Source organism: Amia ocellicauda, chromosome 18 (assembly GCF_036373705.1).
Source record: "Amia ocellicauda isolate fAmiCal2 chromosome 18, fAmiCal2.hap1, whole genome shotgun sequence".
NCBI classification, from domain to species: domain Eukaryota; kingdom Metazoa; phylum Chordata; class Actinopteri; order Amiiformes; family Amiidae; genus Amia; species Amia ocellicauda.
This window is the reverse complement of record NC_089867.1, coordinates 1,718,955-1,863,133: the sequence shown is the minus strand read 5'-3', so window position 1 is coordinate 1,863,133 and position 144,179 is coordinate 1,718,955. Positions and strand designations below refer to the sequence as shown.

General features: G+C 37.8%; 5 protein-coding genes, 1 long non-coding RNA gene and 1 other non-coding gene across 7 annotated transcripts; 3 read left to right on the top strand and 4 right to left on the bottom strand.

The window, feature by feature from the left end:
- The first annotated feature begins 8,991 nt into the window (after positions 1 to 8,991).
- On the top strand, positions 8,992 to 10,007 carry LOC136713668 (uncharacterized). The gene is made up of 2 exons (XR_010804967.1): positions 8,992 to 9,598; positions 9,758 to 10,007. It is a non-coding gene; the product is annotated as an uncharacterized LOC136713668 (long non-coding RNA).
- A 1,674-nt stretch (positions 10,008 to 11,681) lies between these two features.
- On the bottom strand, positions 11,682 to 29,463 carry LOC136713665 (fibrous sheath CABYR-binding protein). The gene is made up of 5 exons (XM_066690851.1): positions 29,051 to 29,463; positions 18,995 to 19,594; positions 14,102 to 14,221; positions 13,395 to 13,481; positions 11,682 to 12,567 (listed from the first exon to the last, which is right to left on the bottom strand). Exons 1-5 carry the CDS (start codon positions 29,142 to 29,144, stop codon positions 12,548 to 12,550), a joined length of 921 nt encoding a protein of 306 aa, XP_066546948.1. The 5' UTR covers positions 29,145 to 29,463; the 3' UTR covers positions 11,682 to 12,547.
- A 12,855-nt stretch (positions 29,464 to 42,318) lies between these two features.
- rpl30 (ribosomal protein L30) lies at positions 42,319 to 45,674 on the top strand. The gene is made up of 5 exons (XM_066690615.1): positions 42,319 to 42,425; positions 42,540 to 42,589; positions 43,622 to 43,767; positions 44,540 to 44,670; positions 45,573 to 45,674. Exons 2-5 carry the CDS (start codon positions 42,569 to 42,571, stop codon positions 45,623 to 45,625), a joined length of 351 nt encoding a protein of 116 aa, XP_066546712.1. The 5' UTR covers positions 42,319 to 42,425; positions 42,540 to 42,568; the 3' UTR covers positions 45,626 to 45,674.
- LOC136714233 (small nucleolar RNA SNORA72) lies at positions 45,215 to 45,348 on the top strand. The gene has a single exon (XR_010805017.1). It is a non-coding gene; the product is annotated as a small nucleolar RNA SNORA72 (small nucleolar RNA).
- A 1,731-nt stretch (positions 45,675 to 47,405) lies between the features above and the next one.
- On the bottom strand, positions 47,406 to 71,546 carry LOC136713507 (matrilin-2). The gene is made up of 11 exons (XM_066690614.1): positions 71,288 to 71,546; positions 69,220 to 69,792; positions 66,262 to 66,384; positions 61,551 to 61,673; positions 61,117 to 61,239; positions 58,969 to 59,091; positions 56,408 to 56,530; positions 55,204 to 55,326; positions 50,618 to 51,031; positions 50,100 to 50,252; positions 47,406 to 48,573 (listed from the first exon to the last, which is right to left on the bottom strand). The coding sequence occupies exons 1-11, from the start codon at positions 71,427 to 71,429 to the stop codon at positions 48,362 to 48,364; spliced, it is 2,232 nt and encodes a 743-aa protein (XP_066546711.1). The 5' UTR covers positions 71,430 to 71,546; the 3' UTR covers positions 47,406 to 48,361.
- A 7,396-nt stretch (positions 71,547 to 78,942) lies between these two features.
- Positions 78,943 to 104,443, bottom strand: laptm4b (lysosomal protein transmembrane 4 beta). Its single transcript, XM_066691194.1, has 7 exons — positions 104,190 to 104,443; positions 100,742 to 100,853; positions 93,302 to 93,375; positions 92,910 to 93,032; positions 92,518 to 92,616; positions 88,936 to 89,031; positions 78,943 to 79,336 (listed from the first exon to the last, which is right to left on the bottom strand). Exons 1-7 carry the CDS (start codon positions 104,280 to 104,282, stop codon positions 79,262 to 79,264), a joined length of 672 nt encoding a protein of 223 aa, XP_066547291.1. The 5' UTR covers positions 104,283 to 104,443; the 3' UTR covers positions 78,943 to 79,261.
- Positions 104,444 to 129,733: 25,290 nt separating this feature from the next.
- mtdha (metadherin a) lies at positions 129,734 to 143,692 on the bottom strand. The gene is made up of 13 exons (XM_066690437.1): positions 143,039 to 143,692; positions 141,902 to 142,006; positions 140,887 to 140,971; positions 140,067 to 140,234; positions 137,523 to 137,570; positions 136,839 to 136,961; positions 136,194 to 136,283; positions 135,415 to 135,498; positions 134,799 to 134,923; positions 133,752 to 133,859; positions 132,647 to 132,766; positions 132,214 to 132,361; positions 129,734 to 131,541 (listed from the first exon to the last, which is right to left on the bottom strand). The coding sequence occupies exons 1-13, from the start codon at positions 143,381 to 143,383 to the stop codon at positions 131,471 to 131,473; spliced, it is 1,620 nt and encodes a 539-aa protein (XP_066546534.1). The 5' UTR covers positions 143,384 to 143,692; the 3' UTR covers positions 129,734 to 131,470.
- Positions 143,693 to 144,179: the final 487 nt, after the last annotated feature.

The following is a 144,179-nucleotide window of genomic DNA, read 5'->3' as shown; positions in this document are numbered from 1 at the left end:
ACGCGGACACGGGGAGAACATGCAATCTCCACACAGACAGGCCCCCCAAGCCAGGACTCACACCCAGGACCCTAGAGTTGTGAGGCAGCAGTGCTAACCACCACACCACCGTGCCAAGGCCAAAACATTTATTACAAAACATCTCTACAATTTGCCATCATGGTTGCACAACTATATGCATCAGTTTCAGGAACTGACCCTGTAGATAGCATCACCAAACTAGTTGATTGTATGTTAAGTATGTGTGTAATATGAGCCACACAGTATGGACCTTGCAAATTAAAATGTACTAACATCTGGATAAATAAAATTTCAAATACACATTTCTGACAGATGTGTTTTGCAGAAAATCTGAATATTATGCTAATTTCCTCTCATTATGTTGTATATGCATGAAACAAAATAACCAGCAAACTGATATGCTGTGAATGGATTATAGAAATGATCTACATATAGTATAATGATTCCTGTTATAGTGTTAGAGCTTGCTCAGTGTGTACATCCCTAAAACAAATCTGCCAAAGTTCATGATGTTCAGACTTTCCAAGATAAGGAGAGATGTTGCCCCATTGTTATACTTTCCAGAACGGGCATGGGGAGTTCTACCTACATTTACTACATGTGCTTATTTTTCAAACAAGCAGTCTCAAAATGTATGTATAAAACCTTTCAAATAATATTTAAATAATTATGTTTTCCATCTCACTGCATGAACCTTTGTTTTACTGAAGACTAGATCAAATAAAATGTACCCAAACACCTGATTTTTTTTAAGCATATAGGTCTTAGCATTAAATCAAGAGGTAACTTAACTGTTGAACACTGTTCTGAAGAGATCATAAAAAATAGTAACCTGTTTTATGTATTTATTTATTTCCCCCCCTTTAATACTCCATCAATTGGAACAGTTTTTCAAACCTACGTAAATTAAAGGGCTTCAATGTGAGCAGATATACCCAAGCCATCCTGGTTACCCAGAGTCCAATAGGCTCCCAGACAACAATAGGTAACTCATGTGCACTGGAAGTCAATCTCCTTGGAAATCACTTAGTCACATGTATAGCTCCCCATGGAGTTCAGCAATCAAAGTCAATAACCAACTAGTTGCACAGAATATAGACTTCCAACTGGCAGCCTCCAGGTTCTAGCACCCGTTCTACACTGATGTCTTCAGAGGGTTAACTATTTGGGGGTATTGATTATAAACACTATAATCATTAGATATCCAAGTGAGGAATGTTGCTACTGAAATGTACAGTATGTTCATTAAATTTCATTATGTGTATCTGTGAGGAATTTTAAATCAATAACACACTGGAAACCACGTATTAGTAACGTCATCTTTATTTATACAGAACATTGTTGATGTACCAAATTATTCTTGGTATTCTAGATAAGTCATCAAATCCTGTGTGCAAAGATTTTAAAGTAGTCCTAGTAGACTGACTTTTCAGACCTTGTTTGAAGGTATTCAATAAGAAGATAAGATTGTATTTTTTCCACTACTTTAGACTGGTTTTGTGGAAAACAGTTCTGATAAACCAATATAGGTGCTTGCAAAGTGTAATGTTTTTACTTTTTAAAAAGAATGGAAAAAATGTCAAGCTTTCAAATTCTACAACCTGTCAGGTTTTGTATTTGTTTCTTTATATAAAATGTAGCACCGTTGGAAAAAATCTTTCTTACAAGATTATATATAAATTTGGTCCCATGTCTTATATTGTTAAAATACATTTATAAAGCCACATACAGTTTGTTTGTTTGTTACATTTGTACGGGTGTAACCTGAAGACTACTGTTTGTGTTAAATCAAAGCTTCTTATTCTTTCTTCTCCATGCATTATAACCTTTGAGATAGTTATGTTATTACTTTTAAAATGTATATAGAACTTTAAAAGTAATGATAGCTCAATCAGGCTTATTTTTCTATAGATTATATAACTAGTAAAGTGAAAATATTTACAAAATTAGACAATCAAAGGACAAAAGGCACGCTGGTGTCTACTGACAATAACCTAGGAGAATTGCTTATTTGCAACTTGGCAACTGGCAAGTAACAATCACATATTAAGTATCTGTGATTCTTATGTTTTTTTCTTTCCATTTCCATTTTGTCAAAAAGCTTCTTTTCGCAGCACATTCTGTTCCCGATTGACTGCAAGCACAAGGATTTGTAAAAAGAGACCTGTGCTTCATTCCTCTTTGCTGGTAACTGAAAAATAAGGAAATGGGACGCAAGACAACAGCATTAGCAGTGCAGTACAAGTCATTTGTTTATGTTTCCAACCATAAACTGCTAAGGAAAACTTAACTATTTGGGTTCTCTCCTGTAAACTGGTATTTCACTGAAGTATTTTGTAAATCCATGAATTAACTTCCATTTATAGAGGAACTTTAGACCAAACTAAGGTATATAAGTCAACAAGCATACACATTAAAACGCATGCTACTTTTATTGGTCACGATGGCTTTTTTGGGCCCACCTGACTCCAAAATGTAAGAGTTGGAGTAGGATGCATTAATTTACAAACACTGTTTGGGGTGTATGGAATACAGCAAAGTTTAAAAAGCTGATTTTTCTTTTAACATACTGCTTGGTGAGGTTCTCAAACCTCACTATCTGCAACCAAAGTCTTTCAAAACACAGGTACATATACAGATGAGAGGAGACTAATAAACTTGTCTTGTGTATGAGTAGTCTTCAGAGAGGGATGAAATCACCATAATGAGTTCATTCCCTATGATCCTCGTTATACTTGCTCATCCTGTTGTTAGTAGTTTAACAATCGAGGAACTCCTTACTGATTGCTATAACTTCCTATTTTTTCTGTTGTTATTGATAAAAGAGAGGCATTATACTACAAAGAGTTGTATATACAGAAAGGTAATACAATTACAATAACCAAATGTGGTATCAAACAGTCTACTATAAATTAAATATTATAATCCTTATAGAATAATGATGGCAGCTCCCATAGGCTAATGTTCTCATGTCTGGACAAAATAGTTAGGTATAATTCTGGGCTCTTCTTTACTCACCAGTAACCTCTGTCGTCTCAAGCTGACCCTGCTCTTTCTCTGCAGGTTCTGTTTGTGTCTCACCTTCCACCTTCTCCTCAGTCTCATCTGGAAACAATCACCATGGAGAGTAAATTAAGACACTTACTTCCCCAGTTACCCATTTCTCTCTGTAACTCTTTTAATATGAATTGCTGCAAATAGCCTTATAATCATTAATCAATCAAGACAACAAAATGTTCTAACTGGTTAGATGCTCTTGGAAATTGCTCATTCAAGCTCGATCCTCACGATCATGTGTTCAAAATAGATGTAAAATTCCCTGTAAACATAGCTTTTTTAACCTGAGAGCATTACTCCCAGCTCAAAACGGTGTAGCACAACACAGGTATTTGCAAAACAAAAAAATACAGGAATCTTTTTTGGCATCACATGATGTTCTCACAATATTAAAAAAACATTCTCATGTAAATTAGTAGGAGGCACATAGACCTTTAAATACGTACTCCCATACGTCTTGTTCTAAATCAGAACAGAATACCAGTTAATTTCTAGAAACATACAGACATCATGAGAAAAATGTTCCTGACTTTTCCATATAAACGCTGAACCCTAAACACTGTTTATTATTCAAGTCTATAGCAGGCAGTAATTATGGCAACTGGCTATTGTTCTCATGACTGGACAAATTAGTCTTTAGGTATAATACTGGGAACTTCTTTACTCACCAGTAACTGGGGTGCTGTCTGTTGTCTCCAGCTGACCCTGCTCTTTCTCTGCAGGTTGTGTTTGTTCTGCAGGTGCTGATTCCAGCTGTGTCTCACCTTCCACCTTCTCCTCAGTCTCACCTGGAAACAGTCATCATGGAGAGTAAATTAAGACATGCTTACTTCACCAAGTCCCCATGCCTGTATTCTTCTGATTTACACTGTACAGGCAGGTGTCCCACTGTAGCAATTCATCCCTAATTTATATCATACCTTTTAGTAATTATTGCAGAAAGGAGAGGATTTAGACAGTGTTGATTGTGCTTCAAATGTGAGGAAACATTGATGTTTAAAAGATTAAACCTACTTCATACAGTATTAGTGAATAAAGAGTTCACAAAGTCCTTGACCAAATAGGAAAAGCAGATTGTTAAACTGTCAATTCCATGGCAACATGTTAAAATACTCCATCCAGCTTTAACAACCAAATAAATTTAACAGAAAAGTGATTGTGTATATAATATTAATGAAAGGGATATACAGTAATATTTGTGATATGATAACAATACAAAATATTCAGAAATATACAGCTCTGGAAAAAATTAAGAGACCACTCCAAGTTCAGAAATCAACGTTAAGTGGTCTCTTAATTATTTCCCAAGCTGTACTTAATTATATTTTTCTGTCAAATAAAATAGATAAACCTCCAGTATCTGCAGAAGAAGCCAAGAGACTAATAGTGTAACCTTTAAGTAGTTACAAGTTTTTAAACGTTTATAAACACATGGGGCCAGATTAAATCAAAACATTGTCCCACCCACTAATAGAAAACTACAAACCTGTTCATCATAGCGGCTACATTTACGATTAGAAGAAAGTGGCATCTTACTAAAAATGAAGCTACAACTGAGTACAGTTCTGTAGCAGGTGGTTCAAAGTTTAAATCTAATCTGGCCCATGGTCTCATTTGGCTGCAAGAGTACTGTTCTTAAAATGATTTTTCAGCTTTACAGGTTGGCAGTCATTGTGAAACTGATATGAGACCGTTGGTGAAAGCACATTAAGGAGCCTGGACTTTCACGCTCTTCCTTGAGCCATTGTGAACTGATTAAACTGACTAACAGATGGCTAATAGATTGCTGTGCTCCAATTTTAACATTCATTTACAATTTTCCAGTGATCAAGGTAACTCACATAGAATTGTATAGGAAATCGATTCAGCATATTAAAAGTTCACATTAATGGTAAAGCTTAAGACACTAGCACAACAGTGCCCACTACTTATCTATTCATACTCATTGAAATTCTTAATTTCAAGATTGGACGGCTGTGCCCACTCCATTCTATTGCTACTTAAACATCTGGGCCTCTGTCAATAAATGCTCAGGGAAATTAAACTGCAATCCATTTGGCAACAGATGAGTCATTCAGCACCTTCAGTAGCTATCAGTTGTGCTGCTCTCCTCCAGCTTCCCATGGCAGCTTAATATCAGATTGCACTCCTGGCATTATTAGAATCCTGTTCATTCCTGGCATACTGAGATGCTCATTATTCCTTGTTACTCTGCAGGTATTACAGTCTCTTTAATCTCCTGATATTGGGATATTTTAAATAACACCAGTCAAAAATTATTGGGATTATAAATAATGATAAGTCCTCATATATATACACTCACCTAAAGGATTATTAGGAACACCTGTTCAATTTCTCATTAATGCAATTATCTAACCAACCAATCACATGGCAGTTGCTTCAATGCATTTAGGGGTGTGGTCCTGGTCAAGACAATCTCCTGAACTGCAAACTGAATGTCTGAATGGGAAAGAAAGGTGATTTAAGCAATTTTGAGTGTGGCATGGTTGTTGGTGCCAGACGGGCCGGTCTGAGTATTTCACAATCTGCTCAGTTACTGGGATTTTCACGCACAAACCATTTCTAGGGTTTACAAAGAATGGTGTGAAAAGGGAAAAACATCCAGTATGCGGCAGTCCTGTGGGCGAAAATGCCTTGTTGATGCTAGAGGTCAGAGGAGAATGGGCCGACTGATTCAAGCTGATAGAAGAGCAACTTTGACTGAAATAACCACTCGTTACAACCGAGGTATGCAGCAAAGCATTTGTGAAGCCACAACACGTACAACCTTGAGGCGGATGGGCTACAACAGCAGAAGACCCCACCGGGTACCACTCATCTCCACTACAAATAGGAAAAAGAGGCTACAATTTGCACAAGCTCACCAAAATTGGACAGTTGAAGACTGGAAAAATGTTGCCTGGTCTGATGAGTCTCGATTTCTGTTGAGACATTCAGATGGTAGAGTCAGAATTTGGCGTAAACAGAATGAGAACATGGATCCATCATGCCTTGTTACCACTGTGCAGGCTGGTGGTGGTGGTGTAATGGTGTGGGGGATGTTTTCTTGGCACACTTTAGGCCCCTTAGTGCCAATTGGGCATCGTTTAAATGCCACGGCCTACCTGAGCATTGTTTCTGACCATGTCCATCCCTTTATGACCACCATGTACCCATCCTCTGATGGGTACTTCCAGCAGGATAATGCACCATGTCACAAAGGTCGAATCATTTCAAATTGATTTCTTGAACATGACAATGAGTTCACTGTACTAAACTGGCCCCCAGTCACCAGATCTCAACCCAATAGAGCATCTTTGGGATGTGGTGGAACAGGAGCTTCGTGCCCTGGATGTGCATCCCACAAATCTCAATCAACTGCAAGATGCTATCCTATCAATATGGGCCAACATTTCTAAAGAATGCTTTCAGCACCTTGTTGAATCAATGCCACGAAGGTGAAAGGGGGTCAAACACAGTATTAGTATGGTGTTCCTAATAATCCTTTAGGTGAGTGTATATATATATATATATATATATGTGTGTGACTTTGCCTATTGTCCAAAACCTCTCCTTCAATGACCAGCAAACTGCAACTAACACATCTAAAAAAAACATCTAATTAATGTATTACTTAAACAAACTACTCGGTCTGCAAACTACATCAACTGGTAACAATGGGAAGACTGCAGACTCACAGGCATCCATCTGATCTCTTGAGATTTAGGCCAAAATTAGGCCAAATAAAATACACAGTATTTCTCCTTTTTATGATATTTGCAGATTTTTGTTTAACTGGTAAACACTTCTGTCGGATGGAAAAAATGTATTAGCTGAGACAAAATAAGTAGTAGCATGTAATTAAGAGAAACTTGCTCCAGGGCAGAACAAAAAGTCCACGGAATCCATCAGGACTCCTTATGGAAATATACTGGGTATTGAAGTGATAAGGTAATCTGCATCCTAACTGAAAAGCTATTTCTGTGGTTATTCCAGTATTACCACAGCAGTGTAAATTTGAAAGGCCTTATTCACATGTCATCTTTTATTTGTAAAATTCCTATCCACATCAGCCATGTGTAGAAAAATGATGTACATAATCTCCAAATAATCTGTAAATTGCATATTATTCCTAAAAATCAGCAAATCTCAATTATACTATTTTTTATTAATTAGTCCATTCTCTGCTTAAGTGTGCGCAGCTTAATACAAAGGGTTTGAATAGGACACTCTACATACATTTAAAGGGTTACAATATGTCCCTGATTGCAGGGGACAGTCGTCAGTCTGTTTTCTTGGTACTCTGTATTGGGTACCCCATATGGGTCTTTGGTTCTGAAAAATCCTGAACTATTGCTGCTACTGTTGTTACATATTGTGTTTTTTTGTAAATGACAGAAGATGAGAGGTTGTTTTCCAGTTATGAACTGTGAAATGCATTCTCACCCTCAAAAGAAACTCCACTTTACTTTGTCCTGATTTGTTAAATGAGAACAGAAACATTCAGAAACATTAATTAACTAATTATTCCAAGCTCCTCTACTCAGGAATCCAGATATAACTCAGAAAATATGATCACCTTGTATTACAAGACTAGGGCTGTCCTGAAGAGTAAATTTTGACCATCGAAGGTTCAGAACACATTACCGAACTTAGGTTCGAAGCTTCGTTGGTGCTAATTTGCATAATTTATTGATAACTTCACATTAGCTATTAGTGTATAGATTTGAATTAAAATCCTTTTTTTTTTTACAGGTTATCCATTTAACAAAATAAAACATCCCCTCGTAGTTTAAAATAAGTTATCTAGAACAGTAATCATGTTTTTATACATTACAAGCACACCGTTTATATTGATTTTACTTGCATGAAACATGTTAACCTTCAAGTAAAAGCACCTTACTGATAAAAAATAAACGTATGTGCAGTGACATATGTATGTTGACTTTAATTTGTATTATATTAAATAAGGGAAAAGTACGGTGGCCCTGAAGTGCAAAACACAATTGCAAAAAGAGAAACACAAAAACAAAAAGCAGAACACAAATGCAAAAAGAAAAACACAAATACAAAAAGAGAAACACAAAAACAAAAAGCAGAACTCAAATGCAAAAGGAAGACCACAAATGGAAACATTCGAAGGTCTGGAGACCGAACAAACCTCCGAACGTTTGAACCTTCAGAGACAGTCCTATACAAGACACAGACACATTTGGTAATATCATGGTATTCAGGCTGTGAATGAGTAAAACATAATGAATCTTTGTATAATAAACCAAGTTTATTATAATGTATTGTCTTCTATTTGGTCTTTGACAGTAATAAACAATGTTGTTAATCAATCTTTTTTAAAAACTTGTTAAAAATCAAATAATTCAATATAGCAAGTTTACGTACATTTTCTAAGATACTCTTACTGGTTTAAAAGTGGATAGCATTGTCCACATCATTTTATTAATTTCATTATTTTTATTGTTATCCTTATTCTTATTCTTATTCAGCCTTTATTGACTTATATAGATCTACAAACGCAATAATACACAGCACATTATGGCTCCTACCTTCAACATGAGCCTCAGGGGTACTGGTCGCTGTCTCCTCCACTGGCTCAGGAGAGCTGGAAGGAATCTCCGCCACAGTGTCTGTCACAAGTGCCACTTCCTGCTCTTCAGCTGGAGAAGGAGAAGACTCATCTGTAATATCCCCTGCAACACTCTCCTTCACAGTGGATTCACTTTCCTGCTCTGTGTCTGGAACTCTGGGTACTGTTTCATCTTGTTTGTCTTCACCGGCAGCTGTCACAGATTTTATGCAGCTTAATGGCAGTCAAATATGCAAACATTCAGACATGATAAAGCTCTATGAAATGGGATGTTGTATTACACAGCTTGGATTCAGTATGTCAGGTGGGCAGTGTTGTCACACCCAGGGTTCACCACGCAATTGTTCTAGTCTACAGCAACTGAAGAAGCTGATAAATTTAAAGATAGATTTTCAATTGTATGACCTTATTTCAATTTTATAACAAACGCTTGAAGGTGTATGTTCTTCAAGGTGTTCCATTTTCAGAACAGATGGGGAGTGGGTTCAAGGTGGAAGGTGCCTTAAGTTATAGAAGCAAAGACATTGGATCGCAGACAAGCCATACAGTCCTCTCAGTGTTTGGCAGATCCAAACTAGCTCTCCAACACACTGTATCAGAGCACACCTGGAGTACAATGCACTCCATAACCTCTTTGGAAATATAGTGCCATTTCAGAAGTTTAAAACATTTTATCTGGCAGGTATTCAAAACCCATTAACCCATCAAACAATTATATTTTAAAGAGCCTATTTGTGAAAGCTGGGGTCTTCTATATTTGTCACCCATCACAAAACCTTTTCTGATTTGTGCTTATTTGTATTACAATACACTATTAAGTCTTACTACCAATACTAATTGCTCCTTTATTGTTTTCTACCAGTTTTTCATAACAATTTTCCAGCAAGAGCTGCGTTCCAGGTTGCTGCCTTGCCCAGAGTAAGTTCCATATATTATATGTATTTTATTTACAGTGGGTAAATGGTATACAGTAATTATATAACACATCAATACATAAGTAATTATCATAATTTTAAATATATTGTTTATAGTACTCTATTCAGTCATATTTCTGACCAGGTTCTCTCCAACTCACAGGGTGGTCGTGTTGAGATTGAGGGAGTTGCTGTCCTGGGACCTATTCAAGATGCATCATCCTGACTAACCGGCCAGTACCTACACAAACTGTGATCTGGACCTGAAAAATTGTGAAGTGAAGCTCAGATTTTCTAGCAAAAAAGATGTTTCAGTTGTTGTACCTCACTTGCACGCCTGTACTCCCAATTGAGTGTGTTTCTTATTTTAATGTTTACTAATGATGTTTAAATAAACCAATTTAAATCATTAACATGGAATCAAATTGAGATTTGGGACCACAACTGCAAATTATAGATCATATTTACATTCTACATAATTTATGCTTTGAAATCGTGTCAAGAGGGCCTTCCTCAGGCTGTTCCAAGGCCAAAACCATCCATCCATCCATCTTCAAAACCACTTATCCTGTTGAGGGTCACAGGGGAAGCCGGAGCCGATCCTAGCAGGCATAAGGTGCAAGGCAGGAATACACCCAGGACAGGATGCCAGTCCATCACTGGGCAGCACACACACACACACAGCAATTTAGAGAAGCCAGTTAACCTAACCTGCATGTCTTTGGACGGTGGGAGGAAACCGGAGTGCCCAGAGACAAACCACGCGGACACGGGGAGAACATGCAATCTCCACACAGACAGGCCCCCCAAGCCAGGACTCACACCCAGGACCCTAGAGTTGTGAGGCAGCAGTGCTAACCACCACACCACCGTGCCAAGGCCAAAACATTTATTACAAAACATCTCTACAATTTGCCATCATGGTTGCACAACTATATGCATCAGTTTCAGGAACTGACCCTGTAGATAGCATCACCAAACTAGTTGATTGTATGTTAAGTATGTGTGTAATATGAGCCACACAGTATGGACCTTGCAAATTAAAATGTACTAACATCTGGATAAATAAAATTTCAAATACACATTTCTGACAGATGTGTTTTGCAGAAAATCTGAATATTATGCTAATTTCCTCTCATTATGTTGTATATGCATGAAACAAAATAACCAGCAAACTGATATGCTGTGAATGGATTATAGAAATGATCTACATATAGTATAATGATTCCTGTTATAGTGTTAGAGCTTGCTCAGTGTGTACATCCCTAAAACAAATCTGCCAAAGTTCATGATGTTCAGACTTTCCAAGATAAGGAGAGATGTTGCCCCATTGTTATACTTTCCAGAACGGGCATGGGGAGTTCTACCTACATTTACTACATGTGCTTATTTTTCAAACAAGCAGTCTCAAAATGTATGTATAAAACCTTTCAAATAATATTTAAATAATTATGTTTTCCATCTCACTGCATGAACCTTTGTTTTACTGAAGACTAGATCAAATAAAATGTACCCAAACACCTGATTTTTTTTAAGCATATAGGTCTTAGCATTAAATCAAGAGGTAACTTAACTGTTGAACACTGTTCTGAAGAGATCATAAAAAATAGTAACCTGTTTTATGTATTTATTTATTTCCCCCCCTTTAATACTCCATCAATTGGAACAGTTTTTCAAACCTACGTAAATTAAAGGGCTTCAATGTGAGCAGATATACCCAAGCCATCCTGGTTACCCAGAGTCCAATAGGCTCCCAGACAACAATAGGTAACTCATGTGCACTGGAAGTCAATCTCCTTGGAAATCACTTAGTCACATGTATAGCTCCCCATGGAGTTCAGCAATCAAAGTCAATAACCAACTAGTTGCACAGAATATAGACTTCCAACTGGCAGCCTCCAGGTTCTAGCACCCGTTCTACACTGATGTCTTCAGAGGGTTAACTATTTGGGGGTATTGATTATAAACACTATAATCATTAGATATCCAAGTGAGGAATGTTGCTACTGAAATGTACAGTATGTTCATTAAATTTCATTATGTGTATCTGTGAGGAATTTTAAATCAATAACACACTGGAAACCACGTATTAGTAACGTCATCTTTATTTATACAGAACATTGTTGATGTACCAAATTATTCTTGGTATTCTAGATAAGTCATCAAATCCTGTGTGCAAAGATTTTAAAGTAGTCCTAGTAGACTGACTTTTCAGACCTTGTTTGAAGGTATTCAATAAGAAGATAAGATTGTATTTTTTCCACTACTTTAGACTGGTTTTGTGGAAAACAGTTCTGATAAACCAATATAGGTGCTTGCAAAGTGTAATGTTTTTACTTTTTAAAAAGAATGGAAAAAATGTCAAGCTTTCAAATTCTACAACCTGTCAGGTTTTGTATTTGTTTCTTTATATAAAATGTAGCACCGTTGGAAAAAATCTTTCTTACAAGATTATATATAAATTTGGTCCCATGTCTTATATTGTTAAAATACATTTATAAAGCCACATACAGTTTGTTTGTTTGTTACATTTGTACGGGTGTAACCTGAAGACTACTGTTTGTGTTAAATCAAAGCTTCTTATTCTTTCTTCTCCATGCATTATAACCTTTGAGATAGTTATGTTATTACTTTTAAAATGTATATAGAACTTTAAAAGTAATGATAGCTCAATCAGGCTTATTTTTCTATAGATTATATAACTAGTAAAGTGAAAATATTTACAAAATTAGACAATCAAAGGACAAAAGGCACGCTGGTGTCTACTGACAATAACCTAGGAGAATTGCTTATTTGCAACTTGGCAACTGGCAAGTAACAATCACATATTAAGTATCTGTGATTCTTATGTTTTTTTCTTTCCATTTCCATTTTGTCAAAAAGCTTCTTTTCGCAGCACATTCTGTTCCCGATTGACTGCAAGCACAAGGATTTGTAAAAAGAGACCTGTGCTTCATTCCTCTTTGCTGGTAACTGAAAAATAAGGAAATGGGACGCAAGACAACAGCATTAGCAGTGCAGTACAAGTCATTTGTTTATGTTTCCAACCATAAACTGCTAAGGAAAACTTAACTATTTGGGTTCTCTCCTGTAAACTGGTATTTCACTGAAGTATTTTGTAAATCCATGAATTAACTTCCATTTATAGAGGAACTTTAGACCAAACTAAGGTATATAAGTCAACAAGCATACACATTAAAACGCATGCTACTTTTATTGGTCACGATGGCTTTTTTGGGCCCACCTGACTCCAAAATGTAAGAGTTGGAGTAGGATGCATTAATTTACAAACACTGTTTGGGGTGTATGGAATACAGCAAAGTTTAAAAAGCTGATTTTTCTTTTAACATACTGCTTGGTGAGGTTCTCAAACCTCACTATCTGCAACCAAAGTCTTTCAAAACACAGGTACATATACAGATGAGAGGAGACTAATAAACTTGTCTTGTGTATGAGTAGTCTTCAGAGAGGGATGAAATCACCATAATGAGTTCATTCCCTATGATCCTCGTTATACTTGCTCATCCTGTTGTTAGTAGTTTAACAATCGAGGAACTCCTTACTGATTGCTATAACTTCCTATTTTTTCTGTTGTTATTGATAAAAGAGAGGCATTATACTACAAAGAGTTGTATATACAGAAAGGTAATACAATTACAATAACCAAATGTGGTATCAAACAGTCTACTATAAATTAAATATTATAATCCTTATAGAATAATGATGGCAGCTCCCATAGGCTAATGTTCTCATGTCTGGACAAAATAGTTAGGTATAATTCTGGGCTCTTCTTTACTCACCAGTAACCTCTGTCGTCTCAAGCTGACCCTGCTCTTTCTCTGCAGGTTCTGTTTGTGTCTCACCTTCCACCTTCTCCTCAGTCTCATCTGGAAACAATCACCATGGAGAGTAAATTAAGACACTTACTTCCCCAGTTACCCATTTCTCTCTGTAACTCTTTTAATATGAATTGCTGCAAATAGCCTTATAATCATTAATCAATCAAGACAACAAAATGTTCTAACTGGTTAGATGCTCTTGGAAATTGCTCATTCAAGCTCGATCCTCACGATCATGTGTTCAAAATAGATGTAAAATTCCCTGTAAACATAGCTTTTTTAACCTGAGAGCATTACTCCCAGCTCAAAACGGTGTAGCACAACACAGGTATTTGCAAAACAAAAAAATACAGGAATCTTTTTTGGCATCACATGATGTTCTCACAATATTAAAAAAACATTCTCATGTAAATTAGTAGGAGGCACATAGACCTTTAAATACGTCCTCCCATACGTCTTGTTCTAAATCAGAACAGAATACCAGTTAATTTCTAGAAACATACAGACATCATGAGAAAAATGTTCCTGACTTTTCCATATAAACGCTGAACCCTAAACACTGTTTATTATTCAAGTCTATAGCAGGCAGTAATTATGGCAACTGGCTATTGTTCTCATGACTGGACAAATTAGTCTTTAGGTATAATACTGGGAACTTCTTTACTCACCAGTAACTGGGGTGCTGTCTGTTGTCTCCAGCTGACCCTGCTCTTTCTCTGCAGGTTGTGTTTGTTCTGCAGGTGCTGATTCCAGCTGTGTCTCACCTTCCACCTTCTCCTCAGTCTCACCTGGAAACAGTCATCATGGAGAGTAAATTAAGACATGCTTACTTCACCAAGTCCCCATGCCTGTATTCTTCTGATTTACACTGTACAGGCAGGTGTCCCACTGTAGCAATTCATCCCTAATTTATATCATACCTTTTAGTAATTATTGCAGAAAGGAGAGGATTTAGACAGTGTTGATTGTGCTTCAAATGTGAGGAAACATTGATGTTTAAAAGATTAAACCTACTTCATACAGTATTAGTGAATAAAGAGTTCACAAAGTCCTTGACCAAATAGGAAAAGCAGATTGTTAAACTGTCAATTCCATGGCAACATGTTAAAATACTCCATCCAGCTTTAACAACCAAATAAATTTAACAGAAAAGTGATTGTGTATATAATATTAATGAAAGGGATATACAGTAATATTTGTGATATGATAACAATACAAAATATTCAGAAATATACAGCTCTGGAAAAAATTAAGAGACCACTCCAAGTTCAGAAATCAACGTTAAGTGGTCTCTTAATTATTTCCCAAGCTGTACTTAATTATATTTTTCTGTCAAATAAAATAGATAAACCTCCAGTATCTGCAGAAGAAGCCAAGAGACTAATAGTGTAACCTTTAAGTAGTTACAAGTTTTTAAACGTTTATAAACACATGGGGCCAGATTAAATCAAAACATTGTCCCACCCACTAATAGAAAACTACAAACCTGTTCATCATAGCGGCTACATTTACGATTAGAAGAAAGTGGCATCTTACTAAAAATGAAGCTACAACTGAGTACAGTTCTGTAGCAGGTGGTTCAAAGTTTAAATCTAATCTGGCCCATGGTCTCATTTGGCTGCAAGAGTACTGTTCTTAAAATGATTTTTCAGCTTTACAGGTTGGCAGTCATTGTGAAACTGATATGAGACCGTTGGTGAAAGCACATTAAGGAGCCTGGACTTTCACGCTCTTCCTTGAGCCATTGTGAACTGATTAAACTGACTAACAGATGGCTAATAGATTGCTGTGCTCCAATTTTAACATTCATTTACAATTTTCCAGTGATCAAGGTAACTCACATAGAATTGTATAGGAAATCGATTCAGCATATTAAAAGTTCACATTAATGGTAAAGCTTAAGACACTAGCACAACAGTGCCCACTACTTATCTATTCATACTCATTGAAATTCTTAATTTCAAGATTGGACGGCTGTGCCCACTCCATTCTATTGCTACTTAAACATCTGGGCCTCTGTCAATAAATGCTCAGGGAAATTAAACTGCAATCCATTTGGCAACAGATGAGTCATTCAGCACCTTCAGTAGCTATCAGTTGTGCTGCTCTCCTCCAGCTTCCCATGGCAGCTTAATATCAGATTGCACTCCTGGCATTATTAGAATCCTGTTCATTCCTGGCATACTGAGATGCTCATTATTCCTTGTTACTCTGCAGGTATTACAGTCTCTTTAATCTCCTGATATTGGGATATTTTAAATAACACCAGTCAAAAATTATTGGGATTATAAATAATGATAAGTCCTCATATATATACACTCACCTAAAGGATTATTAGGAACACCTGTTCAATTTCTCATTAATGCAATTATCTAACCAACCAATCACATGGCAGTTGCTTCAATGCATTTAGGGGTGTGGTCCTGGTCAAGACAATCTCCTGAACTGCAAACTGAATGTCTGAATGGGAAAGAAAGGTGATTTAAGCAATTTTGAGTGTGGCATGGTTGTTGGTGCCAGACGGGCCGGTCTGAGTATTTCACAATCTGCTCAGTTACTGGGATTTTCACGCACAAACCATTTCTAGGGTTTACAAAGAATGGTGTGAAAAGGGAAAAACATCCAGTATGCGGCAGTCCTGTGGGCGAAAATGCCTTGTTGATGCTAGAGGTCAGAGGAGAATGGGCCGACTGATTCAAGCTGATAGAAGAGCAACTTTGACTGAAATAACCACTCGTTACAACCGAGGTATGCAGCAAAGCATTTGTGAAGCCACAACACGTACAACCTTGAGGCGGATGGGCTACAACAGCAGAAGACCCCACCGGGTACCACTCATCTCCACTACAAATAGGAAAAAGAGGCTACAATTTGCACAAGCTCACCAAAATTGGACAGTTGAAGACTGGAAAAATGTTGCCTGGTCTGATGAGTCTCGATTTCTGTTGAGACATTCAGATGGTAGAGTCAGAATTTGGCGTAAACAGAATGAGAACATGGATCCATCATGCCTTGTTACCACTGTGCAGGCTGGTGGTGGTGGTGTAATGGTGTGGGGGATGTTTTCTTGGCACACTTTAGGCCCCTTAGTGCCAATTGGGCATCGTTTAAATGCCACGGCCTACCTGAGCATTGTTTCTGACCATGTCCATCCCTTTATGACCACCATGTACCCATCCTCTGATGGGTACTTCCAGCAGGATAATGCACCATGTCACAAAGGTCGAATCATTTCAAATTGATTTCTTGAACATGACAATGAGTTCACTGTACTAAACTGGCCCCCAGTCACCAGATCTCAACCCAATAGAGCATCTTTGGGATGTGGTGGAACAGGAGCTTCGTGCCCTGGATGTGCATCCCACAAATCTCAATCAACTGCAAGATGCTATCCTATCAATATGGGCCAACATTTCTAAAGAATGCTTTCAGCACCTTGTTGAATCAATGCCACGAAGGTGAAAGGGGGTCAAACACAGTATTAGTATGGTGTTCCTAATAATCCTTTAGGTGAGTGTATATATATATATATATATATATGTGTGTGACTTTGCCTATTGTCCAAAACCTCTCCTTCAATGACCAGCAAACTGCAACTAACACATCTAAAAAAAACATCTAATTAATGTATTACTTAAACAAACTACTCGGTCTGCAAACTACATCAACTGGTAACAATGGGAAGACTGCAGACTCACAGGCATCCATCTGATCTCTTGAGATTTAGGCCAAAATTAGGCCAAATAAAATACACAGTATTTCTCCTTTTTATGATATTTGCAGATTTTTGTTTAACTGGTAAACACTTCTGTCGGATGGAAAAAATGTATTAGCTGAGACAAAATAAGTAGTAGCATGTAATTAAGAGAAACTTGCTCCAGGGCAGAACAAAAAGTGCACGGAATCCATCAGGACTCCTTATGGAAATATACTGGGTATTGAAGTGATAAGGTAATCTGCATCCTAACTGAAAAGCTATTTCTGTGGTTATTCCAGTATTACCACAGCAGTGTAAATTTGAAAGGCCTTATTCACATGTCATCTTTTATTTGTAAAATTCCTATCCACATCAGCCATGTGTAGAAAAATGATGTACATAATCTCCAAATAATCTGTAAATTGCATATTATTCCTAAAAATCAGCAAATCTCAATTATACTATTTTTTATTAATTAGTCCATTCTCTGCTTAAGTGTGCGCAGCTTAATACAAAGGGTTTGAATAGGACACTCTACATACATTTAAAGGGTTACAATATGTCCCTGATTGCAGGGGACAGTCGTCAGTCTGTTTTCTTGGTACTCTGTATTGGGTACCCCATATGGGTCTTTGGTTCTGAAAAATCCTGAACTATTGCTGCTACTGTTGTTACATATTGTGTTTTTTTGTAAATGACAGAAGATGAGAGGTTGTTTTCCAGTTATGAACTGTGAAATGCATTCTCACCCTCAAAAGAAACTCCACTTTACTTTGTCCTGATTTGTTAAATGAGAACAGAAACATTCAGAAACATTAATTAACTAATTATTCCAAGCTCCTCTACTCAGGAATCCAGATATAACTCAGAAAATATGATCACCTTGTATTACAAGACTAGGGCTGTCCTGAAGAGTAAATTTTGACCATCGAAGGTTCAGAACACATTACCGAACTTAGGTTCGAAGCTTCGTTGGTGCTAATTTGCATAATTTATTGATAACTTCACATTAGCTATTAGTGTATAGATTTGAATTAAAATCCTTTTTTTTTTTACAGGTTATCCATTTAACAAAATAAAACATCCCCTCGTAGTTTAAAATAAGTTATCTAGAACAGTAATCATGTTTTTATACATTACAAGCACACCGTTTATATTGATTTTACTTGCATGAAACATGTTAACCTTCAAGTAAAAGCACCTTACTGATAAAAAATAAACGTATGTGCAGTGACATATGTATGTTGACTTTAATTTGTATTATATTAAATAAGGGAAAAGTACGGTGGCCCTGAAGTGCAAAACACAATTGCAAAAAGAGAAACACAAAAACAAAAAGCAGAACACAAATGCAAAAAGAAAAACACAAATACAAAAAGAGAAACACAAAAACAAAAAGCAGAACTCAAATGCAAAAGGAAGACCACAAATGGAAACATTCGAAGGTCTGGAGACCGAACAAACCTCCGAACGTTTGAACCTTCAGAGACAGTCCTATACAAGACACAGACACATTTGGTAATATCATGGTATTCAGGCTGTGAATGAGTAAAACATAATGAATCTTTGTATAATAAACCAAGTTTATTATAATGTATTGTCTTCTATTTGGTCTTTGACAGTAATAAACAATGTTGTTAATCAATCTTTTTTAAAAACTTGTTAAAAATCAAATAATTCAATATAGCAAGTTTACGTACATTTTCTAAGATACTCTTACTGGTTTAAAAGTGGATAGCATTGTCCACATCATTTTATTAATTTCATTATTTTTATTGTTATCCTTATTCTTATTCTTATTCAGCCTTTATTGACTTATATAGATCTACAAACGCAATAATACACAGCACATTATGGCTCCTACCTTCAACATGAGCCTCAGGGGTACTGGTCGCTGTCTCCTCCACTGGCTCAGGAGAGCTGGAAGGAATCTCCGCCACAGTGTCTGTCACAAGTGCCACTTCCTGCTCTTCAGCTGGAGAAGGAGAAGACTCATCTGTAATATCCCCTGCAACACTCTCCTTCACAGTGGATTCACTTTCCTGCTCTGTGTCTGGAACTCTGGGTACTGTTTCATCTTGTTTGTCTTCACCGGCAGCTGTCACAGATTCCGAAGCAACAGTTTCTTCCTTTGCCGTCACCACCTCTGTGGAGCTAGGTATCTTTTCTGGATCGGCCTGCTGTTCGCTGAGGGCCACTTCTGCCATGTTCTCTTGTATGCTGGAGGCAGCCTCTGGAGCATCAGAAGGATCAGAGTGTGCTGGTTGGGTGTCCTCAGGGACCACAGTCCCAGAGACAGGCTGGGTGTCTTGGACCTCACCAGCTGCAGGACTCTCAGCATCCTCTTTGGATGAGTTGTCATATGGATTTAGTGAATCTTTAATGTCTTCAGGTAGAGGGTCCTGCGTCGGCAGTTGAACTTGGTCAGGAATGGTTTCATTGTCATAATTTTCATCATGAGGAACTGGCAGCATATCACCCAAAGTGGAGAAGAGAAAAAGAGAAGATTGTCTGTGTTACTCTTACACCTGTAACTCAATCTGATCTTCTCTTATTTGAGGGAAAGCATGTTATTTTCCTTAACAAGATTTACTAAACCGTGGAATTGAATACAGTGTACTGGGAGCTTTCAAGGGTGATTCTATATTGGGATAACACAGAATGTGCAGAAAAGGATTGTACTCTCCATATTATCCATTACTGGTATATGAGTCTTCAGAGCTGTATAAACACAAGTTTGCTGCTGGGAGCTATTTTAATGAGCAAAGCTTTTCCACTTAAAATTGCCACAACATATCTAAAGCCTCCTTATTCAGAACTGGGCTTGAACTTTTATCTATGAACTTGCATTTTCCACAGGCAGTCAGGACAGGTAGAGTTTGGTGATTGGAGACAAAACAACAAACAAAACAAACACTGCAATACTCAACCTAACTTACTGACTTAATACTACTATATTTAAAGGATGATTTAATATTTTAATATATATATAAAATATAGTTTTTGGCAATGGAACAGACTGGAATATTCAGGATGTTGAGTTCAAGAGAGGAGATTCTGTGCAGTGCAGAATGTGGACTTGGTGAGTGGTGTTGTGAAAAACAAAACAGAAAATTGTTTTATTGTAACATTCTTTTCCAGGTTTTGTTGTTATGTTTTAACGTTTTTTAAACAACATACATTTTATTTTACTAACTATATTGAGAACTGGTGAAAACAGAGAGTACTAACAAGGGCTGAAACCTCAATGGGGACAAGGTAATCTGTGGAGTGACACAGGGGTCTGTATTAGGCTCTCTTATTTTTTAATCTACATAATTGATTTAGAGTCTGATATAGGCAGTAACCTGTTAATTCTGCAGATTACCCAATATTAGGGTGAGTGGCTAACACTATAAAAAATGAGCAACACAAGCGCTTAACAGTATTCAGGACTGGGCAGATACATGACAAATTAAATTAAAGGTACAGTTGTGCAGAGTACTACATACAGACAAGAAGAAAATACCTTATAAATATAAGATGGGGGGCACTTAGCTTGAGGAAGCTTCCTATTAAAAGGAAGTAGATGTTTATACTGTCAGCTCATCATTGTCCTTCTCTGGACTGTGTGTGGAAGTAATACAAAAGGCAAACAAAAAGTTACGATATCAAGTTAACAGTATAAAATATGAATCAAATCTTGATCCCCAAGTTAAAGACTGCTGCTCTGGAGTCTTTTTTTTTTTTTTTAGAACCAAGCTGATTTCTGGTCTTTACAGATTGTCCTAGACAGATTAAAGGAACTCTTCTAAATCTTCAGTCCTGAACAGAGTGTTTTCAAGGGGACTTTATAGAACTATTCAAGATTCCAAAAGGAATAAACAAAGGTAACCCAACAAACAATAGGACAGTAATAAAGAGGGAATAATTTTAAAACTGACAACAGGAGACACTTCTTTGTACATGAAGAAGTTGCCTAGGCATGTCACAGAAACAGGCAAACGAGGATCCATAAAAGGAACAGCTTGATCAAATCCTTGCATGCATTATTAGCTTGCATCCAAATGAGCTACATTGTCCAAGAGACTAACAAGGACTTTAAACCAGCCTTGTAAAAAATTACTCTTCCGTTCTTCCACCCAGAAGCAGCACAGACTAAAGTATGAAATTGCTGGTCAACCTGGACTTTATCAAACTATCTACTTAAGCATGTTAAATCCAGCACTAGGCCCATACCTTCATGTGACACAAAAAGCTTTCCATAAATGTAGTCTTTTTCTATGTAAGCTAGAAAATATAACCAAGATAGGTGCACTTGCTATGAAGTGTTCATAGACAGGAGAAAGTCACATGGTACAGAAAACATATTCAGAGTGCAATACCAAGTGCATTATATCTCATACTGGTGACAGGATAGATGGGTTTTGTTGTCTCATCAAAAAAATGAAGATGTATCACACAAAATACCACATAATTTGGGTTTGTGGTCAATGTTTTTGCATTTTAAGAAATACAAGAAAAGCCACACTGGTGTCTTTTGATGTTACACTCAGTATAATAACTTACAAGACAACACTTCTGTTTTTTCATTTTCAGAATGCATCTTCCTGGTATAAATCACTGTTATTTTTAATATATAACTGGCATTCAGCTCTTTTCCTCTTCATTTCCTATGCCAACATGTTTCTTTGCTTTTATGAAGCAGATGTGGAGCTTATTTTCGATTTCATATACATTCCACATGAAATGACTGAAGTACATTAATGACAGAACCCTTATTAACTAGATATTCCAACTGGATACAAAACTGCATGTGGAGAAACAGAAAGATTAAGATTTCTTAATGCATAACAAGGGAAATGGCTACTATGTACATTTGAAAGGAGGATACCATTAAAATGTATCTCTGGTATATGGTTATGCATGAGTGAACATTTTGTATCATTCCGATTAATACATTTTTAAAGATTAACTTCACATTACTATACAAAAAGAATGCAGTTTAACTTCAGTTTTACATTTTTTTTTAATTAAGTATCACACATGTGGTGAAAAAATAAAGTTTTAAATTTCAGGAGCAAGGCCAGTTCATTCATAGTTGACCTGAAGCAAGCTGTACTGCGTCACTTGGTTTTAAGGGATATTAAGTGAAAACATTATGACATGCACATAACACACAGCTTGAATAGTATATCTGTCCAGCCATTAAATTGCCAATTAATGATAACTTAATATTTGTGGGAGCCTGGGGCAGAATATGAATAATGTAATTAAAATGCTTTTAGACTGATGTAGTTTAATTTTGTGGTTATCCAAGTTTAACTATGAATAATTATCATTTTTGGGTGAATTATTTTTCCAAAATTGGGTAAATCTGGCAGTGGGAGAAAGGAAGATCTGCTTCAGTGCTTCAGTAGTGCAAAGATACTGGGCATGTATTTGTTCATTAGTCATTACAGTTAGATCTCCAGCAATGGAACTAACACACCCCACTCATCTTAATAATCATAAGGAAATATTTTATTATAAACTTTTGTTATAATCAAATACTGTTCAGTTGATCTTTAAGATTTTATGAAATTCTCCCAATCACAATTCACAATTCACCCTCATTGTCCTTTCTGGGTTATCTGCAGCCCCTGATATCTTTATTGGATCCCTTCCATTCTGTGAATGTTCCTCTCTATGTCATTTCCTGTCCCAAGGATAGCTACTAGAAATAAAGGCAATATTTAATTTGTAAAGCATCAGAGGTGGCAAATGCCCCTCAGTGAATTTGCAAATCACAAGACTTGTACATTTGAAAGTGACACAAAAACCAGATGGATTGTTTTTAAGAGGATGGATTGAGTGTATATATTTAAGTCCAATACAAAAATAGAGAAAAAAACTATGACAAATAGTGAATGGAATTCAGGATTTTCATTAATTGTGTTATTTATAATAACTACCACAGACAACCATGTCATTCATGCCACAGTGTATGGGGCAGCTCAAAAGACAAAATGCAAAATAATTATACAGATAAATGTATTCCCATTTCCATTCATAAGGGTCTGATAATTTTAAGTTTTAAGTTTTGCTTTTCTGCTCCTTCCTTTCCCTTCAGTTGTAACTCAAGTCTAAGTTACTGTGCCTGCCATCATAACAGGCAACATACATATATACAAACATACTCAATTTTACAGGCCTTTGTAATTGTTCACAGTGTAAGATTTGTTTTACATACTTAATGTAAAGGAAGTCAGTTTTGATGGTTGAAAAGTGATGTGGGCTATAGTATCTCTTTCTTTCAAATTTACCCAGAAAGCTCTAAAGCAATTTGCATTCCCTTGCATTACGAGAAATTCAACAGTTTATGGAAACATGGAACTGACTAATTCAATGGACAATAAAAGCTGTGTTAAGATATTCAGGGGACTTCTAGAAAGAACCACATGCAAAGCTAAACAAACGAGTAGGAGATATTTGTATTTGAGGCTGAATTACAGATTAAAACAGAAAGGTATTTCAGTGCTATCTCACAAGAAATAATGTTTAAGCATTACACTGAGCTGCCCCATTGTACGAAACACTTGTATCTCATTGATATCATGGACCCACTTACATGTACAAGTGTTTCCAAAAAACCACAGCCATTGTTAGTTTTTATTCAGCCTGCACTCTCTGTACATTATATTTTTAACCCCAAATATTGTACATGATAAAAACATCTGAGTAATTCTAAGCAAAAAATTAAGACTGAAAAGAAACTGCCTTGCAAGATTCACATTACAGTCCTACTAGTTCCCTCTGGGTTGTGAACAAACATGTCAAAAGTTGTATTATTATTAATCTTCTAATCACTTATAATACTTTGTGGAGATCTATAGAGACTTTCCACAACTTCAACTGCATAATATACTGGTGATGTAATGATTAAACCCTAATGCGTAATATTTGTTCATTTCCAATGCTCTAAAACTTAAATTTGCAGTGCTTCAATATGATGCTGCCTACGATGTGACATTTCAGTGTCTTAGGATGGGTAACCCTTGTATGGCATGCTAGGAAAACTTTGAGCAGAGTCCTGAAGGCCACTGATACTTTGTGCAAGATAACAAAAAAAACAATAAAAAGAGAAATGTATGTTTTGAATTAAATCGTGGTGACAACTACTATAGGACTGGTCCAAGTGCTACAATTGGCTCTGTTTCAATAATATGTGCAGCAAGAACACAAGTAAGATGTGTATGTAATATATGCTGTAATTATTGTAGGAATTGTATTTAAGCTAGAAGATTTCAGAATTGCATTGCACAATCCACTCCAGTGTTGTTCTGAGTATATAGGTGTGCTCTGTACACTGCAGTGCCTAACAAATATGCAAATTGCAATTATCAGTGTGGGCAGATATACTTGTGTGATGTGGTCAAATCTCTACAACCAGGTATATCTGCTTACTTCCATGAGTCAGTTTTAAAGCCATGTGTCCTGAATGCATTAGCATTCTTACCCTCTTTACAGTGAAGCTTTTACACAAAGCTTTTTCAATTAAACAATGCCACTGATTATGTAGCCCTATTTTAAAGTAGGCATATACTGCTGGACAAAAAGTATAATCATAAAATACAAAATATGTCATATGTTGTGCTAACAAAAGCATGTATAAAAAGGTTATAAGAAATGATCCCATAGAAACCACCAAACACGAAAACTACCATGCCTTAACAATACACATCTTTTAGCATGAAGAACGTCAGTCGTTTCACCACTATTACCAGAAAATCTTTTGCTATGTTTAAATTAAAATGTATCTGCTTTTCGAACTGCTTCTATGCAGCTTCCCAATGGTTTGACAAGGTCTGATCGATTATAGACATTGCCTGCAGGCTAAAGACTTGGTACATCCATTAACTGTCCCTTTTCTTCTATGACATTTACTCTCATTATATTTTGAATTAAAAGTACATAAGATCACTGTTTCACGTGGAGTTCAATTGCAAAAACAAATATGTTACATGAAAACAAAAAGCCAAACTTTAAAGGCTACATATACATTTTCACTGACATTTCAAGGGCACACAAGACTTGACTGATGACTTTTCCACAGCAAAACTTTAACCTAAAAGTAAACAGAAGCATAATTAATACTATGATTCCAATTGCTCTTTTACATCGCCACCTATACATACAGTCAGGGACGGTGGCAGGGTATGGATTGGTTGGGCTACAGCCCCACCAAGAATGGTGTTAGCCGCACCTTAGCCCCACCATAGAACAACTAAGAATATCACCGAGCAGAATAAGCGCCAGCCAGTTCCATTTGCGTCACTGCGTCACTGCTGTGTGAAATTGGCGGGCATTAGCACGCAGTGTAGTCTTAGTTAACGTTGGCTAACGCTAGCTACCTAAGTCATTTGAGAAATTGTAACATTGCTAACATTATTATGGATCGATCCAACCACAACAACCGGCGGATTGTGCTCCTTTGAAAACGTAAATGGTGAGTTTGAATATCTTTTAAATAATAGGGTCGATTTGGAAACGGATGACTTTGTCGCGTTTTGTGTGGCCTCAGCGGCCGCCTGTTGTGCTCCGTTAACCTCTGTCTCTCAGTGGTTCCCAAACCGGTCCTGGAGGACCCCCTACCCTGCTGGTTTTTGTTCCAGCCGAGCCCTCAATTACTTAATTGAACCATTAATTGAAATAATAATTTCCTAAATCAGAGACTTTTAATTATTTTAAACAGTAGGTGTTTTAAGTTAAGTATATAATTATATTAAAAAACGTATTGAAAAACAACTATTTTCTTACATAATTTAAAAATTAAAATCTAAGCAGATTGTTACTTCAATTAAGGTTCCATTAAATAATTGAGAGCTTGGTTGGAACAAAAACCAGCAGGGTAGGGGTCCCCCAGGACCGGTTTGGGAACCACTGCTCTTGCTCTTACTTTCGCTGTGTGTGTGAGGAGTGTGACACATGATGTACAATGTGTTGGGTTTGCCAGACAACGTGAACGAGTTGAAATAGCACGAATAGTATGGCAAGCCAAATTATCATTTAGAGATATCTCTAAATGCATTTAAAGATATCTTCAAATATTTAAAGATATCTCTAAATCATTTAAAGATATCTATAAATCATTTCGAGATATCTAAATAAGGTGCTTTTTAAAGATATCTCTAAATGATATGCAGATATCTCTAAATGATTTGAAGATATATCTAAATAATTTAAAGATATCTGCAAATCATTTAGAGATATATGCAAATCATTTAGAAATATCTTCAAATAACATCCTGTTCATTTAGAGATATCTGCAAATCATTCAGAGATATCTTCAAATGACATCCTGTATTTTGGCTGAGATTATCACTTCCTGTTTCCTTATTCAGTTACATAGAAATGAATGAACAAGTTAAAAGGAAATGATAATCTTGGGCTACATACAGGAAGTCATTTGAAGATATCTCTAAATGATTTGCAGATATCTCTAAATGAACAGGATGTTATTTGACGATACCTCTAAATGATTTTCAGATATGTGTAAATGATTTAGAGATATCTCTTAATGATAATTTGGCTTGCCATACGAATAGTATTGCCTAAACTCCGTATTAGTGAGTGTCCACGTTTGTTGCTCTCGATGTAATTTTGTGTGTGAAAAAAGGAGTCAATGCAATCATCTAACCCATCGGTTTTCAAACTGTGGTACGCGTATCCAAAAACTCCGACGAATCCCCCCCGATCTTACCGTCAGCACCCCACCCCCCTCGCCAAAATCTGGGCGCCAAGGGAGTCCCTATGGTCAAACATTTTGGGAACCCCTAATCTAACCCATAGCAGCCTAATGCGTGGTATTTCTAGCTACTGGGAAGGGGGCTATTCCATTGTGTGTGGAAAAAAAAAACTCTGCCGCCGCCAATGCATACAGTGTTAAGCTGAAAATATTAAAATGTCTTACCATTTATTTATTAGATCATATGTGATTTTAAATACATGAAAATGTACAGACCTTTGACCCAACTGTTAAGAGAAGTGTTGACTTGTATAACTGTTAATACTAAGCTTTACTCAATGTGAGCATTATCTTTGGTTATAGGCATTCCTTGACTCATAAATACACCACTATCAAGTATGTTTATAGTTTTGTAGTGGGAAAATGTACTCTTATTATTTTCTTTATATTCTTTATATTGTTAATGGTTTCATTTTGTTAATTTCATGTTTATAAAGCAATCATTAGTTTGTACTTAATCCTTTCTGGTGGATACTTTCTTCTTGGAGTTGTATACAGTTATTGTCTTTAGGTTAGTTCAATCATCACAAACAGCTACTGTCTTCAGTGGTGTCCTGCAAATTTCTGAAACCTCTAACTTTTGAATTAAAACAGATGTTTTTGTTTTAGCTACACTTTAATATAGAATTGTATGATTCATTGACAATGTTGCTTAAAGGCTTTGCACTATTCTTTAAACTAGACCTGTCATCCTAGGATTGAAAGAATCTAGTCATTTACCACTTTCCCCATTCCTCTGTTAGGTTTCCTTTGTGGTAATGATGACCCTGGCTTCAACTGGAAAGGCTGGTCAAACACTATTATCTTTTAACCCATATTTTTTAATACCAAATAGTTAATTAATTGACTCCCCACAGAAATATGAAAATATCCCCACTGGGATATGAAGCTACATCCTCTAAAGCCATCTACTTTGTTTTAATTTATACTTAACTCTAGAAATCAGAAGACCTTGTGTGCCAACTGTATGTTCACAGTCCTTAAGCTTAACTTCCAGTTTTGAAAGCTTCAAGTATTCATCATCCTAGCAGCATTCAACATATTTTGCAGCTGAGCATAGATGAAAATGCACTAACACCAGTTTATAAAGCTTATCTTGCAATTTAAGGATTTTTTTTTTGCTAAGCCTAAGATGTTCAGTTATTTATTTATTTATGTATGTATTTATTTTTAATACATTATAAAAAAATCTTAAATTGCAGAATAAGCTTTATAAACTGGTGTTAATTAGTACGTTAGATATTTGTTTTTGATAGCAGTCAATTATATTTTGTAAACTATAAAGATTTAAATATTTAACACCGAATGTGTTACTCAGTCATAAGGTGAAGCGTGTCATCATACAATCGCAGATTTTAGATTGAACACCTTTTCATTTTTTATTTTATTTATTTTGTCATTAAACATTCTGGTTTATGAAAATACTGATAAAAAACAACAAAATGTTTACACATTGTAATTACACATTACTGACAATATACAATGTATATATATATATATATATATATATATATATATATATATATATATATATATATATATATATATATATATATATATAACAGATATATATGAATCCAAACCACTTGAAATACGTTTTTTCATTTAGGTGAAATTACTGTAATTATACATTGAGTCTAAAAGCTTTGAACCTTTGGTTCAACTTAATTAATTATTAAACAATACCATCAGCTGGTTATTTTAAAATGCATGCAAATTAAAGTATAGTATTTCTCAGCCTATATGGTGGATCTAAGTTGATGACAGATATCTGCTTAAAATGTATTTAACAGAAAATCAATATGAAACCTACTAGCTGTGCAATGTTTGAAAACGCATGTTAAGCTTGAAATCTTGTTCGTTACTGACAGTAGATTTGCGATAAAGGCACCTTAAATAAGAGAAATACAGTCGAGGACCTATCGTCTACTGCAGTGCACCTTCCCGTGCAGCGCATAGTAAGAATTCAAAGCAAGCTACAGCCAGGCTACTCTGCAAAGTCTTCAATGCATACAGGTGCTCATTTAAGCTTATGAAGAAGGTTCATATAACGTCACTATCAGTAATATCCTTTCATGCAAAATAAATACATACATTCATATAACAACGTTTGAATCGCTACAGATTCCAGGGGTTGTATTTCTTCAGACTTACCGATTGTATTATTTGCTCCATTGCTTTCCCCGGGCTTTGTGCCTGGTCTGTTTCCATCTTGGGCTGCGGTCTGGGTACTAGATGAACATCCCATTGCTATTTTTGCAGAGGCAGTAAAAAGTAAAGTAAAACAAAGAAAAACAGCAAGACCACTGTCTTTGGCTCAGAGAAAGTGTATACACGCTGACAGCTTTTCGTTTATGAACCCATGGAGTCCTGATCAATTTTCAACAGTAGCTTAACATCTTGATTCCCCATTAACCTTTTATTTACGCATGACCTGCATTCTCGTTTTCTTAACAACGATGTGTTGATCAGTTACCATACGAACAGGAAAAGCTGTGTATCTTTCTTAACCTGAGGAAATTTACATTATTCACCGTGTCTGAGACTGAGAGCATGCGTAGGCAAATCCAGTGCAAGTTAGAAGTTGACGATGTCCGGCGGCACAGAAGTATTAATGCCAGCCTTTTAGTTTGTATCCACCTGGTGGTAAAGGACGCATCACCCAGTTGTAGATGCAAATGGCCTTAATTTAAAACAGCAAAGCATACAAATGTATGCATCTATGTATCATGTTAATCACAAGGATAACATGATAAATCGATGCATATATTTGTATGCTTTACTGTTTTAATTTAAGGACATTCTAGTTTTATCTTCCCAATTACTTTATTGCATAATGTAACCCTGCCCCCCACCACCCAAGTTTAAACACCAAGATTAAATTTAAGTGATCTAAGAGGATAAAACTGGAACGTTTGTATTGACACTTCTGTTTGACTGTTCTGTGGTTGGATTGGCGTTGGTGGTGTATGTATGGTTATGCATTTAGAACCTTTCTACACCTACTCAATATATATAGAAGACTCAATATCATCTTACTCCATTAGTATTTTATTTTTCTGACAGGCATCTTTAAAGCATTTTGTTTTTCAAAAGCGGTTACGTTAATGCGCTAGAGGCATTATGCAGCATTCAGATGTTAAATAGACTTGACAGTAGCTGGGGTGTGGAAACTCTAGACATTTGTTTTTTTAGCAGTCAAATACCTCTCATTGTCTTTAGACAAAAGCTGTCATTTTTAATAGCAGAACTGAACCAAGAGTGAGATAAACAGGAGACTTTGAAATCCAACAGTCAGACCTATCTGTCCAATATAATTAGGACTATATAGTAATGGGTGGAAAAAACCTTCAATATTCATGGTAGAGACAGACACAATGGGAAGGAAAGAAAGAAGACAAATGTTGTAGTGTCAGGAACAGATAACACAATTTGCTCAACATGGCTACTTCTTAATTTAACCTAAATTACATTAACTGTTTTAACATAAGTACTTTAGAATGACAATGGGGAATTTTATATTGAATATTGCTGGTCTGTTGCTTCCACTGCTCTAATAGAATGAAGTGAGGCTTTTTGAGAGGTAGGAAAGCCTTCATCTACAGTATTTTATGCTACAGAAAAAAATGTTTATGTAAGACAGCTCTAGTACGGGTTTGCACCATGCCCCAGTATTTTTTGTCATCTGCCGATATATTTAATACTATTTCAAGAAGAACAGACCAAAGATGGAATAAAAAAGACCAAGAAGAAGACCACAAAGAAGACAGGATGATGAAATCAGAAGCTTTGCAGATGTGACTGGGAAATATAAATAAAAAATAAATAAAAGAAAAACAAAATATTCTGTGTTTCATTAACAATAGTAAGATTTTCAATAGACATACTTATTTTTGCCAAGACCCTATCAATTAAGAAAACAGGTTAGGTAGATGACTGGGAGTTACACAAAACAGTATTTATAAAATGAATAAATGGCCCCATCTGTTGGACAGTGAATATAGTGATGTTGAAAAGGATAAGTAACAAAGAAAAAAAACATAATTTCTATCAAATAATAAAAACCTCAACATTTACATTTTCTTGCACACTTTATTGCAGGATAATGACAAATAGATAACTGATATTATAAGATACCACATTTTCATTCTGGAAAACATTTATAAAGATTTAACCTGGTGATTTACTATGAAGAATAAGTACTTACCAACAGTAAATTTGCTTTAAAATATGTGGTTGGGTTTAAAGACATTGTAGGAAGTTGAACATGACTTGTAACCATGCATGAGAGTTTTCTGCTTTTTATCTTAACTCTGTTAGCTGTATATATTGTTTTAAATTGAAAACCTTTCCAGCCTGTTTCTTCTGAAATATCCTCATGGGCCAAAAAAAAATCAATGTGCAATGGTGGGGTTGTGCATGAACCAGAGCAAGAACTGCTTTTTCCCCCCACCACAAAAAAATTTGAAAAGCTGAAGAATTGATGAAAGTAACTGATTTAATGATCAGCACAGATTATGGAGCTGCAATCCTGAATTCACAGTGGCTACAGAGAGAAACCACCTCAGAACTAACCTTTGACCTTGACCCTAACCATCCACCATCCATCCATTTTCAAAACCGCTTATCCTGGTGAGGGTCGCGGGGAAGCCGGGGTTGATCCCGGCAGGCATGGGGCTCAAGGCAGGGATACACCCAGGATGGGACTCCAGTCCATTGCTGGGCAACACACACATATACAGGGCAATGTAGTGAGACCAATTAACCTAACTTGCATGTCTTTGGATGGCGGGAGGAAACCGGAGTGCTGACCCTCACCAATATATCCCTAAACTTTCCTTAGTTTGATGATTTGGTTCTCATTTTTGTCAATAAAGTTCAACTTTTGAAAACATTTCTGTGTGTGCCTGAAATGGATAAGAGTGTACTACTTATTATTTAAAAAGTCTAACACATGATTTCATCAACCCCATCGTCTCTGCATGCTGCTCTTGTAGCATTGTCTGCAGCCTTTCAATGTTTTCTTCCTCCTTCCTTGTCTTTCCTTTTCCCTCTGTCTGTCCTCTTCTCTCTACTGGTGGATCAGTGCTGCCACATCTGTAAGCTTCCCAGCATTTGACCACACAGACTGGTTTTCTTCAGATTCAACTGTTAAACACTAAACATTTCTTACAGTCTGACTGCTTATAGCAATAAGTAAGCCTGTAATAATCGGGATGTTTTTCAGGGCTGCTACTCAAGTAGGGCAACTTAATGATAAACAAATAAAATACTGCATAATAGTTAGTGGTGTACCTGAGGACACTCTTGTTGCAGTCAGGTAATGTTCAGGTTGCAAATTAACTGATATGCATACAATAAAGATACAGTGGAAATAATAGACACCGATCAGCCATAACATTATGACCACCTGCCTAATATTGTGTTGGTCCCCCTTTTTCTGCCAAAACAGCCCTGACCCATCGTGGCATGGACTCCAGACCTCCAGACTAGACCTCTGAAGGTGTGCTGTGGTATCTGGCACCAAGACGTTAGGAGCAGATCCTTTAAGTCTTGTAATTTGCGAGGTGGTGCCTCCATGAATCGGACTTGTTTGTCCAGCACATCCCACAGATGCTCGATTGGATTGAGATCTGGGGAATTTGGAGACCAAGTCAACACCTTGAACTCGTGATTCATCAGACCAGGCCACCTTCTTCCATTGCTCCGTGGTCCAGTTCTGATGCTCACGTGCCCATTGTAGGCGCTTTCGGCAGTGGACAGGTGTCAGCATGGGCACCCTGAGTGGTCTGCGGCTACACAGCTCCATACGCAACAAAGTGCGATGCACTGTGTGTTCTGACACCTTTCTATCAGAACCAGCATTAACGTTTTCAGCAATTTGAGCTACAGTAGGTCATCTGATGGATCGGACCACACAGGCCAGCCTTCGCTCCTCACGTGCATCAATGAGCCTTGGCCACCCATGACCCTGTCGCCAGTTCACTGCTTTTCCTTCCTTGGACACTTTTGATAGGTACTGACCACTGCAGACCGGAAACACCCCACAAGAGCTGCAGTTTTGGAGATGCTCTGACCCAGCCATCACAATTTGGTCCTTGTCAAAGTCGCTCAGATTCTTACGCTTGCCCATTTTTCCTGCTTCTAACACATCAACTTTGAGGACAAAATGTTCACTTGCTGCCTAATATATCCCACCCACTGACAGGTGCCATGATAATGAGATTATCAGTGTTATTCACTTCACCTGTCAGTGGTCATAATGTTATTATTATTATTATTATTATTATTATTATTATTATTATTATTATTATTATTATTATTATTATTATTATTTCTTGGCAGATGCCTTTATCCAGGGCGACTTACAACATAAGTGTAAAACAAAGTGCAAAAATACAGTTAAATAAAAGGCATCAATCATTACAAATTCATTAATCTAAAACATAGCAATTCAAAATACATTTTACAAATTCCAATTTACAATTTAGGTCCTACATCCTGGACGGTAAAAGCTAAGTGCTGTCAAGATGTAGAGTCACAGATGTAGAAAACAAAATCGAAAACACAAGAAGCATAATAAAACTGAGAAGTGCTATCTAGCAGGGATAAAGGACTAATATTACAAGTACTGTTGGAAAAGATGCGTCTTGAGTAAGCGCCGGAAGGAGGTCAAAGATTGCTGTTTCGACTTCGGTGGGCAGGTCGTTCCACCATTTAGGGTCCAGGGATGAGAAGGAGCGGCTCTGGAGGAAGGAGAGTGGAGAGGAGGCAGAGTTAGTCTTCTGGCACTGGAGGAGCGCAGTGGTCTGTAGGGGATGTATGGAGAGACGAGTGTCTGAAGGTAACTTGGTGCAGTGTGGGCGAGACAGCGGTAGGTGAGGGCCAATGTCTTGAACTGTATCGGGAGCCAGTGGAGGGAGCGGAGCAGTGGAGTAGCGTGTGTGAATCGGGGCAGAGAGAATACCAGACGAGCCGCAGAGTTCTGGATGAGCTGGAGCGGGCGGGTAATAGTTGCAGGCAGGCCGATCGGTTATGGCTGATCGGTGTATGTTGAAACATTGTAGGAGGCTGCTACTCAATTTATATAGAAGATTCGATATCATCTTACTGCATTAGTATTTTATTTTTCTGACGGGCATCTTTTGAAACCTTGCAATTTCCCAAACACACGTGTACTACTGTACTACTTAAGAAAAGATGGGCAGTTAAAGAATAACATTTTAGGCTGCCTGAGGCGATTATGTAATGGTGCTTGATCCAGCTATTGACTGTCAAGGTTGTCCACCTACTTAAAAAAAAAAAACAACAACAATAAAAACAACAACAACAACACAATGTACACTGCAGTTTTCTTTTCTATGGTCGTGTAGAGGGGCCTGTCAGTCATAATTAGAATAGAGTTGGTATTGGCTTCTGATGCTAATTAAATTAAACATTGTTTTGAAATGTTATTTTATTGATTTTATTTGGTGCACCTGGCAGACGAAAGAAAGTGAGGGAGGAGTTACAGAGAGACGTGATAGCGAACTGGAGCGTGAATTGTGTGGAAAGGATTAGGGAAAGAAAGGGAAACGTTTGAGCTTGTTCATGAACACTAGTGCTATTTACTTTAATATACGGATTCGGAAGGACTCTAAGGATTCATGCTCTGTTTCCTTACTGGTGGATTTACAAAACCAAATAGTGTTTTTGTTTTCCACAATAAAGCGCCCAAATGCACATTGCCTGCCAAGTGCTCTTTATCTACCCTTGGGTAAGTGAGTAAAATACTGACAGTGTAAAAAACAGGTTTGATTCTCAGGATTCTCACCACCAGAGCTCCAGCGCCCGCCAAAGCTTTAAGGACTCTTTAGATTTATATTTAAGTAACATGATATTCCTGAATGTAAGTAGCAAAACCTGCGGCTATCACATTACTCTAGTAATCGCTTCGACCTGCATGTTTGATTTAGGTGCGTATTCTTTATTCAGTGGTGTAATGACCAAGTGCAGGCTCTTAGGTAGAAAAGCAGAAAGGCAAACAATCCTAGAGGGGAAATCCAGAAGAGAAAACAGGAACAGGTGGTCGATCGGGCAAACAGGCTAAACTGGGAGATCCAAAAGAGGTGGTCAAGGACAGGAAAACAGGAGTCAGAACACGGTAGGTAAACAAGGAATATTGCTGAGAAATGATTCAGGAGTGAATGCAAGACTTTGCGATTAGTTTAAGAAACAATAAGGGGTTTATATACAAGACAGAAACACAGAACAAGTGCACATGGATGGAAGGAATGTAATGTGACTGATTGACCCGGGAACTGGGAGAGAGAAGCACAGGGATTGATACTCGGGAGAGAGAGACCTCTGGTGGTGAGCTGAAGGAATAGCAGGTGAGACCTTGACAAGTGGAGGCTCGATATTTTATTGGTCAAATCATCTGTTTGTAGCGGATTTCAACCACCACCTGGGATTTCTTGCGGTGTAATAAGTCAATTCACTAATTTGAGAGTGTTTACTACACCAGTTTGTGGTTGGTGTAGGCCAGCCAGAGTTGGGTTACCTTTTGGTGTCTTGTCCGGGATCTGCCCCTCGCTCTACTCCGCCACTGCCTGCTTTCGGCTCCGTGGCACGCTGGAGATGTTAAACATGGCTCCCGGGGGCTGCTCTCCTCCACCGCCAACGTCGTCAGTGGACTTCTTCTTCTCCTTCTCATTCTCTCCTCAGCTTGTCCTCAATCTCAGTAATAATGTCAGTGATGGGCTGAAAAGGGTTCGACATGGTGCCATCCTCCACCGCCTCCTCTTCCTCATCCAGCGTGGGCCTCCCTTCTCGCTCGGCCTCCTACCTCTCTCTCTCTCCTGCCAAACCACTTGCTCTGCTCTCTCGCGCTTGTCCTGCTCCTCCAGGGCTCTCTGCTCGGCTGTGTCCTTCTCCATGTGCTCATATAAGGCAGTGTAATTCTCGTCGATGTTGCTCAGCAGCCAGCCCAGCCCCCTCTTGACGTTGTGGTCTTGTTTCTTCCTGTTGTCCATCACAGCTGAGCACCGCTCAAATGTACACTTGTTCTCATTCTCCAACTCCTCCAGAGAGAGAGATTGGATTAGCTATGCCTCGTACAAGGCTCCATCGCAATCCTGCGTATTGGCCAGCACAAGCACAAGGTTTCCCAGTGATCCACGGGTGTCTCAGGACCACGGCCATAAGAACATAAGAAAGTTTACAAACGACTACCAATGGTGGGCAGATGTTCTCTGCATCTGGAAGTGCCTTCTCTTTTCTACTCGCTGGCTTAAACATGGATGAGAAACTTATCATCGCGGTGTCCAGTTTCCCCATTATTTATGATAGAGATATAATTCTAAAAATGGATGCATGGAAGAATGTTTCAGAGATCATTGGGAGTAGTGGAGTCACAATAATAATAAATACTTATTAATAATTGCGGAGAGTGATGTTTCCCCTATATTTTCAGGTAGCAGTGGAAACTATAACCATGAACACTACATCTCTACTTGATCCCTACCTGTTATTGCACAAATAGGATGGTTAGACCACATGTGAGTCAATGTGAAATTAATTTTATTATGTGATAGCATTTTAGTTTCCAATAAAATGTTTAGCCCCTCTATATGTAGAACTACACACAAACACTATTATATTGACATTACATACAGAAAGCAATCTACATACTGAGGTGCACATGTTTTTGTTTATAAAATATTATCCAAACGTAACTCCTGCAAAAGGGAATGGAATTCGCCCCTCTGTTGGCAGGTCTACAAGATCTGGTGGACCCACATGGATCTTCGGCGGTGACTGCGATTTCTCCGTAAATGCAGAACAGCAGCTAACACAAGTGCCTGTTTGCGGTCCATGGTGGAATAGGCAACCCGTGTTTGACAAGGGGCCGGATTAAATCAAAACTTTGACCCACCAGAACTGTACTCAGTTGCGGCTTCATTTTCAGTAAGATGACACTTTCTTCTAATCAGAAATGTAACCGCTATGATGTACAGGTTTGTAGTTTGATATTAACAGGTGGGTCAAAGTTTTGATTTAATCCGGCCCAAGATCCCACTATCCCACTATCCCACTAATGCACCCCATTTGTGCGTTTAGGTTTGCTGTCATTTTACTGTTGACATAACAAAATAAAACGCTCAACGTCTTCCTCTCCTTCACTCCTTTAACTTCTCTCTCTCCCTGTCTCCCCCCACTCACAGGGCTGGCCGCCAGCTAGACCTCATCTTCTTTAGAGGCTGCTCTCCTTCAACACTCTCCGTGACACCCATGGACATCTCGGACCACCACTTCATCTCCTTCTCCCTTTCCCTCCCGTCCCTCCCCACTCCACCCACTCCCTCTGTCACCTTCCGCCGTAATCTCCGCTCTGTCTCCCCCTCCACCCTTGCCTCCACTGCCCTCACTCTCTTACCTTCCATTGACTGTTTTTTCCATCTATCTGTCAACTGTGCTACCTCCTCTTTGTTTTCCTCCCTCACCTCCTCCCTTGACTCTCTGTCCTCTCGCATCTTGGCTCTCTGCTGTTCTCCGCTCAACCCGAACTAGTCTGCATGCCGCTGAACAGAAGTGGAAAAGGACCAAACTCCCAGCTGCCCTCGAAGTCTACCGCTCTCTACTGTCTACATTCTCCTCCTCACTCACCTCAGCCAAGAAGTTTTACTTGCAATCACTCTTCAAATCCACTGTCAACAACCCCCGCAAACTCTTCTCCACCTTCTCCTCCCTCCTTGCCCCCCCTCCCCCTCCTCCTCCCTCATCTCTCACTGCTGATGATTTCACCTCCTTCTTCTCCTCCAAGATTGCAGACATCCGCAGGCTCTTCAACAGTCCCACCTCCTCTCCCATCACACCCAAACCTCCCGCTAATCAAGCTTCCTTTTCTTCATTCTCACCTCTCTCAGATGCTGAAGTTTCCGCTCTACTCCTACGTCACAAAACCATGTGCCCTGGACCCTCTCCCTTCTCGCCTCCTCCAAGCGACCACTCCTGATCTCCTCCCTCCTCAACTCCTCACTCCTCTCTGGCTGTTTCGCATTTAAACAAGCTGCTGTCATCCCACTCCTCAAGAAACCAACCCTTGACGCCACTTCTCCTCAGAACTACCACCCTGTCTCCCTACCGCCTTCCTCTCAAAGACTCTTGAGTGGGCGGTCCACCATCAGCTCTCTGACTTTCTGTCCCAACACTCACTCCTTGATCCTCTGCAATCCGGCTTCCGCACAGCTCACTCCACTGAGACGGCTCTCCTGGCAGTCACTGACTCCCTCAGCTGTGCTCGGGTAGCCTCCCTGTCCTCAGTCCTCATCCTCCTTGATCTCTCCGCAGCATTTGACACCGTCGATCACTCCATCCTCCTCTCCTGCCTCGCTGACCTTGGAATCTCTAGGACTGCTCTCACCTGGTTCTCCTCCTACCCCAGTGACCGGTCCTACCAAGTGACATGGCGAGGTTTCTCATCCACCCCCCAACCTATCCTCAGAGGCATATCCCAAGGCTCTGTCCTGGGCCCGCTCCTGTTCTCTCTCTACACTTGCTCCCTGGGCCCCCTCATCGCATCCCATGGTTTCTCCTACCACTTCTATGATGATGATGCCCAGATCTTCCTGTCTTTTCCCTCTTATGACCCTCTCATCCCCTCTTGCATCTCTTCCTGCTTGTCTGCTATCTCCGCCTGGATGCACTCACACCACCTCAAGCTCAACCTCTCCAAATTGGAACTCCTGTTTTTCCCCCACTCTTCCTCACCTTCTGCTGACCTCTCCATCTCGATCCCCCTGGAATCCACCACACTTCCTCCTTCTTCTTCCGCTAAAAATCTAGGAATCACCCTCGATCCTGCACTCTCCTACACTCAGCACATTACCATGCTGACACGCACCTGTAGATTCTTCCTGAGCAACATACGCCGAATCCGTCCCTTCCTCACTGACTACTCGACTCAGTTGCTTGTCCAGTCACTGGTCCTCTCCCGCTTGGACTACTGCAACTCCCTCCTGGCCGGCCTGCCTGCAACTACTTCCTGCCCACTCCAGCTCATCCAGCACTCTGCGGCTCATCCCTGATTCGCACACGCTACTCCACTGCTCCGCTCCCTCAGACACTTGTCTCTCCATACATTCCCTCCAGGCCACTGCGCTCTTCCAGTGCCAGAAGACCAACTCTGCCTCCTCTCCACTCTCCTTCCTCCAGAGCCCGCTCCTTCTCATCCCTGGCCCCTAAATGGTGGAATGATCTTCCCATTGAAGTCAAAACAGCAGAGTCCTTGACCTCATTCCGGCGCTTACTCAAGACACATCTTTTCAGACAGTACTTATAATATTAGTCCTTTTACCCCCGTTAGATAGCACTTCACAGATTGTTATTTTGCTCCTTGCGTTTTTGATTTGTTTCCTCCTTGTTCCCTTTCCCGTAGCCCTTGACTGTGACCCTACATCTTGACAGCACTTAGCTTTTACTGTCCAGGATGTAGGTCCTCACTTACTGTACTTGCCTGTGTAAATTGTAAATTGGATTGTAAATGTATTATATTTTGAATTGCTCTGTAAATTGAATTTGTAATGATTGATGCCTTTATTGAACTGTATTTTTGCACTTTGTTTTGCACTTATATTGTAAGTCCCACCATCAGTAAGATCAATTTCCTTGCTGGCTCGCACCACTGTTTCACCCAGTTGCAGCAGTTCTCCATCATACTGAACGAGAATGTGTCACTGGCTACTCTTCACTTACTGCTGGGCTGATCTAGCTACTTCAGTCCCCTGTAGCAAGAGGGGACATGATGTGTTTGCCGCAAGATCATAATTGAAGCCAATGCATTTAAACATGGAGGATGTTATGAGGTTTGCTTTGCTGATGCACTGAATGTCCTTCCATCCTTTGTATACTGCTGCATAGTGAACACTTTGCTTTAGGTAAAGCTTCCACTACATTAACAATGGCATTGGGCAAATGAGAGCATGCAAACCAGAGCTCGGCTTTTAACTACTAATTTATTGCAAGAAGAGAGGTTCTCCACCTCCTTGTTTCACCTCATATCGGGTCTGAGACAGAGTTGATCTCAGCCATGTCTTGAGCCTTCTCAGGGCACTAAAACTTCTCTCTGCTACGGCTGAGGAAACAGAGACAATTAACAGCTGCCTGACAAGAGCTTCAACATGAGAAAACAATGCACGAACTTTTGTTGGCAGTTCTCTATATTTCTTTGCGGCCTCAGCACTAGAGTTGTATGAATACTTTAAAAGGAACATTTTTAAGGACTTGAATGTTGACTTTCCATTTAGGTGACATTTTTAAGGACTTGAATGTTGACTTTCCATTTAGGTGACCATGGCATGCTGAATCACTGAAGGCAGAAGAGTAACATAATTTATTAAGTAGCTATATAGTTAATATAGTTAACAAATGCTTGTGTAAACTGTAAGTTACCTTGAATAAGAGTGTCTGACAATAAACAAACAATAATAATAATAATAATAATAATAATAATAATAATAATAATAATAATAAGTGGAGATCCTTAAAGATGATGGAGAAGAAATTGAGAAGATTGTTGCAAAACTTTTCACAATGTGCCTCAGAAATAACCAAATACATGGAACAATGAAACCATCATTCTGTGCACACAAAGAAAATTTAAAGAACGATATGCTTACTTTCCATTTTATACGAAAAATTTACAAAGATATTAATAATTAATCTTCAAGACAAACTGGACTTTTCCCAACCAAGAGAACAATCAAGATTCTGAAGTGGATATAACATCCATATACAAGTTGTCAGAGAAGTATTGGATGTAGAGAATATGAGCTTGCTCTGTGCCTGGGCTTTATTGACTATGAGAAAGCATTTGAATTAAAATATACAAACTCAGTCTTCAAGGCTCTAAGAAAATAGAACATTGAGGAAACCTATAACTCATATTAAAATATCTATAACCAGGGATTTGGAGCAGCAACAGTTTTAACTGTTTTAACTTGCTTCAGCAAGTTAGTGGCTGCTCCAGCTCCGTTCTGCACTCTGGCTCAAATTAAATAATAAATTGTATAATTATTATTTGAAAGAAAGGGATATCACTGATTTGCAAAACATGAATTAATTTGTGTTAGAAACTTTATTCTGACTTCTTTCCACCTGCTCTAAATCCATCAAATGCTTGAATGCCATTAAGACTGTACATTCACTCTGTACATTCCCTCCAGATCTCTCTGGTCCTCCTCCATCACAAGACTAACTTTGCCTCCTCTCTGCTCCCCTTCCTCCGGAGCTGGCTCCTTTTCATCACTGGCCGGGTGAATGACTAGAGGTCAGACAGTAGAGAGTCCATGACCACCTTATGGTGATTACTCAAGACACATCTGTTCTGACTGTACATGTAATATAGCAGCTTATTTTCCTGAGCTGTTAATGTTAAGTGTTTAATTTTACACTTTATATAACTGTTTCATTATACTGTGAGTATTTTTGCACATTGCAAGTGTGGACTCGAGTTGGTTGTATAAATCAAAGGACAAAAAACAAATTTAAATGCAGCAACAATTAGAGGTCCAAGGGGGTCAATACTTCCTATAGTCACTGTGTGTATGTGTGTGTGTGTATATATATATATATATATATATATATATATATATATATATATATATATATATATATATACACACACACAATTACATAGGTACATTGTGTCAATACAGTATGACTATAGTATCCTCAAGTTCCATGAGCTTTTTTCACCAAACATTTCATTTGTCCAGTCAATTGCAATTATTAGCATTGATTTCAGATATAGGAGGGTTAATATATTCCTATATTTAAAATTTGGTACATATATTTATTATAATCTATAATTTCTGTAACCTTTCTGAAATTAGTTTGAATAAGAAACATAATTGGTGGTTAGATAAATGTGTATTAGACAGCACAAATAATACATCATTTATAACTTATAGATCTAATTTTATAATCAAATTAGTCAGTCTACGATCAATAATAAATTAAATACACAATAAAAAAATTAAGGTACTGCTACACATTACCCTAACGTAACAGTACTATTTCTGAACAACGTACGTTTATGAATACGATTATTAACAACTGAGTGATGAGTATGCTTTTAGCAAAAATACTAACTGGTTGTTAAAGTTCTCACTGAATATTGGCACATCTGCAAACGTAACAATAATACAATGCAATTTAAACAACTCTTGCTTTGTAGCTTCCTTACAGAAACTTGCAGAAATTCGGAAACAGTAAAATGATTGCATTTTACAGTTCCTGAATGTAACAACAACAAAAAGTTGTACTCGCAGTAACCCTATCATATAATCTCGTATTTCGAACCACATAAGAAACTGAATTTGGCGCAGTGATCTTAACTTGCTCCCCACAATCACACGCACACACGGAAGAACTCGCTTCCTCTTTGTCATACCGCCTCTCGCGAGGATGGCCGAAATCTCTTAGAAGCGCTTTGCATGCTGGGAAGTCTTTCCTTTCCCTCTGCGGCCATTTTTGAGTTGCAAGTCTGGTAAGTTGAGCTCCGTATTTTGTGATAAATTACATTGGAATTTAATTTAATTCGAGATAGTGAGACCAGGGTTTCTCGAAAATGAGATGTTAACCTCTCATTTGTTTGGTTTAGGTTGGACCAGAACGGAGTGAACCGCGAAAATGGTCGCCGCCAAGAAAACGGTGAGTGGACTGCTGAGGATGGTATGGTGTGGCCGGTGCGCTGCCTGCTGGAGCGGTGCTTCACGTGGAGCGGCTGAGTGTAGGCCGCATGCATCTAGAGACGTGCTTTAGGTTTCGTAAAGTCTCACTTTTTCACCTTGTAACAAAACCAATTTGAGCCGATGAGAGAATGAAGACGACGACGTTTTATATGAAACACGCACAACGTTATACATAATAAAACCCACGCATGTTAGGTGACGTTGGGAGCGAAATTGCAGAGATCAGTTTAAATTACTGTGACAGCGGCGGCTTTAGTCTTAATTTATTCGCTTATTATAGTGTTTTTATTAATGTACTGGATATACATGTTAATTACTGAATTTAAGCGACTTTAAGGTTTTCGTTTAATCGATGTAGTTGATCGTGTACAGCTGTTGTAACTTGGCTAATACTTATTAAAGCATGACTAATTTCTTTGAAATGGGCCCTACAGGTATTTATGAAATATTTGTAATGTGTTTAACGTTCAGGCTATTTGTACTATCGGCATGAATTCTAGGTGTGCACATGTAACGCACCTACATAGATCGCAACATGCTCAGATGCGTTCCTTGTATATTGTAGTTTTGCAGGAACAGGGTTTGAGTGTTTTTATCACTTCTGTTACTGTAAACCAGGAGTTCCCAATCGTGGTCCTGGAGAGCCCCCTACCCTGCTGTTTTTTGTTCCAACCGAACTCTGTTACTGTAACGTTAATTGAAGTAGTAATAAAAAAAAAAAATCTAAGCATATAACTTATAACCCCCCTTCTGTTTACAATATTAAAATTCTCTGATTTAGGAAATTAAGGGTTCAATTAAGTCATTGAGAGCTCGGTTGGAACAAAACCAGCAGGTTGTAGGGTGTCCTCCAGGACCAGGGTTGGGAGCCACTACTGTAAAGAACTGTAATTTAATTTCTTGTTCAAAGGTCTGTTTATAGTACTTTGAAATAACATGAGGACAGGTGTGATTTTTCAATTCACATTAACCTTGTACTTTTCCTCCTCAGAAAAAGTCCCTGGAGTCCATAAACTCCCGGCTCCAGCTGGTGATGAAAAGTGGTAAATACGTGCTTGGGTACAAACAGACACTGAAGATGATCCGTCAGGGCAAAGCCAAGCTGGTCATCCTGGCCAACAACTGCCCTGCTCTGAGGTAAAGACCACCGATGTGCTGGCCATTGGATTTCATTCGTCACTTAGAAAAGTTTAGACCACATTATGTATGCCAGTCTAGCAAACTCATATTCAGCACCTAAATAGGTAAATGCATTGTACAGTCTGAAATAAATGTTCTGATCTGTGTTTGGAAGCTGACAAATAGTCATTTTTAGGATGATCTGTTAGTGTTGATTAACACAGCTGGGCAAGTGTTTTCAAAGCAGTGCTGTAAATGCTTGGTGTAGTTCAGAGCTGTCATTTGCAATTCCTACACTCTTGACATTGTGAAAATTTTATAGTGTTTCTGGTTTTTGTAACACTATGTAACTCATACTAGTTTTGTTTCATGGGCACTCATCGTAGGAATATCTTATCTACTTGTCTCAAGTTGTATGGTATGGAATAGCAGCTTCTTTTTCCTAGTGTTTCCTTTTATTTTTTCAATGTGAGCCAAACATGCATGTTCTGATGGTGGAGATTACTACTATTACTGTATTCTGTTCTATTATAGCCAATACATTTGTGATTCATCCATCTTATTTGTCCTGCAGTGAAATTTAAAATGTGAAACACACCCAATGGAAGAAAATAAAAGAAAAGCACTTAATTTACTTTTAATCTTTATTATACATTTGTTAGTGTTTTATTAATATGGCTCCAAAGTTGTCACTGTAGTAGGCTTAATTTAAAATGTCTTAATGCACAAACAGTTTTCTCTATACTAGGGGTTATACAGTAAAGCTTAAAATAATTCTTTTCTTTTTCAGAAAATCCGAAATTGAATACTACGCCATGTTAGCCAAGACTGGAGTCCACCATTACAGTGGAAATAACATTGAACTTGGCACAGCCTGTGGTAAATACTACAGAGTATGCACACTGGCCATCATTGACCCTGGTAAGTAGTAATTTGGTTTCATTTTGTGAATCAAACATTTGTGTTAAAAAACAAAACAGAATGCACCCATTTCAATTTTAGTGAAGAATAGTTTGCTAATATTAATAAAATATACCTCGCCTATTTATATAAAATATTCCTAGAAAACTAATGTCTGGCCTTTTGTTTTGTTTTTCAAACATTCTGGATTAATCGTCCTTTCGGGAGCATTGCATTTTGTTGTTTAATGTTAACTTAGGGCCTTCAAATATTAGAAGCTTTTAAAGTGCTGGAACACTCAAATCCCTTCAGATATTTACTAATTACCTATTTTCATTGAGCATATGTACCATGCTGTTGTGCAGGTCTATAAAACAACTCTTCCTCATAGTATAAAGCAAGAATATTTTGTCTGTATAGATAGTTACTGAAATATAGGCAATGCGTATACTTTCAAAATAAAGGGGAAAGTATGACTTGAGATTTATGACTAGAAAATTCTGCAAGTTTCCAATTGGGAAACCTACAGCACATTATTAATCTGATGCCTGGGTATGCTTCTTTAATGCGAATCATTCTCGCCTGTTTGATCTATCCATGATCCAATCAGGGCTAGACATTCGCTAGATTAAGACCTTCATTGTTGTCAACAGAACTGACTTGGTGTCTTTTCTGTTTTTATTTCTGCTGGTTACATGTGATTTTGGCTCTACTGCCTTAGACTATTTTTATGCCAAACCTATATCATGGATTTATTAAAGTGTATAAGGCAATAACAATTAGCTTTTTTTGGTACCACAAAATGCATTTTGCTAATATGCCTTTATTTACTATATTCACTTTATTGATGGTTTGGATTGATTTGAAATAGATTGTATGATGGAAAACCAAAAAGTTGACCCTTTTACTTTAAATTTCCACAGGTGACTCGGACATCATCAGGAGTATGCCAGAGCAGCAGGGGGGCGAGAAGTAAATTCACATTTTCCCAAATTGTTATAAATAAATCCAGTGGAGAAAAACAACTTGTGGTGGTCATTTTTAATATGCTATGGTACTTTATGCCATGTGTACAAGTCTGTGGATTTGGCATATATATTCAATATATTGGTTTATATGCCTAAACCAGTGTACCTGATGTTTGAAATAGTTGCATTCTATTTAAAACGGTCAAAACAGATGCTAGTTTTTCAAAAGTAAATTCCTTGCTATCCTGACATTTAAAGATATAGTAAATTGTAGACCTTATTAAAAAAATAATCAAATTGTGTGAATTAGAAGTTTTGTATAAAAAAAAAAAAAAAAAATGCATTTCTGTCACTTCTGGTAATCCATTTTTAAAATCTCTAGCAAGAGCCTGTAGAAATGGAAATTCACCAGGAGCTTGGGGCCCAGACTGCATTTTAGATAAGCCTTCAATCTTAAATTTAACCAGTTTAAAATCCAGTTCCAGATTTGTTGATCTGGTTTACCTAAGCTTTCTTCAGTATTCAATCTGAATACAGGTGTTCAGTTTGTTAATGTGCCATATGCCAATTCTGGATTTAGGTGATGGTATAAAGTAGTCCTTCCTACATGTAAAGACACGGATTCTTTGGGAAGTAAACGTGAGTTGTATTTCAAATTATATTTACAGATATACAGATTTAGTTGAGTAAATGGTGCATTTTCAGAAGTTCTAGAGGTCTCGATTTATACAATTAGTTTGTTCACCCTAAAGATTCTAATTAATATAACTACCTTAAGATACATTAATTAGAAACTTTAGGGTGAACAAACTAATTGTATAATCTTTCCACAATTATCCACATTATTGAAATATTTTACATAAAAACTAACTACCTTAAGATGTAAAATTTTTCAACAAACTCTTAAAATTGCCAAAATAAAGAGTATCATGAAGGCTGTAAATACATTAAACCAAAATTTGTATATGTAAGTATATGCACAAATTCTCCCTGATACCTTTACCTTGGTTTTTTGGGGGTTGGATGGAAAGATTGTGTTTTCTGTAAGTTGTCACTTCAATCCCCATGAGGTCATGTAAAGTAATATGTAGTGATACAAACTGGTGAGGAAGGAAAAACCAACATAAAGTGTCTCAATAAGGTGATGGGCACCACGAGCCGCCAGAACAGCTTCAGTGCTCTTGGCACAGATTCTATGAGTCTCGGAGCTCTACTGGAGGGATGGAACACCATTCTTCACAAAGATATTACCTCATTTGGTGTTTTGGTGATGGTGGTGGAGAGCAGTCAACATGTCGGTCCATAATCTCACATAGGTGTTCAATTATGTTGAGATCTGGTGACTGCAAAGGCCATAGCATATGATTCACATCATTTTCATACTCCTCAAACCATTAAGTGAGCCCCTTGTGCCCTGTGGATGGGGGCACTCCCATCAGGATAGAAATGTTTCACCATAGGATAAAGGTGATCACTCAGAATAACTAATGATTTGCAGGGCCCTTCTAAGGCAGGGCTTCTCAATGTGTGGCTAGGGGGCTAATTGCAACCCTCCAAAGCCAACTTTCAACCACCCCTTTTCTGAAACTTTACTATATTTTTACACTTTCAGAACATTTTCTGTTACAAACTGCATATGTAATTTGGGGGAAAAATAATAAAACAAATTTCATAAATGTCCTCTAACTGAAATAAAAAGGTATGATTTGGGACATTTAGTTTTCATAGGTGGTTCATTTTCTACTGTGGCCCCCTATTCCATAGTAAGAAATGTGTACCAAGTACAAATAAAACATAAAATAGAATATATTTATTTGTACATAATGAAAAATTGTAGTTCAATTAAATTTGCACATTAACATTGGAAGCAGTAGCCCTGAATTAAAGCCATGCTGTTACACTAATTCTGATAGAATGTGCAAGGACATACAGGACTCACTATAATTGAACAGAATTTTAACAAAACTACACATAAAGAGTAATGATTGGATTTACTCAAGCATATTTTGAGTCATGAGTCTCGGTTATGGTGGCTGCATGGATATTATGAATCTAATTTCTTTGTGTGTATTTATTCTCATATCCTAATTCATTTAAATGAATACAATATATTATAACTAATACAATGCCTGCAGGTCTTAAACTTTAAAACTGGCTACTGTAGATTTGCAATAATTTAGCATTGCAATTTGTATAAATATTTTCTAAAAGAATAGCTTAATATTTGTCCTTGTGTAGTGAATTGAAATAGCTTACACATACCCCATATTCTTAAGACAGTATCTTGCAGTGTTTTCCTATGATAAATGTGTGTGTGGAAAAAGCAAGAAACACTTTTTACGCTGTAGGCTTGCATCTTCATTTCTATCCCAAATGGTTTTCAAGAGCTTCCAGTCTCCTCGTCATTACCTCCAGTATTTTGGAATTAAGGAAATCAAAGGATATATTTCAGCCACCATTAAAATAAAATGTATGTAAACAGCAAAATACGTTAATGTAACTGACAGGGAAATAGCTGTGATCTTCTCTTCAGTGGTGGCAAATCTGTAGGTTAGAATGGCCATTTGTAATGATGTATCTTTATTATTGTGGCCTTTGTAAATTCACTGTGATTCAGCTTTACGTTAATGTTAAAAAAAACATACCATTGTACATTTGTCCTTTGGCTTCAATATTACCTGTTCAACTGAATGTTTTAATTTAAATGTCTCTTTGTATCATTAAACTTCCTGTTTAAGTGATAATTAAGTATCTGCTCTCGAGTCATTCATTTGATGAAATCTAATCCCACACTCCTGGATACATGTATGAGCCAACCTGCCTAAATTTACCTCGTAACCACACGAACAACCATAAAGGATATGCCTTTGTGTAATCTTCATTATTTGTTCATTGGCCTGGTTCTGGAAATCTATTAAATTGTCACACTTGCACTTGTCCTCTCTGGAAGGCTTTTCTAAAAACAAACAAAAAATAAATATTTTTTTTGGTATATAATTGCATGTTAACATCAAGCGTTTAAAGTGCTATTTTGTTTATTGTATTTGTTAAAAGAAGTTTTAAAGATTCCATTATTTTAATATTTGTACTATTGGGCATTATTGCAAATACCATTAAAAGATAATGAAATTAATCTAATTAATCTACACAAAAAAAATATTATTATTTTTCTTTGAACAAGCTGTATCTCTTGAATTGTTTCTTTAGGAATACAATGTAAACTGTATATATAATTAAAACAATTAAAATGTTCTCTGAAATATATATGTAGTCCCTCAAGTATATTCCAAAAACCCTGATGTTTTAATCTTCCAGCAGGGGGCAGAGAAGGAAAGGTTTTACTTATAACCTTAGTTCAGGGTCTCCACAAATGTCCCTAAATAGCTACAGGGGTTTCTGGTTTTCATTCCAGCCAAAGTCAAATGAACTAATATTGGTATATTTAATATTGCTATTAATATGCTATTCTTTTTACTAGTGAGTTCTGGAGAAAAAACATGAAAAAGTACTTCAGAATACAGAATAATTTTCTTTTCCAACAGTACTTGTAATATTAGTCTTCTTTCCCTGCTAGATAGCACTTCACAGTTTTTATTATGCTTCTCGCGTTCTTGATTGTTTTCCTCCTTACTCCCTTTCCCGTAGCCCTTGTCTGTGACCCTACATCTTGACAGCACTTAGCTTTCACTGTCCAGGATGTAGGAAGTCACTTACTATACTTGTGTAAATTAGAATTTGTAAAATGTATTTTGAATTGCTGTTTTAGCCAAATTGAATTTGTAATGATTGATGCCTTGTACTTCTCTGTATTTTGCACTTTGTTTGCACTTATGTTGTAAGTCGCCCTGGATAAGGGCGTCTGCCAAGAAATAATAAAATAATAATAATAATAATAATAATAATAATAATAATAATAATAATAATACAGCTAAACTGACAGTGTTTTATCTTTGGGCAATATTTTTCAACTAAGCATTTGCTTAGTTAAAAAAAACAGGTGGCACTTACACAATGTTTTTTTGTTCCACAGGTTGTGTGAGCCAGTTGTTAGGGAAATCCAACCCATTTAGTAACCACTTTTAGCCAAAAATTAGTGTTGCTTTAAGTATGGCTGATGAAAGATTTTCTGATTGTCAAGCAGGCTGAAAAAGAATAGTCTATTTTGTGGCCATTATTCAATAATGCGTTTGTATTTGTAATGTATTTGTTATTATTGTTAATTTTATATAAACAATAATGCTGAATGTCCTAGCAGTCAGGTTAACGTTTCACTTATGGGAGAAAGCCATACAATGTGCAAAGTGATCATTATTACAAAACTTGAAGTCCTCTATTTTGGATCTCCCCAAGGGCCACACCACACAAGAAAAACATTATTTTCTGCTACAGCATGAGGCATCATTGCATTTTAGTCACATATATATACTGATGTTCTTCACTCATCTAGTTGCTTAGATTTTTATGACCTTTTTGCATTGGTACCTTCACAAATCTGTGACATCAGCTTATTTGCAATTTCACCCATATTGGTAAAGTCTTCAGCATAATATAAGTGTTTGTCGTCAGGTTCTGATGCAATTTCTCGTAGCTCATCTTCTATGGCTTTGCCAACTCCAACAGCGTACATAGCAATGCCTGGGGAAATAAAGCAGGGCTGGTTTCTGCAGGATATATATGCACACATTGTTGAAAAGAAGATTGTCAAATGATTCACAAATGATTTCACATGTGGTGAAAGGCAAACACACAAAATTAATATGTGAATTATTTTACTGTGTACTTCAATACACACTTTTAAAATAATCAGATACATAAAACATATAAAGCCTATTTAGACTTAAATGGTTCAAACACTTTTAATACAACGTAGAGCTTGAAGTACTTTAACCCAAGATGGGTGTCAAGAAGACTACTGATATTCATCAAATTATATAAGAGGTACACTTTTAAGAAAATCCTATTGTATGGTGTGTTGCAAATTCAGGATACACTGATATTACCAGCCTCCTGAGCTTTAGTCGCCCATTCCAAGACGTCATCTTGAGATCGGCCATCTGTGAATACTATGCTAACTTTGGGCACCTTTGCAGATGGTGGCCTTGCCCCTTCTGTTGTGGTGAAGCTGTTTTCAAACATGTGGCGGAGTGCACTGCCTGTCATGGAGCCTCGGCCCATGTACTGCATCTGTGCCACAGCCTTCTTCACCTCCTCACTGGAACTGTGCTGAGCCAGGGTGAACTCTGTCCGCACCTTGGTGGAGTACTGCAGCAGTCCTACATGGGTTGCCATGTGGGAGATCTCCAGGGATTCCACAATCCCATTCACAAACTTCTTCACTAGCTCAAAGTTAGAGGGGCCCAGGCTTTTAGAACCATCGATCACAAATACAAGGTCAATTACTCCATCAGCACACTCTGCAGAAGACACAAGAAGGTTACAACAGGCACATCTTTTCCAGAAGAAAATAAAAAATGCATTTAAAAAACACCAGATTGTCAGCTAATTGAGTAATTAAGTATTCTACTTGAATTTATTATTATTGATTTCTTAGTAGACTTACACTTTCACAAGAAACCTTTTCAAAACATTGCAAAGTGCACTAAATACAATCAGTACAAAATACAAAGCACACATCCTAGTACAAATGAGCTAATAAGTGTAAACATAACAGATTACTATCCCTGGTATGTGCTGTGTGGTAGGCATTGGAACACAAGTAGTTACAGTAAAATGATAAAAGTGATAAAAATACATATGTTATCAGGAGTATGAAGGAGCATAGTTTAATAAGAAAGTGCACAAGAGCAAAAGTGCTGAGCTGTCCAGGAGATAAGCCTGCAGATGCCAGAAGGTGGTCAGGGACTTAACATTTCATTAAATATTTGTTTCAATATATATAAAGGAGTTACAGTTTTCCAAGAGCTGGGAGACACTGTGCATACACTGTGTATACTGCAACAATAGCCCGGGTGCTTCACAAAAGTGGCCTTTATGGGAGAGTGGCAAAACTCACATAAAATCTCGGCTAGAGTTTGCCAGAAGGCATGTGGGAGACTCTGAGACCAAGTGGAGGAAGATTCTATGGACCAAAATAAAACTTTTTGGTCTCAACGCTAAGCACTATGTTTGGTGCAAGCCTAACACCACACATCATCCTAAGAACACCATCCCTACTGTGAAGCATGGTGTTGGCAGCATCATGCTATGGGGATGCTTCTCTGCATCAGGGCCTGGAAACATTGTAAAGATAGAGGGCAAAATGGATGCAGCAAAGTACAGAGAAGTCCTGGAAGAAAACTTGCTGAAGTCTGCAAGAGACCTGGGACTTGGGAGAAGAGTCATCTTCCAGCAGGACAATGACCCCAAACACACAACCAAAGCCACACTGGAGTGGCTTAAAAACAGAAAGGTAAATATCCTGGAGTGGCCCAGTCAAAGCCTGTACATCAATCCAATTGAGAATATGTGGAAAGAGTTGAAAATTGCTGTTCACCAAAGGTCCCCATCCAACTTGATGGAGCTTGAACAATGTTGCAAAGAAGAATGGGCAAAAATTGCTGTGTCCAGATGTGAAACTTATTTATATAGACTCATGGCTGTAATTGCTGCCAAAGGTGCCTCTATCAAATATTGACTGAAGGGGGTGATTACTTATGCATTCAATTATTTTCTGTTTTGTATTTGTAAGTAATTTAGAACAATTTGCAGATTATGTTTTTCACTTTGACATTATGGACATTTTCTGTGTTGATCTGTGGCAAAAACTCCATTTTGATTTCATGTTGTAACACAACGATATGTGGAAAAGTCCAAGAGGGGTGAATATTGTTGAGAACCACTGATGTCTATATATATATATATATATATATATATATCTTTAAAACATGTTATGGAAAATTATTGATTCAGTTTCTGCATTCTAACAGCAATGAAGAAACTGAAAAATGACAAAATAATAAATCATCAACCAACACGTACAGTATCCTGTGTTCTACGTCTAGATGCCAGTAAAACTGAACCAAGCCATGAAAGTTTCAGTCATCTCTTTAAGTTTCAAACATTTCCTTCTCTATAGCACATAAGCATTGCACAAGGGGGATAAGGTGTTGTTAACAGGAAGGCTTATCTCTTATGTAATGGGATTCTTCTGTTCTGGAACCTAGTTTTATAAAAAAAAAAAAAAAAAAAAAGTTAAATGATAATTTAAAACTGTAAACCAAAGAATATAATATATATTCAAAACAAAAAAAAAAAAAAAAAAAAAAAATATATATATATATATATATATATATATATATATATATATATATATAATGCTGGTTTTGTATTATTATTATTTTAAATAAATTTCTTATTCTAAAGCTTTGAAACAAAAGCCTTATATAACTATTCTAGGGTGTCTGGGTTCTTTGACAGCTATTTGGAACACAATGCAAATTGTTAATAAATTATTCAGACAGTACAGGACTGTAGCAGCCTGAGACGACACAGCTCTGTGAACAGATCCTCTGTGTCAGCAGAATGGGGAGGGCAGGCAGTGCCACTGAGAGCTGACCCAAGTCCTGTTTCAGTAATGAACAAGGGAATCAGGCCTGTGCAATCTTTTGTTCTGTCTCTGCTTCTTAAACTACCTCTTTATCCACCAGTGCTAGATTGCATAGGGTGTTTAATGTTAAAGGCATTCAGCTTGAAGCAACTTTTGTAATGACTTTTTCTTTTAAACAATTGCATTTGAACATTAAAATATTTCACATTATTCTTGAGCACCACTCAAAGAATGAACCACACAAAACCGCAGTAACAGGTGAATTAGAACAAAAACCAAAACCAAAATAGTATTAACCCCACAATGTTTTATATAATTATATAGATCCATCATCATGAAATTAAGATATTATAATGGAAATAATAAAAAATAAACCCTTTCCACCCTGGCCCCTAAGTGATAGAATGACTTTCCCACTGAAGTCAGGACCACACAGTCACTGACAACTTTCGGGCTATTACTTATACACATCTGTTCAGACTATACCTGTAATAAACCAGCCTTATCTCCTGGGCTGATCAGCAACCTATTTTGCACTTTATGCTTCCTTATGCTCCTGCATAGTTATGTATTGTTAGCACTTTTATTGTGTTACCGCAACTTCTGCAACTTCCCCTCCCTTTAGCACAAACATAGGACTTAGAACTATTATTTTTCCACTTTTGAACTCATTGTACCCATGTGTGCTTTTTGTATTTTATACTGATTGTATTTCTGCACTTTTGTAATGCTTTAATGTTTCTTGTAATGTTTCTTTTGTAAACCGTAAATCTATAAGGGTACCTGCTAATAAACAAACAAATAAACAAACAAACTAACTAATAAATACATACATAAATAAAGGAAAACTCATAACACATCTATCAAGTTTCTATTTTGTTTTGTTTTTAATAAAACTTAACTTATTTATATAGACTACATTTTCAGTTAAACATCAGTCACATGCACATTTGATGGATAATTATATTCTTTCAAAATATTTATTTACATTTGAAATATTATTTGATTTAATAATAGAAGCATCAATATAAGTATTGGTAGTATTTCCAAAAAGTATTTTAGAAAGCTCTGACTTTCTATTGAAACATCCTGCTCAAAGAAGAAATATATGGCATTTACTTTTCATTCTATGAAATATGTTTCAGAATAGAGGACCAAAGCATATATGATATAGCATATATTCACCCCTTAGAAAGACCTCAGTGGCTAATGCTATAGCACTACTGCAGCTGCCTTGGGTGGTGTGCTGTATGCTTAGGATGAAAAACTTTGTTATTAGGCCAAAAGAGCTATCGCTGGACCAAACAATCATGTAGATGCCAGAGCTTGATCTGTAAGGGACCAGAATGTTTTTCTTGATGCACACGACTCTCTTTCTTCGTTAAAAACCTGGAACCAACAGTATTCATTCAACACTTGTCAAACATTTTTGACTTTTTTACTTTTAAAATCATCTTAATTCATGAACACGTTTTCCATACTTGTCAAGACTCTTGGTCCCACAAATACATCAGTTTCCAGAAGCCATGGACAACCATGGCAAAGGAAAAACATATAGTGTAAAACCATGTTAAACTAGCTAATTATCATGTGCATATATTGTGGTAAATTGGCCTTCAGCTGTACAGTTGTATCACCATTGTTTGTAATTACTTTTAGTGTAAATAAATAATAAATACATTTACAAAAACTAAGAAATTAATAAATAAGTAATTGACAAAGACCATTTAACAATTAAATAGCAAATCGAGAATACATGCTTGCCTATAATACAAGGTTATTTTTTCACTGTTGATCCACGCAAAATTTTCTGATGCAATTTAAATGAAACAACGTTTGCTATTAAACTACTCACAAAGTTTAGGACCCAGCATGAAATATTCTCTTTATATTTATTTCCAAATAATTATATATATTTTTTCTACTGTGACCAAGCATATACAATTTGTCATTCATTAAAGTCAAATGTCCTTGGGATTCTTAAAAGTCTTATTTTATATGTATAAAGCCTGGTAGTAGATAAAACAGACAGTGACTTACTTCTACAGGTTTTCCCATCATCATTAAGCATATATCCCTCAAAGCACTGGCATACGTAAGACTTGTCTGTGTTCACACAAAAATGCTCACAACCATTGGCATTCACAGCACAGTAATCCATTCCTGCAAGAGCATCATATCAGCCCAGGGAAAAAACAAAAGCAGTTACCCCTATTAGTGGGAGTTAGGCCAAGGGAGAAGCATTAAGCAATCTGTATTTAGAACAAACACATGTACCAGCAGATTGCATCAGCATCACTCTATGCAACAATTAAGGCATCTTTAAAGAAATGCATACATTAAAACAATTCCTATCAGTTTTTATGAAGTCTTAAACTTGCATATGGCAATTGTTGATCCCCTAGTGCTTAAAACCCAGATTTGAATATTGCTAATTTACCACAAATATTTTTTTTAAGGACTGGTTAAAATGCTAGTGTCTAAGGTTTGTAGTTTTTAAGTGTATTTCTGCAGATTATGTTTATCATTGAAGGTTTCTGAAGCACAATATAGCTGCAGGTTGCAAAGACTGAAAGTTAATTAAATGTTTAAATGTAAAGTAGAGTGTTATTTGCTTGATATTCAGATTTTTTTTTATGATTGTCTGGTATTATACAGCTTCTGTTTTCCAGACTGTTCCTCCAGTTATTGATCATGAGGAAGAATCAAGTTATATTCTCAAATTTCAGTTCAGATACAGTAGCTTCTGTTGGAAATATCAATAAGCTGCTGAAACTTCTAATGTTTTTCTTGTACACAAAAGGCCATGCATTGTTATTTGTCATATTCTAAACACTACATGACACATTTGGTTTTAAACTTAATACAAATTGGTTTAAAATGTGAATGACCCAAATACAAGTGTTCAGATAAGCCCTTTTGCGGGAAACCTAGAACACCTACATATTCCAGACAATCAAGCATAGACTGATCCCCTCTGATCAGACAGCTTTAATTTAAATCTGTGTAAGTATGATAGCGTTTCCTCATAATTGTAGACCTGAGCCTTTACATAGAATGTTTGGGTGATTTCTTTCTACATTGAGGTAGAAATGACAAACAGGTTTTAAAATCTTCTCTCCTTAGATTCTTTGCAATTGACTAACGATGCAAAATGTAATGGCCCAGGATATTCTTTCGCAAGTGCACTTAAAAATGTTTCACATTAAGAATCATATAAAATAATTACATCTGAGGCACTTACTGTTGCAGGATTTTAAATCATCATTCAATATATATCCCTCATAGCACTGGCAGATAAAGGACTCGTCAGTGTTCAGGCACAAGTGCTCACAGCCATGGCCATTCACAGCACAGTGATCAACTCCTGGGATGAATCGAGTTAATAAGCAGAGACAAGACAGTTATTATTGTCATCAAGACTGAACAGAGACACTATTTATCGACAGTCATACATTCAGAACTCAGAGCAGACTCTGAAGTAGGATTCAGGTTATGACTATTGCTTCCTGTTGGTGGCTTTTCCATAAAAAAAATGACAGAAAGCGATTTAATCTATTTAATCTATTGCTATTTAAAACCATCAAAACTGAGTTTACTGAGCAGTATATTCATTGGTAATTTGAAGAGGATTTTAGAATATGTATGTCAGAATTAAGTAGAGATCTTTCTAATATAGTAAAATATATAACATAACCAGATTAAATAAGAATACTTGCATACCCTGAAATTAAATCTGTATAAATGCCTGTATAATTTAGAATGCTTTAAAGCAACATTTCTCTTCTAGTACAATTCTGGCTCTGCGGTAAACACCTCTTAATCCCATATGCATAGAGGAATAAGTAAAGCTTGCTGCAATGAAACGTGACTTCTATTTGCATTGTTAAAAGCCATCTGTGATTTAAATTACATAAAATATATATTTTGGTGCCAAAATAAAAGCTTGTAAATATTGCTATATAAACAAATACAAATTGTTGTGTTGTTGTGTGTGTACTTTGGTATTTTTCAAGTTTAGAAATTCTATACATTCTATAATTTAGTGTTAAGAAAAATAGCCCTGTTCTTTGAAAGTTCTGAATATTGTACAACCTTATTCTCATGGTACTAGAATGTTGTCCATTTTTCTCTAATCTTTTTCTGTATGGGGTTTGATTGTATTATATTACTTTCAATAAGGGATGATTCTGCAGTTCATCAATATTCAGCTTTAGCTCCCTTGGCTTGTATATAGAAAAAGCTACAATTGTATTTATTTGGATATAGGGGCGGGACTTCACAGAGGGGAATTTCATCAAGCTAGCTCAAAAAAATGTAGAGATTCAGCCCTCTGTAGAGAGCTATTTATATTTATTTAATTACTGCATAAAAAATCCAATTGTTCAACTTCACTGCTGATTTCAAGGGCCTGTCTCACCTGAATGCACATTGAGCCTGAAGCATTTACGTAATATTTTTAAATAAATACGTATGTGGTCTTAATGCACTTGTGTTCACAACCATGGCTATCCTCGCAGAATTGTCAGTCTCTTTAGAAACTGACACTGGTTGGCAGACACCCTCATGTCACATCATGCGTATTAAAAGATTTACAGGCTTAAGCTCTATAAGTAGTGCATTTAAAGCTGCCTGTTTTTAAGAACATTAAAGTGAAGCAACCAAAATGCAATCATGGCCCAAATATGTGCTAGTAAAAATAAATACAAGCTGGATTCAAAGTTTTAAAAGAAAATAATATAAATTACTGAATTGAAAAAATGCAAAGATTTGATTTTGAACAAGCAGAGGCCAAAAGTTGATTTAGATGGTACACATGATGATAAGATGCTTTCTGTGATTTAAACAGGTTTTTTTATGAGAAGTCAAGACTTAAAAATGGTCTGTATATGAACAATCTCAATGATGTGAAATCTGCTAATATACTCTGAAACTGTGGATGATGATTAAATTGAATAGCTATTAGAAGAAAATGAATCCCAAGCAGGATGCTGTGGGGAAGTAACCACAGCTAACCCATACATCATTCCCTCCTCCACAGTGTCCACCCCAACCATCACCAGGGAGCCCTGAGCAGAATAAATAGCTCAGCCCAGGGACATAATTATCTACTAAGAAATCTCAGCAAATGTATTCCCAAAAGTGTCAAATTAACATTATGTCAACTCATCTAAAAAGGCAAAACAACTCCACAGTTTTTTCATAAAAACTGTATTAAAATTAGTCATGTCCAGTGTGAAATGTGAAAATGCTGATACTAAAAGGCCCTAGTTATAAACATTAAATCAAAACTTCACTCCAATTTCAAATTACAAATCCTGACAGTGGATTTTTCTTTGCCAGAGGAATCCTGCTTCTACCCATGAAATAGGTAGCATTGTGTTTCACAATAGGAACATTTTATTTCAATCATTTGTCTTTTTTATTCTAGTTTCAGTTTTGCATTACAACATTTACATACTGATATTTTGATAGTTACTGGTAGTTATACAATTAATAACTTTGTATATATTTGTATTTTACAATACTGAGTTTACACCTACATTTAGTGTGCTCTACATATGTTCACACGTGTACAACTATGTTGCAGTGTGGCTTCAGGAAGATAAAGGCTTCTGATGCATACAGTGTTTAAGCACAAGAGCTCACATGGCTGGTCATTCACCTCACAGTGATCCACAGCAGTAATGAGACTTGTATATATGATTAGCTTTGGTTTCTGTTGAGCATTCAGGCAGACATTGTCAGTCTGTTAACATAAACAAAGACATGTGTCTGGCAAAACAAAACAAAACATAAACTTACTTTTACATGTTTTGCCATCTGGGTTAAGTGTGTAGCCTGCATAGCATCTACACACAAAGGACTCTTCAGAGTTAACACACTCGTGATCACAGCCATGGTTTCCCAAAGTGCAATGGTCAATCTCTGCAGTGAGCAAAAATTAGTCAGCCGAGGGACTGGTCACAGAATCTGATCTCAGTCCCCTAAAGGAAGGCACTGCTCATTCAGTTAAAAATGCCTGATTAACAACATTAGTTGAATTGATTTGACACCAACTTCACCAGATCTTGTAAAATACATTTTTGAATTCAAAGCATGTACAATGTACATGTTAATATTTATATACTGAAAAACACAAGTATAGAGTATATAACAACCAATAAATAGCATTCCAGATTTAAAGAAAAGCCTAAATATAATTTAGTTCAAATGTGGCAGTAAGGTCTGCAAAGGTGACTTCATAATTAAAACTCATAAAAAATTGAATTATTTTCTATACAAGTAAGCCAAGGGGTAAAAAGTCAAAACAAATGCCCTAGGCAAGATACAGCCATAGTAAATATGAGATACCTGAATAAGATAAAAAAGGAGCACAAAAGGTTTCAAAATTAAAACATATGATAAAGAAGATTTATTTGGATTAGTTGGGTGTTTGGATGTGAATTTAATATCACAAAATGGCTTTCATTTCATTCAGATAATGAATGAATGCACTTATCTATATTAGTCTGAGTCTCTTGCTTGAACTGTCAGAAAAATAAATATAACTGGGACATAATCCTGCCATGTTCTCTGTGCTTTACTACAGCACATTCTAAAAGAGGTCAAGTTGCCTTTTACAATCAATACAATATTTTATGTTGTACAATAAATTATTTTTTGTTTTACTACTCTCTTCCATATGGAGCCAAGTAAAAAGAGATTTAACACACTTTTCAATGTAGAAATATGGGATATTTTTACCACTTTATGTCTTCTAGGTGACAGCACAGTCAGAGTCACATGCATCCACTATGGCTGAGGCAAAGTATTAGCACTGTGTGCCTTACCATTAATAACACAGTTGAGACATAATTCGAAAAGTAGAGCTCACAACATTGCTGGAACATTTGTTGTTGTTATTGTTTATTGTTTTGTTTTTTAGCAAGAGCATTACTACCAGCATGCAATTAAATCAATCAGAAAGGCTTTGTCTGCTTGCTCAGTTATGATGCAGGCATCTATACACCAAATTATAAGTATGGATGATAAAATGGGAAATTGCAAGGCTTCCTGTGCATACTGAACAGGTCATTATTGCCCATCCAGCTACAAGGCCAAGGCACCCTGTTGTTACAATATTTTACAGCGCTGACTTGAAAGCCTTATTCACTTAAACCATTTATTGGTTGAGGAAATTTTCAGCTACTTAAAATGGGAAAATATTAACATTTGGTCATAGACATCTGTGTATTGTCTAATGTAAAATGAAACATTATATTATAGGCATGTTCCCGACAACATCAGTAAGGCCGTGTGTCCACCAAACTGTTTTTTCCTGAGGCCAGCATATTTTTTCAATTGTTTGCAATGGGAGCACCGCATATTTAAAAAGCCAAAAGCAGGACGAAACGCTGAGCATCTATTCCACGCTGAGCGCTTGGCGTTTTTTTCTGGTCGCAGAGAGTTGAAAAATGTTCAACTCTGGGTAAAATGCAGCGCTCGTCACTGTCACTTTTTACCCAGCCGTTCAATCACAGTGGAGGAGCGCTCCAAGCTCTCAATAGCTCCCAGCTGAGCGTTTTCAGAAGAGCGCCTGGCATTTTCAGCTGCAAAAAACACTTTGGTGGACACACGGCCACTCCAGAAAGTGTATCTTGGTTGGGCTTCTACCCACTTCTTCATATGGAAATAGGCCAGCAGCAAAATAAATGGCAGCGCTTTGAATTGTCTGATGAAGTGCAGGTTAAGAAAATACCAGCTATTGGTAAATTAGTGTACCATATATATTACATTGATAAATATATATATATACCTGGAATTCAATGTTTAATATATTTAGTGAATGAGGCCCAAAATGTTGAAACACTGGTCACATGGGTAGAGAATAAAGTATGTTTCTTTTAGCATTCTTCAGCCTCTGTGGTTGAGTGTTTTAAGCCCCTTTTGTCCCATGATTGTAGTAATTACCTCTGCAGGTTTTCCTATCAGGGTTTAGCAGATAGCTCTTGCTGCAGCGGCAGATGTAGGAGTCTTCAATGTTAACACATTCATGGTCACAGCCATGGAGGCCCATTGCACAGATGTCTTCTCCTGTGATTAGGGAGAAAGTAGTAACGCCAATGCCAGGTAAAGCTTTGTGAGATTGCCACAAGGTGTGCGAGCAGGGAAAAGTGCCTATTCAAATTATCTTCAACTATTCCAACCACAAACACACACACTTTTTTTACGGGTGATCAGTGTGTGCTACGTGACCTTCCAGGTGCACCTGTGATCTCAGTCTTGGAAAAGGTGTAATGTTTTATATTCACAATAAGTTTAATCTTTAAAGTCCATCCTAACTCAAAGTGACTAGTGACTAGTTAGTGATATGGTCACCCTAGTTAGCACATGGCCATACTCACTCCTGCAGGTCTTCCCATCAGTGTTGAGGATGAACCCTCTCTGGCATCTGCAGATGTAGGATGTCCCAGTGCTCAGACAGTCATGCTCACAGCCGTGGTTCCCCAGATCACAATAGTCCATTCCTATAATGCCAGAACAAATTGACTTGGGAGTGGTTGAGTCACTGCACTGTTTTCTTGATGTCTTGAATTGCATTCTGTTATAAGATTCATATTATGAGTCATGGTAAATATAAGTAAAACTTTCCAGTTATGTAGAATTCTTTCTTGAATTGAAAGATTAAACCTCTCCATTTCCATACAAAGAAATTCTGCCAAGCAGTTTTTGTATATTTACAAAGATACAGTGGAATTTTGTCGCGTGGTATACCATTCTTATGAGGGAATGAATGACATACTAAAAATCCCATACTAAATAAATATATACTCTTAATATATGGTAGAAATGTGTGATCCTTATATTATTTGTATACCAAAAATGGCCTTTATTTTTAATATAAGGGAATATATTTGCAATATGTTTTAGTCTGTAATCCATATTCTTGTTTTATAGGTTAAAACATATATGTTGAGGATAATGTCTACAATATAATTTCAACCTATAAAATAAATATACAGATACATTCCATATATATTTAATATAAATGCATCCATCCATCCATCTTCGAAACCGCTTATCCAGGTGAGGGTCCTGGGGAAGCCGGAGCCAATCCCGGCAGGCATAGGGCGCAAGGCAGGAATACACCCAGGACGGGACGCCAGTCCATCGCTGGGCAACACACACAGACAGACATATACACACACACAGAGCAATTTAGAGTAACCAATCAACCTAAACCGCATGTCTTTGGACAGTGGGAGGAAACCGGAGTGCCCAGAGAAAACCCACGCGGAAACGGGGAGAACATGCAAACTCACACAGACAGGCCCCCGAGCCTAAAATCATGGAATCCTATTTTCTTTCAAGTCATAAACACAGCATTACGACAAAGGCAGCAGGCCAGGGCCATGCAGTGAAGGAGGACTTGTGATGATGTAGATCTGAGACCACTGGGAACTACAGCAGGATATCAAACTCCTCTCAACACCATCCAGCAGTGAAATGGGACTCTAGTGACGAAAGGCTAGTGAATGAATATGATGTGCAACACTGCCCGAGGTTTCACAACTTGGCAAATGATACACTAGTGACTTTGAAATAACACATTTTTATATAACATTACCATTCAAAGTAGTGTCTAGAAAGTAACTTGGAAAATGATTGTCAGTAGCATATTATGAGATACACTGTAGATTAAATTACAACTTAAATCTAATTATCTTTTATATAGCATCTATCATTAAACTATATATATAGAATATATATGTGTGTATATACATGTATATTATATGTATATATGCATGTAGATATATGTTTGTATGTTCAAACATATAAGACACTATAACAAAACAATTGCAATGTATTTAAAAGCATATTAAAATGCCATGTGATTAATAAATGTGTCAATTAATTAACCCAAAGATCTGAAGGAGGAACTTAATGTCTTATGCTAGAACTTTAAATAGCTTAAGAACTTATGATTTATGTTGATATAACAAACAGTCATTATAAATACATAATTAATACATAATTGCATAAATAGGAAAAAATATATAATTCTCAAAACTGGATCCACTAGCCCCAAAGTTTTACGTAGTTAAAACTGTAATGTGAAAACCATACTAGCATACAGCACACTCAACTTCAGCCCTAAAACTGCACTGTACTAAAAGTGGAAAGAGTCCTGTAACAGGATCACAGCAGCATAGCTCAGCTCTTTCAGACACAGCATTTGGCATTGGAAGGTAACTCCATCCCCAGTGCATTAATTGCTTCTCCGCTATTAGAGTCAACCCTAGGAGACATCCTTACTATGCATTATTACATATTAATCTTATTTCTCTCCTTACTGATAAAGATTGTTAAACATAAAAACAATTAAAACAAACTAACTCCGTTTTCCATATATCATATCCCTCGCTAGGTTACAAATCGATTCTCTGTTTTGTTTATGACAAGCAGGGAACATAGTGGAATTAAAGATTGATAAGCAACAGACATTGCCATTTCTCGAATAAAGGTGGTGAGTTACAAGAAACAAGGAGAGGCTTTCCATCACAGAGAAAACAAGGGGTGTTATTTTTCCTGCGTACATTTACAGGACTGCTTCCTGTGGAACGAGATTCACTTTCAAAGGCATTCTGCTGTCCTGGATCCCAGGGGAGTGGGCATGGCCAACTTGCACCATCACTAATTCAAATGGCTTAACCAAGAACACCCCAATAAGACAAAAGGCATCTTGTTTCCTCCTTGACCCCTGCACACAAGCAAACCGCTCTCTCCATTAAACATAAAAGCACAGTGAATCGCTGGCAGCTGAATGCTTTTAATACAGGGTTGTCACAGGACTCCTGGACTGCAATAAACTTAAGAGTCTAGAAAGAATATTCATGGTCACCATCAATTACTATAAGGTAGGGGAAATTAACACAAATTCTGCAGTCTATAAATCATTAAATAGTTATTTAAAGGTACATGCTATGTATTTGTCTACATGAAGAGCCTTTCCAGATTATTTTGAGCAGCATAAAATATCTTCACACATTTGTAAGCTTTCTGTAGAAGCATCTAAACCTGCATGATAACAGACAAATGCATCTGCTGTTACTGCATTTGGGCATGTTCCACTTCCTGCTCTGTGTTTTATGCATATTATTTTTATGTGACGATTGCTGATTTTTATATGACATGTACAGTGTGTGTATTTAAAGATATTACAAATCCCCGGTAATTCATAATGTTTATTAACGTTTAGGTATAAAAAAAGCAAATAATTGAATGGCACAAACTATTGTTTAACACTGAATATATATATATATATATATATATATATATATATATATATATATATATATATATATTTGTTCTTATGGTAAAATTCAGTTAATGAGACTCCTGTTCAGTTATGTGCCGTGTAAACCTGCAGAAAATGCATTTTTTATATGACATTCATAAACATTCTAACAACATGCCTGAGATGTTTGAAGTGATTTTCACAGGGTGCAATTGAGATGACTGTGCTCATAAACACCACAGAGTTTTAAATACAGCTGTGCTTTTGTAGTTTAATAGGAAGAATTTCACAACATGGATACCGTACAAAAGAACAAATGTCCTAGGCCTCTTTTTATATTTACTCCTAGATTGAGACACCTAGATGGTCACAAGATGTGGCCTAGACAATACAAAAACACAAACACAATGCCTCTGTAAAATATGCAGAAATACTCATAGGTTAGGTTTTGGCTCCTTGATCAAGAATCTAGTAGTTTGTACAGCAACATAAAATAGATGGTCATAATCAGAAAAGTAAAACATCAGAAAATGTTGGCCTACAAGATATTGTATTTATCCACTACAGCAAGAAAGCTTTTACCTGTGTTTAATTACTGGTGGCATTAGAAAATGTCTGCTTCAACAAGCCATACAATATTCCACAGGTATACTTAGGAACACTAACTAGTTGAATTGTTAGAATAACAAATTGCTCCAAACTATATATACTAACAGTGTGGGTCATCACAGAATCTGTAAGCTATAATTTAAACTTAGTACTTTGCTTACTATATTTATATACACCGATCAGCCATAACATTATGACCACTGACAGGTGAAGTGAATAACACTGATAATCTCGTTATCATGGCACCTGTCAGTGGGTGGGATATATTAGGCAGCAAGTGAACATTTTGTCCTCAAAGTTGATGTGTTAGAAGCAGGAAAAATGGGCAAGCGTAAGGATCTGAGCGACTTTGACAAAGGCCAAATTGTGACGACTGGGTCAGAGCATCCCCAAAACTGCAGCTCTTGTGGGGTGTCTGCAGTGATCAGTATCTATCAAAAGTGGTTCCAAGGAAGGAAAAGCGGTGAACTGGCGACAGGGTCATGGGCGGCTAAGGCTCACTGATGCACGTGGGGAGCGAAGGCTGGCCCATGTGGTCAAATCCAACAGACGAGCTTCTGTAGCTCAAATTTCTGAAAAGTTCATGCTGGTTCTGATAGAAAGGTGTCAGAACACAGAGTGCATCGCAGTTTGTTGCGTATGGGGCTGCGTGGCCGCAGACCAGTCAGGGTGCCCATGCTGACCCCTGTCCACTGCTGAAAGCGCCTACAATGGGCACATGAGCATCAGAACTGGACCACGGAGCAATGGAAGAAGGTGGCCTGGTCTGATGAATCATGAGTTCAAGGTGTTGACTCCAAATTCCCCAGATCTCAATCCAATCGAGCATCTGTGGGATGTGCTGGACAAACAAGTCTGATTCATGGAGGCCCAACCTCACAACTTACAGGACTTAAAGGTCTGCTGCTAATGTCTTGGTGCCAGATACCACAGCACACCTTCAGAGGTCTAGTGGAGTCCACGCCACAACGGGTCAGGACTGTTTTTGTGGCAAAAGGGGGACCTACACAATATTAGGCAGGTGGTCATAATGTTATGGCTGATCAGTGTATATAGTCTCCATTATGTTATATTATTTAAAAACATGTTAATTAAACATCTATTGATAAATAAAATTAGTGACTATGGATATCTGTGAAAATGTTTTTCTGGGATCTTTTGGTTTTGGAAGTTTAATCTCAGTCAAGACAAAACAAAATCCTACTTACTGCTGCAGGTCTTTTTGTCCTCATTCAGTTGGTAGCCTGCACGGCAGCGGCACTCATGGGAGCCAGGGACATTGACACAGTAGTGCTCACAGCCATGGTCCTCCACAGCACACAGGTCCTGGGCTAAACAATTATAAATGAGCTACATTTTATTATGACTGCCCTACATTAATCAGGTCATGGATGAAATAGTTTAGTCACAATAGTCACTATTGTTTTGTGCTATACTTGGAATAGTAAAACTTGAAGAGCTGGTACAACAGATGTCAGATCAGATTTTTACAAGAGAGTGTCTGAAGCAGGCCTTGCCCCATAATTTCCAATTTAAAATTGACATAAAAACAGACATCAAATAAAGTAAAGCACAATAAACAAATGCTGTACTTGCTTCTGTAAAATTGCAAAGAACTAGTACCAGAAATACTCTTTAGAAACCCTTTTGTAGGTTCGCATATTAGACATATTATTGCATTGCGTAAGTGTGAATGTTTGGTGAAGATGGAAATAACCATCAAGACTTTCAATAAACCATTACTGTATTTATGTTTCAATTTTTCAATCAACGATGTAGTGCAGCAGGTGGCTACTAAAATTTTACTTTGCTCATATTCATAATTGTATTGAATAATGTAGCTGAGCTGCAGTGCTGTGTCATGTGTTGTAAATAGTAGGTACCAATTCTAGCCTGTTATCTTTCTATTTACTAGTATCATGTGTCCTAGTAAATAATTGTATCCATTGGAATAGGTTTGTTAATAAGAGTGTATGATTTTTATGTTCAGTTTTGAATAGTCAGTTGAAAGTAAGCATGATATGTACATTCTTTTTGCATTAACTTGATGTTATGTTAATATGTATATTGCATTCTCTGTAGGGCCTGCTAACTATTCGTACTGTAAGTACTGTAACTCAGCTAAGACACTACGTTGTTGCTAATACGATAATAGTTAAAAGAAAATGTTTTGTTTTGGATAAAGGTGTAGTAATGCAACCTGTGGGATGATTGATAATATTGCGATTTCATAGGATTTCTTTATTTCCATTGTTTAATGTTATATTGTCATTATAGGGAAGTAAAATACTATAGAATACAAGTTAATTTATCTTGCAACTATCAGCTAACTATATAGATACATGGACACTTAAGTTTCAATATGGATTGAAGTGCAACAGTCAGATGAAATAGGGAGATTATATTTTTAATTATAAATGCCAACATTTCTCCTTACTTCTACAGTAACCCGTTGCATATCCACCATGTGACCCAGGTAAAGACAGATACACCAAAAGGCGGATAAATAAATTCTGATATAAATACCGTTAAATACACATGTAGAAACTACAAAATGCACACCGTTTGTGTGATTTGAACTGTAATTATTGTAGTAGAATCTTACTACAGTATTAACTCGTTTTTTAGCAAAATACAGTACAATTAACACTGAACGTGTCAGATAAAATAAAAACAATTTAAACAAATTTAAAACCTATACCTCAAAAGTATAATACATAAGTAATGCTGTGTTGTAGACACAGTATTACTGTACAGAATGTACATTCATGTGTTGGAGAAAAAAGTATTGAATGCAGTATTGCAGCAGCAAAGGCAGTTTATCTTTTGCTGGTATGATTGACTTGCATCTCTGTGATTAACCGCTACACACAGACTCAGTGTTGGCATATCTGTCCATAAATACCCTCCAATTTCATCATAAAAATACCCCTGGATGAAGTGCCGGTTGGGCTGGATGAAGTGAGGTCTGGGGGGGTGGGGGTGGGGGTGGGGGGGTGCTGGATGAAGTGAGGTCCGGGGGGGAAGAAATCGATTGTGACAAACCCCTAAATTCCCCCAAGTTCAAAATAATATCCCCCAACATTTCCCCCATACAAATGTTGCCCCCAAATTTAGGGGAAAATCCCCCGATCTGGCAACAGTTTACAGACTCCGTAATAAAATAAATCAAATCAAACTTTTATTCAACAGGTACGTATTCACAGCTATCCACAGGATTTTCATAGTAATAATAAGAAAGTTATTAACAGGTTGATTTTCTAAATTAACTAAGGTGTTTCGACATGGTCAGAAAACCGTGAGGCTCTATAGCTAAACTAATAACTGAATTAAGTTATTTTCACAACATCTATAGAGAGTCGTAGAATGAACATAAATCTCGCTTTCTATAAGAGATACTGCAATTACTTTAAATTCGTAATAGATCAATATAAAATATGTCTTCTAAATAATAAACTATATGGCTCCTACATGCGGGTGTGTCTATTATTATTATTATTTTTCCAATGGTAAGCACAACTCGCTTACACTTCCCTGTTGTCATTATCCCTTCACACTTTATGCACAACTCACAGTTGTTAAAGAACCACCTAGAACATTCTATTAGCCCAAAACAATGCTATTTATGTAAATACTAATTTATGGAACTATATATTTTAGTTTTTCTAAAAACTAGCAAAGTACACATGGGAACATGTATAAGTGGAACCTATTTTTTCAGTAATTTCTATAAGTGATTTATCTAAACCTCTGATGCATCAGCATGATGGATTGAATTGCTGCTCTCAGTAAAGAAACAGCTTTTGAATTAAAGGGAGAAAAACGGACACAAATTCAACTAGAACAAACCAGGCGTCAAATACCTATTTATTCCTTTGTCCTATTTTCCCTTAGTGGACTGTGCAGGTTTGCTAAGCTTAAGTCTGATGGAATCCCATAATGTAATGATACTGTACAGTCCATATGCTATGTACTTCATATTAAATAGCTTTTTGATTGTATGCTTGAATGTAATTTGTACCATTATTTCCCAAAAGACATATAATGAGGTAAAAGCAGTAGCCATAGTAGACAGAGAAGAGAGGCTCATCTGGGGCTCACCAGGAAATGATGTAAAGTAGAAGGAATTTGACTGTATCCACAAGGCAAACAATACGGAATCTTACCTCCACATAGTTTGGACTGGAACACAGAGGTCAGGGTCTCGATCTGGCTGAAATTCGCCACTAGAAATACATAGTTATCATGGGGATCGCTCCCAATGGCACGCAGTGTGCTCATATCAACTCTGCCCACGCCGATGGCAAACATCTGAATGCCAGATTCCCTAGCCTTGGCAGACACTTCTGTCACCATGTCCTGGGGACGGCCGTCAGTGACAATCATGGCAATGCGTGGAATGTGCATGTCCAATGGCCGCGCCCCCTCAGCCTTGGAAAAGGCCACGTTCATGGTGTACTGGATGGCCAGGCCTGTCATGGTGCCACTGGCCAGGTGGATCATGTTCCGCACAGCATTCTCTACATCGGCCTTCTTCTTGAAGGTGTTTAGGGAGAACTCGTTCTGTACAATACTGCCATACTGGATAAGGCCCACCCTGGTGGCATCAGGCCCCACATCCAGGAACCTCAGAATGTTGATGATGAAGGTCTTGACTTTCTCATAGTCATCAGGACGCACGCTGCGGGAGCTGTCAATGATGAATACAAAATCCAGAGGCTTCCCTTTACATGGACTTTCTAAGAATGGAAACAATATAAAACCAAGATTAGACCATTGGGGTTCTATGGACAAGCATTTTGGCAATGGTTGTAAATACCATTTACATTTGTTTAAGCAACTGCTGGCATTGGTCACGTGTTCTGTCATAAACCCATTTATGGTGTTATAAGCAGGCCCAAGGTGCATTTTATTATGCATTGATAGTATGAATGGAAAAAATACAATACAATACAATTTCAGTCCTTAGGTGTTCGTTCTCATTATATTTGATGTAATAAAACAAAATGTATACTAAAGCTATGACTTTTCCTGTTAGTGTAATGACAAATTGGTCACTTGAGGTATTACAGTATCATTACTTTACAATGGCAGGTAAACAAGTGCCAAACAAGAGACCGAATTACTAAAAGGACTTTATTTATTTTATTTTGTTTTATTTATTTATTTATTGCATGATACACAGGTAAAACATAAAACATTTGCAATTCAATACATCTAGCAATATTAATGGATAACAAAAGAAGCAGATAACATTTCAAAACATATGAGGGAATGTGGGGACGACGACAATGTACTACATTTCAATTGGGGGGGTTGTTTGTATAATTTTGCGTACATTTGTTATTTTGTTTATCTTGTTGTTCATGTGTGTTATGTGTGTAGTGTGTTTTGCTGTGTTCTTTTATATTATCATACTTGGGTATGTGGCATTAATCTAGGGTTAAATTCAGATATACAATTGCAGGTGTCCAGGTTTTATAGAAATTTTAGACCTAAGATTTCTGGAGCGCAGACATTTTTTCTGGTGAGATGTATTCTGTCATTAGATTTAGACAGTTTGTAGGATTTTTTTTCTCGTTTTCCAGTTCAGGAGGATTGATTTCTAAGCGATAGAGCGACAAGAAGGAGATTGGTATTATGTGATTGAATGTTGATGACTGAGAGGTCACCCGGTAAACATAATGTTGGACAGAATGGGATGCTACAATTCAAAATAAATGACATCATTGTTATTCTTTCCAGAGTTGTTGTACTAGGGGGCATTGCCATAAGGCATGGAGATAAGTATGCTTTGGTATATTATATTAATAAAATATAATATTGGTGAACTGGCTACTAAAATAAATTAGACATGAAAAATACTTTCAGTAAAATAAAATATCTTAAGATATCTCCAGATAATTAGTGACACAACTTAAATATATATATATATATATATATATATATATATATATATATATATGGTGTCATTGTGTAAAATAAAATTATAAAAATGTATATACATATATAAATACACAGAAAATATAAAAATATTACGTGTATGTGTGTACAGTAATAAATCAAATTCTAATGTATAGCAGAGAGTAGAATGGGAATACTTGTTTTACCCTAAGGAGAAACATTTGCAAAGAAGTATACATTTGCTTTACCATTCTTGACATGAGAAACAAAATCAGCATCTCTGTCACTCAGGATCTCAGAGCTGTCCATGTATGTGTTTGTTCTACTTACCCAGCAGATTGGACTGCAGAACAGGGTCATCCCTTCCTCTGATCATAGGCTTATGAGAGCGTTGTTTCTCCTGGGAATCCCCCAACACAGTTTGCCAACAGAGGAGCAAAAACAGGCTAATTACAGATGTTTTCATTTCCATGAAAATGAAGACAGTCCAACTGAAAAAAACAATCAAAGAAGAAAACAATACTTCTTAAACAAGGCAATTTCACAGAAGAAAACCCTGCATGGGAAAGACGCAGTCTCAAAGCACAGCAAAAAAGCCAAGTGGAAAGAGCTAATGACCCAGCCTACTACTCTCAGACAAGAAATATAAGTAGTAGACACCTCCTTTCTTCCTCCACCCCTTTTAGTATTTGAGGTTTCAGTCTTTGACCTGCCATACCAATCATTCTAACAATGTCATTAACCAAGCCCCAGTGTTTAACAACAGGGACACAAGAACCAATACTGAGTTTACAGGCAAAAATGCTAATAGAGATGAACTGAGGAAATAGGTTTTCACAAAAGCATTTTATGTTTTTTTGCTATCAACCAATGTGATAAAGTAAGAATTTAAGAGAAAATGGTATATGTAATTTCACTGATATTTTTATTATTATTATTTATTTATTGGCAGACGCCTTTATCCAGGGCGACTTACAAAATATAAGCATAATACAAAGTGCAAAAATACAGTTCAGTACAATGCATAAAACATTACAAATTCAAATTTACATAATACAGTGCATCTCAAAGCAAAATACATTTTACAAATTCAAATTTACACAAGTGAATACAATAATATTTACATCATACAATAATATTTACATCATACAATAATATTTATATCATATTTACATTCAGATCATCCACCAATCTCAATTCAAAATCCCTTATCTTTCTTTATTTCCCTGAAACAACACACAGGACCATAATTTGAAGAACATGTTTTTTTTTTAAATTGATATTATCTATTACCTTAGTTAACATAAAGCACAAAGGGTAAATTAATCAACAGTTAGAAGTGATTTAAAACGGGTAATGCTCAGAAAATAACACTGAAAGGGACTCATTAAATCTTTGGAGAGCAATACATTTGAGCTCTGATTTAGTCTACATGCTTCAGCACTGTACCAACTTTTTTTTTAATTTACAGAACAGAAGGCGCTTCTGTTAACCCTGGGTTTCTACAAACAGAAAAATAACAGAAATTCCATTTGGAAAGAAAAGCTGTCCCCCAGGTTGATTCATTACTTTACAAGAGTAATGTGGCAATTCACTGCACTGTGTGGCCACATCAGAATGGCCACCAAGTTTGCCAGTGACCCCTGTCCTCAGAGGTTTCTCACATGAAACAAAGAGTACTGATTTACAAGCCCATCTGCCAAGGTGCTAGGTTACTGATAAAACATACTAAACACCATGTATTCCATAGTCTCATACTTGTGATACTTAGGAAGCAGTTCCAATATTTATGATAAGTAAAATAGTTTGAGTTAGCATTTTTATTATACACATATACATACTTATAAATATGATATATTCAGTATTATTCTTCTTGGTGCTGTGAATACAAAAATATAACAGTCAAATATTGAACAGATCAAGAATAAATTACTATTGAGTATTGAATCTTCACATTGTAGTGCATCTTCCAGAGATTAAAGATCCGGTCTACCATATATCTTTCCTGGAAAAACAAAGATAAGGCCTGACCATCACAAATTACTTAATAAACTGTATGTGCAATGATTTAAAATTGAAAAAACCATAACAACATGAAAGGTGATGCAAAACAAGTCCTCAGTGTATACAAATATATTATTATTATTATTATTATTATTCAGATTTTGCAATTTTGAAAACTGTCCTAACGAAGTTATTTTGCTTCTTATATATTTATTTAAAATAGACTACATCATGTACATTGATAAGATAAATTAGATTATATCAACAAGATATCATAACAAAATTCAAACAAAACATAAGCTGGTATAACCCAGATAGCTGAAACAAAATAATTTTAACAGCCATTAAATAAAGTGAAGCACGATTAAACATATTTACCTGCGTACAGAATAATATTATCCGGCAGGGGAAAGCTTAAGTATCCGGTGGAAAAATGCTGTCATCTGCTAGACAAATGCAATCTGGATATTGCTGGAGCTACGAAGGGCTTTCTTAGTGTTTGAAAAAGCTAAAGTTATACATCTCTTGGGGTGCTGGCGTGGAGGATTCCTACAGCAGCCCGCCTCCCATTCTTCAAGTATTATTTTCATTGTTCCAATTTTTTTCGACTTTCTTTGGTTCCCAAGAACGCAAGAATAAAAACATTAAATACGCTTCTTAAACAGTAAAATGAAAATTGAGTAACATTATTATTAGTAGTACTAATATTCGGAATAATAACACAGAATAACACAATAACACTTTGGTTATTCTTTCGTAAATAAATAATAACTTCAGACATGCTAGACATTCATGCAAAGATATAGCAAAGTAAAATACCAAATTGAAACGGTCCCAGACAGGTCTTTATGCCAGGATGTCTACAATGCACATAATGTAATTCGTCCTAGGAAAATATGTATTACAATGAAGACAGTGTGAATTACAGAGCCTGGCACATTTATAGTTCTTATTAAGACGTAATTTAAAAGAACCACATTTTCAAATAAAACATTAATTCGTTCAAATTAATTTTTAATTTTGTTATTTTATTTGAATGAATGACATTTGTATTTATTTTTGTATTGGCTGTGAACATGGAAACAGTTTGCAGCTCCCAAGGCAAACAGCGAGCAATTAAAAAATTAAAGTTTACAGCAATTGGTGTGGCAGGGGACTTGTCAGGTTTATGTAGCTTTTGAATTAGTTCCTCCTGGAAGTGGCTCAATGACTGTCTGAGAAAACCTGGAACAATTTAAATTACCAATCATTCAATAACTGTTTGACAGACAAAAAATATGACACCAAAAACACATCAGGTCATCGAATTAATGATAAATTCACAAACTATATATATATATATATATATATAAAACATGTAACAACTCTCAGTAAGTGCTAAAAGAGGTGTCATGATTAAATGTCTCATTACAGAGTTCCATTATTAGTTAATTACTACATCCAAAAAGATGACTGGCTATGTATCTTGATATTTAACTTTTTATTTATCAGTATTGATTATTGTCTGTCCTAGTTGTAATTAACAATTATATAATGTGCATATTTTCTGAACTGTTTTAAAAAAAGACTAAATACTAATATAATTGCATAAATTATTAATTTAATTATGGAATTTAATGCAGTAGTGAAAATCGTAATAAGAACAAAGGATGTTTACAAACCAGAGGAGGCCATTCGACCCATCGTGCTCGTTTGGTGTCTGTTCCATCAGCTCTCCACACTTCCCCAGTTCACCTACAGAGGTCATCATCACCTGAATTCTAAGCCTGTCTCTCACATTCCCCAGCACAATGAGCAATCACCCAATTAACATTCCTCAGCACCATGTGCACATGCACCATCAACCCTCTACTCCCATTGGACCAGCACTGCACATCCCTGTCACCTACTTCCCTCTGCTCTGTCTTAAAACCCCTGTTAATTACATACAATGCTAAGTTTTGTCAGTTTATATTCATTTCTAAGTGTTCTGTCTGTTTACTGATTGTATGTGTGTCTGACCTTTGTTTATGCCCTGTGTTTTGACTTCTGGATTGGCCACTGACTGACTGTATGCCTGATTGATGGACCTACTACCTGTGACCCCAGCTACTCCTTTTGCCTTGCCTCCATTGTTTTGTTTGCTGGATCTTGGACCTGGACTGCTCTATACCTGCTTCTTCCTGTACTTGAGTTCTCCACTTCCCTGGCTGTTTGCAGAGGCAGTCGTGACAGTGTTCATTAATAACATGAGGATACAAGGATCACATCCAGTCTACTTTTGAATGTTCCCAATATAATTGATCTTCAGCTAGAAATGTGCAACCCTGTTTAATAATGAATATAGCCTCAGTTGGACACCAGTAAATCTTGTGATACAAAATCGGGGACATTCAAGTCATATCCTCTCACATACTTCAGCTACCACACATTTTCTCCTGGCAGTGAAATGATATTCAAGACTAGGAGGCATCCATCTGACAGTCAGCAGTATTAATACCCTTCCTCATTTTCCTAGAGTCTTGGCATCCCTATTTTAGCTGTAATGTATTGGCCTGTGCATCCACATAGTATAGGTCTAGATTTGTATCTGTTCTCTTTACAGGCTGCATTCAGTTTGGGAGCTGCAATTTTACCACTGAAACCTGTCAATCATTCTGAGACCAGTGTACATGGCATCATCATTACAATTAGACACCAAAGGGTCATTAGAATATATATATATATATATATATATATATATATATTCCATAATGGAGAATCATATAAAATGGAATGTCCCAATAATACACCTTGTTTTGTTCCTTTGGTCTTTAAGTAACATTTCTCATGTTTCTATTTTTGTATTGAACAATTAATCCAAAATAAATACACACATTCCACAGAAAACTCATTAATTTATTTATTCTTAAAAAAAAAAACACAGACAAGTGCAACTCCACCAGTGGAAGATTTTTAGGAAACAGACAACAAAATACCTCAGAAATGACCATCAGTAATTACACCATCTGCTTTCAAAATGATAGTTAATCATAAATATGCTTGACCTTTTTGGAGCCAAAGTCTTTCTGGAAAAAAAGTTAAACCACTACCTAGATAACATGTTCTTCACATTTAGTCCTTGAGGGTCACAATCCAGCAGATGTCACTGGTCAATTTAACTCATTATCTGTAGTACAACTGGAAAACTGTTAAAACAGATTCAGTTAAATTCATAATTCTTTAAAATTAAAATATTAAGAGCTCAGGTAGCATGAAAACTAAAAGTCTCCCTGCCTAGGACCGGATTTGAAGAACACTGATCTATAACGTTAATACTTCTCTTTTTTACTTTTAATAACAATCTGTAATTGCTTTTGGGTATATTATGTATTGCATTATATTTTAAAACAGAAACAAAACCAGTAATATCTGGTAATGCAAAATTATCAATTTGCTGTTCCTGTAGCTAATATGGATCAGAGAAAAATCAGGAAGATGCTATAATCATTATGATATAGATGTGTTTGCTTCAAAATAATTTTTGATATATAAAATAAATAAATACATAAATCAGTGATGCTTTGTATAGTGCTGAATTAACCTCTGCAATTTCCTATGCAGAAGATTCTGAACATTGTAACCTTAAAAACAAAAAGAGTATTTCTTACAACTGAGCATAATCTACTCTCCATGAAAGAATGCTGGGAAATATATTTTGTGGATAATGTCATGTTGGAATAACATGCTACTAAACCATTCTCAAACCTATATGGGTGTGGTGTTAATGGAAGTAGCAATGATAATATTTATCATCCCATTCTATGATCCAGGCAATTTGTCACTCTGCACTATCATTTAAAATGCTGAATATCATAAAATATATGCCACACAGCACTTCAAAATTATACAGGATAGAGAAATACAATTTGTTTACATATGATCTAGAAGTAACACATTTTGCTTCCTTTATTTAAAGTATGTACAGTGAGGGAAAAAAGTATTTGATCCCCTGCTGATTTTGTACGTTTGCCCACTGACAAAGAAATGATCAGTCTATAATTTTAATGGTAGGTGTATTTTAACAGTGAGAGACAGAATAACAACAAACAAATCCAGAAAAACGCATTTCAAAAAAGTTATAAATTAATTTGCATGTTAATGAGGGAAATAAGTATTTGATCCCCTATCAATCAGCAAGATTTCTGGCTCCCAGGTGTCTTTTATACCGGTAACGAGCTGAGATTAGGAGCACTCTCTTAAAGGGAGTGCTCCTAATCTCAGCTCGTTGCCTGTATAAAAGACACCTGTCCACAGAAGCAATCAATCAGATTCCAAACTCTCCATCAAGACCAAAGAGCTGTCCAAGGATGTTAGGGACAAGATTGTAGACCTACACAAGGCTGGAATGGGCTACAAGACCATTGCCAAGCAGCTTGGTGAGAAGGTGACAACAGTTGGTGCGATTATTCGCAAATGGAAGAAACACAAAATAACTGTCAGTCTCCCTCATGGAGTTTCAATGATCATGCGAATGGTGAGGAATCAGCCCAGAACTACACGGGAGGATCTTGTTAATGATCTCAAGGTAGCAGGGACCATAGTCGCTAAGAAAACAATTGGTAACACGCTACACTGTGAAGGACTGAAATCCTGCAGCGCCTGCAAAGTCCCCCTGCTCAAGAAAGCACATGTACAGGCCCGTCTGAAGTTTGCCATTGAACATCTGAATGATTCGGAGGAGAACTGGGTGAAAGTGTTGTGGTCAGATGATGCCAAAGAGCTCGATTTTGGTCTCAACTCAACTCGCCGTGTTTGGAGGAGGAGGAATGACCCCAAGAACACCATCCCCACCGTCAAACATGGAGGTGGAAACATTATGCTTTGGGGGTGTTTTTCTGCTAAGGGGACAGGACAACTGCACCACATCAAAGGGACGATGGACGGGGCCATGTACCATCAAATCTTGGGTGAGAACCTCCTTCCCTCAGCCAGGGCATTGAAAATGGGTTGTGGATGGGTATTCCAGCATGACAATGACCCAAAACACACAGCCAAGGCAACAAAGGAGTGGCTCAAGAAGAAGCACATTAAGGTCCTGGAGTGGCCTAGCTAGTCTCCAGACCTTAATCCCATAGAAAATCTGTGGAGGGAGCTGAAGGTTCGAGTTGCCAAACATCAGCCTCGAAACCTTAATGACTTGGAGAGGATCTGCAAAGAGGAGTGGGACAAAATCCCTCCTGAGATGTGTGCAAACCTGGTGGCCAACTACAAGAAATGGCTGACCTCTGTGATTGCCAACAAGGGTTTTGCCACCAAGTACTAAGTCGAAGGGGTCAAATACTTATTTCCCTCATTAACATGCAAATCAATTTATAACTTTTTTGAAATGTGTTTTTCTGGAATTTTGTTGTTGTTGTTATTCTGTTTCTCACTGTTAAAATACACCTACCATTAAAATTATAGACTGATAATTTCTTTGTCAGTGGGCAAATGTACAAAATCAGCAGGGGATCAAATACTTTTTTCCCTCACTGTATACTATAGCAGCACATTAGTTTTGGTTATTATATTTCAAGGAGATTCCCTAGTTTAAGATGTTCTGTATAAATATTGCTATTCTGAAAACTCACTCTTTATCTTATGGTGTTGTTTTTGGTATACAGAAGAAAGATCACAATTATATGTAAGAAAAATAATCTTGCAATATATATTACACTGAGACATTATAACCAACATAGGAGACACTGGTTTATTTTCTGCCATTATTAGATAAAAGATTGCAGGGAGATGCAATTCTTTGAATCTCTTCCAAACACACACACACACCTTTTTAAAGTGTACCCAACCAGGAATACAAATAATTTTTGAAGGCAATCTGATGTTTGATGGGAAACAAACATTTCCAATGAAAACCTGATTAACAGATCCTATTTTTTTGCAGTACATTTAGAATGTTTTAATTTTTATTTAAAGGTTTCATATTCTTACAAAATTAATAAAAAACACTTTATTACATTCAGTGAGAACAAGGGACAGTGTATTTATTGCATTGTTCCCATTCAACAATTTTCTCCATTGTTACATTAATATTTTGCACCAGTAAAGGATGACATGAATAAAAAAACAACCCATTGCACACTATAGGGTTTGCATTGAAAGTGAAGTTTCAATGGTAGCACATTCCCAAGACAGTACAACAAGAGCAGTGTGATGAGAGGATGTTTCAAATTTGAAATAATGTGTCAAATAAAAATAAAATTGTGAATACTGTACTGGTTATTTCTGGGAGTGACAAATGAGTGAAATGCTGAAAGTGAAAGAAGAGGTTGGATCCTGCTCTTATGCAGAGACATATGGTGGAGACAGATGCTTTGCGGGGCCTGCCACTGTCTCATCATATGGTGGTAACAGCACCTGTAACACAATGGACAGGTATTGTGAGAGAGAGGTTTCACCAAACTCTCAGCAAGATTTCATGTTGCAAGACAATGTTAGAGAAAACACCAGAAAACAAACAGTGGGAACACCAGAACAAAAGAAAAAGTATTTCTGCTTTAACATTTTAAATATATATTAATGAAAGGATTTGAGGCAAGGTCAATAGGGAAAAAGAGCATCCTATCAAGTTCTCTGATGGAAAATATTTTGAAGGAATATTTTAAGTTTAGACATTTGACTATTCCTACCAGCAAACTTGTGAGTTTAAGCTATTGAAACTAGGCACTATATATGCTTGAAATTAATAATTAATTTATATATTCTCAGGTAATTTCTTATGAAGTTCTATTTGGCTTTGTAGTAGCGCTTTATCTTTGGGAGTTTTTGTCCCCCCAAAACAGCTTCGACAAGAGTATAATTGTAATAAAAGCACACATACTTTCACTCAACCATTACAAGGAAAAATGCAAAGAGTAATTACCTTTACTTAAACTGCTAGGATAAACTAACAGACAGCCATCTGCTTTTGCAATAAGGCTAAAAAAATTACACAAAATATCTAGAATGTATTACCAATGTTTATAATGTTATAATGTTTAAGATTAAAATAATAATAATAATTAAAATAAAACACAAAGTTCATATTTTGTAAAAGTTGTATTTTTGCTTGAGATGAGTTCACATGAAGGTGTTGGCCGGGGGAGGGAATTTATTGTGCACAGGAGTGAATGAATGGCTGAGGGTGGGGTTTAGCTGTAGACTCAACAAAAAGAGTTTGGGGGGCATTTAACCTCCCTTCAGGTCTGTGGCATTAACTGCTAGTACACATTTTCAATAAGAAAAGAAAAAACATGGCTTGAGCTCAGTTACATTTCATATTTTTTTCAAATGTGATGCTAATTTTGTGTTAAGCTAAGTTCATGCAAGCAGCAATAAAGCTAGAGAGCACCCAATGCAAAAGAAAGGATTTGAACAGTCATGATAAGTTAGAACTGTTATGTAATGTCCTGGAAGACAAAAGCATGTGTACACGTCACACGACACAGCTGAAAACATTGACATTTAAAGGTCATATTTGCACAGCTTTTTGCTTAATTATGTCAGTTTTTCAAGATTGCATTTACTTTGTGAATATAAAGTGAAAATATATACATACATACATACATACATACAAACATACATACATACATCAATGTGTTGGTTTAAATAAAAATAAGGGCCCCTTGTGCATAAATGATGTCAGTAAAAACATTCCAGGAAATGTAATCCTTTGGCAATCCCTTAGTGGGAAATTTTTCTCTGTGCATATCTGTATACATTAAGTTTAACTTGCCAGCATGGAAGTTGTTTATGGATCACAGCATTCTCACTGGTCCTTTAATGTATAGGGAAGCCACATATGGTTCAACAGTCATACTCATATGATTATGTAAGAGTATATCTTAAAAATAATTTAAACTATCAATATTAAGCACCATTTATTCGAGGTTTCTCTTTCCAGCAGTAAAAGGATTTAAACCTGGAGAAGTATAGTTTGTTATCACAGCTTGAGAATTAATCTGTGGGCTTTATTGTCGTGACTTATGTCACTGACGTAGCTAGATAAATAAACTCTACAGTGGTCAGATTTAGACAGATCCTAAAGTGATATTTACAAAAGTATGATACTGTTTAATTTCTTCAGAACAATATTATCATTACAAAACATGTTTTCCTACAGTGATACACTGGATATTTAATAACTCATATTTTCAAAGTGCATTTCCATGTATTTTCAGTAAGATTGTGTGACCATGTAAAAAAGATGAAATGCTAAATGTATTAAAGCCCTTTAATGATCTTTCTTTGGGTAATCCCTTGAAATAAACAGAGTTCAGAAAGATTTACAAAAGTATTGTATTTCTGGTATAATGAAATACATATGGTTAATCAGCAACCTCTGTACCTCCATCTAAACTACAGATGTTTTCTACATCAGGGACTTTAACAGTTACCGCAATAATAACTTCATCAAGTCTCAGACTCCGCTGTGCCCTGAATCACAACCCAAAGGCAGGTATGTGTAGACTTCATACTGAATTTAGACAGAGAAGCTTAAACATCTTATTTCTTGCTTTTTCTGAAACAAAAATGCTTTTCATTAGTGTTATGTTTGAACATATGCATTAATTTCATGCTTAAAAGTTGTCAAATTATCTACAAAACAGATATATTCAAATTACAAAATACAGAAATGCTCAATAGAGTGATATCAATGGCACTTTTACCATGTATCTTTGAGTGTGTGTACCACGCTATAAATTCCATGAAATAAAATACACAGTAAGCTTGTTTTCATTTCCATCAGATTAACAAAACAGATTACAACTGGAAAAGTATATTTGCGATGTACATGTAAATACTGTGCTGTTGCCAAGAGCAATCAAAGGTCTGTTATATACACCGAGGGGAAAAAACTAAAAATACATAATGATCATGATTATTGCTTGCCCTGTTTATATATAACATTTCATGTTCTGTTCATGGTTATTCGATTCTCATTGCCTTTACAGAGTGTTTCCCTGTATTTTGTAATATGAATATTTTAGTTTTGCCATGGATTTGACCAACTTTAAGCATGAAATGGACACGTATGTTCAAACATAATGGTAATGAATAGCACACTTATTTTAAAAAAGCAAACAATTATACCTTTAAGGTAAGATAATCCAAGGAATGTATAATTATTGGTACTATTTCTTTATGTGAAAAGCATAAAATAATTAAAATAATGTCATTTATTTTAAATACATTTGGACAACAGAGTATTTAAAAATAAGTGGGTTTCTATAAGAAAAATGCTTTGACTGGTCTACCACCGTACCAGGAAATACCTATGAGTTACAAAACAAAGTATCTATAAATTATATTCAAGATTATGATAATATAGTTATGTACGGAACTGTGTCACATCATTTTTGTTAAAATGTTTTCTTTGTTTTTCCCCGTTTTCCCTTTCTAAACCCGAGGACTGAATCCCAATGATTTCATTCTCTCTTGACCATAGCCTATGTGTGCATTCTGCAAGACTCCTGACAGCAGGATTCCTGAATTCCTACATCTGGCCTTCCCTTCATTCTCTTCACTGACTATTACTGATGCACAGGAATGCGACGATCATCAAAAAAATACACTGGTCTGGCTGTGATTCAAGTTACTGAACCACAAGGGCCTGGCACCTTACAGTTTTGTTTCAGTATTCTACTTAAACATGTGAACTAGAAACAAAAATATTAAATCATTTCTATTGTTCTGAGCACAACTGTCTTCTTATCTTCCAGCAACAGCCCCCTCTGACGGTCCAATGAGGCACCTCGTCCCCCACCATGGAAATCTGATGAGGCACAACCCACTCCAGAGGCACCTCACCACGGATGGTCAATGGGGCATCCACACCCAAGGTCTGACGAGCTATCGCAACCCAAAGTCTGTTGATGGTCCAACCCCCCACCCCCGATGGCCAGCGAGAGGCCTCCTCCAGAGCACAGCCAGCAGCACTGATAAAGAACTTTCTGATCTCCTTGATGCTGTAATAACCATACTCCCTGGAGGGGAGGCAACCATTAGGCCTAGGCCCTAAGCCGTGGACCCCCAGAGATTCATTTTCTCCTACATGCCATCCATAGGAGTATTTTTGTTTTTCTCTCCTCTGTGCCTGCATGGTTTATTTACTTAAATGTTCACTTACTTTATTCTAGATCATGTAAAATGTTTACAGGTTTATATTTAATTTTATTGTATTTATGTATTTTATTTTGCTGTATGTTTGTTGTATGTTTACCAGTCTGTAAAGCGCTCTGTGGCTACCCTGCGAAGGGCGCTATACAAATAAAAATTGATTGATTGATTGATTGATTGTTCATAAAATAGTGATGAGCAATTAGTTGAATATATCATTTTTTTATGTCAGTCGATTCCAATATTGTATTGGTTAATCAAAGGAAATTAGTTGATTAATCATGCTCTTTTAAAAAAGTGCAATGCTCTTAAAGTGGTTGTGCTACACAGTAATATGATAATAAATACTAGGCATTAGTTGTAACAGTATAACAATGCTAAATGGGAATGGTAAAAAAATTGCCAGGACCAGGCGGCGAGGTTTTGGGTTTACCCTTTAACCAGTTCCTCAGACAAACCAGGGTGTTGACATTTTCTGGGCTCAGACGAACGCAGCTTGTTAACCACAATTCCCGCTGTGCTGAATACTCTCTCGCATGGGACAGAAGTGGCTGGAATGCAGAGGAGTTCCTTGGCCAGTTTTGAAAGTCGCTGCATTTGTAAGCAGTGCAGTTTCCACCATTCAAGTGGATTGGTAAAATTGTCATCCAATTCAGACATTGATCTGTACACCGCTAATTCTGTTACTAAGGATGCTCGTTGATCCCTGTAGTTCTCCTGTGCGCACGAAGTGGGTTGGAAATTAAAGCCCTATTCACACTGAAATGCCGCCAAAATTGCAGGCAAATTGCCGGCAACGTTTGCCTGCTTTTTTCCTGTTGCCCCCCATTCACACTGGGTTTGAATGCGGGAAAATTGCTGGCAAGGATGCATTCACACATAAAACAGAGATCGCTGGCAAGAGCGATATGGCCTATGGATTCGGGAGAGGAAACCCGGACCGACACTCTGGACGTGTCTGTACAAGTCCGATCATTTCCCCATTTAAAGTTATGGCAGTAGCAGTAAAATACTCCGAGATGGATATTTAGGAGACACACTACTGTGTTATTGTATTTTTTTATATAGGCAAAACAATCACCATTTTCCTGCTCCATTCACACAGACACATTGTGGGCAAATTGCCGGCATTTATACTAGGACCCTTGCCGGATAATTGCTGGCAACGATTTTCCGGCAATGACCCATTTACACAGACCTTGGCGGCAACAAAATGCTGGCAATTGTTTTAGTGTGAATGGGGTTTATGTTTTCGCTTCTTCTGTGAGCTTGGTGCAATTTATTGTAGCCCAGTGTCCAAATCCACCTCCATAGAAATGCATTGGAGAGTCTTGAATCGAGGATCAAGGTCTGTAGACACTTTGTATTTCTCGATTTGTGGCCAGTTGATCATTCTTTCAGCCAAGTCATCAATAAGAGTATGTTTTAATCGAGCAATAAAAGCAGGATCGTTGTCTGAAAATGGCATCTGTAGTCGCAAATGAGATACTGCAGGAATTACAGTACTCAATGTAACATATTCACTCCCTGCAAGCAATTCTGTTACTTCTAAACAGGGTTCAAGCATGTTTTTAATTTTGTTAAATGCTCCCATTCAACTTCAGTAAATCACTTTATAGTTGTTGATTTTGAATCCAAAGTGCTATGCACTGCATCCTTTACTGCAAGAAGACTGCTAATCTAATTTTAAATGTACTGTTCCACTGCGTGGGGACATCCTGTTCCAGCTTATGGCTAAGTCCGAGCTCTGTTACTTCCTTTGCACACAGTTCAACATTGCTTGCAGGGCTGTGTATAAAATGAACATCTATTTTACGGCTCCATGAGAGAAGATTGTCAATAAAAGAAATTTGCAATGCTTTCTTAATGCAAAGTTGAAAAGTGTTTACAGCACACTTTCAAATTCAATTTGACTTATGCCTTAAACAATATATCGCGGATCGTCAGCACATACAGCTTCAATTCTGCCTTCTAGGTTCCATTCTGAAACCGCTTCCTGAAAATCGGCAGCGCAGTTGTCTGCAATGCTGTTATATGTTTCACTTGCAGAGATGCATTTCGAATTCTCCACTGCTTGTCAATCCAGTGCCCAGTGACCCCCAAGTAACTGTCATTAGCAACAGAAGTCCACAAATCACTAGTCAAACTCAAAAACTCTGCTTTTTCAAGTTCGCTTTCAATTCTCATTTTCTCTTCGTCGTACATTTGTTTAATGTGTGTTGTTATTGTATTTCTGGTTGGAAGGCGGTATTTATATGAATCAAGAGCAATTTGAGTAACTTTTTCTAACCCATCATCTTCAACTATGTTGATTGGTTGACTGCTGGATGCTATCCACATTGCAAGAGAATTTGTTAATGATTTTTGTTTTGACATACTCACTGTTTTTTCAGTGAAGCAATCCAGTGTTGCCTGTTTAGCTGCAACCTGGAAGATTTGCCTTCCCCTCTCGCTACAGCAACCGGGTATTTTGCTCATAAATGGTACTGTAAGCTGCTCACACTCCCCTTGTAAGAAAAGGACTGTTTGCAAATTAAACAGAAAACATTTCCTTTTTCTTCAACGTTTCCTGCTGAGTTCAGTTTGAAATCGAAGTTTCATTGTAGTTTTCCCTTCCGCGGCTTGTAACCCTCCATTTTGTGTGTGAAAACTCTACTGTCGCTCTTGTGATGTGACGCTAGGTGTAATTTCTTGCATGATTAGCCTACTTTACAATTTAACCGTATAATCACCAGTCATTATAATAAAAAAATTAAAAAATTAAATCTGCTCTATTAGAGAAAAAATTGATCGTCGATCAATTAATTAGTTGATTAATAGACCTGATTCTATTAATTGAAGCAGCCCTAATAAAAACTTAATTAATAAACGACTTAATTTCTATACACTACCGGTCCAAAGTTTTAGAACATCCCCATTTTTCCAGTTCAGTGAATAACCTGAAACGGTACAAACGTAAGCGGTAAGCTGCCAGTGGTTAAAACAAAAGTTTAGGTTTCCAAAAACTGAAACATAATGTACATTTCAGAGTTATATACTGTGTTACTACACCCTCTTAAGCATTATTAGACAGTGTTAAGCACGGCTCCTGTGCATAGAAGTTACACTGTATTCCTACAATGCGCACATAATTTGAAAGCTTATTCTCTTGGCTAGCAGAGCGTTTCATTCTCAAACACATCCGATTTACAGTTTTCATGTTGCACGCTGTCATTCAGAGCCCGGGGGGTAAACACGTAGTCTGCTCCAGTGGGAGTGGGGGGGCTCATTCAGATGGTCACAGATCACTCAGTTTCAATTGGATTTCTTTGCAAATAGGCTTGTTTTGTTCAGAACCACCTAACAATTAATATATTATAGTATACATTACTTGATGTTCTATCAAATACAGAGAATCCAATTATGTAAAATCATTGTGTATTAGTAAACTGTATACAGAATTTTCCATCTTGACATTTTGAGCTCTCTACAGGTGTGTGTTGCTTCTACCAAAATGTGGATGGTCTTGTTCTGGTCAGTAGACTGTCTGGTTCCAGAATATGTCATAATTGTCAATATTTTCTGAGATTTTGTATTCCTAATCAGACCAAGTATTTCAGAATTCGTAGGGGGGCGTAAATGTGGGGGGGAGGGGGTATAAAAAACAGAGAGTCTCACCTTTCATGGGATACCAAACACTTGGCAAACAAAACAATACACATGGGATTAAAGAGAAGCACATGGATTTGGTGCCCTTTTAAGGGTACCAGAGGGGTTTGTCAGCTTAAGGGGTTCAATTTTGTTAAACAAAACAATTCCATGATTTCTCTTTTATCTCCAATTGTTTATTTGTTCTATGCTTTTATTTCAGTACAGTACACTGAGACATTAAACTGCATAAATTTAAATAAAAACGGGAAAAATTGAGGTGTTCTAAAACTTTTAACCAGTAGTGTAAAATGTATTATGCCTTGAACTGCACTGTATTACTGCACTTTGTATTGCTCTTATATATTGTAAGTTGCCCTGGACAAAGGCGTCTGCTAATAAATAAATAATAATAATAATAGTGTAAATTATGAAACTATTCAGTAGCTTCCCAGTCAAGCGTAAAGTTAAGCTGTTTTGTCACCAGGCAAACTTTAGAACCTTGAGGCAAAGCAAATAAATAGACCCATACAAAATAGTTACCATAAAACATATAAAATAAGATCACATCATCAAAAAATGAATCAGAATGTTGCCTTTCAACAGATTTTTCAGAGAAAGTTAAGCAAGTGTTTAAGTGACATTTTCCAGTCTGGACTCTTTACAATGTTACATTAGGCTTATAACAGAAAAATTAATATAGCTACTGTACAATATTTATTAAACTAAATAAATCACTTAAAAACATTGTTTCAAATAATATGAATACTTTTGAATATAGCTATATATACGTATTCTGCTTTGATAGAGGTGTAGTCATTTCAATGTATGTATTTATTTTAATTTTATTTCTAAATGTTTTGGATCACAGCATTTGAAGAATGTCTTTCTTGATTTCTCCTTCTAATAATGGTATTAGAATAACTGATAATCACATCAAACAGATTAAATGAAAACAAGACCTTGGCACTACAAATAATTGTAAATATGTATGGCCCTTTCCCAGGTTGAGGGCAGTGCATGTAACTTGATCTCACTGCATTGTGTCTGAGCAGGAGCAGAGCTGACTCATTTCCAAAGTGCAGAGAAGTAAATAAGGGCTCAGCAATGGATGAAAGAGGTCAGAGACTGCTTATACAAATACCTGCATATAACATTTACAGTGTCAAGGACATATAATCTGAATGATTAAAAGTGTACTCTTGAAGGACTGACTGATTTGACCTACTGACTACTTAAAAACTGCATGAGCAAATTAAACTAACTGCATTATTCAAACTATTTACACATATGCAATATAGTTCAACATATACCTGTAGAAGATAACATTTTATATCTGGATTGAGATATTTTTTAATTTAAAAAGGATTTTTACATGATACTCAACCAACATATTTATTTATTAACACTAAGGTCTTATTGATTGGGCAGTCTGGGGGGAAAAAACAACAACAACAAAATGTTGCCCAAAATCTCTAGTAATTACTTTTTAATGCTACAAATAAAATATGTATTACAGTTTCTTTCGTAAAGCAGACAGTTCTACGCATTACGACATCTGAGGTCAAAAGTTTATGAGATACCACGTGACACGTTGTAATACAATCCTTGAGACTGGCTGGCAGTTACATACCGGCCATGTAACAACCTACTTCTCAATAATCTGATACTTATTTGTTTGCTGTAGACTGCTCAGACTGCACAGTGAACCACAGTAACATATGATTAGCAAAACAGATCTCAGTTATTCTCCTGTTTTGAAGTTTAATTTCATTTTGCTGAAGTGACATTGGCCAGTTCTGTGGTAAAAGACTAATCATGGAAAGACTTCAACTTACACATAGGAACATGGCCAAGCTAATGGGTTTACCAGTTTGGACCTGCACATGGTAAAGCCTGTATTCAGCACTTTGCTTTCACTTCCTTCCTCTTCTATCATATTGACTTTACTGTTGTTTTACTAAGCTGTGAACCTTTCCTTATGTGAAATTGTTCTGGTGAATGTTCCATAAACATCTTGCTGGTCTGCCATAGGTGGGTTGGAGCAGACATACAATTTCCTAACTTATATGTGAGAAGCAGCTGTAAGGTGATTTCAGAGTAGAAAGTAACTAAAGGGCACTATTGATAATATATACATTAAGACAATTATATAGGAACGTACATAGACAAAATAGTAACAAATTATGCAACGTTTTCAGACATAGAATGAACTTTTGTAATTGACTTACTGTTGTGTCATTAGTTGTCACGTACACCAACACATCTGTGGATTGTCTTCCACTGACATATCTGTAGCAGTTCCATACACAGGCAATGAGGTAGGCCTAGACAAAAAGATATGTGTAATATAAATTACATTCGAATATATGTAATAACACAAATAGCACACAACATTTTCAGAACATAAACACATTCAGTAGTCATTATATATCCAATCAATACACTTTTCCATATTATATAACAACATTTACAATTAAATATTTAAATGATTTAGAATAGGTTGCCCCAATGTCATTACACAACAATGTTTTATAGTAAGTGTCAATTCAATCTAATACATGACAGGCATCACAATAACCAATCCGAATCAGAGTCCATATTCATTAGCCAAGTCCATAAATCCGAGTTTGTTGCCATAATTAAATTCTTCTTCTCACTCTAACTCATTTTTTCAGTCTCCATGTGTCTCGTTCGGCACGACATCAATATTTGGAAGATATCCCATTAAAGTAGCAAACACTGGCATATGATATAAGGATCATATATTACTATCATATATTACAATATATATATTTTCATATGGGTTCAAGCTGCAGATAAACAAGCTCTCAGACATCATTTTCCAAGGATCCTCCTATCAAGCTCAACAAAACCTGTAATAATGCTTATTTAGTCACAAAAGAGAGATTCCTCAAAGCTCAAGGGAAGTAACAAAACACTTTACACCTCTGCTACCAGTAAGAAAGAAACCTATCTTGTGTGTGGCACAGTGTTCAACTACAAATTAAATTCCTAAGATGGTCAAATTGTAAAGTCACAAGACAGTACATAATAAATGCTTCAGAAATTTAACTTGGTTTCATTTAATTACACTTTAATTAAGTATGTAGGCCATGTGGGGATCAGATAATGGCTGGGATTAAATCAAAAAATTGACCCATCTGCTAATAGAAAACTAAAGAACTATACTCAGTTGTGGCTTCATTTTTAGTAAGATGTCACTTTCATTTAATCATAAACATAACCGCTGTAATGTACAGGTTTGAAGTTTGCTATTAGCAGGTGGGCTTCTTTCTGTGACAACCAAAATCTATAGCACTTAAGCACCTACAAATCTCAAAATCTCATATGTTGTTAAATTACCTGGAAGCCAAAATTTGATGATTATATAATGATTATTACATATAGGTGTCAATTATAGATGAGCCTGCATTAAAAAACAAAGCTACATAATTATATCTGGCAGAATAAAATCACCCTGATAAAGGTTAGAAAAGCTTTTGAATAAGCATCACAGGGTAGCAGAAAATAAACTCTACCTCAGCAATCAACGACAAAATCCACAGGAGAAGAAAAAATATGTCTATAGCTAATATTTTATTATACTGTTTCTGATAATGATTACAAACATTTTCAGTTTGCTCAGCACATTTGATCTGTCCCTCAAGTGTTTACATAATTTATATTACAGTATCATCAAACAAAATCCATCAATATTTAAGTAATGTAGCACCATCTTATTTGTATCCTTATATTGTCAGTATAACACATTCATTTTTTGGTTGAAACATTTGTTTTTGTTTTAAAAGCTGCACTAATATGGCAGACTAGTTCTGACTATTTGAAAATACATATAACTGCACAGTAAGGCATTAAACGGTTTGACTATTTTTCAGGATGACATGACTGGCCAAAAGCAACAGTAGAAACCTACTCTATCAATGGCTCCTTCATTGGTTTAGAAAAAACAAAAGTGTCTAGTTTTAAAAAGCTATATGTTTGTCAAATCTTTTGATGTTTTAAGAAAACATCCCAGTGCATAAACATAAAAAAATACTTGAATCATTCTTCTGAAGACTTCTCTTTGATTCTTCACAATTTATACCAAACTCCACCCTGAAGAAACACTAATGCACAGATATACTTTCACTGGAAATATGCATTTATACAGAAAAAAGGAAAGGAAAAAAAAGAGAAGCCCTCTACTGCACGTTTTTGAATAAAATATCATAAAAAGGCTGAAAAGATGTCCTAAACTAAACGCATGCCAGGAATTAAATCTGCTAAAACAAACTAGTTACTCATGACATTAGGTCTGTTTACAGGTGTATGCAATATATTTATTTCTCAATTTATTAATATTGACTTAATTGCTTCTATATTTTCTTTGAAATTAATCTTAACCCTTTGGAGCCGACGCTTTATAATATAATTTAAAAATACATGACAAGACATGTCAGTTTAGCAGCATTAATATATGACCCATTTCATATATGTCTGTAACTTTGGTTCTGCAAGTCTAAATGTGCTGTTACATAATTCACCCAAAAGCATAGCACATTTAGTAAGACATCAACATTAAATCACAGGAAATCGTATGCATAGTATGCACAGTAGCGCTTGTGTATTTCGTTCGGCTTTTTATCTTTCATCAAAATTGTAAATCAGTGCTTTAATTTCTGCATCGTCCCAGTACACTTCCAAAGCCATCATTTTGAATTGTACTACAGTCAGCTCAATATAATTGCATGTAGGATTGCATAGTAAACTGGTCCCATTTTAAAATGCATTGTTTTAATTGACACCTGCTTCATTTACATTTATATCGTTTTAAGGCATAATTTGGATAAGTGAATAAAGTTACATGATTTTACAACTGAAAATTGCATAGTTAATTTTCAGACTTCAATCATACTTAGTAGAAGAAATATCAACAGAAAGTTTACCAGCTACACACTTTATTTTCATTGACCGAGAAGTTTGAACTGTTTACATTATAACTCATACTTATTTATATATATAAAGATGTGAGTAGCTTGCGATATATATCAGTACATTTAAGGCTAGATCGATATGACTGAGTGAAATTCAAACAATATAGAGAAACTACTGTTTGTCTTGTGAAGTCGTGTAAGCTTTATGGTGCCTGTATTTACTTTTGCGTTATCAAGAAACATCGTCTCCTTTGAATCAGCTTTTACTATCCAGGATGTAAGACCTAATTTATTGTATTCACTTCTGTAAATTGGAATTTGTAAAATGTAACATGGTTTGAATTGCTTTGTATTAAGTAAATCTGAATTTGTAATGTTTGATGCCTTGTACTGACCTTGTACTGTACTGGCCCTGGATAAGGGTGTCTGCCAATAAATAAATAATAATAATAATAATAATAATAATAATAATAATAATAATAATAATAATAATCAGACACGTGAGTCTCTGGGGGCGTGGTTTGAGTTGCATCACGCACTGACGCCTTCCACCCGGCCCAGGGCCTGGCACATTCATATTCACATTTAGGTCGCCTTTAGGTCACCTCAAAAGATTTAGGCTGGGTCAAAAAGCTGGACTAGTTTTGACCCGGCCCAGGGCCACCTTAAAACTATGACCGCGTTCACATATGAGTTAAGGCGGCCCTGGCTCGGCCTAAATCTCAAATGTGAATGGGGTTATAGAGTACTCCTTTACATTTCCAATGGTCTATTACAATTTGCTAAGAAGCTGAAAGGAAATTCATGTGATTGGTGCTAGAAATTATTATAATTAAAACTTGTTCAGTGTGCTGAATGTGTGAGTAGAATATTTACCTTGAAGGCCAGAATGCAACCGATGAAGATGAGAACAATGAGAACCAAGCACATGACATTCATCGACATGATTTCTTCTTTGTATGGGAAATTCCCTGGCTATCAAGTGGAAAAACACAAAACAGCAGTCAACACCGAGAAGTAGATTTCATGAACAGTATTTTTTAATTTGACCTCATGGAAGCTGGTCTATTGGTCTTCCATTTTGATGCTAGATACAATTTTTGCAAGGCCAGTTAAATCTTCCAGTGTACTCTGGCACCAACTTGCAGATGTATTCTGTTTTGCCAACAACACCCCCCCCTTTCAATTGAAAACAAACCCAATACATTGTAGCAGGACCCAATTGCTTATTTAAACTTTTTTTGTTAAAAAGTAACCACACTACTTACCAACTGCTGGAGGTAGTCCTGAATGGTGTTAGGGTAAACAACAACGCTAATTGCAACCAAGGTGTTAAGAGCAAAGTCAAAGATTTGGTAGCAGAAGAATGGAATGATCCAAGCAGCATGTTCCTATGAAAACAAAGACAAAGTATACATGTTTTTTAAATAGAATGCTTCAGGAAACACAGAAAAATTTTTTTATGTTTGTATATGTTTATGACAATAAAACACATCAAACATTTTCATAAATTGACCCAAAAATGCAGTAGATCAATTTAATATACCATTATAATTTAAATATATCAATAATTCCAGGCAGAAGGTTACAGAGATTTTAAAAATCCTGTATCCTGTACACAGAATTCTAAACAATAAATACATTACTTAAATAGAGTTACCTTATATGCACCATATGTTGCCATTCCACATATTAATATCATAAGGAGGGAGATTGCAGTTGCAATGCAAATATCTGTAAAACAATAATATTTTGATGAATATAGGCAACAGAAAAAGTTTACACTGTACCTCCATGAAAAGAAGACAATATTAATTGAACAATGGATTGCTCAAATAAGACCTTGTTGATACATTTTCCTAAATTAAATTCAGATTAATCAAAATTCACTTTGAAACTGCTAATCCAAGATCGGTTTTAAAGTCACATCTTTCAAAATTATAATGTATTTTTAACGTCTATACAGTGGTGTGTTTGAAGCCAACAATTTGAGAATATTCAAAATAGAATATAATTGGATCCCTAAGTTATTAATGGACACCAAATGAGCACGATGGGTCGAATGGCCTCCTCTCATTTGTAAACTTTGTTATGTAACACTTCTGTCATCATAAAATTGCTGATTGTTAGAGCAAGAATCTGAGCACATAAACAAAAGGAAAGACAGATGATTGGAGAAGCTTTTTATGACATACACCTAGTTTAAAGATGAAATATTAAAAATATAGATACACACAGAAAGCAATTGTTGCAAAAGGCTGCAAATAAAAAATGTGGCAGCTTACATTTTGTAGTAAAGCTACACTCAGAGGCTGTCACATAAGTAAAAAATATCATGAGATCTAATGCAATTTACCATTGTGTAACATAATAAAATGTCATTACACTTTGTTCCCTTCTGTACAATTATTGTGCCGTAATCACTGTGAAAACTAAAGATTCCCATATTTTAATCCTCTCCATCTGGGTAGAGTCCACACTGTACTTTATGTGCTTTGACAGCTATTACAAAATAGAAATGCTACTTTAGTGCTTACAGCACCAGGCCAAGGCTTGACGTAAGCTAAGTAAACCCAGTGGCAGGGAATCATAAGGTTGGTTAATCCTTGAGAATTAGGACAGTGCAGTCAGTTCTAATACAAGTCACTAGTGCCAGTGTCAGCAATGCGGTTAGATCAATTAAACAAAAATATTGTAATATTACACACCCTGTTTAGTTTTGCTTATTAAGAAAGTATCATAAAGGATACAGCATGAATTGTACATTGAAGGGGTCTATGTGTGTCTCAACTTGGTCGTCTTTAAGTGGACCAAGAGAAAAAGAACCCAGTTCACTTTACATTCACACTGTCCCTAGCTTTGAAAGAGGACCCAGATCTCTTTCTGGTCCACTAGTATGGCAAGCCAAATTATCATTCAGTGATATCTTTAATTAATTTAAAGATATCTTCAAATACTTTGAGATATCTCTAAATCATTTAAAGATATCTGCAAATCAATTAGACATATCTGCAAATCATTTAAAGATATCTCATTTAAAAGTATATTTATAGTAAGTTGAAGATATCTTTAAATGATCTGCAGATATCTCTAAATGAACAGGAAGTCATTTGCAGATATCTCTAAATGATTTGCAGATATTTCAAAATGATTTGCAGATATCTTCAAATCATTTTGAAATATATTCAACTCAAGATATCTTCAAATTGTTTCGAGATATCTTCAGATAATTTCAAGATATCACTAAATGATAATTTGGCTTGTCATACCACTTCAGCTGTGATGGGGTCTCAGTCCACTTACCATTCACACTATTGTTTTTTGGGAACCCAGAACACCAGTGTATAAATATGCTAAAATTAAATATGTATATGTACAGTATGTATATTGAATTAATAATGAATTGGCTAAATTAAAACCAACATATCAGAATAATAACAACAATAATACTAATAATACAAATATACAACAATAATAATAATAATAATAATAATAATAATAATAATAATAATAATAATAATGCTATTTTGGTTATTAACAATATAAAATGCAGCACAAAGACAGCTGTGAAGAGCTCGGCTCATGTCATTGAAGTCAGTTCAGCATGAAACAAAATACCAAAGATACACCAGTCAAGCAAATACACAGGAGTATTTTTATGCTGCTCGCCAGGTGGGCTAGAGGGTGATCACTGTCAAAAATGTGCGTAATATGTCTAAAAATAATTTGTACTTGTAAATGCAGGCACAAATCATAAGTTATATATTTGTGAGTTACAAATTGCATATTTGTGAGTTACCACTCACATATATTTGTAAGTTACCACTCACATATACATGTGAGTTGGACAGAGCGTTAAATCACTTTCATAAATGTCACAAAGGTCACAGGCTGAGATTGTGGATTGTGGAACAATCTATGAGGATTTAACAGTGCATGCGTTCAGTTACGGAACGCATGCGCTGTTGAATGCTCAAGCGAAATGCAGATGCTAATGCTTTTTTCAATCTTAATATGTCAGTGCCAATCTTGTCAAAGTGATATATGCTTATTGTAAAAACTACGCATATGCAGGCTCATAAACCAAACATTTCATCACCTTTTGACAAGTTAATAGCTCATTTGACTTACTCAATGGTAGGGAGCCGTATCTCCAGGTTTTACCAGTACAGTCACAGATTTTTATTAAACATCCCGATATTCAAAATCATTTACATGTCCTGGTTTTTAGCTTTCCCTTGTTTAAACTCATTTAAAACTCTTTTTAAAAAAATAGTTGTATGTGATCAATCACATGAAGAAGCAAACATTTTAATTATATTGGTAAACCCTCATTATTGGTAACTAATATGGTAATGCTACTAGGCACTTTTCTGGTTGACAACGTAAACACAAGGCACTGAGAGCACATGCGTCAGCGTTATGTGCCCCAGCTAGAGACGTGCAGCTGCCTGTGAAACCAACATGAATTTGGCAAATAAAAGATACATGTTTTGAAACTCAGCAAAAAAATAAACATCCTCCCACTTTCAACTGCTTTTATTTTCAGCAAACTTAAGATGTGTAAATATTTGTATGAACATAAAAAGATTCAACAACTAAGACATAAACTGAACAAGTTTCACAGACATGTGACTAACAGAAAAGGAATAATGTGTCCCTGAACAAAGGGGGGTCAAAATCAAAAGTAACAGTCAGTATCTGGTGTGGCCACCAGCTGCATTAAGTATTGCAGTGCATCTCCTCCTCATGGACTGCACCAGATTTGCCAGTTCTTGCTGTGAGATGTTACCCAACTCTTCCACCAAGGCACTTGCAAGTTCCCGGACATTTCTGGGGGGAATGGCCATAGCCCTCACCTTTCGATCCAACAGGTCCCAGACATGCTCAATTGGATTGAGATCAGAGCTTTTCGCTGGCCATGGCAGAACACTGACATTCCTGTCTTGTAGGAAATCACACACAGAATGAGCAGTATGGCTGGTGGTATTGTCATCCTGGAGGGTCATGTCAGGATGAACCTGCAGGAAGGGTACCACATGAGGGAGGAGGATGTCTTTCCTGTAACGCACAGCGTTGAGACAAGCTCAGTCCGATGATTCTGTGACACACCGCCCCAGACCATGACGGACCCTCAACCTTGAAATCGATCCCGCTCCAGAGTACAGGCCTCGGTGTAACACTCATTCCTTCAACGATGAACGCAAGTCCAACCATCACCCCTGATGAGACAAAAGAGCGACTCGTCAGTGAAGAGCACTTCTTGCCAGTCATGTCTGGTCCAGCAAAGGTAGGTTTGTGACCATTGGTGACGTTGTTGCCAGTGATGTCTGGTAAGGACCTGCCTTACAACAGGCCTACAAGCCCTCAGTCCAGCCTCTCTCAGCCTATTGCAGACAGTCTGAGCACTGATGGAGAAATTGTGTGTTCCTGGTGTAACTCGGGCAGTTGTTGTTGCCATCCTGTTCTTGTCCCGCAGGTGTGATATTCGGATGTACTGATCCTGTGCAGGTGTTGTTACACGTGGTCTGCCACTGCTAGGACGATCAGCTGTCCTTCCTGTCTTCCTGTAGTGCTGTCTTAGGTGTCTCACAGAATGGACATTGCAATTTATTGCCCTGACCACATCTGCAGTCCTCATGCCTCCTTGCAGCATGCGTAAGGCACATTCACGCAGATGAGCAGGGACCCTGATGATCTTTCTTTTGGTGTTTTTCAGAGTCAGTAGAAAGGTCTCATTAGTGTCCTTTTTGATAACTGTGATCTTAATTGCCTACTGTCTGTAAGCGGTTGGTGTCTTAATGACCGTTCCACAGGTGCATGTTCATTAATTGTTTATGGTTCATTGAACAAGCATGGAAAACATTGTTTAAACCCTTTACAATAAAGATCTGTAAAGTTATTTTTACAAAATTATCTTTAAAATACAGTGTCCTGAAAAAGGGACGTTTCTTTTTTGCAGAGTTTAGATTTATCCTACAGAAATAAATCACTACCCTGAAAACAATGCGGTTAATAACACCCCTACCTGACCCATTGACAACGGTATCAGGTATACACTCACCTAAAGGATTATTAGGAACACCTGTTCAATTTCTCATTAATGCAATTATCTAACCAACCAATCACATGGCAGTTGCTTCAATGCATTTAGGGGTGTGGTCCTGGTCAAGACAATCTCCTGAACACCAAACTGAATGTCTGAATGGGAAAGAAAGGTGATTTAAGCAATTTTGAGCGTGGCATGGTTGTTGGTGCCAGACGGGCCGGTCTGAGTATTTCACAATCTGCTCAGTTACTGGGATTTTCACGCACAAACCATTTCTAGGGTTTACAAAGAATGGTGTGAAAAGGGAAAAACATCCAGTATGCGGCAGTCCTGAGGGCGAAAATGCCTTGTTGATGCTAGAGGTCAGAGGAGAATGGGCCGACTGATTCAAGCCGATAGAAGAGCAACTTTGACTGAAATAACCACTCGTTACAACCGAGGTATGCAGCAAAGCATTTGTGAAGCCACAACACATACAACCTTGAGGCGGATGGGCTACAACAGCAGAAGACCCCACCGGGTACCACTCATCTCCACTACAAATAGGAAAAAGAGGCTACAATTTGCACAAGCTCACCAAAATTGGACAGTTGAAGACTGGAAAAATGTTGCCTGGTCTGATGAGTCTCATTTTCGGTCAGAATTTGGCGTAAACAGAATGAGAACATGGATCCATCATGCCTTGTTACCACTGTGCAGGCTGGTGGTGGTGGTGTAATGGTGTGGGGGATGTTTTCTTGGCACACTTTAGGCCCCTTAGTGCCAATTGGGCATCGTTTAAATGCCTACCTGAGCATTGTTTCTGACCATGTCCATCCCTTTATGACCACCATGTACCCATCCTCTGATGGCTACTTCCAGCAGGATAATGCACCATGTCACAAAGGTCGAATCATTTCAAATTGGTTTCTTGAACATGACAATGAGTTCACTGTACTAAACTGGCCCCCACAGTCACCAGATCTCAACCCAATAGAGCATCTTTGGGATGTGGTGGAACGGGAGCTTCGTGCCCTGGATGTGCATCCCACAAATCTCCATCAACTGCAAGATGCTATCCTATCAATATGGGCCAACATTTCTAAAGAATGCTTTCAGCACCTTGTTGAATCAATGCCACGTAGAATTAAGGCAGTTCTGAAGGCGAAAGGGGGTCAAACACAGTATTAGTATGGTGTTCCTAATAATCCTTTAGGTGAGTGTATATATAATATATATATTTTAAAGGAATTCTGTACAAAATAATTGCCGCACATGATGTTACAGTGGGATTAATTTATTTAGCAAACATTTGTAATTGATAAAGTTTATGTGAAGGTTATCCAGGGAAAAAATCTGACATTTGAGAAAAACAGTTTGAGTAAGTTATGGATCCCAGAGTGTTCATAATTCTATATAAATGTTATAACTGTCATTAAGAGTAAGTTCTGCCATGTTAGTTACAACATATAGGCAGTATTTTATACAGATATGCTAATACAGACATGGCTACACAGGACAAATTTAAGCAACACAAATGGGCACTTTTAATTTTTTAATTTTAATTTTAACTACAGAGAAATAATTATGGACAATATCTGCGATACACATTTGTCATTTTCGTAAACACGTTGCTCAAAAAAGGAAGGTACTAGATGTAACGGCTGCAGGTATCTGGAAATGAATTTTGAAAATCTGTTCAGTCTATCAAGTGGACATCTTGCAGACATTTTGTAGAAACTTTAAGTAAAAATAATATGGAATAATTCAATAAATACATAAAAACTACTATCCTACAGAAACAAAATCGTTTTTTAATTGGACAAATTATTACATCGACTATTAAATGTCGACTGTAAAATACAATATATATAAGGTATTTTGCAGTCGACATGGTGTTACAATCTTTATACAAACAATTTAAAATGATTTTGTGTGTTTGTTATTTTTTTACAATATTCCATCATTTTCATTTTTACCTTAAAGTTTCTAAAAAATGTTTGTAACATTTCCACATGAAAAAGTAAAATTCCCTATAAATATTTAATGCGCAGTATTATACTATTGTTTTACAATTAGCATATAGAATTGGCAATTTTATGAGATTGGTATTGGTTTATTAAAATGCAAACAAAAATAGCCTTAGCATCCATAGCTGAACGCATGCGCTGTTAAATCCTCATCGATTGTTCCACAATCCACAATCTCGGCCTGTGACCTGTGACGTATTTTTTACATTAATGCTATACCCAACTCACAAATATATGAGTGGTAACTCACATACATATTTTTTACGTATATTAATATTTTTGATCTCCTTCCATACAAAATACTCGCAAGGGGCGAGCAGGTGACCTTCATTCCCAGCCCTGGTTCCCTATCTGGAGGGGTGCTGTCGTCTTCTCCTCGGATCACACAACCCAGCAGCAGTCATGGTTGTTTTGAGCCTCACAGATAGTGTTGCTGTGTCCCATGAACTATGTATGGTAAGTTGAAGTGATTGTGAAACCGAGTGAACCTGGAACGTTTTGTATTCACAATGTACAGGTTAAGCGAACTACATAGCAGAACTAAAACGAACTGCACTCAGACCATCTCCCAAGATGGTCTCAGTTCAGTTTGCTTTAGAGGGCTCTGAGTTAGTTTGGAGCATTCATATATGTGAGAAAATTCACTTAAAACTGCTGAAACGAACCAAGTGTGAAAACACCCTTAGAGGCACCTCCAGGCAAAAGTATAGTGCACTAGAATTAAATAGATAATGACACTGGTTAAAAATGACTTCATATTTAGTTATATAATAATAAAATAAAATAAATTGTCTCAACTTCAGATAGTGTGAATATAATATGAATTAAAATGTGGAAAAACACTTTTTAGATTTTCCTACATTTTATTTATTTATTTACCAATGTAGTCCTATGTTTTGTTTTTATCCATAAACTGTCTAAAGAAATTTTAAACACCGTATGAATATAGCTCTATGTTTAAAAGATTCCCTTGCATATATTTTATGAATGCTCAACACATAACACAGTTCTGCACCACAAGGACCTTGCAATATGTGCTTACTTGCATCATCCATGACATCAAAATCATTTCCCAGCTCGACTGTGGTCAAGTGATATTGGTCTGGATCGCTGAGGGCAGTGAGTAGAATGAGCAGCACCACTGCATTGATACTCTGAAGCAAAGAGAGAACAGAGCAAGACATCAGTGACCATTGTATGTTATTCCATTAGCATTGTCTTATTCCTGAATTTCTGTTTCTGCATATTTTAAGAAACTTTATTGAAAAACTAGGGCCTAGATGGTTTGTCTTTTTTTTGTGACTACCTTCTTAAAGACCACAGGGGAGTTGTAGTGTTTCAGCTGAATAGCTCAAGGTGTGGGAATATGATCTTCCTGTCTTTTCCCTCTTCTGACCATCTCATGCCCTCTCGCATCTCTTCTTGCTTGTCTGCTATCTCCACCTGGATGCACTCACAACACCTCAACCTCTCCAAATCGGATCTCCTGTTTTTCCCCCACTCTTCCTCACCTTCTGCTGATCTCTCCATCTCGATCCCCTTGGAATCCACCACACTCTCTCCTTCTTCTTCCACTAAAAATCAAAATCTAGGAGTCACCCTCGATCCTGTGCTCTCCTACACCCAGCGCATTACCATGCTGACACGCACCTTTAGATTCTTCCTGAGCAACATACACCAAATCCGTCCCTTCCTCACCAACTACTTGACTCAGCTGTTCGTCCAGTCACTGGTCCTCTCCCGCCTTGGACTACTGCAACTCCCTCCTGGCCGGCCTGCCTGCAACTACTACACGCCCGCTCCAGCTCATCCAGAACTCTGCGGCTCGTCTGGTATTCTCTCTGCCCTGATTCGCACACGCTACGCCACTGCTCCGCTCCCTCCACTGGCTCCCAATACCGAAACACATACAGTTCAAGACATTGACCCTCACCTACCGTTGTCTCAACCACACTGCCCCTTCAGTCCCTCGTCTCCCCATACATCCCCTCCAGGCCACTGCGCTCTTCTGCTGCCAGAAGACTCTCTGCCTCCTCTCCACTCCCCTTCCTCCTGAGCCCGCTCCTTCTCATCCCTGGTCCCTAAATGGTGGAACAACCTTCCCACCAAAGTCAAAACAGCAGAGTCCTTGACCTCCTTCCGGCGCTTACTCAAGACATCTTTTCAGACAGTACTTGTAATATTAGTCTTTTTAATCCCCGTTAGATTGCACTTCATAGTATTTTATCATGCTTCTTGCATTATTGATTGATTTCCTCCTTGCTCCCTTTCCCGTAACCCTTGACTGTGACCTTTCATCTTGATACCACTTAGCTTTACTTTCCAAGATGTATGACCGCACCTAAAATTAAATTGGAAGTTGTAAAATGTATTACAGTGAGGGAAAAAAGTATTTGATCCCCTGTTGATTTTGTACGTTTGCCCACTGACAAAGAAATGATCAGTCTATAATTTTAATGGTAGGTGTATTTTAACAGTGAGAGACAGAATAACAACAAACAAATCCAGAAAAACGCATTTCAAAAAAATTAAATTGATTTGCATGTTAATGAGGGAAATAAGTATTTGATCCCCTATCAATCAGCAAGAGTTCATTCAACCACTTTGCTATGGTAAAGATATAAACAAGTTGCTGACTGTCATGGCTGTTAAACTAAAGAAAAGCAGTAATTTAAAAGATGTGTTTCAGGACATATTGATGGCCATCAGAGGGACACTAATTTATATTTTAATTCCATCATAAGGTTCAGTTTGCTGAATGGTAAATCAGGATGTATGAATCAAAACAATACATAATTTGTGACATCCACAGTATTATTATTATTATTAGTAGTAGTAGTAGTAGTAGTAGTAGTAGTAGTAGTATTGTTATTATTGTTATTATGATAACAATACAACCCTAAAACGTGCTTCAATTGAAAGGGGTATTTGGAACAAAATACATTACTTAAATGGAGAATAACCGGTCAATAGCACAATCCCATAAAATTGTCTGAAACGGAGCAGCTGAACTGCTGGACAGCTCCTATAGACGTAAATTGTACGCATATAGAGAAACCAAAGTAGTTGAAAATGAATGCTGGTAACGGAGACTATTGTGTTGTGCAACCGTATCTAATTCTCTAAAAATAAGATTGGATTACAGCATTACTTAATAGTTTGCTGCAGAAAGAAAACGTTGAGCCAGATAACGTTTTCTGTATTGGAGTTAGACATCGTTACGAAACGAAGATGAGGTTACATCCTTAGATACAACTAGAATTAAAAGCGAAACATACAGTTTAAACTTGCAGAGGGAGACATATTAGCCTACAAAGTTATTATTTCGCTACAATTGTGAGTTTTCCCGGAACATATTTTAAAGCCCAATATTTAAAACAGATGGACAATATTTGATGAAAGATGTAAGATTATTGGTTTTGTATACATGCATGTACTTTCGAAATCGACCTGTTAAAATCCATGTATTATTATTATTATTATTATTATTATTATTATTATTATACTTAATCAAATATACTCTCATATGGTAAATGTGATTAGATACCTTTCTGCAAATGTTATTATATGGCGTATCACAAGACACACACAAAAATCCTAATTATCAAACATAGTTTGTTATTTTAATGTTTCGTGCCCTTTTATTAGACTGTGCCATCGTGGACCTAACAATTAAATGGACGATTGAATCATTACAGAATTAATTTATTAACAACAATACAGGAACATTATCAAATGTTTCAATTAATGTCAGAATGACTGTGATTTATAAAACGAAAAATCACGTCCTAACTTTTAATTAAATTTTCCAGTGTATTTAAGCAGTGAGGTATAGCCTATCAATATAAAATACACATTTAGCAATATAGCTTGCAGAGTAATTACAAATTAAAAATTGTGTGTGTCTTTTTTCCCCACAAGAAACAAATGTGTTTCTGATCCTCTTAATTCCAATAGAGGTCAAGGATTTCTCTCAGTATGATTTCTATTTATATATAATACCGACCATTATCTAAAGTAATATATTAACATATTCAACGAAAAATGAAATAGTAATCTCAGGCAACTGTGTTCTATTTATCAGTGTATGTTGGCACGATATGCACAAACTTGTATGCATGAAAACATTCAATTAAATAGTCTGTAGTCATACTGAAGAGTGCAACTTAATAATAATAATAATAATAATAATAATAATAATAATAATAATAATAATAATAATAATAATAATAATGCATGATGGGTCGAATGGCCTCCTCTCGTTTGTAAACTTTCTTAATAATATTAATAATAACCCTGCTAACACACAACGTTGCCACAACGTTGTAGCAACGTAATGTACGTTGACGCTGTGACAACGTTGTGTGTTAGCTGGATAATAATAATACTTTGTTTAATTTATAGTGAAGCATCGTTATGTCCAGCGTCGATGACATTTCGCGAAATTGTCTATTAACCTTTTCATAGTAAAGAAAAGCACAGCTACTCACCATGTACCAAATCCCCAGAATAATAGTGCCTGTTCGGACATGACAACACAGGCAGCAGCTACTGGAGTACCATCGATCCCAAGGAGAATTCATCTTCAGAATCGTGTTTAAACTATTTAATGAATGAAATAAATAAAGAAAGACTTGAATGCGTAGAATTTAAAAACAAGTATTTCGTCTTTGACTCAAGAGTGCATTCATTCGGAGCTTTCCTCAACCCCTTTGATGTCAGTGCAACCTGACCAGCAGCTCTCCACCACGTGACCAGAGCAGGATTTAAACAGACAGAGACCGAGAGAGAGAGAGAGAGAGAGAGAGAGAGAGAGAGAGAGAGAGAGAGAGAGAGAGAGAGAGAGAATAAAAATGAACAATAGAATTAGAATAAAAGTAAAAAAAACAACAACATGGGTGGAGGATGTTTATTGCAGTATAAAACATCCCGCATGTCTGTAGATATAAGGTATTTTAATTGGTGGGCAAATAATATAAATTTCATATAGACGATTTCTACATTCATTTTTTGGTTCTGTAGGGGAAATACGTAGTCATGTTAGTTTGAAACGGCAGGGGTGACTATACTTTAATACCGTTAGATTCTATTTTGAATTGTGCATATAAACCTACCAGTCCCCAAAACATGAATTTCTCAATAGCTTGCTTCATTGTAGATGTATACAGTTTTATATAAAACTGATTTTTCAAACAGGACGCTTTCTGTAAATCACCGCAGTTATGGCCTTGTTGCGTAAGGAAATTGGTTTTGGAAAGCAAAGCGTCAGATCACGGGGTTTAAAGTTATCCAACACTGAACGTGGACGCAACATTTTTCACTTCCAACCAAGAGCTTCTTAATCTTGTGGCAGATGGCTGCCTACACAGAGCATACGTGCAATGTTCAACCTCTCTGGGTCGTGATGTTCACAAAAAATGTAGAGGTTTACATTATAATAATACAAATAATCAATAATACATTTATTTAGGAAATCAGAAATGTGGTAAAAATACACAAAAACATAAAAACGATATGTTACATTAAACTAGTTTGTAATAATGAGTATTTAGACATAACTTAAAAACGTAATCAGCCTCTGACTTCTTAAGAGACTATAGGTTCTATAGACAAGGGACCATTGCAAATTTTTCATAGTGATATAGAGAAAGGGTAATTTTTTGCAAGTTGTAAATTCCACTGGGAGATCTACTGGCAAAACCCAGGGGGAATCCACTGGTCATGGTCCACATTGGAACCAATAACATAGGAAACGGTAGGGCAGAGGTTCTGCAAGATTAATTTAAAGAGTTGGAAACAAAACTAAAGAGCAGAACCTCCACAGTAGTTTTCTCTAAAATACTTCTAGTACCACATGCCAGACCAGGGAGACAGGCAGAGATTAAAAAGTTTAACACGTGGTTGAAATCTTGGTGTAGGGAAGAGGGTTTTAGGTTTATGGAGCATTGGTCTTTCTTCTGGGATAGATGGGACCTGTACAAACTGGACGGTCTACATCTAAACAGAAGGCTAATGCATTGGGAGAGCATATGTGCAGAGTAATTGATTGAGTAATTTCTAAGGAAAGAAAACCAAGGGAAACTGCTAAGTAGGAAAGTCCTGAAATGTTTGTACCTCAATGGCAGGAGTATAAGGAACATGATGTTAGACCTAGAAGCCACAGTGCTGGCATGTCTATGATGTTGTAGGAGTGACAGAAAATGATGGGGATGAATACAAGCTGAAAGTATACACACAGTTTAGGAGGGACAGGCAAAATCGAAGAGGTGGTGGGGTAGCATTATATGTCAAAAATGACATTGAGGCAGAAGAACTCAAATTAGATCCCAGTAACGAAACAGAATCTTTGTGGGTTAAACTTTTGAACAAGAGATCCGGACGATTAGTGGTAGTAGTGTGTTACAGACCACCCAACATTGTAATCAGGACTGCATGTAGCAAGGATGTGGATTTTATAATGGGGGCATTCAATTTTCCAAACATAGACTAGGAAAGCCCAGTCGGGACAAAAGAAGAAGAAATAGAAATGGTTGAGATGGTAAATGACTGCTTTCTAACTCAATTTGTCAGGGAACCAACCAGGGAGAGTGCATGCATTGACCAAGATAGAGTCAGAGGGACACTAGTTAAAGAACCAATGGCAAACTGTGATCACAATATGGTTAGCTTTGAGGCATTCTTTCAAAAAACAAGGACATGCCACAGGTTAACAACCAGTCCAGTCAAACCCTAAGAGAGATCAGGATAAATGAGGAGGAGGCATTAAAGGGACTAGCAGAATTAAAAACAAACAAATCACCTGGGCCAGATGGTATATTTCCAACAGTACTTAAAGAAATTAGGGAAATTATTTATAGGCTGCTAACTCAAATATTCCAAATGACACTTAGAACAGGTGATGTGCCAACTGACTGGAAGATGGCAGATGTCATACCAGTACACAAGAAAGGGGATAAAACTGAGTCAGGAAATTACAGACCAATCAGTCTCACCTGCATCACCTGTAAAATGTTGGAAAAAATGATTAGACAGAAAATAGAGGAGCATCTTAATGAAAACCATATTCTTGGAGATAGTCAACATGGGTTTAGATGAGGCTAATGTTTTACTTTTTACATGTTTTACTAATTTATTCGAATTTTTTGAACATACAACTGCAGCTGTAGATCGCGTGAAAGCATATGATATGATATACTTAGATTTTCAAAAAGCTTTTGATAAGGTTCCACACCAAAGACTGATCCTCAAATTGGAAGCTGTAGGCATTCAGGGTAATGTAAGTAGATGGATTATGAACAGGCTGATGTATAGGAAACAGAGGGTGTCGATTAGAGGAGTTGCTTCTAACTGGAGTGATGTTGTTAGTGGAGTTCCACAGGGATCAGTACTAGGGCATTTGCTTTTTCTAATCTAAATTAATTATCTGGACTCTGGGATAGTTAGCAAACTTGTCAAATTTGCAGATGATACTAAAATAGGTGGCTCAGCAGATACAATCTTGGCAGCACAGGTTATTCAAAGGGACATAGATAATATTCAGTTGTGGGCCGACACCTGTCAGATGGAATTCAATGTGGACAAGTGCAAGGTATTACATGCAGGTATCAAAAATGTCCACTATAATTACACTATGGGAGGAATAGAACTAGATGAAGTAACGCATGAGAAAGATCTAGGAGTCTATGAGGACTACTCACTTTCTCCATCCAAACAATGTGGGGAAGCAATAAAAAAGGCAAACAGAATGCTAGGGTATATTGTCAAAGTGTAGAATTTAGAACAAGGGAAGTAATGTTAAGACTGTACAATGCACTAGTTAGACTTCATCTGGAATACTGTGTACAGTTCTGGGCTCCACATTTCAAGAAAGATATCGCTGCTCTTGAGGCAGTTCAGAGGAGAGCAACCAGACTTATTACAGGTTTGAAGGGAATGTGCTACTTGGAGACACTGAGGAAACTGAACCTTTTCACCCTGAAACAGAGGAGACTACGTGGGGACTTGATTCAAGTCTTCAAAATCATGAAAGGCATCGACCACATCAAACCAGAGGAGCTTTTCCAGATCAGCAGGGACACATGCACCCGGGGACACAAATGGAAATTCATTGAAATGGCATTCAAAATGGAAAACAGGAGACACTTCTTCACACAGAGAGTCGTCACAATCTGGAACAAACTCCCCAGCGATGTGGTTGAAGCTGAAAATTTAAAATCAGACTGGATAGGATCCTTGGTTCACTTAGTTATTAATGGACACCAAATGAGCACAATGGGGCAAACGGCCTCCTCTCATTTGTGAACTTTCTTATCTATCTTTTATATATTTTAAATAATATAATTTTCATACTTATTCTAAGTTATTTTCTTGAAAATGTGTAGTCACATTAAATGACAAAATAACCATTCCACCCCTCTCCCCTAACAAGCAAAGTTTAATTAATTGAAGAAGCCACAAAGGACAGAAACGACGGGAGAGAGAGAGAGTCATGGGTTCCAGCGGTGTCCGGGCTTTATTGGGGTTCTCACTGGTTCAAACAAACAAAACAAAAACACAAAAAGGGGAAACAAGGCAAAACCAGTACACACGAATGTCCACAAAACTGGTTGTTTCAGGCAGTCCAACGTGAGGTTGTCACTTCTCTCTGTGGTTAGCTGCCTCCGTCAGGGAGGGAGTCCGCAGCCTGTTTGCGAGGGAGCGGACAACACAGCTGCGGCACATGAGCACCTACTCAGCGGGCGTCAGCAGCAGCCGTGCCGTGACAAACAGCAGCCTGTCACATATATATATATATAAACATTGCAAATGATCACAGCTGTCCTGTCTGATGCCAAAACAAACATATTATTTAAACAAAGGAGGGAGAAGGGAGAAGGAAGAAGAAGAAGAAGAAGAAGAAGAAGAAGAAGAAGAAGAAGAAGAACAAGAACAAGAACCGGTATATGTCTTGGCTCCAGAACCTCCCCCTACCCCCAAAGAAACCCCAAGGAGAAAGGGAGAACATCTGGAGGGGGGTTGAGCGAAGGTGGTCGACAAAAAAAGAAAAGTGGTGGACAGAGAGGAGAAAATTGCAAAGAAACTGAGCATTTTCTCCTCTCTGGAGGAAGCCCAAGATAGGCTTGCTGGAGCCAGGACAGAAGCCCCAGTCCCTCCTCCAAAAGCAGCAGTTGCAGAGTCTGGAACATCAGGCCACGCCGTGGTGGACCGTCCCCCTGAAAAGAAAAATAGAATCACCTTGCCAGCCCCTGCGAGAGTGGAGAGCAGAGCCTCGGGAGTCAGGTCAAAGGACAGCGTAGCTAAGACCATCTCGCACGTGAGAGCTGCCCCCCCTCCAGCTATGACATGATAGTCGTGAGAAAGAAAGTCCCTGAACAGTTGCAGCTGGAGGGAGAACTAGATCAGGTGCTGGCTCAGATAGAACGGAAAGCCAAGACCAGAAACACGCTTACAGAAGGGTGCCTCCTCTAGCCACCTCGGAGATGTCGCGGAAGCTTCACCCAGCAGCAGAGGTAAGGAGGACAGGGGAGCGGCCAGCCCACAACCTCACCCTCCAGGGGTTCCATACCTGGAGGAAAGGATCATGGAGAAATGTACAGAGATGATGGGGGCCAGGACCTCCGCAACAGAGGAGGAGCTGGCCAAGCAAACAAGAGAGAAAGAAAAGAAAAAATAGACACTCCAACCCCCTCTCCCCCTCAGCTACGAAGATCAGTAAGTAGGGAGGGGGGGAGCTGAAAGGCACTCCTCCTCCTAAAACGCTTGGTCTGTGGTCCTTGGGCCCCCACCTCATGGCCGCTTCTCATCTTCTGAGGAGCAGAGCTCGACCTAGACACGCTGGTCTCAGTGGTACAGACGTTGAGTGCACCCGGACTGGCTCTTTGTCTTTCTCTCTCTCTGCAGGTTTGTGAAGACGCTGAGACGCCAGCGCCTGGAGAACATCCACACACCCTGATGGCTCCGGCGAGGTGGACCACAGCCTGCAGAGAGGAACAAGTACATCAGTGACAGGAGCCGGTCCGGAGTGACCACCAGCACTGAGAAGCATAGGAAAAACATCTCCACCAGAACTGTGAGGGCCTCCTCTGCAGAATTGATTAATTCTGTTTTTAATTAATAGAACAAAAAATTACTTTTTATACAATCATTTGCTATTTTCATGATTTGTCTGATTCATTTTGAAAATTAAATATGAATTCATTAGACTGTTCTGATTTGTTTTGGTTTTGTTGGTGACAAGTTTTGGTTTTGATTTGTTTAATGCATTCACTGTTAATTATAATAACACTTGATTGTTTTGAATTTTTCTTTTTGGGAATTAATTGATATTTGATTTAGTTATATGCACCGATTGTTTTAAATGCACTGGTTCACCTGTTTTTGTTTTTGTTTTTGTTCTTGTTTTATTTTAGATTTATTTGATGATTTTAAGTGTTTCAAGTGTTGGCAATTAGCCTGTTACTGTACAGTCTATATCATATGATATAGACAACATATTAACTGTCAGCTGCAGGCTAACGCTAGTATGTGCCAGTGTGTGCGCCAGTTCTCTCCCTCCTACCTCGATGACACTTCTGCGCAGAGCTGCAGAACCATAGCTTTTTGAAAATAAGTCTGTTCATTTGGCACATTTAGGAGCATCTTCCTCAAGCAGGCCCGGTTCTTGCCAGCTATGGAAGGGTGGGCTGGCAGATATTCTGGGTGGGCAATTGTGGGGATAAATTGAGATTATTATTCTTTTTAATACAGATCACGATTCTCCCATTATTCTGAATAGACAACTAAACAAAACATGTCATTTACTAGAGTTTCTGACAAAATGTTAATTGCTGCAGTCTATTTAATAATATTTCATTAATTTGAATTTTTTTTTTTTAATCGGTTTGAATGAATGATTCAATGACTCTCATAAAGACTTCTGGTTTCGTTACTGGATAAATCAGTGTTTTTGAACAAATCCCTTGAATTAAATTATATCAATGACAAATACATTTTTTTAACAGTTACTGGTATAACAATGTAATTGATACAATCGTTATTTGAATCGTCAAGTTACATCCAAGAGGAGATTTACTCTATTTTGATCACTACTGTAGACATCAGTGTTTATATCTGAACTATAAACTTTTATCTCTGTACTTCTGTGACAATTTGAATTATTGTAACACATAAATAATTATATTGTGTGGTTGAAAGGACTATTTGTGAAACTGTTTCACGTGACTGCTCTCTCTGGATCAGCGGCAGCGCCAACGAAGATTTGAATGTTCACTGTGATCGTAATCGTACTTATAGATTTTTTTAAAAAGATTTGTTTTAGATTTTAGTTGTGTGTTTTTTTTTTGTTTTTTTTTTTCTTTTTCATTTTATAATTATTGTTTTTTTTTTGGTGCTACAGAAGCATGAGTCCGGCATAACGCTGTATTCAAGCCATGGACTCGAACGGTATCATCCAGCATTAAATGACCGTGATATGGACTGCAAGTTTGGCGGAGCTAATTAATATTGGCTGGGACGGTGCGTTTAAATTTAGGTCCAGTGTTTCGCTGCCACCGGCATCGTGATTTTGGGGGGCTGAGGTGCAGGGAGACGGGTTTATTTCTGAATCGGGAGCTGGGGAAGATGGACACCGCGGTAAACTTAAAATGTCTGACGACTATTTATTTACACTCATATAAATCATTCTTACAGTTCTGTACAGTTTTTGATAATTACACTTGAAAACGGAGTTGTCCACCAATTTCTCACAGATTAAATGACCACATCAGACACGCCCCCTTTTTCCAATATTGGATTGAAAAGTGACCAGTGCTTCCATGCTTCGTTTTCGAAATGAAAGGAGTATGTCATCTGTGTACTTTTCACATACTACTAAATTCATACTGTCTACTTGGACGTACTACTAATGGTGGTGTACTGTTTTGACATACTATTTAGTATGCTACTATGCGGTTTTGGACGCAGCTTTATATATTTTTCAACTTTGACCGGCCGACGTAACTAAAAAATGGTCCAGGCCATCTGGCATTTGATAGAATTGCCAAATGCCCAATCAGCCTATGGGTTAAACCCTGCCTCATCCACAATGATTAACTCATGTAAGGTCTCACTGGCATCAAGCTGGAGTAATTTCTAAATAAGATGTGATTACATTAGATTTCAGAAAATCATGCGTTGTCTACCACGATCAACTGATTGTCTCTCAATTCTTCTAAAATAAGAAAAGTGTTTGGCTCAGTGTTCGAAATGAGGCGGGGTTGGGGGGGTGCTGGACCACCCATAAGAGGGAAAATTAAAAAAAAAAAAAAAAAAAGTACCAGTTACTACAGCACCAAGGGAGCGAACATTCAGTGTGCTAAAACTACTCAAAAATATATTTGCGCTCCACTATGACAGAAGAAAGACTAGCGCACCTATACATAAATAAAGACCTCAAACTAATTCATTGAGATGTTATTGATGAATTCCGGCATCACAAAAGTATTTGATCCCCTGCTGATTTTGTACGTTTGCTCACTGACAAAGAAATGATCAGTCTATAATTTTAATGGTAGGTGTATTTTAACAGTGAGAGACAGAATAACAACAAAAAAATCCAGAAAAACGCATTTCAAAAAAGTTATACATTGATTTGCATGTTAATGAGGGAAACTTTTTTGAAATGCGTTTTTCTGGAGTTTTTTGTTGTTATTCTGTACAAAATCAGCAGGGGATCAAATACTTTTTTCCCTCACTGTACATTCACCTAGAAACTCCTACATCAGTGGCGGAAACAGCTTATTTCCATTGAAGACGCATATTTCTAGCAGGCGCACAAATAGAAAATTGTGCTTCTTCACCCGTTTCAATTACTCCACCGAAATAGATCATTGATTGACAAGCACCAGAAACCGTGTAGTTTGCCTGTATAATGTCGGTTGATTTGTGATTTTTCGCTGGAAGATATGTTTGAGTCAAAATCTGCCTAATTTCATGGATTTCATGGAGATTTTGAGCCAAGTCAGAATCGTGCATTTCAGGTCTCCAATTTTCAAAATTTTCTGGGGAAGGACCTCATGTAGCCACTAGCTGATATTTCTTGAGTTCAGGTCATGAGGTGACTGTCCCTGAGAAAGTCTGGGTACACCACTGCCTTGGGGTGTGTGTTTTCACGCAAAACAGAGACTGTTTTAAACAGAGTTGAATTGTTGTTTTTTCTTTACTACCTCATTGTATACATTAAGTATAATTACATCACGCGTTTATATTTAAGGAACAGTATTTGATAAAAACATTTTGGAATAATAAAACAGGTTGTAATACAGTTTAAAAGTTATGTATGCTGCCTGTTAATACTTGTGAAATAACGGGCAAAATGCCTCAAATAAATGTTCATACTTATACATAAGGATATAAAAAGGAAATATTTATCCATAAGTTTATGGAACGGTTTATTTGGTAATCTAATATATACACTCATCTAAAGGATTATTAGGAACACCTGTTCAATTTCTCATTAATGCAATTATCTAACCAACCAATCACATGGCAGTTGCTTCAATGCATTTAGGGGTGTGGTCCTGGTCAAGACAATCTCCTGAACTCCAAACTGAATGTCTGGATGGGAAAGAAAAGTGATTTAAGCAATTTTGAGCGTGGCATGGTTGTTGGTGCCAGACGGGCCGGTCTGAGTATTTCACAATCTGCTCAGTTACTGGGATTTTCACGCACAACCATTTCTAGGGTTTACAAAGAATGGTGTGAAAAGGGAAAAACATCCAGTATGCGGCAGTCCTGTGGGCGAAAATGCCTTGTTGATGCTAGAGGTCAGAGGAGAATGGGCCGACTGATTCAAGCTGATAGTTGAGCAACTTTGACTGAAATAACCACTCGTTACAACCGAGGTATGCAGCAAAGCATTTGTGAAGCCACAACACATACAACCTTGAGGCGGATGGGCTACAACAGCAGAAGACCCCACCGGGTACCACTCATCTCCACTACAAATAGGAAAAAGAGGCTACAATTTGCACAAGCTCACCAAAATTGGACAGTTGAAGACTGGAAAAATGTTGCCTGGTCTGATGAGTCTCGATTTCTGTTGAGACATTCAGATGGTAGATTCAGAATTTGGCGAAAACAGAATGAGAACATGGATCCATCATGCCTTGTTACCACTGTGCAGGCTGGTGGTGGTGGTGTAATGGTGTGGGGGATGTTTTCTTGGCACACTTTAGGCCCCTTAGTGCCAATTGGGCATCGTTTAAATGCCACGGCCTACCTGAGCATTGTTTCTGACCATGTCCATCCCTTTATGACCACCATATACCCATCCTCTGATGGCTACTTCCAGCAGGATAATGCACCATGTCACAAAGGTCGAATCATTTCAAATTGGTTTCTTGAACATGACAATGAGTTCACTGTACTAAACTGGCCCCCACAGTCACCAGATCTCAACCCAATAGAGCATCTTTGGGATGTGGTGGAACGGGAGCTTCGTGCCCTGGATGTGCATCCCACAAATCTCCATCAACTGCAAGATGCTATCCTATCAATATGGGCCAACATTTCTAAAGAATGCTTTCAGCACCTTGTTGAATCAATGCCACGTAGAATTAAGGCAGTTCTGAAGGCGAAAGGGGGTCAAACACAGTATTAGTATGGTGTTCCTAATAATCCTTTAGGTGAGTGCATTTCTTAATTAATGCCAGATTTCTTACACCTTACCTCATAATGTTAATACCCCCCCAATCCAGCTTGGGGTCCCCCCGAAGCCTCTGACACAATTCGAATACTGGTTTGGCTACTATATTGATGCAGCAGTGAAATGGCTCAGCCCAGCTTTCCTCATTGTCATGCCATGTACATGAACATGGTCAAGTACAGTGGCACGAATCTAATTAAAGATCATTGTTCTTCCTCCTCTTCCTCTCCCTTGTCCGCCTACTCTTATTCTCACTCACCCTTTACCTCTACCTCTATCTCTCTCTGTCTGATGTCATCCATTGTTCCAAAACACAGGTGAGCTTACCTGTGTCCTTTTTATTCATGCCAATATCATGATTGCTTGTTGACTTATTATGCTTGTTAGTGTTTACTTCTGGACAGCTTTTTTGTACATGACAATATGGTGACAATTATTTTGCAAAAAAGGTTGAATGAAACAGAAATGTGTGTGAAAACAGTTGAATAGTTCTTATCGGTTAGTGTAAATGGTCTTCCTTCTGGAACTTTGCATAATGGTTTTTGTGTATATTGTTCATAGAAATAGTTTTAGAGTGTTATCAATTGTGAAAAAGTATAAATGCCATATTCAGGTGTAATTCAACAGAAAGTAAATGGGATTTTGTGCTTCTGTCAATTTTGAGGACTATGAGGAAACATAAGAAGCCATATTAGCATGTGCTATGCCATCCTAAAATAATATTACCAAACACCACATCCAGAATGGCATTTTTATTTTCATAGCTTAAGGCAAAGACATTACAGGCTAACTTGAGAAACCCCATATTCTCTTATAGTGAAATGTTTAATAACCATTTGCTTTTACAGTTGTTTTGAGGTAACTATACAGAAATGGGTGAAGAGTGGTCAACACTGTCCAACAAACCTCATACTACATAATTACTGTGCTTTCTGAAGCTTTATAATTGGATTGATCTCAAAATATATACAAGAAGATCACAGAAAACAGAAATTAATAGAAAATAAATGCTAAATTATTTAGAATTAATGATAGCCGATGTTCTTTATCAAGGTAGACAATTAAATGGCACTTCTACATAGTGGCAGTGGCTTGAATGAATAAGGATTAAAACAATCCTAAATGAAACTGGGAGTAAAACAAGGCAGCAGAAGGCAGTGCACTTTGGCCATGAATTGACTGGGACTGCACTGAGTCTCTTGGGATTGATGACATTATCATGCTATTCTGTCTCTAGCCTTTCCTAACCTTTTCTCAGGGAATTGATTCATAACAAACATGTTAACGTTCTGTGAGGGAATTTTTCAAATACTAATAAAAATAAATCTGTCTCCCATTTTTTATTAATTTTTTTAGAAATCTGTAAACAAAAAACAGCAATGAAGCCAGACATAATGAATTATAGAGCATTTAAGTAAACCAAAAAGCACCATAGGTTTACAGTGAACCACTGACTTGGTGCTGTTATAACACGGATATTTATTGGAGTTTCAGGCCATTCAGTTTAATTGCAGCAAGTTTAACCTTTATTCTTAGTTGTTGCTTTCTATAGGTTGTATTTACATGATGAAAAGTCATGACAACATGATTTATTTTAAGGTGCTATAGCTGGTGTTTTGGGTAAAATTATAGGTTGCAAATGTAACCACGGTTATCAGAGAAAAATAATACTACAAAAAGGCAGGTGGAAACAGGATCCTGTCTTTTCCTCAAGCACTCTCATCTCACACTTTTCATCATGAACATTTCATCAGCGGCATCAGTTCATCACAAATTAGGGGGCAAGGACCAACATGGCCTTACACACTACCAATCAACAGAGCAGGAGTCAGGGCAAAGCCTTGCTCAACTGCATGTAAAAACAATTAAGTCAGGTTAGGCGGAGTGGCTCACAATAGTGAAATCTGAAGGCCAATAGCCTACCAGGGTGCACAGCAGAGGCTGTATACAATTATATAACAGAGGCAGAAGACAGGGAACCACTGCTAACAGCCAAATACAACAACAGAGGCCGGGAGCCTCGTGGCCCGCAGGCTACTGTGGCTCAACTGAAGCCAATACCAGCTGCCCAATAGAAGGTGCCAGGCCTGTCACATCCAGCTGGAAGCCTAGTAAGACAGAGTTCCAGAAATTTGATGGGGAGAGCCCTATGGGTCTCTTTCTGCCTCCCGTGGCCTCGGTGGCCATTGCAGATGGCGGTCCAACCTTGGTGTGAGTTATCCTATGGTCAGTACCAGAGAGACCAACACTCGGTGATGGCAGTTATCGTCGTCATCGAAGGCATGGCCGTGCACTTAGAGAAAGTGAGCGAGCGAGCTACAGAAAGGAGTGAGTGACAGGCCAAAGGAAAAACACAATACTAACACTTTGACCTCAGTGGCAAAGCAGAGAAACTTCCAATACAGTGGAACAATGGGGGCTTGAAAGTGGGGCTGGGCGATATATCGAGTTTTTGTGATATATTCAATATATTATTTTGGGCGAAATACAAAACACTTGTATCGCAAGTATCGAGTGTTTGGAATGTGGGAGGAGTAACTGTCAATGTTTTTATGCAGCCAATCACGTTGCAGGAAAATGCTTGTCGAGCATTTTTCATGCAGCCAATCACCTCAGAAAAGGAGGGAGCAAATGTGTCTCGTTGTGTTGCAATAATTTGTGTTGATGTTAGTAAATGAGAACTGCAAGTTGGAAATGCAACTGCTTATAAAGTTGAATGTTTGTTTTACAATCATTGATTCGTGGGATTAAGATCTTGAATTTTACATTCGCTATATTAACATTTTTTAAAAGCAATGGAAACGAATGAATGAAGTAATGATGTTAAATGCACCACTATAAACCCAGATGTGGTCAGCACACGTATTACGTGATTACTATTACTTGTGTTGTTGTTATTATGTGACCATAAAAAATACTGTATATATATATATATATACACTCACCTAAAGGATTATCAGGAACACCATACTAATACTGTGTTTGACCCCCTTTCGCCTTCAGAACTGCCTTAATTCTACGTGGCATTGATTCAACAAGGTGCTGAAAGCATTCTTTAGAAATGTTGGCCCATATTGATAGGATAGCATCTTGCAGTTGATGGAGATTTGTGGGATGCACATCCAGGGCACGAAGCTCCCGTTCCACCACATCCCAAAGATGCTCTATTGGGTTGAGATCTGGTGACTGTGGGGGCCAGTTTAGTACAGTGAACTCATTGTCATGTTCAAGAAACCAATTTGAAATGATTCGACCTTTGTGACATGGTGCATTATCCTGCTGGAAGTAGCCATCAGAGGATGGGTACATGGTGGTCATAAAGGGATGGACATGGTCAGAAACAATGCTCAGGTAGGCCGTGGCATTTAAACGATGCCAAATTGGCACTAAGGGGCCTAAAGTGTGCCAAGAAAACATCCCCCACACCATTACACCACCACCACCAGCCTGCACAGTGGTAACAAGGCATGATGGATCCATGTTCTCATTCTGTTTACGCCAAATTCTGACTCTACCATCTGAATGTCTCAACAGAAATCGAGACTCATCAGACCAGGCAACATTTTTCCAGTCTTCAACTGTCCAATTTTGGTGAGCTTGTGCAAATTGTAGCCTCTTTTTCCTATTTGTAGTGGAGATGAGTGGTACCCGGTGGGGTCTTCTGCTGTTGTAGCCCATCCGCCTCAAGGTTGTACGTGTTGTGGCTTCACAAATGCTTTGCTGCATACCTCGGTTGTAACGAGTGGTTATTTCAGTCAAAGTTGCTCTTCTATCAGCTTGAATCAGTCGGCCTATTCTCCTCTGACCTCTAGCATCAACAAGGCATTTTCGCCCACAGGACTGCCGCATACTGGATGTTTTTCCCTTTTCACACCATTCTTTGTAAACCCTAGAAATGGTTGTGCGTGAAAATCCCAGTAACTGAGCAGATTGTGAAATACTCAGACCGGCCCGTCTGGCACCAACAACCATGCCACGCTCAAAATTGCTTAAATCACCTTTCTTTCCCATTCAAACATTCAGTTTGGAGTTCAGGAGATTGTCTTGACCAGGACCACACCCCTACATGCATTGAAGCAACTGCCATGTGATTGGTTGGTTAGATAATTGCATTAATGAGAAATTGAACAGGTGTTCCTAATAATCCTTTAGGTGAGTGTATATAATATATATATATATATATATATATATATATATATATATATATTAGTAACGGGTTGGGGGGCCCGTCACAAGAAAGGGCTGTATGTAGGCGGGGTCTGGTCTTGAAACACACAGTAGGGAGGCAGGCAGAGGGTACAGAACAGGCTTGCTGTTGTTTTATTGCTTCCCTTAATGGCAGGCACAGTGTCAAAAAGCAAACCAAACTCTGTCCGAGCACTAACTAAACATAAACAATCCCGAACTACAAAACAAACACTAACAATAACAGTAAATGCCCGGGTCGGTAGACAGAAGCACAAAGGGATAAGGCAGGTTCGTAGTCACAGTCCGTAATCAAAGTTCGTTACCGGTGAGGGGTTGTCAGACAGTCCGGGGTTCAAGAGGGAGAATGGTTCAGGTCCAGAAAAAGGGTCATAAGCCAGTGAATCCATCAACTGTGAGTGGTCTTGGTCTTGGTCTTGGTCTTGGTCTTGGTCTTGGTCTTGGTCTTGGTCTTGGTCTTGGTCTTGGTCTTGGTCTTGGTCTTGGTCTTGGTCTTGGTCTTGGTCTTGGTCTTGGTCTTGGTCCCCTCCTGTGCACCTTGCTACCCCAGCCAAGCATGCACACACTGGGTTGCTTCTTGCTTCCTTTTATAGGGGAAATGGTGGGCGGGGCTATGGCCATCAGGAGCCCTGCTGGCTTCTGGAGTTTGGAGTCTTGGAGGAGAGGTTTTGTAGTCTCCTCCAGTGAAAGACCCGCCCTGACCCCAGCCTTGCCTCTCACACTGCCACAATATATAACCGTGTTATTTACTGTCACATAACATATAGTTATATTATTATGTATTTCTTAGCAGACAATGTGTGTATATATATATATATATATATATATATATGTGCAGCTCTGGAAAAAATTAAGAGACCACTGCAAAATTATCAGTTTCTCTGGTTTCACTATGTATAGGTATATGTTTGGGTAAAATTTACAATTTTGTTTTATTCTATAAACTACTGACAACATTTCTCCCAAATTCCAAATACAAATATTGTCATTTAGAGCATTTATTTGCAGAAAATGACAACTGGTCATAATAACAAAAAAGACGCAGTGTTGTCAGACCTCGAATAATGCAAAGAAAATAAGTTCATATTCATTTTTAAACACAATACTAATGTTTTAACTTAGGAAGAGTTCAGAAATCAATATTTGGTGAAATAACCCTTATTTTCAATCACAGCTTTCATGCGTCTTGGCATGCTCTCCACCAGTCTTTCACATTGATGTTGGGTGAATTTATGCCACTCCTGGTGCAAAAATTCAAGCAGGTTGGCTTTGTTTGATGGCTTGTGACCATCCATCTTCCTCTTGATCACATTCCAGAGGTTTTCAATGGGGTTCAGGTCTGGAGATTGGATTGGCCATGACAGGATCTTGATCTGGTGGTCCTCCATCCACACCTTGATTGACCTGGCTATGTGGCATGGAGCATTGTCCTGCTGGAAAAAACAATCCTCAGAGTTGGGGAACATTGTCAGAGTAGAAGGAAGCAAGTTTTCTTCCAGGACAACCTTCTACGTGGCTTGATTCATGCGTCCTTCACAAAGACAAATCTGCCCGATTCCAGCCTTGCTGGAGCACCCATCAGATCCTCCACCAAATTTCACAGTGGGTGCAAGTCACTGTGGCTTGTAGGCCTCTCCAGGTCTCCGTCTAATCATTAGATGACCAGGTGTTGGGCAAAGCTGAAAATTGGACTCATCAGAGAAGATGACCTCTACAGTCCTCTACAGTCCAATCCTTATGGTCTTTTGCAAACCTCAGCCCGGCTCTTTTATGCTTCTCATTTATGAATGGCTTTTTTCTAGAGTCGTTTTCACCCTCTGCCGGTCTGTAGCATTGCTGTCCCCAATGTCTGCTGCTTGACCTTGTTCTTATGACCCACCGTCTTTGAAATTTGAAGGATGGAAGCAACCCAACGCTCACTGTATCCCTCTGCCAGTGAAGTCAGAATTGAACCCTTCTTTTCCGCACTCAAAACTTTCCTTTTCAACTCTTTTGGTGTGGTCAATAGTTATTTTTTTATTCCAATTACTTTTGAGGTACTACTAGCACTGTTTTTGCCATCCAGCTGGTCCTATTGCAAGAGGATAGTGATGACTACAGCAGTGGTTTTTATACTTTTCCTCGTTAAATAAGATTTAGTTCAGGTGATCCACTCAGTACCTCATTCAGTAGAATGAGGTGTGCCTGTGTTGGAATTCAACAGACACTGGAATGGAATGGCTGCCATACATGTAGAGATGCTGATTTAAGAACAATTTGCAGTGGTCTCTAAATTTTTTCCAGAGCTGTATGTATGTATGTGTGTGTGTGTGTATATATATATATATATATATATATATATATATATATATATATATACACACTTGTAGCGTAAGGTACACTTATACATTTCAATTAAAGAAGTGAATTTATAGTATCACCTTATCACGAATCCTGGAATCTTGTAGAACTCAATTTCTGTAATAATTGGACGCAGACACCAATTCCAAAGATATAAATTGTCAAATTTATTCAAAACAAAGACTAAATGTAGCACTACACTAATTATACAAAAGGGAAAAACTAATTAAAATTCAACTCTAGATCAACAAATCAAAGACAAATCACTTCCGTGACCAAATCAAAGACCATGGGATCGCATATGATAACACAAATCGTTAAACAAAAAAGGTTATAAACACATTGACTACAATACCGGTTAGTAAGACGAAGGTGAGTCTCTCGTTAGTATTATTAGTCAGACATTAAATAACTATGCAGGTTAGTATTTATGTCAGGTAACTTCTCGTTATATATATATCAGTCTCATTCACGTTTAGGTGCCGAGAAAGATCCTATCATTACTTGTTACCACAATTTGCCTTAACTGATTATTATTCAATGATTAAGGATAGGCAGGGCCACCAATAATCTAATGTCTATTAACTTGTGTCAATTTCAGACTAAACAGTTAAACAGGAATGAGAAGATATTTCTCGGCGTTGACAGATTTTATTTCTAAAATTATCAACAAAACAGTTTAATGCAACACACATTTATATTTAAGAAAACTAAATGATATTACACATTCTAGAGTTATGAATCACAGATTAACATTTCTAATTGATTTCTCAAATGTCATGAATCATGAACTCCAAACTGTTAAACTTATCTGAACTTCATCGAAGAGAGGCCTCTCTGTCTTCGGGCTCAGATAACAGCACACGGCACGAGGTCCGTGTGGTTTGGAACAAAGTCAGTCTGGTTCGGCTTTGTCTGAGAACTTCCACTCAGTCGATGCACCTGGAAGTTGGGGTTTCGCGAAAGTAGAGTCGTTTCCAAACAGATTTTCCACTGGTTTGAAGGCTCCAAGGTTGTGCACAAAATCTTCTTGGCAAGCAGGGTCTCTCACCGTACTTATTTGAAGACAAAGTCTTTGAGGAAAGCAGGGCCCTGTTCGTTCCAAGGGTCAAGTTTCTTAAGACTCAAATAGCTATTTAAATGACTGACACTTTCGTATACAGTCGACTTAGTCAATTGTCCAGCTGTAAAACTCCACTGATCAGGTGGGCACAGGCGGGCATGCGCAGTCTGTAAAGTTCTTTATTTAATAAAGTCCTTTAAAAGAATTCTTCATACGGCTCAATCTCCTTCTCCCAGTTTAACTCTTCTGTTGCCGGCAAAGACTTGGTTGGTTTCTGGTTCCGGTTCTGGCAACAGAGCTACAGGTTGAGCTGTGGCAGCGAGTTACTGGTTCAGGTGAGAGAGAGAGAGAGAGAGAGAGAGAAAGACCGTCCGCTGTTCCTTATAGTCTGTCAGATCAATAGGTGATTGGTCCCTGAGTTCTTGAGATTGGATTTCGGTTTCAGCCCCCCGAGTCCTATTGGAGGGGGGCTTGATTTATGACTGATGTCAATCCATGCCATCTTTTGGAAATGCCGGTTGGCCCGGGTTCTTTGCTCTATGTCGGGATTTCGGCTCTCATCCACTTCAAAGAGTTTTTATCACCTACAGGCCCCTTTCTCCAGACATCTCATAGCAGAATTCCAAACTATTTGGCCTCTTCTCGGTGCCATCCTCCCCAAAACTGTCACTTTGATGCAAACCAGTTCCAAGCTGATGAGCTAAGGAAATCTGATAACTTTGGGGGGGGAGAGGTCTTCTTTAGATCAGTGCTTCAGCTCAGAGCCCAAATGCTCTTATCCAAATACACCCAACATAACGCTACACACTTTTACATTTTCTGTGGGCTTCATGAAGTCTATTCCACAGCCTTTGTTAAAATGTAGTTTGGCAGCAAATATTTGTTATTTTGTGCATAGTAATTTTTATTTAATGTATTAATTTAAAGTCAGGTAAAACAAAAATCATATTCCCTTTCAAATCGAAAGACAGCCATTACCAAATGGGAAAAGCCTTTGAAAACATGTACCAAAGCTGCCCAATAGGGGTCCTGCTGTCAGGAGGAAGACCTGCCCCTGGTGTCTGTAAAAGTCTGTAGGAGTCTCGATTGGAGCCAGCCTCGGTCCCTCCATGGAGATCTACTGTACGTTTTTTCCTTCTTGTACCATTATTCTCTTTTACAGATTCGAGTGCTGTAGGAGAGGACAGAGACGGAGAATCCTCCTCTGGAGCAGTCTTCCCGTGGCTGGTTGGCGACCACCCTGCTCTGTTCCAGATTCTCTCGACCTCTGTCGGCGGACTTTAAACCGCTTGATATGTCCAGAGCAACACTCGACGAACACCTTACTGACCTCAATCACATCAACCTCGACGAACTGTCGATCCCTCGGCTCTCTTGTTGATATCGACCTACCCTCGACCCTTCTGCATCCCGTGTCGACCTCAACCGACCTTGTCCACCTTCGTGTTCCCTCGACCTCTCAATAACACAACCTGCTCTCGACCTCTAGACACCCTTGTCACACAGGCTGGACTCCCAGCAACAAATGCTGCACTGCATGGTGGCGCGACTTCCGGCGGGAGACGATGTTCACCGCCCGCCTCAGCTGCCACCTCCCCCACCGGAAGAAGCACTGTCCCATGTGTCCTCGTGCTCGGACATATCGGATCCTCCATCCTTTACAGGGGAGACCAAGGTGCCGAGTTCTGTGTCGGAGCATTTCCTGGCGCCGAGTATAGAGTTTAAAGCCCTGATGTGACGTGCGGCTCTGGCGGTGGAGATGCCCTGGTGCCCCCAGGAAGAAATTCAGAAAAATCAATTGGTAAGAGAGAGGTCCACTAAGCCTGCAGAGACCCTCCCTTTCCTTGAGCCGACATCTGCTCCTACAACTTCTAGGCAGGCGGATGCAATGTATGCAACGGCGGGGGCGGAGGCGAAAGGACTTGGATCTTTTCCTCCGATAGGAAACTTAGTGTCGAAGCTGGTTCAGGCGAATGCTATATTGGGCAAAGAATCGCTCTGCCCTAATAAGCAGTGCAGAACAACAGACGCTATGCTGATAAAGGCATGTTCGGCAGAGACTTCAGCGATCCGCGCTAATAAGGCACATTTTAATACTGTATATGGGTTACCTGACAGGATGTTTGAGGGAACACAAATCTATGGCAAATGTAGAGGAGATGGAGCTAGTAAATGCCTACATGACTGACTTACTGCAAGAAGGGGCAAAGGCCATGGGGAGATCTCTCGCAGGTATGGTTGCAGCCAGAAACCATTTGTGGCTGATGCAGGCGAAGCTCCAGGACAAGGAGAAGTCTGTCTTCCTCGATGCTCCCGTCACCCCGGGCCAGACATTTGGAGAAACGGTGGACCTCTCTATTGAACGATCGGTAAAGGCAAAGGAATCAGTGTCAAAATATGCTGATCTCCAGCAGATTAGGCGGCTGCCGCAGCAGCGTCTATGGGGATCCCAGCAACCCGTCAGGCCATGGCTGAGGCAGGGGAGGCCTCAACCCAGACTGCAATTATCTACTGGCTCACAGCCTGAGCAATGCCGCAGAAGCCAGCCGCAGGCGAGAGGGAAAGGCTCTCCAGCTGGAAGCCGATGGGCAAGACAGAAGCCCGACAGCCCCCTGTGAAGACTCAGGATCGTCCCTGAAGGGACGTGGCCACCATCATCACCCCCACCCCCCCTCAACAGACCGACCGGACTCGACAAATGGCAAGCTTGCACCCAGGACTCCTGGGTGCAAATGAAAATGACCCACGGCTACGCCCTCCAATTCCACTCTGCCCCCCCCCTTCAGAGGAGTGCTGCCCACTACTGTCAGATGTCCCGAAAGGGCTCAAGCTCTCTCTCAGGAGATCTCGGTGATGCAGGAGAAACAAGTGAAATGACTAGTGGCCGACGAAGAATCTCGAGCAGGCTTCTACTCAGGGTACTTCCTGGTGCCAAAGATGGAAGGAGGCTTCCGGCCCATTCTCGATCTGAGGGGCCTCAACATGTTTCTGAAGAAAAGACCCTTCCGCATATTGACGGTGCAGCGAATCCTCCAGTCCGTCCGACCGGGCGACTGGTTCACATCAATAGACCTCAGGGACGCTTACTTCCAGGTCCACATGCTCCCGGCACACAGGAAATATCTACTCTTCGCCTTCCAGGACCAGGCGTATGAATTCAATGTGCTGCCGTTCCCTGGCTCCCCGCACATTCTCGAAGTGCATGGATGCAGCCTTGGCCCGCCTCAGGACAAAGGGGATAAGGATCCTGAACTACCTGGATGACTGGCTGGTGTGCACAGACACCAGGCTTCAGGCAGAGGAACACACAGCAGAGGTCATACATCACGTGACTGCACTGGGTCTCGCAGTTCACACAGAGAAAAGCTCCCTCGATCCCACACAGAAGGTGGGCTTCTTGGGAATGAAACTGGACTCTCTAAAAATGCTTGCCTACCTGTCCAGAGACAGAATCAAGTCATTGGAGAAATTCCTGGCATCATTCAAAAGGGCATCGACTCTCCGGCTGGTCAAATTTCAAAAACTGTTGGGGCTGATGGCAGCCACCTTGAATATTCTTCCCCTGGGCCTGCTGCGACTGCGCCCACTGCAACACTGGGTAAACGCCCACAAACTACAAACAAACACCACCCACTGACAGTGACCGCGGCGTGCTGGCAGGCACTGTCCTGGTGGAGAAACCAGAACAATCTGCGCCTTAGCTCCCCCCTTGGATGCCCGCACAGACGGGAAGTCATCACCACAGACGCCTCTGGATCAGGCTGGGGCACTGTCTGGAATGGAAGGGGGGTTCAAAAAGTGTGGAGTGGCCTCTGGTCAGCCGCACACATCAACATACAGGAACTGCAAGAGGTGCGGCTGATGCTGTGCCACTTTCGCCACGGTCTGGCAGACAAACACATCCAGGTTTGGATGGACAACACGTCGGGGCTGCCTGTTAATGTCGTGGAAATGCTGCAATCGGCCAGGACCCCCTCCACCAGGGCCCAATATACTTACAAGTGGTCAGCTTTTCAGAACTGGTGTATAGAGAGGCGTGTGGATCCCGTGTCATGTCCCATATCGGCAATCCTGTGCTTCCTGCAACAGCTGCCTGAACACAGGAAATCTGCATCCACGCTGAAAGTTTATCTAGATGCCATCTCGGCATGTCATGATAAAATTGACAATGTCTCCCCAGGAGCTCATTTCCTGGCGATCTAGTTTCTGAAAGGTGCGATACGCTTGAGACCACCTATAAAGGACACAATTCCAGGTGCTCCCTTTGAGCCCATCGCCACAACGGAGCTCCACTTCCTCTCGCTCAAGGTAGCTTTTCTTGTAGCGATAACATCGGCAAGGAGAATTAGTGAAATTCACACCTTGTCTGTGGATAAAGCCTGTCTGATCTTCTCTGGAAGCAATGACAGAGTCACTCTCAGGACGAACCCAGCCTTCCTGCCCAAGGTTGTGTCAGCGTTCCACATAAACCTGCCTGTTGTCCTGGAGTCTTTCCATCCCCCTCCACACGAATTGGATGAGGACTGCAGACTACATACACTCTGCCCTGTCCGGGCTTTGAGGTGCTATATGCGGAGGACTGCGCAGAGCCACAAATCCGACCAGCTGTTTGTCTGCTACGGTTCCACCACCAAAGGGTGGGCGGTTTCAAAACAGCGACTGGCGCACTGGGTAGAGGACTGCAATCCTGCTCACCTATGAGATTGCTAATGTTCCCATGCTTGAACACATTGCAGCGCACTCAACGAGGGGACAAGCCACGTCGTTGGCTCTTTTTCACGTGCAATGCTGCGACCTGGTCCAGTCCACAGGTTCTATTGCCTCAACGTGGCGGACCGGCTGCGCCCAGGCTTTTGCTCCCAGGTACTTCAAACTGCTAGCCCTCAGGTGCCATGAGGCTCTGCTATCCTTGTCATTGTGGGTTTAGGCTTATGCTAGGATCACACTACACGATTTCTACAATCCGACCCGATTTTGTGAACAGTGGGCAGCTCACACTTAATGACTATTTTGTACCGAATTCTGCCGTCTTTTGTGTCATGAAGGAGAGCACACTACCCAATCGCTTAAGTACAGGGGGTCACACACTAAACGACTGATCTGAAATCCTTGTCGTGGTGATCTGCGTCACAGCCTCCAAACTCCCCACATCTCGCAGAAACACACGTGATCCACACAGCGAAAAGGTAAACAAACATGGATGTGGACATTCACAGGTCACGTTCCTGAAGTGCAGATGTCTGCAGTTATGCACAGATCTGCGCTGCTCCACCGATGAGATCAGTGGATTTCTGCAGATCTGTGCAGAGGGGAGGTGGGGTTGTGACGTTGAAAAACTGTGAGAGCGGGGGGGGGGTAATCATGAGAGAGTGGGACCTAATTTTCTGAGAAACAGACTGCTTTTAAAGTTACGATATATACATTTATCGACCCCCCCACCCTTCTATTTTCCCCTCTTTTGGGGGGGTTCAACCCCCCCAATCCCCCCAGTAATGCGAACCCTGGTCACAGGCTATATCCATCCCACACAGGGGCGGTGGCAGGGTATGGCTTGGTTGGGCTACAGCCCCACCAAGAATGGTGTTAGCCCCACCTTAGCCCCACCATGGAACAACCAAGAATATCACCGAGCAGAATAAGCGCCAGCCAGTTCCATCTGCGTCACTGCGTCATTGCTGCGTGAAATTGGCGGGCATTAGCACGCAGTGTAGTCTTAGTTAACGTTAGCTAACGCTAGCTAGCTAAGTAATTTGGGAAATTGTAACATTGCTAACATTATTATGGATTGATCCAACCACAACAACTGGCGGATTGTGCTCCTTTGAAAACGTAAATGGTGAGTTTGAATATCTTTTAAATAATAGGGTCGATTTGGAAACTGTGCTGACTTTGTCGCGTTTTGTGTGGCCTCACCGTTAACTGCTCTCTCTATCTCTCTCATACTTTCTGTGTGTGTGTGTGAGAGGAGTGTGATACGTGAAGTACAATGCGTTGGGTTTGTAGTGGACAGGTTAGCCAAACGAGTTGAAATAGCACGAATAATATTGTCTAAACTCAGTAGTAGTGACCGTCCACGGCCGTTGCTCTCGATGTAATTTTGCATGTGAAAAAAGGAGTCGGTGCAATCATCAACCCAGCATCGGTACACGTATCCAAAAATGCGGTCTGGTACTCCAACGAACCCCCTTGATCTCAGCGTATTTAGCGCAGACCTGGGTAAATTACAGATACTAATTGGTACTTGAAAATATTATTTTCCCTGTATTAGAGTATTTTTAAATAACCTGCGCCGAAACAACCATTGGTATTAGAAGTATTTTAATAAATACTGAAAATCATGTTTATTCTTCCTGTTTCTTTTCTCTTCTTCAATCAGCTCAGCTCTCATTGGCTGCTGATCACGTCACTCTCCACGATCGGTGCCGATCGAGTCGTAAATATTAAACATTTTTAATAAAATCGTTGGGGCTCCGACAAGCTTACGATTGGATTGGAGGGCAAGCGATGGCATCGCAGCCCGTCTCTCACTACACGACCATCGTCAGCGGGGACACGCCCGCACAATCAGTGCCAATTTGTTGTGAGGGGTCAAATCAGGGTTAAAATTGTGTAGTGTCACCCTAGCATAAGTCAGGTGTCAGGACTTGCGACAGCTCTGGTATAGTCTTCCTATTTGGTAATGGCTGTCTTTCGCTTTGAAAGGGAACGATTATCATAACCCTGGTTCCCTGAAAAAGAAAGACAGCCATTACCCTTCAGGTGTCGCTTGACCAGACGACCTTCCTGAAGAAGAAATGGCAGGGAGCTGCAGTCAGGAGGAGACTTTTAAAGACACCAGGGGTGGGTCTTCCTCCCAGACAGAATGGTCTACTTTGGGGGAACCAAGTAAGCTGTATATTGTGTTTTCTAATTGCAAATTACTATTGTGGAGTATAATTAAACTGAATTGAGGTTGGCTTCCACCTAGAATTGACAGAGGCTACAGATCAACAGCACTTGATTTTGCGCTTTACATAAGTCTATGCTAGCCTTAAGAGTTTATAAAATATAAAATGCTACTCCATATTCCATATTCATTGTTGATATCTTGAAACATATCAGGACTTGATGAAGTTCTTGGAAAAATGAGCCTACTTAAGAAAAACTGTGTGGAAAAATATATACAATTCTATACAATCAAATTGTATTAGTAAATTGAAACTATCTTGCAGTATGTGTGAATTTAATAGCCCTACACAACACCAACTTGTAGTATATGTCCTTTTAGCACAGATTGCTAGGTGGCCAAATCTGTGAAAATGTAACAAAACAAATCTGTGATCACATGACACTTTAATAGCACCTGAACATACACCCCCCATACCACATTTCATGTTGTGGGAGCTGGCTCAATTCTAGTGAAGTTGAAATCACCTAGCAAATGTTCAGCAGTGTATCTACATAGTACACAGAGACACAAATGCATTATTGAACATCTCCTAGAGAATGCACACACAAACTATCTGCTACAATTATTCAGATAGAAGTACATTGATATTGGATATGAACATTGCAATGAGTTAGTATTGGTACTTACTTTTAAATTTCACTCAAAGAATTTGAAGGCTTAATAACTGTATGACTTTAGGACTAATTCCTATTGAGAATATGCTTCAGATTTAACCAGAAACACTGCAAACCTTAACCTAGAGTTACAGGAAAGCAAAAACAAAAAACACAGAACAGAAAACACTATGCAAATATCAAGTTTCTCAATTTATTTAAACAAATCAACTTAGAAATATCATTGCATTTAACAAACTCTTTTAAACACGTAAACATATTTGTTTTCCATGTTCCAGAAACAGGTAGAAACATCTGTTTAAATTTAGTCCTCATTATTATTGGTTAGGAAAACAAAAGAATGATACAATTAATAAGGCAGGTTTTCTGAAGCTAAGCCAGTATTTCTCCATTGCTATACACTGTGACAGAAATGCATACAAATTGTTACTGGATAGTGCCACAGGCCAGTACCGTATAGATGCATACCAACCTCACTCTTTAAAGCCTCACAAACAAGATACTGTTGATATTAGTTTCAGCAACAGCCTTAAACTTAAATTGGTGTTTATGTTCATGGTCCTTTTTTTTTTCTTTTTAAGCTTTTAAGTTTGGTAAAGGCTATTTACAGTTTACATGTTCACAGCATGAACTAGTATAAAATAAAAAAATAAAAATAATTAAACCTGCCAGTCTAAATGTATATATCACACTGTGTCCATCAATGGCAATCCTTCTAAATACCATTCTTTTCCTTTTTAAAAATCAAACGAGATTAGATCCCTCCCCCCACCCCACCCTGAAAAGACCTGAAGAAAAATAAAATAAAAACAAAACTACTTGCAGTGAAGAAATCTAAATGTACATCCTACAAGCTACAGCTTAAGGCAATAGAATTTCATTCCTGATACTGTATTAGTGACTCGGACTACAGATTAAAGCTGACATTAAAGACATCCTTCCTGTTTGTCAATCGGTTACATCACATATTGCACTCGATAAAATAGTTTCCTTCAACCAGTTTAAAAAAAAAAAAAAAAAAGGCAAAATGAAATGCTTACATTCTATAATAAGTCTTCTAAGAATGAAAACACAAAGGAAGTTACATAATCTGTAGCACAGCTCACTCACAGTATACTCAATTTTAGAAAAGGCCTTTATTTTACATATGGCTTGGCTTTTTCTATTGCAAAGAGGATACAAGAAAAGACTGACATTACAAGTACAGAACCAGTCAGAACTGTTAACATCTAAAATGTCAGGGCACAATGTAATAGTATGAAAAATACACTGAGGAAAACATTAAGCAATGTCTTGGTGTCATACACTGAAACCTCTCCCACATGAGACATAACAGGCAATCATTACAACTAGTCTGTTAAAGAATATTGGATACACATTTTTGCCCCCCTTTTGCAGTCTAGTTGAAGTACCTCACATTTGTTGTTGAATGACTGGATTATTTCACTGGAGACTAAGCATCACTGTATCACGTGCAATATGTGAAGTGTTAAAGAGAAGGGTAGGTAGCAACTCAAGGACTCTTCCTTGATATTCTTAATTTCACTGCAAATACTAGCCATAGATTTAAATTTACTATTTAGGTTAATTAACTTACATCTTTCAAAACTATTTTAGAATGAATCAAATGTTTTTAACCTTGTGCCCAACTGTATGTCAATGTTGTATGTTTATTCCTCTTCAAAATTCTCCACTCATTGCAGCATTGTTTACAGCGCATGGTGAGATTCAATTCACAAGCCCTGGACTGCTCTGAAGTACATGAGGCTGGTCAGGACCATAGCATTTCAATTTTGAATGTTAAAAAAAGTACAGTCAAAATTTGTATAAAATTCTGTACACTTTCAAATTATTGCATAAACATGAATTTCATCAAAATAATTTTGCATATTATTTATCTTCTTTCAAGTTCAAACTCATGTTTCTCGTCTTGCTTTCTTCTTCTTTTTGACTTGCTTTGGTGATTCCCAGTTCTCTTCTGATTTTTCTAAAAAGAAGCCAGGAGAAATATAAGATTCATAGCCATAATCCTTTATTACATTTTCATGCTCAGAATCAATTACTTGGTCGATTATTGTACCATATGTAAAACAGCAATATCTTTATAATGCCCGCCCCCCACCCCCCAAAGAAAAAGTTATACAAGAGACTGGAAATGGTTTAAACTCTGTTGATCAAACCACTTGGCTACAGAGAACACAATGTATTGGAAACTGGAGACATCTGGACATGAAGGCAGTGCAGCAGTATTGTCTGATCCATTAAAAAGCACGTTTACCCAAGAACCTGGAATTGCCATTCATACAGAACAAGAAAACATCTGTTATTAAAGACTGGGTTTTGAGCCATTTCCTCCATAAATTACAAAAACATAACTCATTTGCTTAACGACAATAAGCATGTGGAAGAAAAAGCATCCGTTGGGAGAAAAAGCTGCAATAAACCTCAGCCACAACAAAACCTATTTTTATACAAGAAAAAAATGCTTGTCTGACTTTAAACTAAGTGTTACATTACATTTTTAAAACTGGTCTAATTTTTAAATTGCCACCTTCACATAACAGTTCCATTGAGAAAGTGCTCAAGAAAATCTCACGTTGCGCTGTTGCTTCATATATGACACAAAAATCTATGAGAACTGGCAAGGTATGAAACTTACTCTGTGAAGGTGGAGGCATGCTGTTTTGTTTAGCAGTAGAAACTGGAGGCTCTGGATCCGATAGCCTCTGTGGCACTTGTGAAGGGGTCTTCTTGGAAACACTCTCCAGTACAGGACTAGCCAGCTCTTTTTGTGCAAGTTTCTTCACCTGGAGAACATCAAGGCACAAACATTTTCAATACTTCCTACAGCATCCCGACTTTATTGTTACTTTTATTTTGAAATGGTTGGGGGGGGGGGGGGGGTTATTATTTCTAGCTTCAAAGTCCATTCTATCAGTCTTATGCTTTCTTATTAAAAATACTACACTTAAAAGTAGTGCATTAACAAAACAAAAATTCCGTACTGTGATTCTGTCAGTATCAGGTTTTTAGAAGATTTGAAGTGAAGCACTGCATTTGTCCTGTTAACACAGGAAGCAAGCAGAACTGACCTCAACAGGTGCACTCACAGCAGTGCTCTGGACAGGCAGGATACTCTCCTTTTCAGGATGGGCTGACAGAGTCACCTCCTCAACCTCTGCCAAAGATTCTTTTTCTTGCTCTTCGGTTTCCTTACAAAAATAAATGCAAAATCAGAATCTCTGAATTGGCCAAATATGTTACACATACAATTAATTTAACAGTGTGTTTTTAACAATAAGCATAACACAAACTATAAAAAAATTAAAAAAACATTTACGGACTGATAAGTACAAATGGAGATTAAACTTATATTAATCTATAGACAGATGGACAGAGTGAAAGTATGTGAAATTGCATTTGGGCAATTTAGTACATTTTTGTAAAAGTACTCATGCCTTTTTATTTTAATTTTTGTATGGACTTCAGTTATTGATAAGAACCACTGCTTAGGGGAAGAAGCAGTTCCTGTCCCTGGATGTTTTGATTTTAATTGTTCTTAGTCGTCTTCCCTAAGGGAAGTCTGGTCCCGTCCCGTGTGCTGGCTGACCCAAGGGGAGGATGGACTCAGTGATGGCCGGGTAGAATTGGACCACCAAATTCTGCAGCAAGTTGAATTTCTTCAGTGCAAAAAAGGCCCAGCAGAGGATGTACTGGAGTTGATATATACCTCCCACTTGAGGTCCTGGGTGATTGTAATTCCCAGGAATTTGAATGACCCTACAGTGGTGACTGTTGAAACACTGATGTTGAGGGGAGACAGAAAGGGGGGACTTCTCCTGAAGTCAACTATCATCTCCAACCTCATCAGAGCATTTAGCTCTAGGTTGTTGTGCCAGGACACCAGCTGCTCAACCTCCTGTCTGTATGCTGACTCATTGCTGTTGTGTACAAGTCCAATCAGCATTGTGTCATCTGCAATCTTAAGGACCCCTGTGTGAAGCTCCTCAGAGGTGCTGTCATTGGTGTAGAGTGAATAGAAAAGGGATCCTATGTAAATTTAAAACTACAATCTGTCAAGTTTTATCTTAAAAAGAAAGGTACAGGATAGTGGTGCTGTGTGTATCATGCTACATTTCAGCTTGTAACAATTGTATATGCAAGCTAAAGAGCAAGACTGACAAGACAAGTATTTACTTGTGTGTTAGCCTCTTCGTCTTGTTTCTTCTTCTTCTTCTTCTTCTTTTTTGACTTTCCACTTCCAGGAGCAGCAGAGTCAGTTTTCTCTTTTTCATCATCAGATATCTAAAGTCAAAAACATAAAATGCCAATTAGGATGGAATGCCAAGTCTCCTAGGGAGGGTAACAACAGGGAACTTCAACTCTGGAAAGCACATACTTAAGCTTGTAGGAATGTTGACAAAAACAGAAAAAAGCAGTGTTACTATTAAAGGGGTTCTGCTGAGATATAACCGCAGAAGAGGTATACAGGGACTTGTCAAGGTCCCTGGTAGAAGCTTTAGAATATAAATCGAGCATTCATCATAACATGGTCTCCAATGGGTTGCCTTTGTTGCATGCTTGACAAATACATCACTTGTATGGTACAACGTGCAGTGGCCAAATATATAGTGGTCTGCAGTAGCCACAGATGTCACCACCCTCAACATACGGCTGGTCTGCTTCAGTATCTGTTCAAACTAGCGCATAGAACATTAGCATAGAAAAATGGTTTAATTCTGGAGAGTATTGTTCTAATTTATATTATGATAATGTTATCCACTCATTACAAAAATGTATGCTGTTAAAGAAATAGCCTGTAAAGATTTGGAAACATTCCTTTAAATGGTTGTGCAATGTAACTTAAGTAGCCAGTCTCAGCATACATAAGCCCATTTCACACTAGCACACCAACTCAGGTTACGACACTTTTTAGGAACCTAAGTAATGATATTCATTAGTGTGAAAGCACATACACAGGTAGAAAATGGGTTGACCCTGGTCAAGAGCAACCCACCTCAGGACAGCATTTCAATGGATAGAGTGAGATAAACTGTACTTCATCAGTGACTGTAAATCTCATCCGTATACTGAAATTGTAGTGTGAAACTAAAGTGCAATCCTAATTTGTTTCACATAATTTCATAATTTGGGAAGGGGTCAAGGAACCTAGTGTGAAAGTAGTTATAGGTGCATCACAGTGTATGTTACAATGACCAGCACATGTACTACTCAACAACTGACCTTCTTAACCTCCATCACAGGTTTCTCAAGATGAGTGGGAGCAGGGGCCTTTGGCTCCTCGTAATTCCCCCACAATTCAGAGGGAGCATTCCAGTCCGAGCTGGGGTCCAATGTGGAAAGGCCATCTGAAAACAATCCACATGGCACTTCAGCTAAAACTCTGATTCTACAGGTTTACAAACATCTCAATGTATTACTTCTACAGACAGGGATAGATTAATTTATGACTTCCAATGGTCTGATCCAATAATTTTTGTCCATTTTTGTGCCTCATCTGACATGTGGGACTATAAAGATGAAAGCCTTCTTGGCTTCCTCTAACTACTTTGGAAGCCAGTAACACAAACATGTTTGATTCAAATACACAGTTACACTACCATGTTATGAAAATGTAAGTATTCTGAAAAAGCAATTCACAAAGCACCTTGCACTATTTGGATGAACCAAGTCAGGGACAGTGTGGCATTTTGACTGAAATAATCTGAGCTATCACCATTTAAATGAGAAAGGTACAACACAAATTAAAATATATTAAGATATTTAAATTGAAAGGTATTAATAAACTACACACATCTACTACAATAAAACAAAATAAAAACATCAGTATTTCTCTTACTTATTCCAGACCACACATCATCAGCCTTTATTTGGCTACTATCCCACTGCAGGTCAGCATTAGTCTGGGATCCTGGTTCCTCACCTACAAAATAAGTTACATCTGGCTTGATCACAAAATAAATAGTTCTGATTAATCACTGTTCCTACACACAAACTATACCAGAGGTAAAATATCTGAATATTCTTTATAAAACAAAACAAAACACAAAATGTACACATCCATAAACCACTTAAGACAAAGTGCAAAATGCCAGTGAATGGCTCCATCTACTTGTCCAGTACAGGAACTACATTAAGGGCTACTAAAATTGAACTACAGGAAAAAGCTTAAAAAGGGGGCTAATTTTTAAGTTCACTTAGTACAAGTATAATGATACTCTAAAGTCAAGCATCTAGAGAGCTTAACTAGAACTTAAATAAAAGTGCACACAAGGAAGCAGGTCAATGAAATGGTTGGATTACAGTGACCTGAGGTAGAACAAAAGCAGTTGGTACCAAGGAACAGGACTGGGAAACAAGACTGGGAATTAAGAGAGCTTGCATAATACCCATTATTTTTTCCCTGGTATGTTCCTGTAAGAAAAAGATACCCAAGGAGACTAGTGGGCAGGATGATGCATAGATTCACTAAAGCCCAGTTCATCACTAGCAAAACATTCTTTCTGAAGACTGTTTGTTCAACTATATAGACAAGAATGGGTCTTCGGAATAGATCCGATATTAAAGTTACTTAGCAGACACCTAACAAAACATTCAGAATTGAAAGAGGTTTAATACCAGTTACAGTGGAGGTTAATCCAAGAGTGGATATGGAAGCTGGATTCAGGTCTGCCTTCCTTATTCTTCCTTCTACTGGCCTCCATGAACCTGAAACAATGCATACCAAGTCACTGATATGGTTTAGTCACCTGTATATATGTTGCTGAACACAATAGCTCACACAACACAAAACAAGTTGACATGATTCTGCTTCCACTACTTTTCAGACATATCCAAAGAAATCACATGTTCTTGAGCAATGTTTTTGATGTTTATATTTTCCTCATGGATTACGAACATGATTGATTGATGTATGCATGTGTGTTTTAGTTTTTTTTTCTCTATATTATACACAAAGTTCAATCAACTATGATTTAAATGTGTGTTTCAATGTCAACTTAACAGGGAAATTAGAAGCAATTGAGCTGCATGGTGGTCTCAGAACTAAAATGATTTGAGATCATTAGGAAAATTATTGCAGTTGAAGATTAAGTTGAAGAAATTGGCTATGTGCTGCCATCAAGTCTAGTGTCAAACTTCAGAAAGATCCTGGGGAGACCCCTGAAAGGTACTTTAAAGTTTCACTGGAATACTAAACCCACATTTAGAAAATTATTTTCTTAAAGGCCCTCTAGTCTTGTCTGAACAATAAGACTATGTTACCTTCAGTTTCCAGACCCCATGCAGTGCAGTTCTCTCTGTCCACACTGGAAACTGGGATCTTCATAACCTTGTTGTTCCATCCTCCACCATTCACTGTGGCCGTTTCATTCCAGCTGGCTGACACTGAGGTAAAGAACACAAAGCTAAATCAGATCTTTCACTGGACTGGTTACACACACACACTACTCAGTGGATTATAAGCTTATAAATTAAGCTACTAAGATTAATACCTTAGTTTACAGGAGAAGTATAACCAAAACAGTCAAGACAAGCATGCATTAGGACTTACATTCTAACAATGATTGGTGTACCACTGGGTAGAGATATCTGAACCAGTTATTTAACTGGACCTGGCGAGAGTGCTAAAGAGATTTATTGTCACTTAAATTTATAAATAATATTCTTTGAGGGTATCATTATTACATTCGCTAACAAAACATAGTTCAATCAGCACGTTTGATAAACAAGAATCATTAAGATTTTTTCAAAATAAATGAGTTTCTATTACGTGATATGGACCGTTAAATGTTCTCATAGCTGGCCCAATAAATAGGGAAGGAAATGTCCCGACATTTTATATATATGTTTGGATTTTAAATTCATGGTGGACTGTTAAAAGTCTGTTGTCATATGTACATGTACAGAAACAATTTCCCTAAGAAAACAAAAAGTCAGATCCCTTACCATGGGATATTATGGCATCTCCTTTCCCAGTCTTCACACGAAGAGGTTCTGGCAATAAAATAAATTTAGTTAATTTCATGAGTGAAATTGTTTCTTGCTCATATCAATATAACAAAACAAAAAAACCTCAGTGCTCACTCAGAAGGTACGGAAAACAAGGATTATAACCATTGCTTATGACCGAATATAATCATTCTTGTGGTAAATTGTATTTATTTTGCTAGTATTTAAAACAAATTAAAATCATATGTTCATTAAGAATCATAAAAAAGTGCATAAAAAATGTTTTTGATCTGTTAAAGTAAGGAGAAATACAATTGTTCAAGTTAAAAACTGGTGTACATTTACTCACATTTCAAAACAAAAAGATTATAAAAGATGAATGTATGAACCTTTATTTGTATTGTATAATCCTTGTTAAATGTGCCTCAAAACTTTTTGGGTTTTTTTGTACAGCAAATATATTTTAAATATATATTAAAAGAGGTAAGAGTTGTTACAATCTGGAACCAACTCCCCAGCGATGTGGCTGAAGCTGAAAACTTGGGAAAAGGAACCCTCAGAAGAACAGGATTTTCCTTTAAGAATGAAGATCATGGAAGTACATGAAAAATGAGGGAAACGTGTTTACCATGGTAGAAATAGAAACAAAGCTGGTTACAGTTGCCACACATACTTTCCTTTTTTTAAATAAAAAAAAATCCTAAATTGTTATACCCCACGGGGTGTTGTACAGAAGGGGTGCTATCCATTGAATAAGCACTTCCCTCTTCTCCTGTTCTCTGCCCTAGCTGGCAGGGGGCAAAAAAAAAAAAAAAAAAAAAAAAAAAAAAAACTCACATCACCTGGAATTCATTGCATTCACTCTATATAAGGAGACACCCTTGGTAATTCTTTGCACAGTAACCTGAGGGGAAGTGCAGGAGCGCTTCAGTGCAACCGAGAGAGAAGGACGGAGTGGCTTAATGACCCTGCTTGTGCAAGAACTCACCGTACGATTACCCACCATGGAGTGGACAAAGACCCCCCCCATTTAAAAAAAAAAAAAAGACTACAAGACTGCCTACCAGACTGGAATGTCAGGAAACTCAGTAGTGGCCCAACTACAGATACGGATTAGACAGAACCCTTAACCTGGGCGAGCAGTTTGTTTTGTGTGGCCAGCATTTATAAACTAGTCTGCAACTTTCCCCTTGATCCCTGGATTAACACGCCAACCCCCCATACATTGTCACAACTGTTAAATCAGTAGTAAATGTATGCTTATATACCTTTATAAAGCAGCTTAAATGTGATAAGATAAATCAAAAGGTTACACCACCTGTCTGGAACTGGAACCTGAACCTGAACTGGAATCTTAACACATTTCTCTGTAAAATCTGTTAATAATAATAAAAAAAAAATGAACTCCTAAAAGTATATAATTGTGCATTTTAATAAACTATGTATTACATTAAACCAATCAATTATTAATAGTTTCAGTTGAGTTGTGTGAATACTTACCAAAGCAAATGCATCGAAGGCCAATTCCCCTTAGTGCACCTATCCTATACTGCGTTGGTGGAAACCAGCCTACACCCAGTTAATCAGGGAATCCGAATTTGTTTGTGTCAACTCTCATTACACAGAAATCAGAGTAATGGGATGACCATTACCATTTTAAATGAAATAAAAATAATGAATAAATAAAAAAACAGCTCTTTGTGTCATATTTTAAACATTTTCTAGTTTACCATCAGTGCAGAGTGGCAATACAGAAGTGAGTTACTTACAAAGGCCCCTGTGGATCTGTGGAGATAAACATGTTCCTAGAGTGAAGAGCTGGCATGAGACAGCAACCTAACAGTCACACAGGTGGATTTATTTATAGAGCTCCTGTACAACCTGTGGGACCATGAACTGCTCTGCTCCTCTCTCCACCCGAGAGCTATACATGTTCCTAGGATATCAGTGGGGCCTCCTTTAATTTGCAAGATTAACAATCTAGACAGATAAACACATTTGGATGTAACACACAACAATTTAGAAAATGGTGTTTTTATCATAACCTGTCTGACAAGAAAAAAAAAGGACTGACAGATTTCACATCTGATATTTTGGTTTATTTGTTTTATATACAAAGCAGGATTCCTGACTGGAATATTTTGCTACCTTGCTCAGGTGACTGGTGACAAGCACCTGCTGCCACATACAGGGATCACATTTGGTGCCCAACAGGATGGGCAGTTTGGGTGTTTGACATGGAAGACAAGCTGGGTTCTCAGATGTCCAAAACAAAAGGCTCCATTTTCATGATGATTATAAACCATATGGACTATAGAGAAACAGTCAAACTTATTTATTTTTTAAAGCAAAAAAAGTCTTTCCACTGTAAAATACAAAAGCAGATTTAAAAAAAAATATATATATATTATACAGTTTTTTGGAGAGGGTTTCTATTGCAAATCGCATGTTGTGAACTGTTAGTCTGCTGATTTTGTAATCACAAATAAAATATCAATATTGGAAAGAAATGCACATGTTCATCACCAATATGCATCTTACCTTTGCTCTTCTTCACGCTGACTGGAACCACAGTTATTGCCGTGGGGAGCTCCATGGGCACGCTAGCTGGAGATTCGGCTCCAGGGCTGCTCGAGTCCTCATTCAACACCTTGTCTCTCCTGCGCTGCTGCCTCTTCTCACGGTTACTGATCTTAGTCTCCCATGCTCCTGACCAGGACCACGGTTCAGAATTAACAAGTTGTCAAGCCATTCAAAAGCACCTACAGTAGAGTTGTCGTGCATTTTTTTTCTGTATTGCAACAAATACAAATACCATTAAAGGTCAACTCAATAGTATTTCTTGATAAGAAATCTTAACAATATTAAGATTATATTGTTTTTGTTTGGTTTATTGAGCTCTGCTTGTAACAAATGTTTTACATGTCAGGTTTGACCAGCTTTCTGATCAAATACAGAGCAGAGCATAAGTCGCCCCCTTGAAACATCACTTCTTTCACCCTCCCTCTCCATGTGCACAGTATAGAAGATAGTGTGTGATCTATTTCTGAATTCAAAAAATTCTATCCTTTCTATTTTTATTGTTTCAAGAATGCTCAGGTCTGCACTGTGCAAGTAAAAGAGCTCCAGAACCCAATAAAGCAAACAAACACAAAATAATACCAATTTGTACTTTTGTTAACTTTTTTCATACTATTCAGTTGCCCTTTAATTTTCCCAAATGATGCTCAGACAAATTAATGAATTGCACAGCTGGAAAGCACCAAAAGAAACCTGACTTGACAAAATCTACTGTAAACTCATAGCTGGGTTGAAAATGATTTGTACCTCCTATTACAAACTATATATGAAGATCTCCCACCTTCATCATGCTCTTTTCCATTTGCCGAGGTGTTAAGTTGGGTTTCTTTCAATTCAGCTTTCAGCTTCTTTTTGTTTTTCTTTGTCTGAAGAAGAACAAAACCATGACATATTGGTTTACCACCGATTCTGTTTTTCCATATCTATAATCTGTATGTATTTGTAATGTATTTGTCAAAATACAAATGTAAACAAATCCTCTATCAGAAGTTATGCAACGAATATGTTTTGGTTTAAACAGGTTTGGACATTTAACCTATAGAGTTAGTGTGCAACAAAGATTGTCTTTAACATGCAAAGAAACTACTTGTATTTGTGAAATATTGTTCACTCAGATGGCATCAGTCTGAGTCACCAGCTGACCATGATGAACAAGCTAACAATACATTTTGTCATATTTGGTAATACACAAACTCCTTCATCAGCATCCCTACCTGAAGCAATGCAATAAGCAATAGATATACGCACCATTTCAAAACAAGCAAACTGTCTTTTTAATCAATTAATGAAAAGCACAGAAGGATTTATGAGAACCATTTACTACACTGTGTAGTGGCCACCCATTCGGATACAGCAAATGAGGGACACTTCAGGCTCTGCCTGAGAAAAAGGCCAAGAGTTGCTGCATCTGCATGTTCCAATCGCAACCCGATACGGCCAGCTGGCATGACCAAATCAGTGTCCTTTCACTGATATCAGGTGCAAGTTGTGCAGTCACGTTGAAATGAACAACCTTTACACAGCAGCTATCATCTAAAATATGAGCAAAATCTGTTCAAGTTATTACTTTTACTTGCTCACACCTTTATACATGGCAACATGCTGAAAAACAAAGAAAAAAAAAAAGGAAAAAGTGACATATTTTCTTTGTCACTGCAATGTCAAGAGAGAGGCATGTTAAGCATTGCTTCACCAAGGTCTGAAGGACAAAATGCAATGTATACGAAGTGGAGATATTAGCATGCGTTGTGCTTAAGTGAATACGCAAGGCCTCTCATATTTTAATCCAAACAAACCTTTTCAGTCTTAATGTCTGGTGCCTGTTTTAGGAGTTCTTCAATGGTGGCTTTAACATCTTCCTCTGGTAGCTCAACAACTGTGCGCCCATTTGGCTGAGATTTCTGCAGGGAAAGGAAATTAACCATGAAAAAGACAAGTGCAGGATGGATTACGTGAAAATAGCATCATTATTAAAAAAAAAAAGTTTTTATCTGGAACAATGTATAACTAAATATACTAAAAGCACAACATAAGTGAAAGGAGAAACTGATATGCAAAAATACCAACGTCTTCCTTATCATTAAAATAACCAGTGCAGCTTCTGTATTATAAAACTCTTTTGGTTTCTTATTTATCTTCAGAATTTATAAATGTGGTAAAGTATTGTGCATACCTACAGCTGCCTTACAACACACTAAACGACATTAACAGATTCAAACAACTTGAGTAGGTTAACTAGGCCTCTATGTGTAGCTTGAGTAAAAATCTAAAGGTTAATTATACATACAAACTAGTTTCGTGTTGAGGTCAACTTTCGTTTTGCGACTCGAAAAGGAATGGTTACGTGAATTTTCATGAGGGCACTGACCATTTTTGTACTTCATGCGTGCATCTACAATACATTATGCCAACTGTACGAGCATGGCTTTCTATGACAGTAAATATAGCAGTTTTAAAATCATTTTTAAAAAAAGAATGCAAATGTATACAAATATGCATTACAGCGTATCTAGAACAATCCCATTTTATACATTTATTATAATTTATATAATTTATTCTTCTAACTGCTGTTTCGAGAGTTTGCATAGAAGTCGCAGCTATTTAAACAAATTCCCTCATTGTGCCTGCTGCAATAAAACCATGCAAAACGAGTCTATTTAATTTCCTAATAACCGTGAAGTCGTCTGACCCTATCCCATTGCTCATTCAAAACATGTAAACTAAATGTAGCTCAATTAAAACAGGTTACTAATATAACCTTAAATACCACTTTGTAATACAACAATATACTGCGCAATTCAAGTTTGAAGCCTATTTGAAGCCTTACCCGTTGATTATATTCATTAAAGAAAAACTTTAAATGCATATTCCACGAGTACAATACGTAATGCCTGCTAAATCGAAAGAAGCGAGTAAGTTGTCAGGCTCTTTACCTTTTCAACAGGTTTCTTTTTGTTCTTCTTCTTCTGTTCCTCAGCTTTAACAATCTTGGGCACCAACGCCTTTGTGCTTTGACTGCTTTGCTCGATTTCTCTGGCCCCTCGCTTCCTCCCACCGAACAGCCCGACACAGGCCGCGGCCCAGAACACCACGATCACCAGAACCCCGAGGAACGCCGTCAGAAGGAGAACCCATGACGGATAGCGCTCCGGCTTCAGCCCCAGGTCCACCCCGAGCTCGGAGTTCAGTAGGCCCTGGCACAAAGACAGTAGCTCCCTCAGACGACTCGAGATCAACTCGGCCTGCTGAATCGCTACGTCCTGCCAGCTCGCTGCCATCTTTACACTGAAACTGACAGAGGGGAGAGAGACCAGCAGGGGGAGGGGTTCAATTTGACAGCATCCTCCTCGTCAAGAGAATAAATATTTCACAAAGACCGTACGTTACTGTGTAGCTATCAGATTTTAAGTGATTAATTGCCGCCAATGTAACATATATTTTGCTCTTATTTTTGTTAATTGTAAAGATTTTCTTGTGAATCTCAATGTAAGATTAAATTAAAGTTGCTCTACGTCTCCGTCCAAGAACTAGGATTGCTAATCGAGAGCCCCAGTACAGCAAGCTCCTTGCCCAGACTCCTGTCTGAGACGATTAGTGCAACGTCATCAATAAAATGGAAGAGATGTGATTTAAGGGAATCCTGGGAAGGTTAGATGTGGCTAAGCTCTCTTAGGAAGGGGGTTGTACTCTCTCAACTCAGAAAAGCAATAGATGATCAGTTAACAATACCGCGGAGTTGAATGAAAGCGATAAACAAGAACTGAAAATAATTAATAATATATATTATTTTCAATTCTTGTTTATATGTATATATAGGGCTGTCAGTCGATTAAATAATTATTATTAAAATAATGGTCTTTGGTGTAATGGTCTTTAAGTGGTTGTGCTACACAGTAATACTTTAATAAATACATGGCATTGCTATTACAGTAGCCTATAACAATGCTTAATGCAATGGTAACAAAAATACAATAGAAATGCATATTATTAAAAAAATATAAAACAGTACATCATTGAGTGAGAGTTTATCGACAATTCGTGTCAGGGTGGCCGCACAGATTATTTATCACCCGC

Bases quoted from the DNA above. Each gene is read 5' to 3' on its own strand.
- laptm4b (XM_066691194.1), bottom strand. From the start codon at position 104,282: ATGAATTCTCCTTGGGATCGATGGTACTCCAGTAGCTGCTGCCTGTGT. The intron at 93,376-100,741 runs GTAAGCACATAT...ATTGTTTTACAG, and splicing joins TGATGTCATGGATGATGCAA to ATATTTGCATTGCAACTGCA. The intron at 93,033-93,301 runs GTAACTCTATTT...TTGTTTTCATAG, and splicing joins CAACATATGGTGCATATAAG to GAACATGCTGCTTGGATCAT.
- rpl30 (XM_066690615.1), top strand. From the start codon at position 42,569: ATGGTCGCCGCCAAGAAAACG. The intron at 42,590-43,621 runs GTGAGTGGACTG...TTTCCTCCTCAG, and splicing joins TGGTCGCCGCCAAGAAAACG to AAAAAGTCCCTGGAGTCCAT. The intron at 44,671-45,572 runs GTAAGTAGTAAT...AAATTTCCACAG, and splicing joins ACTGGCCATCATTGACCCTG to GTGACTCGGACATCATCAGG.
- LOC136713665 (XM_066690851.1), bottom strand. From the start codon at position 29,144: ATGGGATGTTCATCTAGTACCCAGACCGCAGCCCAAGATGGAAACAGA. The intron at 19,595-29,050 runs GTAAGTCTGAAG...ATATGCTGCCAG, and splicing joins TGGAGCAAATAATACAATCG to TTCCTCATGATGAAAATTAT. The intron at 12,568-13,394 runs GTGAGTAAAGAA...CTTATTTTTCAG, and splicing joins TGAGACGACAGAGGTTACTG to TTACCAGCAAAGAGGAATGA.
- LOC136713507 (XM_066690614.1), bottom strand. From the start codon at position 71,429: ATGGAAATGAAAACATCTGTAATTAGCCTGTTTTTGCTCCTCTGTTGG. The intron at 69,793-71,287 runs GTAAGTAGAACA...TTCCATTCTTAG, and splicing joins TCTGCAGTCCAATCTGCTGG to AAAGTCCATGTAAAGGGAAG. The intron at 48,574-50,099 runs GTACCAATGCAA...GTTTGTTTTTAG, and splicing joins GATGTCACAGATTTGTGAAG to AAAAGCCTTCCAGAGAGGAC.
- mtdha (XM_066690437.1), bottom strand. From the start codon at position 143,383: ATGGCAGCGAGCTGGCAGGACGTAGCGATTCAGCAGGCCGAGTTGATC. The intron at 137,571-140,066 runs GTAAGATGCATA...TTTTATTGCCAG, and splicing joins CAGCGTGAAGAAGAGCAAAG to AACCTCTTCGTGTGAAGACT. The intron at 136,284-136,838 runs GTAACATAGTCT...GCATTGTTTCAG, and splicing joins ATGGGGTCTGGAAACTGAAG to GTTCATGGAGGCCAGTAGAA.